This window comes from Erithacus rubecula, assembly GCF_903797595.1.
Source record: "Erithacus rubecula genome assembly, chromosome: 10".
NCBI classification, from domain to species: domain Eukaryota; kingdom Metazoa; phylum Chordata; class Aves; order Passeriformes; family Muscicapidae; genus Erithacus; species Erithacus rubecula.
Window position 1 is genome coordinate 23,258,291 of NC_136662.1, and position 108,483 is coordinate 23,366,773.

Consider the following 108,483-nt stretch of genomic DNA (forward strand, 5'->3'; position numbering starts at 1 on the left):
GCCAGCCAGGCCACAGCACAAGTGCCACAGGCAGCCTTGCCCGAAACACCTCCGGGACGGAGATTCCACCGCCCCGCTTTCCAGTGTCCGCCACCATTGCCGGGAGGGAATTCCTGCCCAAGTGCGAGCTGAGCCGGGAGAGGGGCCGCGGCGCGGAGGGAGCCCCGCATCCCGGGAACGGGAAAAGGGAAAAGGACACGGAGCGGGGGCGGAGGTGTGGGCAGGGCAAGCAGCGAGCGGCCCCGGCCGTGAGGGAGGCGGAGGAGGGCGCGGGCCGGGCCCGTCCGCGCTCCCCCTGCCCAGCCCTGGCCATGAATATGTAACTCCCCTCTATTTCCCGAGCTCCATTGCGGAGCCGCCGCTCGCCATATTGTGCTGCGGGGGCTGCGGCGGCGCCGCCGGCCACGGACGGAGGCGGCTCCGGCGGCGGTGAGCGCGGGGCCGGGGTGGGCCGGGGCTCTCTGTCCCTGTGGGGCCGGGCCGGGTGCGGGCCCGCGGTGACCGTGCGCGGTGTCCGAGCGGGGCTGACCCCGGGCGGGGGTCGGGGGTGCCCGGTTGGAGCCGTGAGCAGCGCCCATGGTAGCTTGGAGCCCCCGTTGCTGCCGGCCGTGCTGCAGGGCCGCGGGGCACCGAGCAGCCCTGGGGCCGGCCTGGGGCTGCCCTGCCCGGAGCAGCCGCGGTGCGCATCTTTGCGCACACAGCTCCAGCCGCGCAGCTGTGTCCTGTATATGCACGTAGGAATGTGTGTGTAGGTGCCTGCAGAGGTGGCAGGCAGGGCTCCATCGCAGCCGCAGTACCGCAGCACCGCCGCTCCATCCCCGGCCGGGGACAGCGCACGGACGCGGCCCCCGCGGCTCCGCCGCTCTGCGGATCGCCGCTCCGCGCACTGCCAGCCTGATTTACAGCTCGGCCTGCCGGTCTTTTGTCTGTCCCGGTGCCCGCGCCGAGCGGTGCCGGCGGGGCGATGCTCGCGGGCCGGGAGCTGCTCCGGGAAATGCTCTTCCCGCGGGCAGCAGGTGCAGAGGACGCTGTGCCGGCACTCGGGATGTGCCTCCTCCCTCCGCATCGCTCCCGCCGCTTCCCATACGAATTTAGCGCTTGTTTCTTGCCAAGTATTCCATTCTGCAGCAGCTCTTCTGGATCACTTGCCTTCCTTGCACCAGCCCTATGGCACCGTGTGTATATGACACAAGCACTGAGCGATATTCTTCTCGGGATTTTTGTAAGCTGTTTGTTTTTCATACCCTCTTCTATGGGAAATGATTGGATTGAGTGCATAATTCCACAGAGATCCAGAGGATAGCTAGTGGAGAAAGATGATTTCCAGTATGATAATTTATAATCCAGCCCTGTTTGGAAGTGGTTGTAGCTCTGTGTGATAACTGTGCACTGTGCATGGGCTTTTAAGGATTAAAGGGAATTGCTTGCATTTGAAAAAATGTGACTGGTGTGCAGGTGAAATTATTATTGCTTGGGGAGGATTCTTTCGTCAAATGTCATTCATTCAGTGACAACGACTCGAGTTGTCATAGGAGTTCCCTGCAGAGGTGCTCTGATTTGTATTCATCTGTGTTTCCATTAAAAACTTGCGTAATGAGATAATTTGACTTTGTATACCTCATGTCAGCTCTGTCAAGCTCAGAGCTGACATTCAGCTGTCAGTGAAGACAGAGGCACTGGCTGTGACAGCAGCAGATATGGATAAGCAGTATATTTTGCATTAAAAATATATTTGTTGGAAGGATTAACTTTATCAGTTGTCTGGAGACGGGAGGAATTTTCACTGGACAGCACGAGCTGCAGTGTAGGTTCAATTTTGTGGCTGGGTGTGACTATTACAGTGCCTTTCAGCAATGACAGATGAATTGAGTGCATCTTTAAACCTCACTGCCCCCATGAATTGTCACTCAGCGTTTAATGTCTGCACACTCAGAGAGTTTAATAATATTGTTGTCTGCATTCAAATTTATGATACTAGAAGGACACAGATTTTTTATTGGAGGTATTTTTTTGCTTCTTCAGTGGCTGAAAAGCTTTGAGGCACCAGTCTTGCTGCAGCTACTGAGAAAAACACTTTCTGTCATGTCTTAGAGGTGAAATAATATGCAAATGCAAGCAAAATAAATTGCATGGGTTTCCCTTGATCAGTGATGTTTTGTGTTTTAGGAGTGATGGGTGGTAATGGTTTGAGTATAAAGACTTGGTTGGGCGACTGGAGCAGAATTCTGGCATTTTCAGTGCTCTGCTGTCATTGAATAAAAATACAGGCTACAGGAGAGCCATCAGTCTTATATGTGAAATAGATATTGGGCTAAGTCAATTTCTTAATCCTTCTTTTAACTCCTTCCCTTGCAAAAAGAATGTAATGGGGGAGGGAAGGAGCTTTAAAAATGACACTTCAGTCTGTGACTGCTCAGTTGTATTTTTCTTAGAAGGAGCACTGGATCTCCTCTTAGTGGAGCACCAGCTCTAGGAACATGAAAGAAGGAATTCCTTCCACTTTTTTTTCCCCCTAAATATCTTTTACCTTTTTTTTTTCTGAATAGGTCAGCAGTTCAATAATGATGCAGACAGAGAGTAAAGAGATTGGTGAAGAGATGCTGTTGAGCCTCAGCTTGCTTCTGCTTGGTTTTTTGTTGATGCAAATAACTGGCTGTCAAAGCTGACCTTAAATTCTTAATTTTAAGAGGAATGACCAGCATTTGATATTGTGGAGCTGTTTAGACTTGCTACAGTGGAGAAATATTTTAGGAATTACCCCTGTCTGCTCTGCCCCCACTTCTGGATGCTGGAGCTCTCTTGCAGACAGCAGGGAGTTAGCAGTAGTGTTCTGCTAACTATTTAAAACCTAATCATTCTTTACTCTTCATCTCTTGGGGATAACGTTGAACTGTTTTGTGTAATTATTGGGTTAAACTGTGTTAAGTGTTGCTCCTGTAGTACTGTTTACAAAATGGACAGTCTTACTTGTGAAGGAGTCCTTGAAACACAAATTGTTCTTTGCTGTTGCCCAGCTTTAGGTGAGAGCTGCCTGCTTGCCAAATTCAGTTTTGCTTTTATATATTTATTGCAGCTATTAAGTCAATCAGACATAAAATGACTTGAGTCTGTTTGTCTCTCAAGTGTTGTGGGGGAGTTTATTTTCTTTTTATTAATAACCAAGCCATCTTTTTGTTCTCATCAAGAAAATTCTATCACTGTTGGTTGTGGCTCTCTAACATAGCTCTGGAAAAGCTGGGCACCCAGGCATATTTGCTGGTCTGACATCTCAGAATTTCTCCTACAATGTCAATGCAATATAATGCTGCTGCTTATTGACATTTCTGTTACTAAATGGGATGGACAGTAGGTGTGCTGTGTGCTGAAGGGCAGGGCAAGTGGCCTGCTTGATGTCATCCTGGGGAGAGCAGTACTCCAGAATTTCAGTGTATTTGGCTTCAACTTTTACAATGTTTCTTAAAATTTGCTTAGAAGCCTCTTGTAGCACTGTACCAAAGCAGCAGTCCAAGAAGGTAATGAGCAGGTTTTCATGTTTCTTTTGCTGGTGATGAAAAATACCAAACCCATGTTGGTTTCCCAAGTTCAGGGTCTGGTGTGGCTATTTCAGCATTGGGTTTAGACTGTGTTGGAAGGAACCTGGAATCCTACAGGTACCTCTGGCAGAACCAGTCACATCATCTGTGAAGATGCAAAAAATTCTGAATTGTAGTGCATGGATGTTCATAGAATTTTTGTTAAAGTGTACAGAGAATTTAAAGGCCACGACAAAGGCAGTGCAATGATTAAACTTCACCTTACTGATTGAAGTGCTCAGGTCTTGCTTTTAACAGCTGTTACTTCAAGGACACAGCAAGAGAGTGGTTAGCCTCAAAAATGTGCCAGCAGAGCAGGGCAAGGGAAAATTAAAAACTAAGTCTCATTAAAAATATCCTAAGGCAGCACTTATCATGAATTGTTTGTACAAGTTAGTTGCTGTGGCAGGTTCAACTCCTCTGGAGTTTGAAGTGTTACTTTTGTTTACTTCCAGAAGTTTGCAGTCCTTTATCCTTCCTTTTCTGATCTGTTTTAGCACTGAAATGAATTTTAGAAAGGAACTTTGGCTTTTCTCCTTCTCAGCTAGTTATTAATTCTAAAGTCCAAGGTTAACTTAAGAGATTAAGAATTTCAGTTTTGAAACTCACCTGGGTAGTCACACACATACTATACAGTAGCAGCTTCATAATATGAGAAATTTGACATAAAATTTAACAAGTGGCAGATAAAATCACAGTTCTACTCAATCCCCCAGAGTTCTGTTTAATAATGTTGCTTCAAGAGTTTTGCTTAATATTGTTGCTTCACAGGGCTAAATTATAGCTTGGTAGTGGCTGTTTTCCTTTTTCTATGAGTTCTTGGCAAAGGTCTTTGGCACATTTGAGGTCAAGTGTTTGCCTGATCTATTGACCCACATCAGCAGTGTAAAGTTGCTGTTCTTGTAACAGTTTTGGGTTTTGTTTCTACTCCTGGCAGAAGGATTTAATGCTGTAACATATTTTAATATTACTTTGGATCAGATATAGGTGGTGTGAAAGGCTAAGTCTTCAAGGATTTGAGCTTTAATGATTAAAATAATCTTATTGCGTGATGCATTAGAACAGTGGACAATGTTTGCTTTTGTGTGTGTACCAAATCCTGAGAGGTTTTCAAATTAATCCTTCAAGATTAAAAAAAAAAAATCTAAGCTTTATAATTTAGGAATAGCCTGGGTTTGATGTGTGATGTTTTTGTGCAGGTGAATTCTGGGCTCCTTAGAGGCAACTGATGATACAGATAGTGCTCTGGAAATGTCATGGTATTTTAATGTATTTTATGTATTTTCTAGCTGAGGAGAGGTCTGGGAGGGTAGGATACAGAATGAGCATGGGAATGAGGAGCTGACTCTGAGGACTGAAGGTTGTTGACAAGAATGGAGTGATCTGGGAGGTGGTGTGAAAAGGCCACTGATGCATACAGAGTAGTGTTGGAATAAACTGAAATTTGAGCCTCAGCTCCACAGAAAGGATGTACCTGGACTCAGAGGTGCTTAAATGCTGCTATACTTTCCTGCTATAAATATACAGAGAAGCACCAGCCTAAAATCACATCTTTGTGTCATGTCCAGAAGTACATGGCTGTTCCCAGCACTGTCATAAAACCTCCTGGAGTTTGATCAACAGTTTAATTTGGTACTTGATTTTCCCCCGTTGCCCTTGACATCTAAAGCAGGAGGATTATTTCCCTTTGGACACTTCTGTCAGTGTTGGATTTGTGGAGCCCTTCCAGAGGTGTCCAGATGCTCAGCAGATGGTTTGTGTGAGGTCACACTCCAGTGTCTCCCTGCCAGGAGGAGCAGCTTGACAGCCAGACTGGAAATGCTGCCCAGCTCCATGGATTGATCCTTCTCAGGCCAGGGAATTGTGAGTGGCTGTTAGCTGCAAGATTCCATATCTCAAAGGTAAAACACTTTCTTAGGAGAATAAATACAGCCAAGAATCTATAAAAGACCGTGTGCTTCCAAGCCCATGGGTTTCAGAAATGCCAGTATTATTTTTTCCCTCAGTCAGATGTCATCTGTCCAGCACCCTTCCAGACATTCCATAAACACAGCATTAGATGTTGTTACTTGCTTTTCAAGGGAGGATTTTTTTAATGTTGAAAAGAAGTGCTGTGAAATTTATGGGAAAATGGGAGTTTGGGACTGGTTATCAGGAAAATGAAAACCTGTGCTGTGGTATGACTGAGAGGGACAGTCATGCTGGGAAAAGGTTTTTAGTGTTACCAACTGTTGGGGCTGTTAAACTGTACCAGTACCTCAGATTTCTCTGCATTCCTGTTTTATTGGCTGCTTTGGGACATTTTTGAGTCTGTGGTCTTGAATGAATGAATCATCTTTTCCTCCTGGCTGGGACTGCTCTAGGGCAACACTGAGGTCGTGTCTCTTTGCTAGCTGCTCTTTATAGAGTGATGAACCTTGGATTTCTCAGAATTTTAAATGTAGAACTTGGCACAGTCTGGAGTGTGGGGAACATTTGTCACTCATGTATCTACAGATAGTTTCTTATTTCATTAGTAACTTCTCCCTTGTGCCAGTCACCCAGTATCTGACATTCAGTGAGAGTTTACCTATCCAAATGTAAAATTTGTGTCTTAATGTTAATTTCCTGATTTTACTGTAGTTAAATTGTTTTCTTGGCCATAGTGGGGCAATATTGATATAATTGATCAAAATATTTGAATGTTAAACTCTTAATTTCCTTCTGTAAATAAAGTAGGAAAGCAGGATGGCAGGGAGCCAGGTGCAAACACTGATAAATTGGGATTGTCAGAGTGGTTGTCATGTGTTTAATTTTCAGTAAGCATCACTTCAGTTGTAACCAGAGTGACACAAAGTCATTGCTGGTGGTCAGGGTTGTAATGTACCAGATGACAACTGGATGTAAAGATATCTGAACTGCCAGGGAACTGCAGGGAAGGTTAATTCCTTCAAAAAGTGTCTTCCAGATTGTGTGGATTTTTTTTTTTTTCAAATCAAGCTCTAAGCTAATAAGTAAAACCAGAAAAACCCCTTAAATTTCAGAATGTTTTAATTGAATAATTTCAAATGAATGATTGAATTGAGTACTCTCTGAAACATGTAATCTGTTCCCAATACTAGTCATAGTGTGAGAGAGAGTAAAACCTAAAGCTCTAAACCTGTTAAACTTCCAAGTAACTGCACTATGAATACCTGTTTTTAAAGGAATTAATCCTTAGGAAGAAAAACCCAAAATGGTTGAAGGTGCTGTTGAATTTGGCACACTGAATAGAGGTCTAACTCTCTTACTGTTTTAAATCTAAATATTTACCTTTTCCAACTTGGAACAGAAATGAGTTATTTCTAAGATTTTAATACTCTCTAAAAATATGTGTCATATTTTTTTTTAAAGAGCCTGATGCAATTTTTTTTCCTCATAAGTGATTTTTTTCCATGAAAGTATCACAGAATATTGAATGGGGGTGGTATGGTTATGGTCACACCTGAGCTGGGTTTGTGGGTTCTCTCTCATATTCAGAACTGACATGTTTTCAGCAATATTATACTTCAGCAGTGTTACTCATTGGTGGATCTGAGGGTGGAAACCTGTGGAAGGTGAGCTGGGGAGGGCAGGACCAGAGAAATGAGCTCCTCCTTTGGCTGCCCACAGATCTGACCGGTCTACTCTGAGTGCTGCCAGCTGGATTTTATTTTTACTGGACACTTTCAGAAGTAGGATATCCAAATGCCCACCTTACTTCAGTCATGACTATGGAGTAAGTAATTAAGTACATTTCAGGGTAAGAGGTTGTAAAGTGGATGTGGTGTTGTGACAGTGTAGATATTAGTCTGGTGGAGTTTTTTGTCCTAGCACATTTGGAAGAAGGACATCCCAGCATAAATTCCCCAGCCAGTGAGCAGGCAGGAGATCCAAGGGCTTTTCAGACAGGGTGTTCCTTACTGCTGTTTTTCCCTGTACCTGCCTGTTTTCCAGCACTTCAGGAACAAGACTTACTTTCTTACATTTTTAAATCCCAACTGGTTTTCTTTAAATTTGTTGAGGTGTGATATGTTGGTTCATCAGTCAGCACTGGCTTTGACAGTGACAGAGGGGTGTGCCCTGTAATGATGGAGTTTGTGCTTAGGGGTTTTGCTGTGCCTCAAGACTGAGTCAGTCTGGAGAGTTGCAGGGGTTCATACAATATTGATTAAGGTGGTTTTCTTAATGATTGACAAGAATGGCCCTCTAGCCCCAGGATTAATCCCAACAGCTACTACTTGTTGGTGCTCTGAGAGAGAGAGGTTTGATCTGCCAGAGGGCAGGGTTAGATGGGTTATTGGGAAGAAATTTCTGCCTGTGAGGGTGGGGCTGCCCTGGCACAGAGTGCCCAGAGAAGCTGTGGCTGCCCCTGAACCCCTGGAAGTGTCCAAGGCCAGGCTGGATGGGGCTTGGAGCAACCTGGGACAGTGGAAAATGTCCCTGCCCATGGCAGAGGATTGAAACTGGATGATCATTAAGATCCTTCCAGTCAACACTGTTTTGTGATTCTGTAAATGTGATTTTGCCCCAATTTAACCATTTGGTGTGTGACTGGTTGCTTTCCTCTTATATTTGGAGGAAACAGATGAGTCATAAAGGTAAAAAGATGATAAAAAGTCTAAGGTTGTGATGTGTTAGAAGTTTTTTCAAGAAAGGCTCATAGGGGTGTCTGGCTTCATGTTCCTGGTGCTCGCATGTGTGACCTGTGAAGAAGAGATCCCACCTTTGTTCTAAAGTAGAAAAGATGTGAAATGTTGAACAGGTGAAAAGTGGATACGTTGAGGTGAAATCTGTCTCACACTGTGAGCTGGGAAAATGGGTATGAGAAATCTGTCGTGCAAGACAGATTTTTTTGAAAAACAATGCCAAAAGAGATGCAGAGGAAGAATGAGCTATGACAGTGATTTTAGGAATGTGAAATTTCACTGCACTAAATTTTCAGATTGTTACAATTGTTTTTTTTTAACATACCACTCTGAGATAAGTTTTCCTGCACAAGGCAGGCATTTTTGAAGTCATGGGACGCAAGGCCTCCTCTCCCCCAGCATAAAAGTATTTTCTGTTCAGAAGCATCATTTTCTTCTGTCCCTTTGACCAGACTTTCTCATATCTGCAGTGACTCTGTGTGGTAATTTTGCCTCATCTCATACAATAATACTAAAATTTTGATGGATCAGCAGTGCAGTTTCTATGGGTTTTTAAAATTATTATTATTATTATTATTATTATTATTATTTAAATTTTGCAGTGACTGGGTTTCTCTTGATCTTTCAGTATTTTTCAGACTTCTGATGGGAAGCCCATGGGATGTGTTTTCAGGAAGGAGGAAAAGCCCTCATGGTGTGCTCCAGTGAGCACATTGACTGGTGTTCTGTGTCCTGTCTCATTTTGCCCTTCCCCTGAATTTAGGAGGCAGACCCTGCCTGACCCATGTGCATGTTTGGAAGTGGATGTTTTAGAAATATTTTCTGCATCAGGTGGCATTTGTGGCCCACATTCTCTGGCCTTCAGTTCTGTGTCACTTTTGTTTAACAACTGAATTGATTTTTGCCAAGTGTTTACGGATGAGCAGCTTCCCCAGTTCTCCTGGAGGGGTACAAGCAGGAGATTATCCATGTGTGACACAGCAGAGGAGACATGGGTGTTCCCTGGAGCCTCTGCTTGCTGTGCCTTGGAAGAGGAGAGGATGCTGAGCCAGACAGGGCTGATGCTCAGCCTGTGTCCCTTCTTTCCCCAGCCATGTCTCAGGCCGTGCAGACCAACGGAACGCAGCCTCTGAGCAAGACCTGGGAGCTCAGTCTGTATGAGCTGCAGAGAACCCCCCAGGTAATCACACAGCCATGGGGCTGCTGGGCTTGGGAGGCACCTCTGGACATCACCCAGTCCAACCCCCTGCCCAGGCAGAGCAGGTGACACAGGGACACATCCAGGGGCTTTGGGAGGTTTCCAGAGAGGGGGACTCCACGCCCTCCCCAGGGCTCTGCACCCTCCAAGCAAAGAATTTCTTCCTCCTGTGGAGTTGGAACTTGTTTTGTATTAGTTTATGGCCATTGCTCCTTGTTCTGTCATTGGCACCACTGAACAGTGTGGCACTGTTCTCTGACATCACTTGGAGATACTTGCATATATTAATGAGATTCCCCTCTCAGTCCTCTTCTCCAAACTGAGCAGGCCCAATTCCCACAGTCTCTCCTCATCAGAGAGATGCTCCAGACCCTTTATCAGCTTCATGGCCCCCCCTGAACCTTCTCCAGCAGCTCCTTGTTCTTACTGTGTGCTGCAGGGCTGGCAGCACTGGGGTTCTGTGTGCTCGATGTGTTTGTGTGGTGTCTCTTTGCTGTGTTCCTTGGGTAAAACTTGCTGTCTCCACGAGGAAGGGACTCAGTCCCAGGAAAGAACCTTTCCCTTCTTTGCTGCCAGGAAGCCATCACAGATGGGCTGGAGATCGTGGTGTCCCCCAGGAGCCTGCACAGTGAGCTGATGTGTCCCATCTGCCTGGACATGCTCAAGAACACCATGACCACCAAGGAGTGTCTGCATCGCTTCTGCGCCGACTGCATCATCACTGCCCTCAGGAGCGGGTGCGTGAGCACTGCTGGGGACACTGCTGGGGACACTGCTGGGGACACTGACAGGGGACACTGCTGGGGACACTGCTGGGGACACTGCTGGGGACACTCACAGGGCATAGGGAGGGGACACTAATGGGGAAGAGGGATGGGATGCTGCCAGAGGACAAGAAGGGGACAGTGCCAGGGGATGGTACTGTGGAGGTAAGAAGGCTTGTACAGCCCGTTGCACTTGAGGTGGAAGTGTCCTTGACAGTGGGTTGATGTGGGACAGTCACAGTGCACTGGGAGTTTCTGAATGTGCAGCACACCTTTCAAATTGTGTTTTTCCATGTTCAGCCATCTCTGGAAGACAGATCATATTGCCTCCTCATGAAAAATAAATCCATAATTCTGTTTCTTGCAAGGAGTTTTTTTTTTGTATTCTTTTCTGCCCTTAGATCCAGTAACAGTAAAACAAAAATACTGGCAAAGTAATTTGACAAAATAAAACAGTAACAGTAAAACAAAATACTGACAAAATAAAGTAATAGACATCACTGACAAAAATGGGTTTAATTTCCCTTATTCTTCCTTTTCCTATTAATGCGTTTCAAACGATGTGGCTTTCAGCCATTTCAAATTGTGTCCTGCAAGTGTTAGAAATCATGGAATTGTGGATCTCAGAATGGTTTTTCTTGGAAGGAACCTTAAAGCCCATCTAGTCCCACCCCTGCAATGGGCAGGGACACTTTCCACTATCTCAGGTTTCTCCAAGCCCCATCCAACCTGACTTTGGTAATTTCCATGGGCTCAGGGTGCCCAGAGCCTCACCATTCTCACAGGGAAGAATTTCCTCCTAAGACTATGCCTCAGTATAATTTCCACTAGACATCCATTTTTTATAGGTAAAAATCCATCCAGAAAATGAAGAGAAGAAGGCAACATGGGACTTTGGATCTCTTCAGCTGCTCAAACATACTTTAAATTAAAAGAGCAGCAAGAAGAGCTATGTTTGGAATCTTTGTTTAAATATCTGCAACTACCTGACCTGTTAAGAGACAGAAGCCCCTTTCCAGATTTACAATAAATACTGAGTTTTAGTGAGCACTTTGACCGAGAATGGAAGCAACAGGGCAGAGTTTTGTTACTGCTGGAGAGTTAAAAGTTGTTTGTTTCCTTCTTGTCCTTGTGCAGCAACAAAGAATGTCCCACATGTCGCAAAAAGCTGGTTTCAAAGAGATCCCTGCGGCCAGACCCCAATTTCGACGCGCTCATCAGTAAGATTTACCCCAGCCGGGATGAGTACGAGGCTCATCAGGAGAGGGTGCTGGCCAGGATCAGCAAGCACAACAACCAGCAAGCCCTGAGTCACAGCATCGAGGAGGGATTAAAGATTCAGGCTATGAACAGGTACATAATCACCTCCTTTGCCTTTAGGCTAAAAATACAGTGCCTGTCCTAATGCCCTGTGGAGCTTGAGAATCTTCTCCTCTCCTCTGATATCTGCCAAAACAATTTTTAACCTTTTGTCTACTGTCAGAAATCTGTATCACCTGCGACTGCTGTGGCAGCCTGATAGCTTTACCAAATTATGGTTTTCATGTCTTTGATAAGAAGCTATAACACCATGAATCCTGTACCAAAGTGCTGCCCTTAGATGCCAATAAATGCACAGAATACCAGGACCTGGGGTTTAGCTGTGACTTAATTCACAGTTGGTGAAATTCCAGATGGGCATTTAAACCTAAGACAGCCAGCTGGGATAGAGGCCCCAAACTTTGTATGATAAAGCATGGTGTGATTTAATAATTCTAATCACATGTGGATCTATCTTGGGATGGAAATAATGGTCTGCAATTGCATGAAAAACAACAGTGTGAAGTTAAAGTAGTCTTTAAATCTCTCTGAAATGTTCAGTGCTTGTGTGTGCACATGGCTCACTTGGGGAGGAGGTGTGTTGTGAGCTGGGTGGATTCAGGATGGGTCAGGGTGTATCTCTGCCTGTTTGTGGCCAGGTTGCAGCGGGGCAAGAAGCAGCAGATTGAGAACGGCAGCGGGGCCGAGGACAATGGGGACAGCTCCCACTGCAGCAATGCCTCCACACACAGCAACCAGGAGGCAGGGCCCAGCAACAAGAGGACCAAAACCTCAGATGACTCTGGGCTGGAGCTGGACAACAACAACACCACAGTGGCCATAGATCCCGTGCTGGACGGGGCCAGTGAGATCGAGCTGGTGTTCAGGCCTCACCCCACCCTCATGGAGAACGATGACAGTGCACAGACAAGGTCAGTGGCCCCTGGCCAGCTCCACGTAGGCTGCTGCTGTTTTCTGGTGCTTTGGATTTCCATCACTTCTTGGGGCTTCTAAACATCTGTTTATTTCAGTCATACTGCATCCTGTTTAACTGTCACGGATGGTTTGAGGTGGGAGGGACCTTAAAGCCCATTCAGTGCCATCTCCTGCTGTGGGCCGGGACACCTTCCACTATCCCAGGTTGCTCCAAGCCCCATCCAACCTGGCCTTGGACACATCAGAGCAGCCACAGCTTCTCTGGGAACCTGTGCCAAGGCCAGGTGCAAATAAGCACTCTTCCCTTCTTTCTGTTCCAAGTCTGGTAGATGGTATTCCTCAACTATTATGAAAAATACAGTCATAAACTGTTTTAAGCCTTTGATCTCAAATAAAGATGTTTTTAAGGTTTTCTAGCATTGCAGTTCACTAGTGGGATGATGGTGTTATATCAGCCCCTTTCTACTTATTCTAAGATTCTTTGGGAATAAACAAACCTTGTGTAAGTGTCAGCAGTTTCCAGAGCAGCTTTGTGTCAGCAGGATTTGCAGGCTGGCAGCTTTTCCTGAAATTTTTGTTGTTTGTAATCCAGTCCAAGCACAGATTGCAAGTTCTGGCTGACAGCAGAGTAGTTTCATGGTGTTTCCTTGGGTCTTTTCTTGGCTTTCTCCGCTGATGAGACATCTCTCTGTGATGTGTGTAAATCTGTGTGAATCTTCAGCTGGGAGCTGTCTCCAAAGGCCTTCTCACAGCTGATGTTTAACATTTGGGGCGTTGCAGACGGCTTTTCCCAGGCTGCTGCTCAGTGATTATTGACGATGTGCGTGGCTGCTGTCTCAGGTACATCAAGACCTCGGGCAATGCCACGGTTGATCACCTGTCCAAGTACCTGGCAGTGAGGCTGGCGCTGGAGGAGCTGCGGAGCAAGGGCGAGTCCAACCAGATGAACCTGGACACGGCCAGCGAGAAGCAGTACACCATCTACATCGCCACCGCCGCCGGCCAGTTCACCGTAAGCACAGCCACAGCCTCAGCCCTGCACCCACACCTGCTCACACCCCACCCAGCTGGCCCTGCCAGGGGAAACTCATGGTACAGCTGACTCAGCAGCACATCTGCTGCTTTTGGGCAAAAGCTTGGTTGGTAGAAAAGGAGGCATAGAAATTACTTGGGGAAAATGCAGTGATGGCACTGACTGTGACCTGGCTTATTGTCCTGGTTTGAAGGACAGGTGTCTGCTAATAAAGGCAGAAGCTTCTCTTTGAAATGGAGAATGTAAACTCCCTCCCTCCAAATTATTATAATTTTGAAATTAAGGGGCTCTCAGATATGAGAATAAGATATGGGAATTAGGAATAACAGTTCTTTACTAGGAAAATTAAAATAGAAATACAGTATTACAAAGAACAATCCCAACCCTGGCAGAGTCAGAATCCAAGCTGACACCCGTCAGTCAGTCAGGGTGGTGGCAGCAGTCCCATTCAATGGTGGCTGCATCCTCCTGCAGGGGCAGATGTGGTTCAGCTGGAGCAGTGCTCCTGGAGAAGGTGCAGTTTCCTCTGAAGGTGCAGGGATGATGTGGAAAGGTCTGGCTTTCCTCTGGAATCCAGTGGAAAGAAGGTCCCTTGGTGTCCAAAATGTCAGTTTTTCTCTGGGTAGGAAAGGCTTGGCTGCTCCCCCTGGCTGGAGCATCTCCCAGTGGGATGATGGAATTTTATCAGCCATGCAGTGGGACTGAATGGGCCAGCAGCAGATGATATCTGCCTGGAGGGAGGATGGGCTGTGGAAAGATAAAGATGATTGCCCCAGCTGGTTTAGAGATGGCCCATTAGCAGATAATGTACCAGGAGATCAGGGTCACTGCCCCACCCAGCTCAACAGATGGTGATAGAATTCACATTTCTGGCTACATTAACCCAACACACTTATGCCATTCTTTTCCAATAAAATTGAAGAGGGAAAAATATTATTTCTCATGAGAATCTTTGTGGTTTTTAGCTTGTGACTTGTGCCCTGTTACTGGTGACTCCTTCAAGTCAACACATTTAAGAAGCCTGTTTTATAGCACAACATCAGATTACCTCATTCATTCCTGTTTTGCTGTTCTCTTCTAGGTGCTAAATGGGTCCTTTTCCCTGGAGCTGGTCAGTGAGAAGTACTGGAAAGTGAACAAACCCATGGAACTGTACTATGCCCCCACCAAGGAGCACAAATAAGGGCTGGGAAACTGGGATGGAACTAACTCTTTTTATAGCTACAACTTCTTTAATATTAAAATAAGGCACCACCGTTATCTTCATGGACACACATGGTGCCTTGAGGCACTCTCAGTAAACTCAGTACTATGACTAGACAGTATTCTGGGCTGTATTTAATTTAGTCTTTGGGTTGGGTTTTTTGGTTTTTCCCTAGGAGACTAAATGACCTTCTCCAGTGCATTCCAGTGTTTGAGATGCTTTTTTGTTCCTAATGCATGATACCTGATCCAGTGTTCCAGTTCGGAATGGCTTCGTTTTGTCCAGGTCAATCTGGATTTCTGCTCCATTGGACACAGTGGCCTCTGTGAAGTGTGGAGTGTTGGGTGGCCAAGGAAGTCTGTTCAATAGCATATGCCAAGGAATGTGTTAAATGTTGGAATTTGGTGACTGTTATCCATCTGAAGAATTGATTGGTAGAGAATGGATTTGGGATAGTCTTGCAGCAGGAGCTAATCTGATTCCCTAGGAAATGTTCATTAAGATATTTTGTTGTGAACGAAGGTGAATTTTGCATCTTGTGAGAGGAATTCCTGCCCATGGCAGAGGCTTGGACTCAGATGGTGTTTAAGCTTCCTTCCAAGTCCAGCCATTCTGGGATTCCAAAGAGCTGCAGTGGGAAAACTGACACTTTAAAACCTTGCTGTTTACTGGTCTTTATTTAATACTTCAGTGCAAGGTGCTTCATCAGACTGGTTTGGTTTTGTTTTTAATGGCTATTTCAGTCAAAAAATACCCAAATATCCCAAACCCATAACTCTTTACCATGCAGGACATGCCAGTCTTGATTCCTGCCTGGCCCTCCTGCAATGTAGCCCTGTCCTCACAGCTGAACTGAAGGAAATCTGGATGTTTCATAGCCCTCCTCTTTTCCCTAGAGCAGGATCTGTTGTGAATGTGCTATAAAGAACTGTCCAGAAAAGTTTTTTTTGTTAAAGCAAATCCCCCAAATTCCAGCACATGGCCATCAAAATGCTTTGCTTTGGGGAATTGTGCCACGTCAGCAGGGACCTTTTCCTAGTGTCAGTGTGAGTAGGGAAGACTGACTGTAAGCTGCTTCAAGATTCTACTTTTGTTCCTTTGCCATAGCTTTAACAAACATGGCTTAGCACTTTGGAAGACAACTTCAGTACTTGACAAAGTTTACCATTTAGTGTCTTACCTTTAGGCCTAAGTTCCCCACCATGGCAGTGGGCTGTGCTGCAAGGCTCAGTAGCTGCTGGTCATTTGCATGTGCAGCCCCTGCACCCTGGCTCTGGACCTTGCCGTGGCTCTGAGGGGGCAGCTTGACCTGCCCCATGTCCTGTCTGAAGGGAGCTGTCACCACGAGGTTCCCTTTGCTCTGAGACTTGCTGATGAACCCTCTCCTGTGGCTTGAAGCAAAAAGAGTTGATGGTAGGTGGGAAGCACCAGGCTTTACTCCACAGGGTGGGTGTGGTTTACACACCTCCTGTGTCCTGTCTGGGCTCCCACTGGCTTTGGCATGTGATATAAAAGTATTCTGCTGCTCGGGGATTCTCCTGGGAAGGGTTTGCCCTTCCCTGGCTCTGGGCTTTCCTAGCACTTATAAATACTGTCCCTTCAGCTTTATCCCACTGTGGAAACTGCACAGGCTTCTTTGAGTAACTTAATTATTTCCTCTGACTGGAAAGCTTTGGGCTTTTGTGACATGAAATGAAGTGTTCAGGCCCCAGAGCACAAAGGGGCAGCTATTAGGGACCTGTTTTTGCTGACTTTGTGAAGCATTGCTGTATAGACTGTAGTGCATGTCCACGGAATATAATGGGGGGTGGGGGAGTGGCTGTGCTAAATGCTTTAAAGTTACTGGGGAAACTTCTAGATTAGTGCCAGCATCCCTCCTGGGGAGAGCTGAGGGGAGGGATAGTCCCTTAAGCAAGAGAGGTGTTGTGAAGCTGAGCAGTCTGTCTAGGAGCTTTCACTTTGTCTCCAGTTCTTTTGAAAAGCGTGGGAGAATGTGAAGCTTTTATTTTCATGTTGTAGTGAATTTCCTGAATATTTATGTTCTTTAAATATTATATATATATAATGTAGCTGTTTGATTAAACCATTGATTGCACTGTGACTCTTTAGTGCTATAAACTATTTTATTTTCAAAATGCCATTACTCTTCCCCTTTTTAAAGCCATGTTCTTTTGTAAGTACATAATGTGTGTTACGTACGGGTAAGCCTAATATCCAACTAAAGTATCTCCTATCCAACTGAAGTCCCACTGAAATGCTCAAATTGACAATAAAAGCAAAAATGTTATCAACAACCTGTTGGGAATTGCAGTGCTGCTTCCTCTTGTGGTTGATAAAGGACCCTCTTTGGGCAGTGTTTGTGTTCGTGATCCAGCTCAACTCTACCCATAGTGGCTCTTAAAAGTCCCCTGAGAGCAGCTCAGCTCCTGAGCCTTGAATGAGAAATAGGGGCTCACAGAAGGTATCAGCTCTTCCACTGACCTGCCACAGGTGCTGCTGTTCCAACCAGATCCTGCAGCTTGAGGAAGGGGATGAAGGATTTTCACAGCTCTCAGGTTAAACCCAGCAACTTTGGGTGCATTTAAATATTAGGCAGCTTCAGTCAATAGCAGCAGAGGGCAACTGTAATGAACCCCTTGAGTTCAGGTGCATTATTTAGAGATCAAATTTTGTTCCTTTCCTCTGAAGAGCTTAAACTCCCAGAAAGCTTCCTTTAATTGCAGCTAAACAGGAAACACCCCATGGGTAGGAGGACGTGTCCCTCAGGAACTGAGCAGCAGAAGTGACACTGTAATCCCCATACTGGTAACTGGATCACACTACACCACATTTTCTTGTCTGTTCTCTGGCATTTATTCTCCAGCCTGCTGTTCAGCTGATGGCCTTGGACTGATTTCCCTCAGGCTTCCAGTAGTTGATCAGTTGTGATTTTCTATTCAGGACAAGCCACTTGTAGAAACACCTTGGTCTAACAAAGATCTGCTGAAGGTCTGATACTGGGTACTGGCTGCTTCAAGAAGTGACAGGGAATGAGCTGTGACCTTGCCACCACCACCTGCATTATCCTCACCTACTTCCCACCATCTCCCACTGCAACAGCCAACCTGGCCATGTGGATGAGTGCAAGGAAGAGCAAGATGTCCCAAGCTCCAGACTGAAACCAACAGTAATGTTCTGTCAGCTGATTATGGCAGGACTGACCCTACCTGGTCAACAGCAGAGACATGGAAGAGAACTCCCCTTCAGCTGGTCCTGGGCAAACCAAGATTGCAACAGCTTCTGTTTATCTGGAAAAGAGCCCAGACTGTACAGTCAAATCTTTTTCTGCCCCTCCAGACAGTTGCCTTGGTTTGGAAAAGGTATTCAATACCTTCAGCTCCTTAAAAGGAGCTGCAAGAGTTAGCAAAAGTATTGCCCACAAGGGGCTTCAGTTAAACTTTCTTTTTAACCCACTTTACTGTAATCAGAACAATCCTTTGCCCCAGGTAACTGATTTTATGACTGCTTTGATCCTACTAACAGTAGGAAGTGTGTTACCTGCAAGCAACATCTGCCAACTCTCTATCCACTTAAAAAACCCCAAAAAATGCCACTAGGGAACATGAAATTCCCTCCTTCCATTTAGCTCTCCAATGTGCTCCCAGGTGACCTTTGGAAAAGAACTGTAAAGCACTACATTTTTGAAATTAAAGAAGAGAATAACTCTCCACCAAAGCAATCTGGAATTGAAAAGAGTGGAAGAGGCAGCAACTTCTGGCCTGACAGGAGCATAGGATGTTTTCCATCACCAGGAGTGTATTAGTCATTCTATTGTAAAGTTTCAGAGATGGGTAAGGATAACAACCCCTCATATTCTGCTCTTAGATAAACCTAAGACTGGGGCTAAGGCTGAACATGAAACTTGTGAGGAGCAGCCACCACTGTGACACCTGTTCAAGTGGAATACACAGAGATACCAGAACCAAGTGTGGAGGAAAGAAAGGACAAAGACAAGCTCGTTTGGCTGGAATGCTGCCATGTATTTAAGGAAACCAGAACTGCCAACACCTGGCAGCTTTGCTCGTTCACAGAAGAGATCTTAGCTCAGAGTTACTATTATTTTGACAAGTCACCACAAAATTTCACCTGAACACCCACTGTAGTCCCTTGTCCCTTTCTGCAGCACACAACCACTGTAAGCTCTGAGCAGAAAACTACCTAGACTGACTACACAATTCACTACGGTTCAGTAACAAATGGAAATTCAGTAGCAGCTGTGTCACCACTCCTTCCGTTCTCCTGGGATCAGCTCCTGCCTGGAGGCAGAACCCTGGAAACACACCTGAATGCAGAGTAACATGCAACCTGGAGCTACAGCTGCACCCAGGCAGGACTGCTTGGCTTTAACTCAGAGGGTATTTTATCCTGTGCTGTTTTCTTATCTTAACATGCCCTCTCTCTGGATCACAGCTGGCCAGGTTTTAGGAATGATGTATTTTAGGAATAGGCCATTGCACAATAATCTCTTATTCCAAAATGCTGAACACTTTTGGCCTAGTTTGCCCTTCCAGGATACTGTGCTGGCAGTAAGGCTTGGACAGACTGGGAAGCAGCTTCCATGCCTCAATGTGAAAAGGAGGTGAACGTAACAGCAGGTAACTCCACAGCCTTCCCACAGTGCTGGTTTTGTGACCACAGCCATGCCAGGATCAGGGCTAAGTTCTATTACCTAAGTCTAAACTGTCCCTTCAAAGTACAACAGGCAGCTCAAAATGGTCAAACTCCAGCTTGGGAGGAAGGAGTGGCTTACTGGAACAGGGTGTGCTAGAAGTCTGTAACATCCTGATGAACAAACCATCTGCATTAATCAGCACAGTGAGTGGGGTAGGGTTGTGTGAACATGGTGGTGGGGACTCCAGACGTATCTTCCACTGACTCAGCCTCCTCTACCTTGATTGCTGCAGCAGCTGGAACCTCTTCTCCCACCTGCATCTCTCCAGGGAGGTGCACAGGACCTTCTGCCTGTGCCCCCACGTAGGTGGGAGTGCTGTACTTCAAGAGAACAGTCTTGAACTGCGCCAGGGGAGCGTTGGTGCGCACGCCCATGGGGTCGAAGTGGGTTCGGCTGACGCGGTATCCAGCCTCTGACAGGTAACTCAGGAACTTGTTCAGCCTGGGGAGAAACGCAGCAAAACCAACCCCCAGCACTCAGAATGGACCTGGTGCTGACAGGGCTGGCTCAGAACAAGCTGTGTGCCAGTGCCAGAGCCCACACTTACTTTGGCATGTTCATGCCCTTGATGCTGTGCCGGTGGATGTTGTAGTAGAACGGGGGGTGCTCGGCGCTGTGCTCGACCCGCTGCCGCTTCGCTGTGCCGCGCGGCGCCTCCTCGCTTTTCCTCTTCCCTGCACCACAACAAAACTCAGCACTCACAGGCACCCAGAACACCAGCAAAGCCTCACACAGGGCACAGGAAACAAAGCCACACAGCAACTTCAGCTGCGTGCCAGCTTTTGGTAAGCCAGTGCTTGCAGAGGTAACATCTGGCCTGAATTTAATCAACAGGCCAGATGTAACAAGGAAATTAAAGTGGCCTTCATAGAGTACCTGGCACTCTGCTTTTTCCAATAAATATGATTCTCAATAAAGATAAAATAAAATCTGTACTAGGTGGGAAAAACTCCAGAGTGCAATACTGTTAAATACAAAAAAAAAAAGCTACGCCAAAATGCTCCACTTACCATGTACCAAGTAGGATTCTGCAGAAGTATTTGCTGTTCTAATATAGACGCCACACTCTTCTAGAATACAATTAGAAAGCAAAATTAATTCTACTGTAAAGTGGCAAAATGCTTTAATTACACAGAAGGAAATAATGCAATCATTCAATAAGGCATTCAACTCTATGGATAAATTACTTAACAGCAGTGTATCACAGATCAGCATCTCCAAACATCATCACAAAGCCAGTCCTCTCTGTAGACAGGCTGCCCCTTTTCTTACCTTGTTTGTACTCATCACCAGGATTGTGGGTAGAAAAATGTTTGAGAGTTGTGCACTCTGATTCACAAACTAATGCCTTCAGAAGTGGCTGAGCTTCATCTAAGCCATACTTCACAGCCTCCAGGAGCATCCTCCTGAGGAATCCAGTGTTAAAGAGAGATCCTGACCTACAAAATGCAAGAGAAGTCAAAAGTTAAGGCTTCTTAATGGAAGCTGCTCCAAAATTCTCTTGCCCAAATTGATTAGCAATTATGTTACACGGAACTGGTTTTTCTGCAATGACAGCAACACTGGTCTTGTTAAAAAAAATCAGGATCTCAAGAACAGTAATTTTATTTCTGCCCTATGATGTTGAGAAAGTCATTCAACCCCCACAAGAACGTACTGTCGATTGCCAACCATTATTAATACTGATTTGAAATGGCTAAAATATTTAAAATATCTATTCTTGTTTCTACAAATATTAATTAGCAAGCAATGTAGTATTTGTTACCATCAGCACATGTAATGATTTATTTAATAAATTCTCCACAAGTATGGAGTAACAAGAGTTACTTAATATTTGGCAATTAGAGGAATACAGAGGCAGATTCTCCTGTGCAGGACACATTCCATAAGTGCACTAAATGTGAAATTTAAAACATGTTATTATTTACTAATTGGTTTGAATGAAAGGAAAACTCAATACCCCACTAAATTCAAATCCACACTCGGTTTCCTGAGCTCCTCCTGATTGCTGTATCTCCTTTTGTAGTGCTAAAATAAAAATTGTTATGGTATAAACAGCTGAGCTTCAGAGCTCCTGGATCCAGTGACTCTCCAAATGTGTCCTGTGATGTGAACTTACCAGAGAGGACCAAGAAGCACTGCTGTCTTCCCAGGCATGCTGCCATGGCAGTCACAGGGCAGCTGCTGGTAAGGGTTTTCTGCAGCAGAAAAACAGCATTTAAATTGCTTGGAAATAGCCAGCTATGCCTCTGTTACTGCACAGACAGAGAGATGCAGTGGGAGCTCACTTCAGTGAGGAATTTGGAAGGGCAACAGCACAAGTGTGACACTATTTTAACTTCTGCCAAGCAGCTCATTTGTTTATAATAATAGTGAGATTTGGATGACTTGATCTGTAAGCAGTGTTAAAACTCTGAAGAGAAAAAAAGCAACATAACTTCTCTATGTTTCTTTCAAGTAACAAGTAAAATATCTGCCTTCCTACCATTACATAAGCAAATGTACAAATTAACAGTAAGTGACATCTAAAACATCATAAACATCAGCCAGTTACATCTGCAAAACACAGTCCACTGGCAAGTCTTGTAAGCCCTGTGCAACTAAGGCATTAAGCAAACAATTAATTTACAAATTAAGATCTCTACCACAACACTGTACTCAACTACCCATCCTCATCCTTAAAACTCTTATCTAATTTTTTAACAACTTCTTAATACCAGGCTCATTGCATGCTCATGCATCTGACTCTGAGCAGGGCAAAGACAGCATGAGTTAACAGTAAGCTATCCAAGAGCCTCTATCTTGGAAACAGTTTTGGGGTTTATATTCATTCAAACCAGCATCTCCAAGAATGCAGTTTTTGTCTCCTGTCTTTGCTAACCTATCTGTGGACAGCTCATTAACAACAGCAGGGGAAAACCAGACTGCTCTGCCCACTGCATTTTAAGGAACTGAAAAGCAATGTGACACCAAAAGCTATCCATATCCAGCTGCTACTGTCTGGAGGAACCCAATAGTATCACAGCTACCCCACACATAGGGCTTTTCCCAAAGTGGCAGATCCATGGACATTATCAGGTATCCTGGCAGCTCCAGCAGGCTGGGAGGATGTCCTGTGTCAAAACAAATCTCAGAATGGCTTGGGCTGGAAGGGACCTTAAAGCCCATTCAGTGCCACCCCCTGCCATGGGCAGGGACACCTTCCACTAGCCCAAGCTGCTCCAAGCCCTGTCCAACCTGGCCTTGGACACCCCCAGGAATGGGGGAGCTACAACCTGAGCTATTTGTGCCACAAATCCAGTCCATTTACAGAAAAATCCACGCAGACAACTGATTCAGCCCAGGGCCATGAAGCACAGTGCCCTCTCTACCTCACACGTGCCACTCACTGTTACATACGAGGGAACTGCTACAATGGGATATAAATATAAACAAGGCACAGAACAGAGAGACAAAGTGCAAAAGAAAAGCCATTTACCTTCCACCATATTGCCCTCTTTCTGAAAAACCCTCTCTTCACACCACTGGCAGTGGATGAGGTACCGGATCTTCCTGGCTGAATCATCGGCAGTGGTTGGGCCCCGCAGAACTCTGACCACCACCAGAACAAAGTGCTCCAGAGCTACTGCCAGCAGCACTTCAATGCCTTTGTTACAGCGAGCTGCAGCTCTGGGGAGAAACACACACACAAACTAATGTACTGAATTCATGGAAAATACTGCCATGGACACCTGAACCTCTGTGGGGCTCTTGAGCTCATCCACTTCTGAGAGAGATACTGAAGATTTGACAGATCAGGAGGAAGGGTGCTTTCTGAAGTGCCTCATCTCATGTCCTTCCTGGCAGGCCAAGCAAATCCAATTTTACTTCTTTTTATCATAGCTAGAAATAGCTGCCACCTGCATCATCACATGTGCAGGGAGAAGAAAGGGAAATCTAAACATGTTCAGGTCAGCATCTGTGCTCTGGCATTCTCAAAACCTCTAGTGATTTCATTTCCTCCTCATTTTTCCCAAGCAGCTGTCCCATCCTCTTGCCTGTACCTTTTTTCTCCAATTAGGTTTTAGGTCTTCATTTATTTAATGGTCTGAGAGTGTCTACATGTACATAACTGATTTGAAAAGTCAGTAATCACATCCATCTTTTGAACCTCAAGTATGAGGATATGCAGTGAACATCAGGTTCTACTGAAGCAAGTGTAACTAGGTGCTTAGCTAGAAGTCATTCATGCAGTTTATTTTGTATTTAGGAAGTCCCAGAGAGCTCTAAAATGGCAAAATTGATAGAGAAATAAAAGAGTTTGCAAGTCTAGGTGCTTTTTTTTTCACATTACTATCCCACCCCCCTACCCTAATGATGCATTTTCACCTTGCCCAGTCTCTAATTATTTCTAATAATTACCTAATAATTTTTTAGCCTAATTGGAAATGTTTCAGCAGTACCTTGTGACAGCAGCAATTACAGTCCTGGCTGCCAGCTCCTTGTAGTACTCAGTTCTGACAATATTGCAGCCATAGTGACGCTGGGTCACGTGCTGAGCCTTGGCATAGAGGGAGCTGATGTCTGTGGATGTCAGTGACACAATCCCAAGGTTTCTCACATTTCTAAAGGCAGAGTCCAGGTAGTTCACAGAAGTTCCAAAGGGGTCCAAATGGCTGAAAAGAAAGGATGTACCAATGTCTATAAATGCTTCAGAGTCTGGCTTTACCCTGAGGAAAACACTGTTTTATAACTTTCACCTAAGATCACATTTAAAACAGAAAGACAGAACAGGACTAAAATTTCCAGCACTGCTTAGATCTGGAAGTTAGTAATTAATAACACAAAAAACCCCATCACTTATTCTGATATCTGTACAGGGTTTCAATGTATGCATCTATATACCCAACCTGAAAGAATCACCCTGCTTTACTCAAAGTTAATATAGTGCAAAATGGATACAAACAAGATATGCAACAAACAGCATTTTAAACTAAAAGGAGTTTAAAAAAAAAAAATCACAAAACATATTTGCTATTTCCCTTCAACAAACAATGAAGTTATAAAAATAACCCAGCCTGGGTTAAAATTTTAATGTATATTTATAATCCATTCTGAATGTCAGAAAGACTAGTATTTTCCAGCACTTTCTAAAACATTTAAGACTAAAGTTCTGTACCCACACCATCTATGTAACAAAATTACATGTAAAAAAAAATTACATTTCAAGTTACTATTGGTTGCTGCTTTTATCATTCCAACTTCTCCAAATAATCATATATTGGGAAGTGGGCTATATCGTGGCCAAACAAAAAAACTGACAGAAAAATTCAACACTTACATAAAATCAAATGATCTCAAATGCATGATAACATTGGCATCCATTTGTGTCACCTCAATGATGTCACTATTTTCTTCTCCATTCCCCACAGTTTCATCATCTTCTTCCTTAATGTTCAGCTTCACCTTCATTTTGTTCAAATGACAATTTTCCTTAATCATTGTCACAGAATTTTCATTACAATCATTAATTGTAACTTTCACAGAACTTCTGAGGTGCTTTGCCCACTGTAATCCCATGATACCTGAGGAAAAACAGAATTCAAGGACATTAAGACAACAGATTTTAAGAAGAGCACTGAACTTTAATATTATTTTCAGCCCTTGGGAACTCATGACTCTCTACCTAAAAAACTTCTTGTGTACCTCACATTATTTTTGAGTATGTGATGTCAGTTATGAATTTCTGCTGCTTCCTCCTATTGAATATTAAGCAAAATATTAAAGAAATGGACTTTACCAGTGGCACCAAAAGCATCCAAACATTCAATGGGTTTGCGCTCCTCAGTAAACACAGCCAGAGCACAGAATATCAACTGCCTGCAAGATAAAAAACAGCCAGTCTGTAAGCTGAGAGAACAGTTTTACTTCCTTTTCCTTATCTATTCCCCTCTAACCTATTACTTAGTGGAAGAGTGGAATGTTTAAGCTAAACTCCACCTTTTACAGGGAAGAACTGTAAATCAAAAACCTCAGCTATGTTGAAAAGTTGAATTCTACAGCTGAGTATTCTTAAGGTAAGATTTACTAATTACAGGATAATACTTAATTACTTCAGAAATGACACTATTTCACATATTGTGTTCTTGGGTGTAAATATTATTTGTCAAGAAGTTTTCTGATGAGAAACCCCTTTCTCCTACGCTCTAAACAGAAGTTTTGCAGGGTTGCTTTTCAAAACACATTTTTTGCTACAAACTCTCCACCCCTCTGCATCCTCCTACTCCCTGCTCTCTCACCTGTTGAGTTTCATTTTAGGATTAAAATAGGAATCTGTTTTCTGGGGCGTGGAGTGGTTGGGAAGAACCTGCACATCTGTGGCTGACTCTTTCACCACTTCATAAGACGACTTGGAAGCACGACCTGAAACAAGTAATGGAGGCAGAAGGACAGAATCAGTGACAACTGCAATTAGTATCAAAACAGTTGGTAAATTACACTGAAAATCTGTTTCCATAAAGTAAGAAGTGTGGGTTATGCTGCAATCCAACCAGCACACAGACCAGTTTACAAGGATGGGGGGGAAGCAGGCAACAATTCAGCTTCTAATCTCAAAAGTGGCAAATAAGGATCATGCTCTACCACAATTTTTTTTCTCATAAAATATCAGATCTATTCCTCAGTTGGGCTCTTATGTATCCACTCTAGTTTAAGAAAGCCAGCCTCTGAGCCTGAGGCTTAGAACATTTGTTTTGCATGTTTAAACATAATATATTGCTAATTATTTAAAAGCCTGTTAACATAGTCCTGAATGTGTCTCAATGAACTGCAAAAATCCCTGAAAATCCTTGATGTGTTTTAAGTTATTGAACAACCCCATGAAATGTGCATAAACAGCACAAGCCCATGGACAATTCCAGCACCAGAGCTCTGTGTAAACAGTCTGTGGCAAAACAAACTTTCAGATCTGACAGCTGTAAACACAGGCTGCCATTCTTCTGAGCAATTCATCCTCAAACTAAAATGTACCTAGGAACAATTAGGAAAAATTTGTATCAACTGGATACCTTCCAGTGCTTACCCTGCCTCTCAGACACACACATGGTGTATCTGCTCCACCTTCAGGGGCACCAAGAGCTGCCAAGTGCCTACATAACATAAAAACTCAGGATTTCTCCTCCCCCTGTGAGGAAAAACCACCTCATGCTTTTTGTAAAAAAATGCTAAATGGGCCATTCTTTACTCACAGCTCTCAAGGGAAGCACACAGTGATCAATGTATTTTACAGCACAAAATCCATAAAGATATGGAATATGGTACTACTATCACTTTTCAGACATGCAAACTGATGCCCAGGCATTAAACTACTTGCATTCCAATTATTTAAAATATTTTTAACCTAGTTTATGCAATGTTTTTAACCTAGTTTATGCAAGTATAGAAACCAAAGTCTCTTTCTGGACAAAGTGAGGTAGGACTGTAATTTACTGAACTACTGCCACCTCTATCATGACTCTCTGGGACTGAAAAAGCATCACCTTGTTTTGGGAATCCAGGCTGTTACAACCTAGATAAAAAGCAAAGGATTTGCAGAAAGATTGACTCCAGACTTTTTTTTTCTGTGGATGCCATATCCCTCACTCTTTTGGAGACACACAACATTAAGGGTGAGGGGAGTACTAGTTATCTCAATAAGAACACAGGAACTGGTCAATGCAAGACTACATCACAACTCTACTACACTTCTGATGAAACAAAATTTCTGAAACATTAAGGGCAGTTTTTTTATTAGAGAAGCTAACTTTATTTCTGTATTTTTCCTGTGTCTGCAACCCTTTATCACAGTTACTGCACATGGTATATGACAGAAAGAAACCAATGTTTCATATCAGTCAGAGCTCACCTGTGATAAACCTTGACTCAGTCTCCCCTTTATTCACATGACGGTTAATGTGACCTATCATGTCAGTTCTTCGTACTATAGTTGCTGAGCAGATGATACAGTGATAATGAGCTCCCATCTTTGACAATGTCTGTAAAATAGAGTCTTTTATGTAGTTTCAGAATGCATAAAACATGGTGAAAGTAGAACTGAACACAGGCACGTGAGAAGTCATCTGTCTATTACCTCTAGACCACTCAAAATATCTAATCTACAGGCAGAGCTGATGTAGCAGCTCCCCCCACAATGAGAGGGGTAAAGCCACATGCAGTTACCCAAGGGCTCTACCACACATCCTGGACCAACAAGCTTTTGGCATCACACACAGAGGAGCAAGATGTGTTTGGCAACTAAACAGATCTCAGAAGTTCCCCTCAGTTACCCACTTCCCCCCCTTTATACAGTAACAAGAATTTCTGTGATTCAGCATTTTTACCTGGTCTCCAACAAGGTTGGGTTTTACTGGCCGACAGGGTAAGTGACAGATGCACATTCTGTACCCTGGAAAACAAAATGCCATCCCAGAACAGTACATGAACAGCATGTCTGTGGCCTGCACCACATGCTCTCACTTCAGATTTCATAAGACAGTAACAAGAGAACATCACCAATTATCTGGTACATTCATTCTCTGCACAGGGAAATTTATTTTTATTTTTCCCACAAACCCACACGTCTACATTTAAAAAAAAATACACTGCCCAGTTTATTTTCTTTCCTAAACTTCATGCAGAGATTTTAATGCATCTTACAAGCAGATCACAGTTTATTAAAAACAGTTAAAGCTACTAAATACTGAAACTACATAAACATTTGAAGTGTTTATCAGAACCCATGGAATCTTTATGATCCACCAAAACCAACCACCCATACATGTCTGATTATTACTAATATGTAACTAAAACTTTCATTGTAGTAGTTTTCATTCCACACATACTTTAAATTTTATGGTAATTTTCAACTGCCAAGCAGTTATTGGTGTTTTTCTAAAGAGAAAAATACACAATTGTAACCATTTTGGCTGGAAAAGAGTTACTTCACATTTACATTTTACATCCCACCTCAAAATTCATTCTGTCAAAATATGGTTCTAATTCAGAGCTGGTAACAAAATGCTTAAGCCAAGAGGAATTTTGAAAGATGAAACACAAAACATACCCACAATTTCTTCAAGTATTTACTACTCAAACCCAACTGCCATTACCTTCAAATTCAACAGAAACCTTCCAGTGCAAATTCTGCAAGTGACGATGGAGTTTGTGGCTATAGCAAGCTTTGAATTTCTCCTCAGGACACAATGGACAAGGCTTCCTTTCACCTGAAAATACAATTAAAAACTATGAGAAACATGAAATGCAGTTACCACTTGTGTTAGCTGAGATGCAGGCCAAGGAAAAAAAGGCTGAAGGCAAAATCAACAAGAGTTAAGAGATTAAATCCTCAGGGAAAATTCTATTTCATGCACAAACTTCACATTTATGGGTTGCCTCTTTCTGCTCCATAAAATATAGACCAAAATCACTGTAACTTTAAAAGTCCTTAACTTCTACAACCTTTGGGTTTTGGTTTCTAGTATTTTTTCATTCCAGCAAGATAAGGCTAATGAAACTTCTGAGAAATACTGAGGAACAACAGAATTTTACAGATGACGTGCAAAGACTTGAAATGTTTAAAACACACCAAAGCAAAAGTCCAAACAAATCAGGAGGTTAGAATAAGACTTTGTTGTTTCAACTCTTGGATCTTTTGGACAAAGAAAGCAGCTGATATCTATTTAAGCTGCAAAAAAAGGCAATGTATCCTATATAAAATAACTTTGAAAAATATAAAACAATTATTGGAAAAATGAAAAGCAAATGCAAGGCTGTGTAACAAAGATATTGAAACCCTAGAAGTACTAACCTAAATAAAAACTAGCTGAATGTCAAACAACCACTCAGGCAGAATTTAGCAGAACAAGAGAATAAATCATAAAGCTCTTCTTCATAAAACTCCTATGTTTTTAAACATAATAAATAGATGTAGTGTATTAAAGGTAAAAACTAAAGGAAATTGTAAATACCTGTAACACAAAGATCTGTGTTCTGGGACACTGTGGTGGAGAACTTACCTTTACTCAAGTCAGCCAGTTTCTCTAGATCAGCAAGGTGTCTCTGAATTGAAATATGTTTGTCTAAAAAAAACCCCAAAAATTTAGAAGTTAAACATGCTTAGTTTAAAAATTGCTTTTAGCTTACTGCTACTTTTCTATGCAGCATTTCAAATCTAGCACTGATTGGAATACTTGTTTTTGTCCTTTTACTTCCATGGCAGCAGGAATGACTGCAAAAATTATCCCCAGAATAAATATTTAATAAGATCCATATATTCTCATATATTCCTACTTCCTTTCAATACTGACACACAAACTTTCTAAGATAGAAAGACCCTCATTAGAAAAGAAACAGCTGAAAAGATCAAGTCACATTCCCTTCACAACTGGTTTTACTGCTCAGCATTGTTGGGGAATGCAAATAATGCATAAAAGCAGTCCAAAAGCATCATATGAACAGACTAGCAAAACAAAGTATCAACTATAGTGGACCAAATTTAAGAACAATTATTCACTGTGGAACCAGGATACATTAAATTCTATAATTTTTTTCTTTCCATTAGTAAACAGCTTAACCTTTAAATCTACCATGTGATTTTTCAACTTATCCATCAGAAAATTAGGTTGAAATCTGCTTTATTTATTCCAGCACACAAAACATCCCAGTCCATTGTAACACAGATGCTGCAACAACTTTAAGCTTTGCAATGTTTTTACAAGGACAAGTCTTCAGGTTTTCTTATGCCAGACAAAGCAACTGATCCACATGGTCAGGATACAGAGGTGAGTTTTAAAATGAGATTTCACACATTCCCTTTACTTTTTCTCCCTACTATTTCTACCTTTCCTCCAGCACATGACACAAATATTAAGAGCTTATTAGCAAACCTCTTGGATAATCAGATGATACATCCAAAATGTTGCTATCAGATTCCCCTGGGCTTTCTTCTTTCACTTTTTTTTCTTCATCTTTCAATTCTGGCTCGGGAATTTTCTCATCAATGTTGTTGCTTTTCACTTTTTCGGAGACCACCAAACCATCTTAAAACCAAACAAAAATACAGTAAGTGTCACTGATGTAACTGAACTATACAAGCATGTTCATTTGTTTCCAATAATCTGGTGCTGACTACAAGCATGAAGGAGGAAAAAAAAATATGTAGGAGAATAGTATGAGAAGAATTTTCACTTCAATTATCCTTGGAAACCACTGTGGAATGATGTCAGCCTGAACAGCTGAAACTATCCATACATTGACATCAGACGTTTAAGGTGAACAGAAGAACATTTACACATTATTTTCTGGCAGGATGCTCTGAAATAAAGCAAAGCAGGCAAGACGAGCTCCAAATTCTCCTGACAATTTACAGTCAGATAAAAAAGTCTGATAACAGTTTAGAACAGTTTAGTACAGGATTCAAACAATACAAAAGGGAGTAAAGCAGGAATTTGCTATCAGCAGAGGAAGTGAAGAGGGTAAGTGCTGGTGCCATCAGCATTTGCAAATGAATTACTCCTGGGCAGTACCTGATGGGCCTGGTGAAATACTTGAAATATTTCAAGCACTTAAAGAGGCTGAGAGATGGGGGAGTAAAATGATGAGAATAGTCAAACCAGGGAAAATAACTGAATGAAGAGATAGAATTCCCCAGAAGATGATGTGATCCTGTGGTCCAACTCCTCTCCAAGGGGCATAAGGAAGCACAAGGAAAAGATTCAGAAAGCCAGGTAAATCTATAAATATTGTCCTCCTTCCAGCAAGATTCCAGAACAAGTGAGACTAGAAGTTTCAACCACGGGTAACAAGAAATAAAACTGGCATCATTTTGCAACTACCAAGAAGCAACAGAGCAGGCCAAGGCTTTTCAGGCTGGATGGGACAGACAGGAGGAGGAGACAGAGCACAAAAGGCAACCACACACTGTCTATCCCAACACAGAAACTGGGATGCACCTCTTGGAGAAAATACAGACCTAAACTGGTTTGTGCTGGAAGTTATTTCCAGAAGTTGCAGGAATGTATGGCTGTTGTCTGGATGCAACAGGGAGCAACCTGGGATAGTGGAAGATGGGCTTTAAGGTTCTTCCAACTCAAACCATTCCATGATTCTCTGACTTCACTGGTCTTCCCTATCCACCCATTCCAGACCACAACTTCAGACAGGCTGGAAGGATCTTACAGTAATTCTTCAGGTTCCCTTAGGCTACTTTTTTTTTTTTTTGTTTTCATTTAAACATTGCTGTTGGGTACAAATATTTCTTATTATGAAACTTAACAGAAAGAGAAAATTGAAGGAATACCTCAAGACAGGGGCTCAAGAAACTTAAAAAAAATGAAAAAGTAAAAGCATATTTGGTAAGAAATCCCTAACAGCTATTGATTAGTTGAGGGGAGAGCGGAAACAATTATAAAAATGCATAGTGAGAGCACAGCAGTGACAAAAACCAGCAGAGTTGGACAGTCTGCATCTTCAGAGCACGTGGAGAGGTTAAAATGGTTGAAAACGATAATGTATGCATATATGTATATATAAATCTAGTTAGTATGTAAATATACAAGGTAAGAGGTAAACTTTCACATTGAACGGTGAAGAAAAGCAAGCTGCTACCGAACAAAGATCTCAGAATTTTTTAAATGCCCACCAGGGATCACTGATTACGCACAAACGGAACAACGCTTTGGAGAGCCTAAAATATCCATACACAAGAAAAAGAATTAATTAGAAAAATCGGTTCACTCGAACCGTAAGGCTGCAGCAGCAATGGGCTGGCAGCAAGGGCTCACTTTGGGGAGCTGGAAGCGCAGCAAAACCAGTTTAGAGAATCCCAGAGCGGGTGAGGGGGGAAGGATCTGGTCCAACCTCCCTGCTCCGGCAGGCTCGGCTCTGAGCACACGCTGCAAGCGCCTTTTGGGTTAAAAACCGCGAGCAAAGATGCGCGGCTGAGCCCCCGCGGCCCACGCAGACCTTCGGGGTCCCCACGGGACCTCGGGGGATAATAAACGATCTCCAAAGGCAAAGCATCGTTAGGTTTGGGGAGGAAAGAAGCGACAGGAGCGCGGTTCGAGCGCAGCGAGGCCGGCGGGCGCACGTGCGGCCCCGCACCGCGCCGGGAGAACCGGCAGCCTGCGCCTCCCACCGATCCCGGCGAGGGCGGACGGAGACGGGAAGCATCCCCAGGGTGCAAATTCAGATTCAGCCGGGGTGCAAATTCAAGCCCGCCCGGGGTGCAAATTCAAGCCCGCCCGGGGTCCGCATGGCGCCCGCCCGTCCTCAGCCGCGGCACGGAGGGCCCGGCTCCCCCGCCCGCCTGCTCCCCGCCCGCTCTCACTGAGCGCCGCCGGCTCGCCGCCGTCTTCATGGTCATGGTCATGGCCATGGTCACGGCCGTGGTTTTCCTCCTCGTTTTCCTGGTCCTGCCGCTGCCCCAGCGCGGCCTCCGCCGCCTCCAGCGCTGCCATGTTCCCGCCGCGCAGCTCGCACGCCGAGAGCGGCAGCCCGACCGGCTCCGCCTACACTTCCCAGCCGCGCCCGGGGCGGCCCGGCGCGCACCGCGGCGGAGGAGGCGGAGCCGCGCCGGGCCCGGGAGCCGCCCGCCCGGCCCAGCAGCCGCCGCGGGGAGCGGCCGAGCGGGTGAGCCGCCGCACGGGGTCCTGTGAGCGGACGGGAGGGGCTGTACGGAAAGGAGAGGAATGGAAGCTGTCGCTCGGGAGAGTGAGGCTGCCGCCCCTCAGCCTCCCGTGGAGGGGCTCCTTCGGAGCTGCCCGCGCCTCAGGGCGGAGCCGGTCCCGGCTCCCCTGCTCGGGTTTGGGGTCTGGCAGTCGGCTCTGGGTGAAGCTCTCCGCCGCTCCCCTGAGCTTCCTCCTGGCGTGCGCTGTTGGTGTGGATGTCACTGTAGTTCCTCCATCCTCGGGAGGGGCCGAAGGCGACAGGCACACAGCCGGGACTGCCTTAGAGACTCACACCTTTAGCTGGCTTGGAAAAGCTCTCCAAGCCCAGCGAGCCCGGGCTGCTCCCGATCCCCACCAGCCTGGAGCTCTGAGTGCTCATCCAGGCCTTCCTTGGGCACCAGCAGGGATGGGGACTCCGAACCTCCCCAATTTCCCATGGTTTTAAAGCTTTATACGCCTCAGAGTTAAGGATGCTTGTTTCTGTTTGTTTGCTGGTACAAAATAGGTGTCTCTGGGGAGGTGTAATCGCTGCCCTTTCTGCTCTAGTGTTCCCTCAGATGTGATTAATTAACTCTGTTAAGATATGCTGTGGCTCTGTAATGAGAAAAGAAAAGAAGACTATTAAAGTATTTTTCTCTATGCAGTTAAAAGTTACTTTTATTTCATCTGGACCTAAAAACTTGACACAAATAATAAAGACAACTTGCTTTTTTCTTGTAGGATTTGAAGATGTCTAAAAAGAAGCTGAAGAAACTAGCTGGAAAAGAAGTCTCCTTGGATAGCCAGGATGACAAAGTAGGAACAGAAATATTACTTTAATTATCTTAATACAAACTCCTGCATTTGAGAGAACATGAATTGTTTAGCAGCCTTGTGGTAGAAAGATGAATCCAATTTAAAGTAATAAAAAACAGCAGGATAGTTGAGTTGGACAGATAAATGGTTTTTCTTCAGAGGCTGTGGGCATCAGAAAATAAGGGACTTTTTTATTTTAGTGTATCTTTCTGTTTGAGGAAAGTTGGGTTTAATACTGGTACTAAAACCAGAGCTGTTTTCTTGGACTGCACCTTGCATCATATATCCTAATTTTCTGATTAATCACAAGTTGTACTTCACAGCATTTTGGTGACTCTTAAATATTTTCTTCTGGCTGCAGAGACATAAATTAATGACCAAAATTCTCAGCATATTGTAGTAAATACTTGTATCTAGTGAGTCAGCTTTCACTGAATCACTTGTAAAATGCAGATGCTACAAGAGTTGTCATCATTCTGTTCATACTTGTGTGTAGCTTCCTATTATTTTTTATTATGTCCCCTTCTGACAAGTTATTTACTCTCAGAAGTTCAATACATAGTTGATGAATCAGTAGTTTAATATATCCACACTTAATTTTTAATTAATCCACTTTTAATTTTTTTACTATATCCTCACTTAGATATTTTTTTCCCATTGGATTTTGCAAGGAATATGTATAAAGCAAGAGAGCTTTTACCTGTCTTCTCAAAAATGTTTTGTGAGTGTTAATAAATGAGCATGATTGTGACCTTATAAACTGAATTATTCATGTTGGAAGCCTTCTGATCATAGAGAAAATGCTGTTCAAAGTCAGATGTTTGTAACTATTGGTTCTTCCCCTGAATTCCTTACTATTGCTCAATTTGTCCTTTAAAATTAACTTATCCTAAGGTGCTTCATAGTTTTAGGGTTTTTTAACTTCTTCAACACAGAGGGTAAACACTTGGCTTAATAGAATACAGATTTAACAGCAAAAAAATCAAGGAAATCTCTAACAGGAGCAAGGGTCCTGCACTATGATCCCAGAATGGATGGGAAGTGTCCTATACCCCAAACTCATAGTGCTGGGAGGAGAGGAACTGTAAGAAAATTTGCTTATGATAATTAAATTAAGTGAAAACTTTTGAGAAAAGGGGGAGGTAGGTTGAAAAGAAATATTAAAAATGTGATGAAAACTCATGGTTGTCAGGGAGTAGGCCTTGAAGAAAGAAATTAGTAATTGTGAGCAGCTGGAAATGGGTTTGTTATCACCAGAAGTTGTCCCAGTAGCATCGTGAGCTCCACCTACCCCTGAAGTGAAGGGAGCTCCTTCACTTCTTTCCAGCATGTGGGGACAGAAGGACTGCAAGTGACCCGAGGGAGAGCTTTGGATTTCTCTGTCATTCTGTTTTTTCTGTTGCTGGTATTAGTCCTGCAGCTCCAGAACCGACCACAGGCAGAAGTTCTCAGAACTGCCTTGATTTTAGGACTCTCCTGGTTTCTGCAAGCCTTTGATTTTGCATTAAGTGCTCTCTAGTGTGGAAGTAAACCAGCTAAGGCCTCCCTAGTAGGAAAAATTGCTGCAGCAGTGCCCTAATGGCCTCACTGAGTCAGCATGCCCCAGTTACTGAAGGAGTGAGTTATTTGTGAAGAGATGAACTGTCTGGAGCTTCCTTATCCAAAATAATCCGTGTGTTACTGTTCTCTGTTGTGACTTCCCATACCTAGCTGGGATTTTGGGAAAACTGAGTTGTATGTCCCAGAGGTGTATAAAAACCACATGTGGGACACATGGTTTTACCTGAGTGCCTGTGCATTGATCATGGTAGGAATGTTGCTCAGATCTGTAGTTGTCACTGTTGTAGTGGACCCTGTTGAGTCACATTGGAAGCATTAAAGTGCTCCATGATTAAATCATTAAGTGCTGCTAAACCATTTGCACCCCTATTTTTGCATGCACATCCTTGGCTCCCTTTGACAATGTTTCTCTAAGCAGCCAAACCACACAGTTTTGATGTTATATTATGAAGGGCTTTTTTTTTAAACTGCAGTTTCCTTTGTAAGCCTCTGAATTTTTTTTTCTTTCAGCACTCTGAAGACACAAGATCTTACAAGCACACTGTGAAAGGAGAAACAGAACTTCAGAGGTAAATTCTCAATTTGTCATTAAGTAGAGCTACTTAAGAATATAACAATTACAGACCACTTAATGCTGAACTGAATATTTTTTTTCAACCTGTCCACCAAATAAATTCTGTTCAACCTGTTCACTGTCACTGTAAGGGTAGGGAGAGGCAAAAAAATACAGCAACACAGGGTTCATTCAGAGAGCAGAAGAAGCCATTTACTGCAGAAGTAGGCACATTTTTAGAGACTGGCTCACAGAACCAAGGATAGAATCAAGCTCATTGTTCCATGGAAGGCAACATCTCTTGTAAACGTGCTTTTACCAAAATACCACGTTCCTCACACACTCCTCCTGTCCACAACACCAGGTGCTAAACTTTGTTATTATTTCTTTCCCTTCTTTTTTTCCTTTGAGTAGCTTGGGAAAACTCCAACTGCTTTTTTCCCTGACTCTCACCAGCATTCACAATTCATCATATATTTCTTTGGATATTTTAAACCTAGTGTACAGTAAATATAATTACTGAATATATTCTCTGCTCTTATAAGAAAGTTTCCTAATAATTTTTCATATAATTCACAGTTTCTGTAGAATGTTACTGTATTCCCCTCCCTTGTTCCTTTTCCAAGTTCCCCAGGATAAACAGTTTGAAAGCTGTGTGTGTTTTGGCACTGTGTGACCAAGCTGACCTCTTAGGTGACACACCTCCTTTATCACTGAACTGCTATTAAAACTTATCTGTGTGATAAGAAGAAGCTCGACTGTGTGAGGGGTCTCTCAAACCAAGTGAATGCAGAAAAAGCTTTTTCTCCATTTTCTTAAAGCTAAAATGGCTGCAAGTGAGGAAAGGTAAATCCAAAAAGTGCCATATCAAACTATTTTGAAGGACAGCTGTTGATTCAAGTTCATATTTAAGAATATGGTGCTCATAAATGCTTAGTTCTATCTCAGTTAAATGCAGGTGCCTTTTTTGCTGCTTTTTTCCATTAACTGAGCTAAATAACATTACTTTCTGCATAATGTTTCTGTAGATCCAAACCAGAGAAAGATAGGCAAGAGAAGAAGCGACACCACAGGTCTCATGATTTCCACAGTGGATATGGAAGGTCCCAGGAAAAATCTCCAAAGAGAAGCAAAACTACAGATGGTTCTTCAATTCACACTGAAAAACAGAAGAAAATAGTGATCCAGTTTAAAGCCAAAGAAATCAAACATGGCAAAACCACCCGCACTCCTGATGTGGTGACTACCAGCAAGGAAAGAAGTCACTTGGAAGGAATAGAAGGAAAAAGGCTCTGGTACAGCTTTGAACTTCAGAGGGACAAGGCACTGAAGAAAAAGAGAGAGAAAGCTGAACTCCATAAACTCAAGCTAAAAGCAGAACAAGCTATGATAGAAAAGTTTAAATCCTCTGTGTACGAGGTACCACGTAAAAAGGCAGAGGGCTCAAAAAAGCGTAGTGAAGATGTCAGAATTCCCAAAAAGCCACTTGAGAGCTCTGCAAGGACTGGGCATGGTGATAGGCCTGCAAATAAGGAGCCAAGTGCATTATCTAGCTTGTGGGAAGAAGAGGAGGAAGAAGAATATGAGGACTTTGCTGTGAAAAAGAGGTACATGAGTAAGCACAGATCATCACGCTCCTCATCTGGAACTTCACCACGATGGGAGTCTCGGAAGCACAGAAAACACCACCCTGATTCTCCTGAAGCCCCTGAGCACTCAGGAGCTAAACAAGGAGACTTGGAAGCCACAGCATTGTGTTTTAAGCAGGTAATGAGAGCCCCATTCTTTGTATTATGTAGATGTTTCAGGCTGGTTTCTTAGTGGCAGACAGATTTATATGAGCAGACTGTCTTCTTAGAGAATCCAGCCAGGTTTCATAGCTAACTAGGTGGATTTTTCTGATCCCAATGTAAACGTTGTTTCCATGTTACTCAGCTAAATGTTAAACAGACCAGAAGAGTAAAGGTCTTGTATGTTGGGACTGTGTCTGCACAGATGCTTCCAGGGCTTAGCTTTGCTGCTGGGGGTGTGGAATACTTCGGTTTAGATATGAATCAGCTGGTTTTTTATTTTGAGCTGATATGGTTATTTCATTTTTTGAATGAATAAACTGAACCAATGAAAACTTGCTGCCAGACAGAGCATTGCTAGTGGAGTGATACCAGGAAAGCTTGGGGTGGATATGGGGCTAAATTGGTATGTGTGTTGCAGAACTTCCCTTTTATCTGTGGCAGGTTTGTTTCTAAGCTCAGCTTGAGGTGCAGATCCAAAGCCAAACACAAGCTGGATCTTGGGCATGGGGTTTTTTTTTTTACTGTTGATCTTGGATAAATGCCCAGCATCCTTGGAGATTCTAGTTTGTGTTACTGTAGTGTGAGCATTTTGTGTGAATGCTGAGTTATTACTTTCAAAGCTGGGGAGTCCTTGGGGTTGGAAGGCACCTCTGGATGTTATCCAGTCCAGACCCCTTGCTTGCCCAGGACAAAGGATAGAGATTCCACAACCTGGTGAAGCACCTTCAATGTAAAACAAAGTGGGGAGGTAAATATTCAGATGGAATTTGCTGTGTCATCCACTGTTACTTATTTAAAAGAAAGCCAGGCATTCAAGCCCTATTAAAATCATAGTATAAGTGCTAATAACTGTAGTTTATGTTCCATATTCATGTGGGAATACTCAGTTTTCTCTAAAAAGCCCTCTAAGACATGTGTTGTTCTTCTGTTTTGCTTGTTTCTAGAATGTTGAGGTCCCATGCACGTCTGACTCCTACCAGGGGGGTGAGGTCAGAAAGCCTCTGCCTGTCCCAAAGGTGAGTGAGGGACTTGTTTAACACTGTAGGCCTGTATTCCAGAACTCCTGGTGTGGGTATTCCTTGATATTTTGTGATATTGGTAGGGTCTGTATTTGTGGTGTTTTTAATTCTCCCTACAGAGTTCTGAAGACTTTGCACCCCTTCAAGACAGTCAGAACACAGAAACAGACCAAGAGGTTGGTAAGACTTTCATTTAACACTTCTGTGTTGTCTTAAAGACCAAGGGCATTGAGGTTGTGTAACAGCAACATGAACTTTCCTAGTATTTGGCATTGTTGACTCATGATCTACACTCAAATGTGGAGCATTTATTTAAAAAACAAAGCAAACTTGCTGCTAATCAGGAACTTTCTGAGATAGTGTGTTTCTGTTACCATGTGCTACAAAAGGGCCTTCATAGTTACTCACATGCTCCAGCTATCTCATTTTTCATCCCCTAACTTTTTAGTTGGAAGAGAGACACATCTTTTAGGAAGTACCTGTCAGGAAGCTTGCAGTTTGTGTAGCAAAAAAATTTAGCAGTTTTGGAATACTATGTAGAAAGGTCACAAATCTTTTAGTGGAGCCTTTGCAGAAGTTCTCATGATTTACATTTCCTGTACTGACTTAAAATTTTTCAGACATAATTTTGAGGCAATTTTAACATCTTTAATGCAAAAGTATGTTTTTGGGGAATCATTAGGAAGTGATTCCTTCCAATGGATTGCACACATGCCCATTTTCTCACTGTAGATGCAGATTGTTGAAGACTTGCACATTGCTCGTGTGGAGAAGAGGATGGCCCTGTCTGTAGTACAGACCTGTGGAGAACTTACAAGCATGGAGATAGATCTTCCAGAACAGGATTTAAATATTTCTGCTGGTATGTCATGATTGAATCTGCTTTGCTTTCTAGTTGCAATGAGTAATTACAGTTATTGGTGGTCTGAGTAGGGAGCATATAGCTGATAATTTCTGCTGTTTTCTCTTTTTTCTCTTCCCCTAGGGGCTTTTAGTTCTGGTCTCAACATCCTAGTGGTGATTGACACAAATATAATGATTAGTCACCTTGAGTTTGTGAGATCCCTGAAATCTGAGGATATACCAGGTATGTAAATATGTTCTGATGAGTAAGACATTGTAAGAAAAACAGATATTCTAAGAGTTTCAGGCTACCTGAAGGAAACCAGCCCTGGGCTCCTTAAAAAGGCAGCAGGTTTCATGTAGAGGCAGAAGGTACACACTTAGAGCCTAGTGCTGTGAACCCAAACAAGCTGAGATTCCTTTTTAGAATACTGCAACTCCCAGTTTCTAGTCCTGCACCAAACTCACTATGTTGAGAAGACTGCTGATTCCTGGCCTATTTATTACAGAGCAGATGGTTATTAATGCATTTTTTTCAAAATTCTGTTCTCATAATGTGAATGAGAAAGAACATGGTTGAAATATTTGTCATGTGGGAACCAACAGAACAGTCATTAAACTTCTGATTTACCCTGTACTTCATATAAAAGCTTTAAAGTTCAGCCCATTCTTACCTAAAAATAAAACCACAGTCCAGTATCCACACTTCCTGTTCCTTGTTTAGGAGTGCTGGTTGACAATGAACACAAGCCCTTGCTGGTTTTTTTTGCTGCTTGTTTTGGCATGGCAACTGCTGTGGTCACTCAGGTGTGTGCAGCCTGCTGTTTCACCTTGCTGCAACATCTTACAGCAGGTGTGTGCCAAGATAATTGCTGCAAATATGTGTTACAATGTTTTCAAAGTATTCTGCTGATTAAAATGTCTCCCTTTTGTTTGCCTAGTATTGTCACTTTTCTGTGTAATCAGTGTAGTTCCAGGTTGAGGTTAGATTAGAAAGAGGAAAGTCAGCCTTTTTCAACTCTTTCTAATGCTAGATTCTCTCAAGCAAGGACTTTGAAAACTATTGGCAAAAAGATGTGAACTTGCATAAATGTGACGCTTGAATTGAAAGTTCTCTGTAGTAGTGTTGTTCCTGCAAAAACCTTTGTTTGTTGGTGGTGTTTTCTTTCCTTCCAGGAGTTGACAGACTTACATTAATAATTCCCTGGGTCGTCCTACAAGAGCTGGACAACTTGAAGAAAGGGAAAATGTTGCAGCATGTTCGGGACAAAGCTATCCCTGCAGTGCAGTTCATCTACACCTGTCTCAAGAACCAGGATTTCAAACTGTGGGGGCAGTCCATGCAGCTGGCTTCTCAAAAAATGTGTAAATACACATGCAATCCATTTGTGCTAGATTCACATTCACATTTCATCCTTGTCACTTGACCTAGTGACAACCTTAGAATTCTGATTTTAATGGAGACTTCTTCACTCTGCTGTTTGATAATTAAAATGAGTTAATTTCTTAGAGCAGCTTTCAGAGTGTATCCAAGCCTGTGGCATGGAAATGTCTTCACTGTCTACTGTTTTCCTGGTTGTTTCTCAGTTTCACCTTCCCTTTGTGTCTTTGTGTGGGGAGTGTTAAGTGTGCAGAGAGCACCATGAGTGCACTGAGGTGTTTGTGAGCTGTGTGCACTGCCTTTGCAGATGGGCTGAGTGATGAGAACAATGATGACCGTGTCCTGCAGTGCTGCCTGCAGTACCAGAAGTTCTTCCCACAAGCTCTTGTCATCCTCTGCACGTGAGTTCCTGGGTGCCTTTAGCTCTCCTGCCACACTGCTTTCAAATCAGGCCTTAAAGAAAGAGCAGTAAGCTCTTGGAAGGGCAATCACTCTCTTAAAAGCTAGAGCAGAAGGATATAATAAACCACTACAGTTGGAGATGGAATCACCTTCATCAGCTTGAAATAGAATGCAGCTTACTCAATATTCAGTTTTAAAACTTGTTAAAGCATAGGTTTCTCAGATTTTATTCTGGTTTCTCATAAAAAATATTACTGAAGTTACAAAATTGAAAAAAATACGTGACTTAAAGATTGAGATCCAATTAGAGACTTTATCCTTGTTCTCAGCCAGGCAAGCAGAAGCAAACAAGGGGTTAATCTTAGAAGCAGGGGATGGATTTGCTGCTGTTCCTGTTTGTGAGGATAGCAGCTGACCTCTGGGCATTGATTCTGAATTTGTTATGAGCAGGTGAAGCCACCTTGAAGGACTAACACTTCCTGGCTCTACTTGCCCTGGTCTTGGCTACAGCCAGTTCCTGCACAGTTCAGTGAGTGGGGTTAAAACTCTGGGCACCATTTGGGTTGTTCAAGTTTACACAGTGGCTGCTGAAAATGCTGTTTCAGTCACAGCATTCATAGGGTAGTGATGGTGATTTCAGGCTTCACTGATCAAAACAAGAGGTGACTTCAGAACTGCTTTTCATCCAAAATTCCCTTTATCCTCTACCAAGATACGTAGTGGGAATTTTTAGAAAGTATTGGGATGCAACTTTGTCTTGGATTTTTGAAGTAGTTCTGTTAGAGCAGAACCTCAGAGTGGGATTTGAGATAATGATTTGGCTAGCAGAATAGTTAAAAAGGATCTCAACAAATAGAATTAACTGTAGTCATCAAATAACGTAGCACTGTCTTAGAATTATTGCCTGGTTTGCTTTCTGAGATCATAGCAAGTAAGCATCACTGCTGTAGTAATTACAGCTATTGTTTTCTTAAACCTAGACCCTGAAAATTTTCAGTATGTTTCTCATTTTTGCTTAATTTTCCAGTTTAATTTTTGAACTGTTTCTAATTGCTTGAGAATGAGAGTTTTTCAGTGTGCTGCTTTTGCTCCTTTTTTGAAAACAAGTAATTCTTTTCTAGGGATGATAAAAATTTGTGTAATAAAGCCATTGTGAGTGAGGTCAAGGCATTCTGCAAAGCTGATCTGATGGCTGCTCTGCAGAATGTGAGTGCAAACAGGCCCCAGAATTCTGAGGAGCTGCAGCAGTCAAAGCAGGGTGAGTCTGTGGAATTTGTGAATGTGTAAAAATGAGTGGGGTAGAGGAAGAACAGTTGCTACTATACCTTCAGTTTTCCTATGTTTTGGATCCTTAGGAATGTTTCTTGTTTGGGGAAGGTTTTTGAAAAGTTCTGAGAGTTCAAGACATTAATTAAGCCATCTGTCTCAGAGTTCTAAGAAATTCAATTATATGTATTTTTATTGTATAGGAAAAAACACTGCATTAATTTCCTGTGTTTAGAGTAATTTAAAAGGTGTCCTGAACTTTTTGGGGCTGAAGGAGGTTTTTTCATTTTTCCAAAGATATAGGTACAGCTCACAGAGCTCAGAAGTGATCCTCTTGTGCTTGCTGATAACCCTGCTGGCTGTATATGATCTAAGTTATTTAAGGAAAAAAGAAATGTGGAGTAAGGTCACTAGTGAGTAATACTCTGGGGAAATTAATCTTCTTGGTTAGTAGCTCTTAATTAAAAATACACACAGTTCAAGTGGGTATAACTAGAAATACTTGAAACTTAATTAGGTGTAGCACACCTCCTTTATAAACTGAAGTGCAGTCTGTCTTTATTTATGGGGACAAGTTCTTCATGTACCATCAACATGAATTAGATATAAACTCAGCTTCAATAAATACCTTTTGTGTCATTGGTTTGATAGATACAGATTTTGGGAAGGCAAGAGGCAATGCTGGTTTTACTGGACAATTCCCAAATGTGCTTCCAGACCTTGAAAGGAACTTAGGAGAAGCTTTGTCTTGTATTTTGGAGACTGAAATGAAACTCGCATTTGGAAACCTGTGGATGGAGGTGGTTTCTTACATCATCTTGCTTGATATTTTGATTATTTAGAGGATTGAATGTTCTTGGTATTTTATTGCTTTTGGTATCTGTGCCTAGCCAAACCCAAGTCATTCAGGTCTCTGATATCACTGACAGGGAACAGCTCAGTGCTCACTTCCAATATTCCATTTTATAGCAAGATTATCCTGTTTGAGCACTAGTGTACAACATGTGCAGTATTTTAATGACACAGTAACGGGGTGCTGGTTTCTCAGTGTGAATTTTCAGAATTCTATTTATTAGTGGCATTAACTTTCTATTTTAGCTTTTCTAGTCTAGTAAATCCCTGCACTGTAAATACATCCTACAAGAAATAATTCCATCATGTTCTGTATAATATCAGGGGATTTGTTGCAGACATTTCTTCCCCCCCCCAGAACAGATGTGGATAAAACTGTTCACAGTTAGATTGATTCCAGAGCAGATACAGAATGACAAGGGTACTTATGAGAACCTCTAAACATGCTTGCAAAAGTACTGTTTGCAGAAGATAAATATCCATGTACAAGGCACTTTCAGATCATCCATGCTTTACTTTAGATTCCATTTTATAGCTGCTGGGGGGTTCTTAGAAGTTTAAATTTAATGCAGCTTTAAAAATCTGTGGCTTTAAAAATCCCCCCAAATCGTGGGATGACTGTTGTTTCCCAAGTTGCTCTGATTAGCTGCTAAGCTGACTTCTCTATTCACTTAATTTCTTTTAACATCTCTTCAAACACTTGGCTTAACTGGATCATAGTGAATTCTAAATTTTTCTTCAATATACGTGTTTTAGTTAATGTGTAAATAGAAACTGTGTTTATTTTTACTTTGTAACAGTACTGGAAAATCAAAGGCATATTTACTGTTGTTCTTTTTGTTCTTGTTACTGTTGGTTTTTGTGCACAAGTAACTCACTAGATCAGTTTTGAGATAAATCAAAAGTATGAAGAGATTTTGAGGAATGGGGAACCACAAATCATGAGACTGTGCATTACTTCTGAATGACCATCACTGTTTAATCCATGGTGCTGCTGAATCAAATCTTTATGAACAGATAAATTTGTTAAAAATTTGGACATGGTCTTATTTCTGAGGAATCAGTGAAATTCTCCTTCAGCAGTCACAAATCATCACATTCTTGAAGAACAGAGCAGTTGTGGAATGTATAGGAATAGGTCTAAATGAAAATCAGCCTTTGAATTTATAACATATTGTCTTCCAGATCTTGTACCTGAAGCCACCATGGACCTTAGCAAACCTGCTGAAATGTTATAAAAAACACTGGATGGCTGTTTTTGGTCATGTGGTGCCAAGGAGTTTACTTTCAACCATTGAATGTCTTTCTAAACACCTTTATGCAGGTAACAGTCCCTGAGAAAGCTAATTGTAAACTAAAAAGCCTCCCTGTTCTGGTTTGAGTTATAGAACTGATTGTGTGTATTAATAGTCATCAAAGTCTCTGAATTATTTTTCAAAATCAAACAAACTTTTTGCCTCCTTTGCCCCCATGTTACATGTGACCAAATGATCTGCATTTGCCAAAAAAATATGGAGGAGCAAAGGATATTTAATTTGGTATTTGAGGGCAGGGAGGTTTGTTTTAAAAAGAAACCAACCAGGAAAAGAAACCCCACACACCTTCCATTTGTTTAAGGATTCTTTGAGTATTTGATTTTGACAGACAGACCTGGTGAGCTTCCCCAGAGGGTGCTGGGCACTGACCAGGCTTCCCTGGGAATGCCAGAGCTCCAGGAGAGTTTGGACAGCACTCCCAGGGATGCACAGGGTGGGATTGTTGGGGTGTCTGTGCAGGGACAGGGGTTGGAGTCCATGATCCCTGTGGGTCCCTTCCCACTCAGGATATTCTGTGATTTCTTAGTTCCACCTCTTTGGGATATTGCTGTTCTGCAGAATTATTTTAGATATGCCAGTTGATCCTTTGCAAGATCCCAGGATAAATTTGGAAGAGTTGGTTAAGGAGTGAGCAATCTCATGCATGTTTCATTGAGATTGTTGTACCTGATGATTCTGAACCATTTTCCTAGGCTTTTCATGGTCTGCTGTTAAACTAGGTATTTGAGTATTAAATTTACCTGCCAACACTGTTAAATCCTAACTTATTTTTTTCTCCCTCTTACATTAATGTCTAAACATCAGATAAACCATTAGACTCCTCAACAGTGCATATCCTGCTCCAGGAATCAAAAAATTTGCTCCATGCTTTCAGCTGCAGGTCAGACTACAATGGTGTCCTGCCCCAGGCTTATGCTGAAGTGACAAAACTGTGTGAGACCTTGGGGGAGGTAAGGGCAGCTTTGGTATTTGTCCTCCTCAGACCATCCTCAAATTGTTCCATGTTCCAAGCCTAGATTTCTTAATTATTCCCATTGTTTCCACTGATTACTCCAGGAAATGTTGCTAGGGTGTTTTCTAAATGAAGAGACCCCAGCTTTTATTTTCATGCAGTGAATATCTGCAGATACTTTTATTCGCTAATATAAATGTGTTAGTATTGGAAGGATGATTGAAAACCATTATTTTGTCTTAGTTTTCTATTGCATTTGTATCTGATGGGCCTTAGAGATTAAACTTGCTGTTTCTCCTTCTGACATTTGTCCCATGCTGCTGTTCTTAAATATGTTATTTCAGCTTTCATTGTCTTGGTAGCTGAGGAAGGGACTCCCTTGTATCACATGGTTTGTGATGGTTACTGGGAGTTGTCCTGACACTTTTTGTATTCCCAGAAGTTGATCTTCGCTCCCAGCTCAACTCTGAGTTGCTGTGGAGGAAATTCCAATTGGTTTGGTTTATGGTTACTGCCAGTTCTGTATGTAAAGGCTTAAAAACTGGAGTCATGAGCATGGGTGAAATATTGGGATTTATGGGAAAGAAGATAGGTCAGAACAGCTGTAAAGAGTTCTTGGTGTCTTTGGAAAAGGCTGAAGGGGAAAGAAAGAAGGACAGGAGTAACCTGTGCTGGGACCTCTGTGTGATGCAGTCAGCAGTGAAACTGCAGCTCTGCTGTCACAAGGATCAGGCTCTGTCTGAAAACTACTCAGGAAAGAAATTCCTCCCTGTCAGGGTGGGGAGGTCCTGGCACAGGGTGCCCAGAGAAGCTGTGGCTGCCCCTGGATCCCTGGCAGTGTCCAAGGCCAGGCTGGACAGTGTTGGGAGCAACCTGGGATAGTGGAAGGTGTCCCTGCCCATGGCAGGGGGTGGCACTGGATGGACTTAAGATTCCTTCCAGCCAAACCATTGAGAGAGGCTGTGGATGCAGAGACTGTAACCAAGGTGACTCAAAGACCTCAGCCTTGATTTCTTGAGCATTGCCTTAAAAAAATCTGTAGAAGTGTATAGATTCTGGTTTTCTATAGTTAGAAACCAAATACATTGATTATTTGTTTGCTGAACTGTTTTATAAGGTGAGGGCAGAGAGTGAGCAGGATTTATCAGAAGACATCATGGTTCTTTCAGAAAATGCTGCATGTGAAAAAATGGAAGCCAATCTGCAAAGCACTGAGGAAAATGAGCTACATCCCAGTTTTCATGTGTCTCAGGAAAGCAGGCACCAGGAAATCTGGTCAGTCTTGGAAGGTGTTTGGAACACCATGAACTTGTACAGGTACAGCTTGCTAAAGGGGCTCAGAGCTAACACATAACCTTAGATAACTTTCAAACAAGCACATTTGAGAAACTGCTTTTTTACTCCATAATTAATCTAAATTGACCCCGTCCCAAAAAAAAAGTCACACAACCTGTCACACCAAAGTTGAGACCATGTGCATTTTTAAGTCGGTCTGCTACTCTTTTTCTGTGCAGCAGCTGAAATGAGTTGCCCTGGAAAATAAAGTTGAAAACTCCACAAGTGTGAGACATCCATGAAAATCCTTTATTTATCCATAAAATTGCATCTAAAATCTTAATTTTCTTGTGGTTATTTTCTTTCCAAACCCAATGCATGTCTACTGGCTTATGCAAAATCCTATATCCTATTTTAAAACTTGAAAATAAATTTAAAATAGAAAACTTCGTTGTTAAGAAAATAAAAAAATTTGTTGTTAAGCAAAATTTTTCACATTTTGAAATGCAGAATTTATTAAATTTATTTTCTCATGTAAATTCAGAATTGCAGGAAATTGCCTCTTCTTCCATCTAGATCTTTTACCATTGCCTTTTATTTTGGTTATTTTTTAAAATCTGATGTAAACTCACTGCAATGCTATATCTTTTGATAAAATCCAAATAGGTAGTGTGTTTTCTTTTGGTTGTCTTAGTCTGGAATCTTTTCCAAGGAGGGGCTCTGAGCCAGCCAAACACAAATGAGCTCAATTTCTGGTGGTCTGTAAGGACTGAGCTAATCAGCAGTGATAACTCCATTTCTGCGTTGCCATTTATCCTGAGACTGTTTAAGATAATATGATTTATATTTGACCTTTCTGTTTTAATAGACAAAATACAAGCACAGAACAGACACTGGGTTTCTCTGAATTCTGAGCTGTTCTACTAACTGCTTTTCTATCTCTTCTTTTGAATTTCAGTATAGAGCTATTCCAGAAGCTGGACCCCAGTGCAGTGACCATGGCTGCCAAGGCCTCATTTGAGGAGGCTTTTTTGGGGCTGCAGAAGCTGTTGGCAGCAGTGAAGGACATCCATGAGGGCATTGGCAGGTGAGCTCTGCAAGATGTGTGACAGGCTCCTGGAGTCACAAAAGTCTGAAATATTTCAGCACCACACCATGCTTTATTCTGTGTGCTTGGTGACATGATTTGCAGTAAAAATCCTGCTGTCAAAGCTGCCTTGAGCCATTGGCAGCAGAAGATCATTAAAGTATTGCAGACATGGAGGTCTCTTGTAGGGAATTGCCTTCTGTGTCTGGATTTGTTTTCCAGTGCTTGACCAGTGTTGCCTCTGCTCAGGTGCAACTTCAACTATTAATGATTAATGATTAATACATCAGTTCTGATGGCAGGAACTGTGAATAATTCAGGGCATTTGTGTTTCAAATGTGAGGCCCACCCAGAGAGGGGCAAAGTTCCAATAGAGTGAAGGATACAAAGTTTTGAGGCTTTGCTGTTCCCAGTTTGAGTGTTCTTCATGGCAGCCATAACAACAATCAGCTGCATTCTCTATTTAGGCAGGATAATATTCCCTCTATTCACAGAATCCCAGAATGGTTTGAGTTGGGGGGAACCTTAAAGCCCATCCAGTGCCACCCTGCCACGGGCAGGGACACCTTCCACTGTCCCAGGTTGTTCCAAGCCCCATCCAGCCTGGCCTTGGACACTTCCAAGGATCCAGGGGCAGCCACAGCTTCTCTGGGCACCCTGTGCCAGGGCCTCAGCACCCTCACAGGGAGAAACTCTTTCCCAGTATTACATCTGACTCTGCCCTCTGGCCTGCCAGGGAGTCCCATCCCTCTGCCCTTTGTTTTACAGCACAAAAGGAAGAATAAGGAATCTCCTGGGTTGTCTTGGCTTAGTCCCTTTTTCATAGCAGTGACATATAAATCCATTCAAAGAATTAGTCTCTCTTTTAAACATAAATAATCAAAATCTTATAAAATTAGAAGCATAAAAAATATGGGTAGAAACGTGAGCTTGAGCAGCTGACTTCTGATGAATTCAGTTTATTGCAGGTGGGTTTTTTCCCTTTAAGGAAATTGTTTCAATAAAGAAGGTTGCTGCTCAACTTTGTTCTCTTCACTGCAATGCTTCAGTTTTTGCAACAGATCCTGGGGTGTCTGTTTATAGATGTGGTGGATGAGATGAAATGGGAATATGGAATATTCAGGATGGTTATTTTTGTGTTGCAGAGGTGTTTCATTGAAAACTGGTTTTTTGTGTGAGAGAGCTTTGTGAGAATCAAAACTCCTCAAATACACAGGCTGATGGTTGGAATGGAGTAGTTTTCCTGGACACTTTGGAAATGACTGCTCTGGTGTGCAGGTTTGCAGTAGGTGGCATCATGGAGCAAGAAATGGGGAGAATTTGCACCAAACATTCACTGCATTGGCCTTGAGTGGAGGCATTTAAGAGAGTTTGAGATTTCTGAGGAGATTTTCCAAAGAGCCAAGAGCCAAGTTAATGTCTCATTGCAGTTTTATGAATATTACAGAATATTAAAGCAAAAATTCAGAAGTTTGCATGTAACAGTTGGGGTTGGAAGGGACCTTAAAGCTCATCTTGTTCCATCCCCTGCCATGGGCAGAAACACTTCACTTACATTTTACTCTAAAACTGACCTGTAGTGTATGTATTTTTCTTGGTTTTTGAAAAAATGCCTCTCAGTGATTTAATCTAATGACATGATTGCAGAAAAGGAGGCACTGGAGAGAAAATAGTGAGAAAGTTCTGTCTTGAATATTTGGAGGTAACACAAGTTTTAGTGATAAAATGCAACTGATTCTGTAGTACCTTTGGTCCCTGCTGTCCAGAACAAAGAAAATACCTTGTGGAAGTTTGGAAGCTTTACCTGTAAATTATATTGAGAGTTCAACTGTGTTAAAAGTTTAGATTTTCAGATTGTTACAAACAATTAGAAAAACATGATGATGCTTTTTGAGATAAATGTAATTATAACCTTAATCATAAAAAATACTACACCAGTGGCACTACCCCAGCTGTTCAGGCTTGATGGCCAGAACATGTTAATGACAAATACAGATATAGAAAAGGGGAAAAAAAATAGCTGTTTCATTGAAGATGTGTCAGTAACAGCTTTTGGCACATTACCCTCTTCTGGTAACTTTTGTTACACTGTTCAAGTTTTTTATTTTATCTTGGCTTATTCCTCTAACAGCATGGGTAGCAGAGTGATGTTTGTATTGCACAATTCTGCATGCCAGCAGTGACAGCCTTCAGCTCTGAAATAAAGAATAATAAGTACAGTTAGCATAATCAAACTATATACCTTTACTCTTGATAATGAGCAAAGGGTATGAGACTTCTGAAATTTAAGCATCCAATAAAATTGTGAGACCATTACATGATTTAAAATAATTTTGGATTGAGGATTTGTGAGTGTTCTCACTGGTGTTTTGTATTAGTATTTGGGTTGAGTATTACTTGGAACCAGTTATTTGGGACATCTTATTTAAGGTCTCTTAACTCTTTAAAATAAAATAGGGGTTTGGATTAGCTGATGTTTGCTCTCAGCTGAATAGAACTTGTGATTCCAAGATTTTATGTGCAGCCTTAGGGAACTGGACCTTGTCATCATGTTTCCTGCCAAGTTTCTTTTAGATAAGAAATCCTTGTTCATAGAAAAGAAAGAAAATCCAGTCTTTGCTGAATTGATACAGTTATTTCAAGTTGGATTTTTTCTTTTCATCTGTTGGCTAAAAAAAGAATTTTTTTTTGTTCATATGCCAGCTTTAAAATCACTCACAGCTTATAGCATATGCACTTAGATACAGGCCTCCTAAATATTTATATTAATGTGCTGTCACCTGTAAAAATATTTGTTACTGACTGTGTAGGGAGCTTGAATTCTGCTTTTCTAGTATTTTATATAAATAGAATTTCACTCACACTCCCAGTAGTTTGGAAAAACGTGGTTTAGTCAAGGGCTGCATAAACATTTGTAAATTAGAAGTGTAATTTCTTATGTTTTCAGTAATGCAGGAGAGTATTACTATATCAGAACTGATTACTGAATTTAAATAAATTAAAACCAATTCTGTAGTTTTACTAGTTTTAGTACAAAATTCCACAGATGTAGAGAAATTGTGACCTTTTTATTTTTTCAGCTGGTCAGTGGAGGAATTGAGGTTTCTTTTCCTTGGTGTCTCATTAGAGAGTTGTCTTCATTCCCTTAGGCTCCTGTGGCAGTTAATAATTTCTGCCATTAAGTCCCAATAAAGTCTCTGGATGAAGAGCTCTGCCTTTAATCTTGCTCTGCACAATCTCTTTCTGGAAGTAAAATGGAGATTAGCTCTCTGTTCAGGAAGTATCAGACATTCCAATCACTATTTGTTTGATCTTTGTGGTTTTGTGCATTTAGGTGAAACCTGAAACTGAGCTTACCTGCAGCCTTCTCTGCTGCCAGGTCCAAATTGAAATGTTCTGTGGTGCCAATTTTAATGGCAGCTGTAAGAAATGAAGCTCAAATAGAGCTGGAAGTGGGCAGTGCTCCCTTGTCCCTGCCCTCATGGGCTCTTGGAGCAGCTGGCCTGCTGTCACTGCCACTTGGCTTGTGGGCTGGGCTTTTTCATTTCTGGTCCTTTGCAAATAGGCTTTGCTTTCTCCCAGGTCTTCTGTGCACAAGTAAGGAACCACCTTTTGAGCTATTTCCTATCCATTTCTATTTCTTATTGTATCCTTCACCTTGTGTTTGGCATCAGATGACAGGACAGGAGATAAAGAAACATTGGGAGTGGTTTGGGAAGCACTTGAATTAAAACCAGCAAGTCTGACAGTCTGTTTTCTCTCTCCTTGCCCCCAAGGCAGCATTTAACCTCCAGCTGGGGGTAGGTTTCCATAGTCATTCCTTGGATCTTTCTATGACATTTCCTTCTTTACTTCACATGCTCAATATTTTCAGAAAACTCTGTAGAATCACACCAAAGTTCTTAGGTTGAAGTACAGAATGGGGGGTGTTGTAGTGTGGTTCTGCAAGGCTATGCTGATGAAAGGCCAAATGATTCCATGGATTTCCACCCTCTGCTTTTGAAGCAGTGTGGAGAGAGGAGCTGCAGCAGTGGTTAGTGCTGTGGTGGTCACAATACTGAGATTCACATGGCTACTTAGAACAGTTTGATGTAAAAGCCCTTTGCTTCATGGATTGCTGATTTAGAGGGAGTTCTCTAGACATAGTCCTGTAGCAGAGGCAGATGTTTTATCACTGAAAAACTTCCATTGAAAGGAAGACAACTTGATTAAATGAAGTAATAGAGGCAGAGTTAATGCTCATACAGACAGATCCAGATTTCCCAGTGTGTCTTCCCTTAAAATGCCAGTTTTTCATAGCACAGGGTGGTGGTTACAGGAATGAAAGAAAGGAGCATGAAGTGATTGAAAGCAGCAGAGAGCAGTGGTGCTGAGAAATCTCTCTGCAGGCAGGAATGTGTCAGTTTTATACAGAAGAATGTATTCCCAGACTGGAGCTGGTATTGCAGCCCCTATTTAACTGCAGACAGCACTGGGCTGTTTCATAAATGCTGACCTGTTGGGAATCTGTGGGGGAAGTTACAGTGCAGGCTCTTCCCTCAGCAGCTTCCCAGAGCTCTGTGTGGAGCTCTCTCCTCAAAACAACAAATCTCTTTTATTTGGAGCTGCCTGTAAAACTTGGAGCCAAATGTCAGACTTCTCATTCCATGGTACAAACCCAGAAACCATTGGCATTGTCCAAGCAAAGGCCATAAAATGAGGTGCAGGATTTAACATGAGTTATTTGGATGATTAATTACACAGTTTGTTTTTCCCCCAAAGGGCTGGAGACATGGTGGGTTTGTCCATGCACCTGAGGTGTTCCAGGGGTACACTTGAGTGTTTCTAGGCAGAACAGCAAGTTGGTTCCCTTGCTGACTCACAGTTGGCAGGTTTAAGGCAAACATTTTGGGTAGTGCTTCTTAGGAGGGGGGGAAGAATGTGTGACTAATTTTTGGTGATAATTTCTATGAAAAATGATGAGAAAGAGCAGCAGATGCTCCAGTTACTATAAATCCTGTGCTGTATCATGGTCTTCCAGCCTGCTTCAAACACAGGGTCCTTTAACTGGGACTTTAAAACTTACTCTGTTACTTTCCTGGTTTTTTTCAATCCCCAATTAATTCATTTATAAATGAAGCTTACAGCTTGCAAGAGGAGGGAGAGGAGAATTTGGGCACTTTCCCATGGGAAAGTAAATAGAACTTTCCCCAAAAGGTTTTTGTCTTTTTCCAAGTCCAGTCATTATCTTAATCATGATTTAACTATGTAGGACCTAAAAATCAGAATTTTATCAGTATTTCTTAGTATATGTAAGGTGCTACTTGTGTTTCAATGTTAATTTTATAGGAATGAGTTAAAGCTGGGCTGGGAATGTTGTGTATCCTGGGAAGCTTTGCTGTGGTTCTGTGTGAGCCCATGGGCCTTGCTGGTGGGCACCAAAGGGCTTTCAATTAGTGCTGGGTTTCCTCCCTCCTCCTGCAGAAATGGCTCACAAAAACATGGAGGGAATTTTTAATTAGAAAAAGCCTCCAGAAAAGTCCTCACAGAAATAATGAGCTCTTTAGTTCTGTTAGAGTAGTGGAAGGGAAAATTCTTCTAAATTCATGAGTTCCTTTTTGTTCAAGTAATTTTTTTCCCTTGAAGATTTCTGACTTATTTTTTTAACTCTTTGATAGACTCCTTTTCTGTTTGCTTGAAAGCCTCCCCAAACTTTTCTTTTTCAGAATTTTGACCCCTACCAGCAGTTTCCAAGATATTTGGACCCTCTATAGCTTTCTCAGAAGACATGAGGTATGACATTTTCTTTGGTGTTTGATCACTTCACTTACAGCTTTTAAGTAGCTCTGAGGTCATGTATCATCATTGCATTTCCATTAAGAATTTTGATTATTTGCTCTTACTTGTTAGTTGTTGAACATAAAGATAGATTTTGGTTGGATTTCAACAGATATTTAAATTGTGTGTTTTGCTGAGCACTCACTTGGTATGAATGACTTGCTGTTAAGAGTAAAAAGCTTTGAAATTAATGTTTTTAGTAGAATATTTCTGTTTAATATGTTGTATATTTCAGTGCTCTGCTATGCAGGGAAATGTATTTGGGGTTTGGGTTCTCACATATATTTTTTGAATTTATTCAAGTCAGAGCTTACTTCTTTTGAGATACACATATATCTATATATATGTATATCTAAATAAAACTTCATGGTAACTTAAGAGGGGAGGAAGAATTATTGAAGGTCTTTTAGATTTGTGGAGAAGTGGTTAGAAAATGGAGCTGGAATTTGTGACATTAGATTTTATTACAAGATACAGGATGATTTTTTTAATGCACTGTCTCAACTTGAGAGCCTGTTAGGGAATACATGAGCTGTATCTGCCATTCCTACTGTATCATTGTAGCAGACATGTGACACTTGATAAATGGCTATATTAATTATTTCTTCTTTGATTTAGATCAATAACAGTCTGAAATTCACTGCTGAGGAGCTCTATCAGTGTGTTTCACAGGAGCTGTACAGGTAAGTTGTTCCTGCCCCCACCAGGGGGTTGAGGCAGCTTTTTCACCTGCATTAACCAAAGTACCACAAGAGGAATCATCAGGGTCAATAAAAATCTCCCTTTGTAGGAACAGTGTAGGGAAAATAAACGGGGAATTTTTAAAATTCCCTTTTTAATTGTAATACCTAATTAACAAAGAGCCAGAGAGGACAGAAGTTAAATTGGAGATAAGGCATCAGTGCCTACATGGTGATTTTCAGCTGTGGGAGGTGAGGCGTTGAGCCCTCTTCCTCTGCCAGTGGTTTCTGGCTCATTTCTTTATGGATTTGTGTCACTGAAGGTTTGTGAATCCAGGCTCTGGAAGGTTTCTAAAAGGCAATCATAGATTTTTAGTAATTCTGAGCTGGCTAATAAAGGACAGGTAACTGGTTTGTGCTATTGTGTGAATATGAATGAGCTGTCAGTAGCCAGGATCAGCTGAGTGAAAAGCTGGAGGGTGAATTACTCTAAAAAGCTTCCCTTTGCCTGGATTGATTCTGCATCCTTGAATCTTCTGTCAAGCTCAATGTGCAGATTGCAAGATCAGGGAGCAGTTACTCAGGGAGGGAGACATTCAATATTTGTATCAGTAATAAAAAGCAGTTTAAAAGCTTCACTCAAGTTGATGGCTCTAGACTGTATTGATATAGGCATAAAGAAAACAGTGTGTGGAAATCTGTGCTCAGCAGAGTAAAACAAGCACTGTAGAGACTGCCCTGGCAGCCCTCAGGCTGTGCTTGGGAAACTCAGTGATTTGTTTTCTTCCTCCTTTTGGAGGAGCAGCTTTTAAACGGTCTTGTGAGAGAGAATCTTTTGGAAACCTAAATTAGGGCATGTTTATATGTGATCAGTTTGAGATTACTCTTTAGAAATGGTCTAAGTCATAAGGGGGTATATCCAGATCCTTATTTCGAGTTGTGAGTATAGGATATGTCAGTGTGTGAAGGATGGTTTGAACTGAATCTTCCAGAATCACAAATCTCTCCAGAAATTGGGTGTCAGTGACCTCTCCTGCCAATTGTTCCTAGAAGGGAACAGGAGCTCTGCCTCTGGGTTGGGGGTTGTAAGGAGCTTGTGAAAGCCTCAGATTCAGCAGCTGTAGTCCCAAAGTCACTGCTTTTGTAGTACCCAACTCACAGTGCTTGAGTCTGATGGAAAGGTCCTTGAAACTGTAAGGAGTATTTGTAAGGATTCCTGTTGTGCTGTCCTGCTAACCTTTGTGTCCTGTCTCCCAGGGAGAGGCTGGAAGTGGGCTGCTGCCAGCTGGCGCAGCTGGAGCAGATGCTGGAGCAGTGCCAGGCGTCCGTGCACAGGGAGGCGGAGAGCCGGGGCTGGCTCTGACCGCGGGGCTCCGCCTCCTCAGCGGGAGCGGAGGGAGCCAAAACCTGCCGGCTCTTCTTCCTCAGAGGTGCTGGCTTGGGCCGGAGTTGAAGGGAAAGCACAGTTCCACGTGGGCATTAAATGTTGGGATTTCTGCGAAGAATTCTGTTCACTACTAGAATGTTGTGTCTCGAGTGAGGGTGGATACTCAGGAGAAGCAGGGCTGGTTTGGGATGCAGCAGCTGTGCTGTGCTGCTGTGAGCATCCAGCATTCCTGTGAGCAGCTGAGTTGTTAACAGTTGTATAGGAAAATCCCTCTGTTTGCTTTACTGGTACTTTGCAAGTCTCAAGTGAGAGAAAGGAATCTGTTGTGGCACCTGGGACTCAGAGGTCAGGCAGTAGCTGAGTGTGAGGCCAGGAATGAAGGACTGACCCACAGACACAATGTGTGTGTCCTGTGCAGTGAAGGCTTGAGAGGATGTAAAAGGGGCAGAGCAGATGCTCGGTTTTCCTTAAAGACAAAACAGATCCCCCCCACCCTCATACAGGTGTTTGTCCTTTATGACTTTTCAGAGGAAAAGGGTGTTCCTCCTTTGTTTAAGCAGGCATTTTATCTTCATACAGTGGAAATCTGCTAGCAGTGTTCTTGGGGAAACTCTCTATCCTGCTCTTGCCACATCCTCCTGGAAGGTGGACATGGTAGTCCCTGCTCTCCAGGTGACATCCCTCTCTGGCTGCACTGCTGGTTGCTTTCCAGAACTGCTTTAAGTCCATGAAACTTTCCAAAAGCCATTTTCTAAGGCCTTTAATGCTACCTCTTCTTGTATGTATTTGTACAGAGATGAGCTGACTGACAAAGTCCTGAAGTGTCTATTTTGATACTAACTTTTGGATGTATTTGTAAATTCTCGATTGTAAAAATGTAATTTATTGTTATATTAAACAGTGGTTAATTCTGAGTGGCTCTCTGCTGGCTCTGCCCAGGCCCCCATGCCAGGGAGGGGTTGGAATTCCTGCTTAATCACAGTGGCTGTGCAGAGCTGTTTCCATGGGGCTTCTCCAGCCCCGGGAGCAGGGTGGGAATGTTGGTTCCAGGGGCTGATGGGGGCACGTTGTGTCCCGACCCTGGCCTGGGAAGGGCTGTGCTGGAGGATGAGTCTTTTGTTCCCCCCCCCTCTTTCTGGCTCTCCCAGGCATGAAGGACATGGGACACTCCACCCCCTGCCCCTCTCCTGTGCCCACATCATCTGAAATGTCACTTTTAGTATTTTTAGACTCCTCTTTGGACACCTCCTTGAAGAAAAGGACACAGAGCCAGGTCAGGGCACACCTCTGGTGCAAAGGTTTCCCAAAAGGTACCTTTAATGTGTTTGCAGCAGCAGCAAGCAGTCAGTGCTAGTTTTGGCACCCAGAGTTAGATGTGCAGCACTACACATTAGACACCAAGTTATCCCACCCCAATGTTTGATCCATAGGAATAGATAAAGTGAACTAAATCAGGACTATGAGCACATACAAAATCAAGTTATTGGTGTTCTATCACACTTCCAGCTGGTAATATTAGAAAAATAAACTTAAGACAGGTACTACAACACATTTTCTTTGCCAGCTGGCAAGAGTTTAAAACCCATGAGAACCCCCCTCCCCAAACTGTTTTACAAAGATCAGCTCGCCCAGAGTAACAAAACTGTTGTACAGAAAGCACAATCTGCATTCTCTTCAAAATACTTGGAGCCAGAATCCTTCTCCCACCCTAGGAAGTCTGGGTGTGCCATATCCAGAAACCCTGTGCAGCTCTAAGGGAAGTGGTGCAGACTAACTCACATTATTGCAGCTCACCTGTGGGGGCAATCCACTGTCCCACTGGGGCTCTAGACAAACTCCAAGGCTGTCTCTGTTTCAATAACCATTTATCTGCCATTTGCATTTCAACAGACAAAACACTCTGCTGAGTATATAAAAATTGTTATAAAAAGGCAATTGTAAAAGATAAGGTATTAGCAGAGGCATGTCAGCTTTTTTAATAAAAAAAATACCCATTATATCTATTTAAATAAGGCTTCTTGTTACAGATTGTTCCAGTTACTGAAGGAAACCAAGGCCTGATGAAAGAAAAAAAACATTATCCCCCACAAACCTTACCCTTCCTGCTCCAAGAACACACCTTCAGGAAGTCATCCAATGTGCAAAGTGACAAACACTGGGGGAAACTCCTGAAATGATATGCCCAGTCTAGTTTCTCTTGCGTTACCATCAAAATCTTAAAACAAAACCAAAACCTTTAAAGTTCTAAAATACACAAAAAAACCCTTCATCTGAATATTTTTTCCAAAACAAATATATACAGCACATTAATATGCAATATGCAAAAGCTCTGTGTTGCTGTTGGCAACATCTATGCCCTCCCCACCCCTATTCACAGGTGTACCTCTACTGAAACACAATTACATCACTAAGCCTGTTAGTTTGAAAAGGGAATTTAATTCACTTAAAACTTGTAAATTTTGGTGTAGGGGCTCCACTCGTTTGACTCTGGATTGTAGACCTCAAGTGTGTTCAAGAACTCGTTGCCATCAAAGCCCCCCACTGCATAAATGGTGTTGGCCACGGTGGTGATGCCAGCGTTGCTCCTGGGTGTGGTCATGCTGCCCATCATCTTCCACTCGTTCCTGGCAGGGTCGTACATCTCCACGCAGTTCACCGCGTGCGTGCCGTCAAACCCTCCAGCCACAAACAGCTTTCCTGGGGGAGCAAACGGAGCCACGCTCACTGCTCTGCAGCAGCTGGCCCTGTGTCCCCACCAGGAGCCTGGACAAAGCCCAAAGGGACCCCAGGTGCTGCCACACACCTTGGCCTGATCAAGGTCTAACTTACAGACCGTGTGCTTTGGGTCTCCTGCCCATGACAGCTGATGGGAATTTGATTCAGAATCCAAAGGCAAAAGTCCAAATTCAAACGGGTGCAGCTCTAGAAGCTGCACCGTGACACTTTCAGAAGAAAGAGGTGGGGTGAATGCCCCACAACCAAGAGCTTTTTGCTGTTTAATTAAAACTGGCCATTTAGCCAGGCTCCTGCCCATGAAGGAGCAGAGCTTTGTACCCTGCTGGCAGCAGAGCACACAGGAGGCCCGAGGCAGCAGCAGCCCCAGCCCTACCGTCACGGACGGCCGCGCCGGCGCCGCGCCGTGCCACATTCATGGGCGCCAGCAGGGTCCACGTGTTGTTCTCGGGGTTGTAGCGCTCCACGCTGTTGAGGCAGTTCCACGACTCGGCCCCGCCGATGATGTACAGGTACCCCCCCAGCTCACACACAGCTGACTGGTGCCTCCCTGCAACAAAGCCAGCACAGTCAGCCACCAGCAACAGCAGTCAAAGGGGCTCTGCTTTGGTGTACTCTGGTTTGGTGCTGTTCTGCAGTCGCCCTTTTCTCCCCATCCCTGCCCAGCTCCTCAACAAACTCACGGATGTTAAGGGGAGCACAGCTCGTCCAAGCCTTTGTCACAGGATCAAACACATCACAGTTCTTCAGTCCTTTCTGGCCATAGGGATCAGAACCACCCACAATGTACAGCTTTCCATTCAGGGCACACACTCCTGTTGGCACAGGAAAGAATGGCCAGTGAGTAGGAACTGGCTGAGTTTCCAGCCCCCAGTCTGGGTGCTGCAGAGGCCTCACCTGCGTTGCAGCGGTTGGTCCTCAGCTCCGGGACGGGGGTCCAGTCATCGATCTCGGGCTCGTACATCTCCCCACAGCTCAAGTCATCCGAGTGGCCGTTTGACCCACCCACGACATACAGCTGCCCCTGAGAGAACAAACCAACACCCGTCACCTCTCAGCACACCAGTCAGCTCGAGAGCACTCAGGTAACCACAGAACTACAGACAAACAACTTCTAGAGCCATCCTGGTCAGTGTGCCCTGTTCAGCCCAGGCAGGGTCCCACAGGCTCGCTGCCCACCCCACACACCATCAGCACTGCCATCTGGAACCGGGCCCTCGGCGTCCTCATGGGTGCGATGAACGTCCAGGTGTCCTTCTCGGGGTCGTAGCACTCCACGGTGCGCAGGCACTCCTCCCTGTTGTAGCCCCCTGCAAGCGAGAGGTTACTGGCCCCGGTTCAGAGGCACCAGCCCGGCCCGGCCCGGCGGCCCCGCCCCGCTCACCCGCGGCGATCAGCTTGCCGTGCAGCTCGGCCGTGCCCAGCCCCGAGCGCGCGTACTGCATGGGGGACATGGGCTTCTCGATGAGGTCGCTGGGCTGCAGCTCGAAGCTCAGGCTCTTGAGCAGCCGCGGGGTGCTCGAGGGGGAGCTCTGCGGGCTGTTGCGGCCGTGCAGGAAGATGACGCACAGCACCCCGTCCAGCACGGCCAGGCACAGGTACGTGTTACCTGCGGGGACAGCACACCGCCACCGTCAATGCACTGTGCCTCCAGGGGACCGAGGTGGACGCCAAATTGGTTGTGCCACTCCCCTTGGTAGCACAGAACTTCATTTTTTAAGGTTACTAAGTGTCAGAAGAAGTGTTAGTTACTGACAACTATGCTTTAGATACTAAAAGACTGCTCAAAGGATACATGACAGTAACTTTAACAAGTGTTGGGAGTCTCCTGCACAGACAGAGCAAACAGCTCTGTTAATTAACAATGGACTGCCTGTCTCCTTTGGATTTTCTGGGAAAATGGTGACACACCATGGATTTATTTGACAAGGAACTGAGATCTATGTGACCTCAGGTTATCAGAAGTATATCAGAAGCACCCTACAAATTACCTGACTTGTATAATAAGAAAAAACACCTCAGATTTCCTCAGAGATGTGAAGGAAATTGGGGTGCAGAAGGTGGTGGGTACCCTAGACCAGACACATCTGTTAGACAACCCCTGCCCCCGTTACTCACTCGAAGTCTTCTCTGAAGCAATGATTTTCCACTCGTGTTTAGGACTCTGAACAGTAGCATTTGGAGAAAGACTTCCAGAGGAGCTGCTACTGATCTGCTTGTGATCATTCTCACGTGGTGGCCTCTTCTGCAAAATCAAAAGGCAGCTACAGAAACCTAGCCAGAGACTACAGCTCCTTCAACCTCTGCTTCTCTGAGACACTGTGTAGCTACTCCAGAGCACACTCCTCTACCGCCTCCGCAGAGCAGCATTTATAGCACACCTATATTTTCAGCAGAACATCTTGCCTGCCCAGCAACAGTGGCCAAAAACCACCCTACACTTTTCTCCTGGAATTCACTTTATCCTGTGACTGCAGCTTCATACTGCTGGAGCTGGACAGCAAACCCCTGAAGTAAGTGTGCATTTCTAGCAGAATTTACAAATCTAAGGCAAGACCTACATGCAGCTGGAGAACTGAGCTACCACATAGGAGTTTCACTCTCAAGCTCTGCTTCTGGAACCTGAGTTAATTATATAATGCTGTTGGCAAGTGAATTAACTATTCATTTCCTGAAGAAAAACTAATTTCACCTCAATTCTTCCCTTTGCTCAGATTAGCTGTTTCTTGGATTTTACTCCCTTGATACTTCCCGCTAACAAAAGACTTCTGCTTTCTTTCCATCTCAAATTAAATTTATACTGTAGCTTACATTATTTTGCTCTATTAAGAAAAAGCTCAAAATTTCCAGTTTCAGCACAGTTGGCTGGGTTGTTGAGGCTCTTCCTGAAGCACAGGAAGTTACCATGCTGTCTATTCTGTTCAGCAGCAGAGTTTATGACCACAGTCCCAAGTCTGTGATGCTTGCACAGTTCCCTGGAGCCTGATCTCCATGGAAACTGTCACAAGACTTCTGAAACACCTCAACTAACTCAGATACCCTCACACAGAGGAGCTGGATTGCTAAGCTCAGCTCACTGAGACAACCAGCACAATTGTAGAGAGCATTTTTGTTATTTCTAAACCTTCATCCAATTAACCACTTATGCTCTTATCTTTAAATTGCCTCAACAGCAACAGAAAATACAAAGTTTTGTAACTTAAAAATGTGAAAGTTGCAATTTTTCCAGGACTGGCATCTAGGGGATTTTTAGTGTTAGTTCTCTCAATTGTTTAGGATATCAGAAAGGATTTGTAGAAAAACATTGAGAAGTTCTGGTCTTATTTCTGAAAATGAACTAAACATTCACCTCTCTGCTTCTAAGATTACAAGTGATATCCAGAGGTGGGAAACCCTGTGAAGGCTTTCTAAAAAAATTAAGAAACTGGAAAATTAGCTGGAAAATTTTCCTCTTCCTCTCATTTTACTTCTAAAAATCTACGTTTTAGGATGGACAGTGTTTTACACAGTAGCTAAAAATTTCATGAAGGAAACTTTTTGTATGAACATATTTCACTGTTATAAAATACTACAATGTATTTGCTTCAAAATCATAAATTTAAACCAAATTCATTTGTATAAAGCAACTGATAATTTACAACTGTTAACTGTTAAGATATATTAAGATATAAGGAATATATCTCAGCCTGTGTTTGTACTAAGCCACATGGTTTTCTGGAGTTCAGAAGGATTATAGCTGGTAAGAAATTAAAAAAATAAAACCATTAAAAAAAAACCCTCTCAAAAAGCACAGGAGTGATTTGCACTCAGTCAAAGCATCAGAGAGATTTGGCAGCTACACCACCAGTGCAGCTGAACAAAAGAAGTGAATGCTGGCAGCTGAAGGATTAGAACTTGGATCTGGAAACCTTTTCTGGGCCCAAATTTACCAGACACATTCCTCACTGCAAGCCAAGCAGTCCATGTTTCTCTACAGTCTCTGGGAACTCTACTAGGTCTCACATGACTTCCTACAGCTGAGTGCTTGTCTGCCTCTTCTTTCTTCTAACAGCCAGGATTGATTTTGAAGTCAGAATTAGAGCACTCTGTTTGCAAAGGCTGATTGTCAGCCCAGCCTGCCAAAGAGGCAGAAGCTGAGAGCACATCATGGCCTGCAGCCGCTCCCAGTCAGACACCTTCTCGTGGTGCATTTCTCCACTACAGCACCTGCTGCCTTCTCTGCCAGCAGAACACAGGACTTCAGGTGTGCTGTAAACTGCTCCAGTCTACCTGAGACTGACTGCAATTTGTACCTGCACAAACTGAATGTGGTCATCATCACTGCCATACACCTCAGCCTGTCCATCTAGCAGATTTCCATCAAGCAGCTTGTGATCAGCTGAGTAGTACAGCGTTTGCACCTGCAAAAACAACAACAGAACACCCATGTGGCTGCTGTCTCTGTGCTCCTCAGCTACAGGCACATTACCCCAGACACCACACTGCTCGTCAGCTCATCTCAAGCTTGCACAGTGGCAAAACTAAAAGGAAGCAGATGTCATGGTGGCAATCTTCAAACAGGGGGTGAAGGTTCCTTACTTTCTCAGCTTGAGAGAAATCTTCATTTTCCATGGGCTTCTGCTGTTTTCCCAGCACAGAAACATTAGACAAGCAAAAGGCACATTAATTTGCAGAGTTACACAAATTCACAATCTCATGCAAGCATTTTCCTTATCCCTGCACACAAGATTTCTGCTATAAAAAATACACATATTTATCTCCATCAAAAAAGGCCAAGAGAAGCCAACAGTGGATTCTAAAAGAAAGGTATGGGGATGAGGGAAGACAACACAAATTTAAGTTCTGGAAGAAACAGTTGTCCACCACTGAAATCAGATGCAGCTGTTTCAATGAAACGCATCTTAATTTCAACATGATCAAAGCTTTTAAATGAGTTTCTCCAAGAGGAAATACACACTTGAGATTATACGACAGCATCAACATGTACTTTTGCCTAGACAAGTGTTTCTGGGGATCTTTCGTGCTTGCAATAGCAGACTTGGAAAATTTTGAAGAATTTCACAAGATTTGGTAAAGCCTGTTTGCTGGAGCCAATTAAAAATTTTGTCTCCCCACTGATTTTGCCATTAAACACTGCCGAGGCTACATCTACCATTAGTATTCATGAGAAAAGCCATTTAACAACACACAAGTTTCAAAATAATGCATCCTGTAAAGGAGTAAGTAAACACCATTAAATCATCATGATCGTTCTCTGCCCACAGCGGATTTTCTTAGGAGCACTGGGGCAGGACTGCTGCTTCTGTACGTGTCAATACACTTGAGGCTCTTCTTGGTTCTTCAGCCTTGGTATCCTAGTTTTGTTAATAAACCTATGGGGAGATAAACCAACGGGGAGGAACAACCATTAGAAGCTTTTACCTACTGTGCATTTACAAGCAAAACCTGCAAAGGAAAACATCACCAATCTACGGCAAGTCTCAGTACCACCTCCCCAAACTAAAGCAGATACAGGCCACTCTGAGGCTACTATACAGCAACAGGGAGCAAAAAGGAAAGTGAAGACCAGACTGAACAGTGCATTCAGCTCACCTGAACACCCCCCCAGTTTCTCAGCTTAGGGGTACCTACAGCAAAATTTAAATTCTTTAGGGTCATAGTTAAAAAAGTGAACAGAAAAAAAAAAAAAAAAAAAAAAGGGATTATCCTTCATATTGGCTTTTTGGGTTTTTAAAATATTTAATTCCAAAATCCCATTTCCTTAAAGACTAACCTCTTCCATTAGATCTTCCAGGCTGCCTCCATTCTCCCAGATGCTGCGCTGTACCCAGTTGATTACCTTTGTGTACAATTTGCCATTGCTGGGTAGGCCAACATTGTCTTCCAGCATTATTTCAAGCTTGAGGGAGAACAGAAAAGATTATTTACTCTCCAGGAATTACCCCACAACATGCTGTACTTTACATAGTAAGCATAACTCCCTCTTTACCACAGAACCAGAAAACACCACAAGGAGCTTTCAAGCCTATGGAACTAGGAAGCACATTTAAATACAATCACTTTTACACCTGGAAAGAGTGACAGCACATGTTCCCTACAGTTAAGGGTCACAGCAGTAAGAATAGGACATAGATCCAGAACTGTTGACAGCAGTCAGTACACCAAGCTTTCCTGCCCCCAAAAGGGAATGAAACCCTAGTTGCTCCTCAGGTTGCTTCTTGGAAATCCTGTACCAGAAGGATACAAACTTAAGCTAACCTTTAACCGTGGGAGCTTGAGAAATTCCTCCTGTTCTGAAATCTCTACAAGGTGTTCCTGAATGTAGCCATCGATCTTGTTCAACAAGCGAGAGTCTCCCATGCTGCTGGCAAAGTTCCGGTACGAGATGCAGCTCTGCACATCCATCTTGGAGAGCAAATAGTCACCACAAACCTGGCAACAAACAGCTGCACCTTAGTGTCCAAGCAGGTAGTTTTCACACATTTCAATTATCTATCCTCACATACAGCAGCAGCTGTTTTCTAACTGCAGAGTACTGACAGGAATGTTGCCTTTCACAGGAATATGCACATCTTAAATTAAAAAGTCAAGACATAAAAAAACCTACTGACATCTACACTGACACCACACATTTCTACTGAACACCTATTCAAAACTACTCAGTCAGGTGAGCTAATAATCCCAATTCCCTTGTAAAGGGTACCCCTATTTGTGGCCAAGGGTATTTTCAAAGCCAAGCACTACCAAATTTCTATTCAGGAGAGTGTGAATTATTCTTTTTCTTGTTCATGCTCCTAACACAACCAAGCACAGCATTGCTGCCACAGATCTGAAGGTAAGGAATCAGCCAAGATTCAAAGCTGGTTTTCTTAGACAGGTGCACAAATACAAAATGTAACTTCAGGGAAAACCCTGGCACCAAGACACCTCAAGTGGAAGCAACATATCCAGCCGGCAGTAAATTAATACAGTGCTAAGGAACATCTACAGCAGCTTTATGCTGAGCACTTCTTCCACAGAAGAATCAGGTTTGGGTTAGCTAACACCAAAAGGTGCAATTCTGTCAGGCTGGGAAGGCAGAATGGGCTTCCAGGAGAGCTGAGAACCATACCTGCTTAACCCTCTCCATCTTCAACTTCTTTGCTGCAGAGTATACATCTTTCACCAGCTCTTTATCAGCTTTTAACCTATTAAAAAGAGAGACATTTACTCTATTATTCTGATTATTCAAATCAAAGTCTATTCTCTAATTACTGTGAGAACTACTTACTGAGCAGTATAGGCATAATTCAGCAGAACTTCAACAGCTTCTGGGTTGAGATCATCAAATTTCACGTGGGAAACCCCATGACAGTCGCTGTCAGTGTTGAAGATTTCAAACAGGTAGGGGCTGCAGCACGCCAGCACAGCTCGGTGTGCCAGCATCTCGTGTCCACATACCTTCACATCAAACACAAACAAGAAGCCCATATGCTGGTGAGGATTTTTTGTAATTATCTTTATTTAGCAATTACCATATTTTCACAATATGATGGCTTACTCAGATAAGTGCCACAGTTCAAATCAATAGTTTCTAGCTGAAAGTTAACATCACTTCCCTCAAAGTGCACCTCATTTGATTTTTCTTTAGTATGCATTTTTCAGAAAAATGGGCTTCTAAAATCCCATCAGTGAGGGAACAGCTCCCCATGGTGTAACCCCCAGATCCCCCCAGGCACAGGTACCTGGAGGCGGACGTCGCAGAACTGGCCGCTCTTTCGTAAGGCATTGAGTTTGGCAACAGACGACTCGATGAAGTTCTCATCCTCAAACATCAAATATCCGTTGGGAATCATTTTGGTGTTGGTCTGGCTGCACGTGCAATGGGCAAAGGTTACACATACAGAATTTTGCTTCAGTACAGCAGTACTAGAAACACACTGTTTGCAAACAAACATGCAGAGGGCATTAATGGATTAATGATTTTCAGGGATTGAGGCTACAACTTTTAATGCATCCTCATCACTTCAACAGGTACTGGGTTCAAAACCATAGGCTGAATCTATGCCAGCTCTGTGGGAGCAAGCTGGGAGCCACTGGATTATATGGATTCCCCTCCCTAAAGATCTCTTTTGGTAGATCCATCCCCAGCTAACATTATTCATCACCACTTTCTGCTCCCTACCATCCTGGTCCAGCTGCATTTTTGCAGACATGAAACCCAGCTACACTGAAAAATAAGAACTGAGAATTTAAAGTAGCTTGGGAAACAGAATAGATAGAGAAACATTTTCTGTTTAATTTTATGAGTAATGACTCAGTATTTTAGAGCAGCTGGAAGTCATGAAAGAAAATTATGACCAACAAAACAGAGAGAATTTAATAAATTCTGAACAACAATCATGTATTTTATGTCATCTCAAAGCTAGAACACCTTCCTCTGAAGACCTCAGCCATATACAAAGATACCACCTCAGGGAGAATCTAAGACTGGAAAAATAACTTGAGGAAACTTTAATTTTTTTATGTGGAAGCTCTTCTGTAACACCTTGAATTGATTCTTTTTTAGTGAACCACTTTCCAAATAAGAAGCTAATTAAGAATACAAAACTATTACACTTAGGTGACCTAATGAATTTGAAATAGTATTAAAAAAAAAATCAGATTTATAAGTTTGAGCTGCAAACATACACAGAAGTACAGTTACTTTAAAAATCTTAGAGTATATATGGGATGCTATTAATGTTACCAGCAACAATGTACATTTCAATCTCAAGTTATAGAAAATTCTGAAAATCAGACTAAACAAGAAAACTCCGAACCAGAAAAAGTGGACTCAAAATCAGTAACAAAAATACCAAGGCTCCTACTAAGTGCTTCCAGTGTTAATTTATCGATTTTAAGTTCACTTACTACTGTTAGTATCCAACCCTAAACTGGCAACAATAAATAATCTTACTCACAAGCATCCATTTGTTGTGTTTTATTAAAAAAAAAGACACCAAGATTTTAGATTTGCATAATTTCAGCAGAAGTATTAACTACTGCATACACAGTTAATGGTACAACTTACCAAGCAAATATATGACTGTAAATTTAAAATAGCCCAATGGTATCACTGTGTTAGAACAGAGCACTTGAGTTTCAGGATCTCCTGACAGGGAAGATGTTTTTGGAAATGCAAAAGCAGACGTGTGTTTGCAGCTGCAATATGGATTCCAAAACTATCAGGCTTGAAGATGATGTAATATAGTCCTCCTGAGCTATAGACATGAATTTCTTCTGTGATAATCATGCATCATAACCTGCAATAAAGGAGAAGGTATCAAGTAAGGACAACAGATAGCGCTGCCACGCATTTCACATAAAACTTGATTCATGGTCCTGACCCAAACAAACAAGTTTTTCTTCACAAATAAGTTTGGGGGTTTTTTCTGTTTTGTTTTTTTTTTGCTTGTTTGTTTTCCACAAAAAGCAAGCAGCCTGAAAAATTCCATATTGACACCAACATGTCTTCATGCCAAACACAAGATCAATCACATCATCATTATACCCCAGGAGACAAGAAAAGGGCTAAATTAGTGCTTAGAGAAAAAGTTAGAGGAGCTGAACCCCATTTTTATCCAATCCCTTACCAACTCTGACCTTCAGCATGTCCTGTTATCATTATTGCTTCCACAAGTAGGTAACTCAAAAATAACACAACAGAAATGATTCCATTTTCTAAAAGCACCCAATCCACAAGCCTCCTACCTTTGGCTCTTCTTGTGCTCATCTACTTATAACCTTCTTCTACCGAATGCCTAAATTTGTCTGAAGATGGATTAAGGACATGTCTGAAATGACTGGGCATGTCTCCAGTCTCTGCTTCTTCCAGAAAGATTTATAAAGTCAGGAATCACTATCTGTACGACAGCTTTCTTTGGTAAAGTCTCTCTGCCAAGCTGGGAACAGACTCTCTTGGGTTCTGGATGAGCTCTGCACTGGCAGTGCAGACTGGGATGGCTTTGCTAGGAATTCACATGCTGGTGGGCTCTTTATGCCAGGATTTTTTGGGGAGGGGAGAAGAGGAGGAGCAGCAGCAGCAGGGAGGGAACAGGCAACAAACACTCACTCTGGAACTTTCCATGACCCTGGTGCCACCTCAGGAAAATATCAATCACTTCAGTTCCAACGCTATATTTTTATCAACAGAATAAATGGCACATTGGGAACTGGGTTTCCTAAAAATAGGTGCAGCTCATTTCTCCTTGTCAAAAACTAGAAGTGGCCCCTCTATTGCAGGGAAGAGAACCTTGTGACCTTGGTGCACGGGCAGCGCTCAGCCTGGGGGGACTTTGGCAGGAGCAGCACCTTCCTGGTGCCCAGGCAACCCAGCAGGGATTCCTGGGAGCAGCAGGGGGCATTATCCCACCAGGGACCAGCTGCACGGGACACAGAATACTCCAGCCAGCAGAGTGAGCTGTGGCTGGGCTGGGCTGCTGGAGCAGGCACAGGCACACAGCCGGGAGAAGGGAACAGCTGCTCCCGGGCACAGCAGTGTGTGCCAGGAACGCAGCACCCTGGAATGGGGGGCTCTGCAGGGCAGCAGCCTGCACACAGCTTCCTTCAACACACTGCAGCGCCAGCCTGCTTTATGGGAGAACAAACCTCACATGCAGGTGACATTAAATAATAATCAATTAAGGTATATTCTTTTTGTAATCCTACAGGCAAGTTAAGAAGCTGACACCGAACTCTGTTTAACACATACCGTTTAATTAGGCATTTGGCAGTTAACGTACAACTGGCATAATCACTGTGATTTTTAAAGCAAGCAAACTTCTCAAAACAGAACCCAACAGCCTGGTGTCCACACGTTCCCTAAAGATTCACCACAACCAAAACACTGCAAGTCACACAACACTAGTCAAACTATTCTAACTAAATCCCACAATCAACCTCGCTCAGTTTACATCCCTGGGTGTGTGTTGTCACATTCTGCTGCAACAGATCAGTTTAATTTCCAGTATTCTAACTCTGCCACACATACTTGCTTGGGACCTTGAAGACCTAAGAAGGTCATCCAAAAAAATTCTAGATTGAAATGGAAGATTTGTCTGTTAAAGTCCTCCTTTGTTTGAGACAAGAATCCCATACAGATTCATTTATGTCCCTAATGGTATTGTCCAAACTGAGTATCTAGGAATTTGAACATCCTAATTACTGCCACAGTGTTTCAACACTGTTATGTGTGTCATGGCTAATATTATTACCCAAAACAGCATTAAACAGAACAAGAAAATTCACAACTTCCTAGATTTTGGTTTAGAGTACTACTGCTAGAATACAATGCAAGCTATCAGCCAAAATTCACTGCAAAGTCAAGACCTATTCTTAAAGGTTATAAATAGGTACTGCAAACAAGCTCTTTCCTTTAAATTAATATTAAAAATCAAAATCAGTACTTTGTCAGTACCTTCCCTTCCTTACTTATATTCCCTTTTAGCTCAGTACATCAAGAACTGACTTTTTAAATAATTATCCAGGATTTTGAATTGTTTATACCAAGTGAGATGGTCCCAGATGTCAGCTAGGTAAAGTCTGGTGCCCCTGACACAAAGACTGTTCAAGCTCCATCCAAATGCACTTCTTTAAACACATTAAAACACAGAATTACCATCCCAGAATGGGAACAACACATTCCACTGGAGAAAACTCCTACTCGAGAGCAGCTATTCCCTGCATTTACTTTGAATATGATGCAAAAAAATAAAGACCAATCTGTTAACTCTGGATTTTTGTTGTAGTTTTACTGGTGTTGGAGCTGGAGACTCCCTTGGATCAAGAGCAGGCCTGAAGCCACAGAACATCCACATGGTGCATTCATGGTGCATTCTGTCCTGGCTGTTCCCAGGCACAGGAATGCCAGGATTCAAATGTCTGCCCAGCTGCTCGATTTTAAACACAACCTTGTTGTAGTAACTGTGTTTCCTGAATACCTCATGTTGTGCACAGACTGACATTTTCCTTTGCCATGTGCATGTACCACTGGACCATGAGCAAATCCCAGCTCATAATACACAGAGATAGACCAGCTGCACATCCTGACTTCCAGAAGGGAGATTCCCTCCTATTAAACTCCTCTATTTCACTGTGTGCCCATTGAAAGGTACATTTAAGAAAACTCACCTAAACAGCAATGATGCTGATACACAGTGATCCTCAGGGCTGCCCTGGGCCTCTCCCCTGCAAAGCCTCTTGCAGGAGCTGTGGTCCAAGGTGACCACCAAGCCCCAGAGGCAGAAGCCACCTTGCCCATGACCTAACAAAGGGACCATCTATTTTACCTCTCATTCTTTAATACAGTCCATCTTCCATGTGCAGTATTTGCTGTGCCAATTCTGCACGAACCTATTACTCCTTCAACTCACAGGTAAAGCACTACTTTGGGGGAGATATTTGATATCTTTGATTTAAAGTCAATGCTGTGATTGACACTTGATTGACACATGTGAAACAAAAATGGAATTTAACACCCAGTCAGAGATTTCTAGCTTGTGACAACCCAGCTCAGAAGAAATGTAGGTCACACCTACGACTGCTCACAGTCCATTATCTGTATCAGAAGATAAAACCAAATGTCCTCAAAACATTTTTTAGACATTAGCATTTATTTATGGTAAGAACACATCATCTTTTTATGTCTGAGTCTGCATTTGGGCAAAACACCAAAGACCAGGACATTTATCTACATACTTTACACCAATGAAGAGGCTCAACCTCTTTATACCAATAATCTAAAGTAAGACTCAGAATCTACAACAATTTTATTTTACTTATTCACTTTTCAGTTGCTTTCCACTAAAGATTTAGTCTCATTGATAACTATGATGATTTCACTGCACATCAACCTCAGCCATGCTAATAGTGAGGAAAGAGAAGAGGGGGAAGACAGAGTATTTGCTATCACTGGTTAGAAACTGAAGAGGAAGAACTGTGGACAGAACACTGTGGACATTTTCCAAAATCTCTTACACATGGCCCCATAAGATGCAATGCTTGGACTGCCCTCTACAGAGAGCCAGCCCAGAGAGCTCTTCCAAACACATTTATGCATGCAGATTTTAAAAATTTATAAGCAGCAGGCTTCATGCTTGAATGTTACTGCTGTTGCAGTGACAACCCTCAGCTGTAACATTATGGCTGCTCATTCAGCACTGGCTTTCAGGACTGGCCTCCCACACTTCTAAGCTCTAGCTCTGGTGATTAGTTCCCTTTTCTCACTGCTTCTGCCTTTCCCACTTTATACTTTTGCTGTTGTAGTCAAAGTCTTTATCTTCATCTCTTTTTCAATATTCTGCCTCACATTCATTCTACTAAAATCTGAGTTTTTTCCTCGTCTTTCCCCACCCCCTGGGTTTATTTTTTTTCTAACACACACCTCCCACAGTTCTCCAAACATCTGTCACACAACAAAATCAGTGATTCTTGTTTGTATGTCCTCCTTGCCTTCCACCCCCATTTTGGGCAGTTTTTGCCTTTTATACCATCTCCTGCTCCTTAGGAACTCAAGCTGATGAGAACAAAATTAGACTTAATTACAGCAGCTAACACACATCTTCCTAAACGGAAAGTATTCCCTGACTGTTGCATCCTGTGCTCCAGGAGTCAGGCTTGTGGCTACAAAATCTTCTTTCTAAAATTAAACCAACCTCACCATCAAAACACCACATCCTGCTTGGTTTCTTATTTTCTAGCTCACTGACAGAAGAGAATAAATGTGATGTCTACACACCCATCACTGCAAAAAACAAAAAAAACGTCCTCCCTTTGCAAACCACACAAACAAGGAGTGACATGAGACTGTATTTCCATTAGTCTATCACCACCCATTTCCTTAAGAAATACCTCGGATGCTTCGCCTCTCACTGTCAATATTTTAATTCCCTGCATGAAATTATACTCAATTCAGGTTTTATTTTCTGTGGGAATGCTGGGTGAAGGAACAGCAAAAGTGCCAATGCAAAGGCATTTTCTACCTTGAAGCGTCTCTGAAAATTCTAAAAAGCACTGGTAATTGGTGCATTCAGGTAGAAAACGCGATACACCTCCCCAGCCACCCTACAAAAAAATATAAAAAACAAAAAACAAACCACTCTGGTCATTCACCCTCATCAGCTTTCCCCAGAAGCACTGATGTGGGCTGGCAGCCACTGTTTTTGCTTTATTATCTCCCACCTCCTAGAACTGGTAGAGATGACAGGGAGGGTCATGACATTGGCAACCAGCTATGAGCACACGTTGCTCATCCCGAGAGGTTATTTCCTTCGAAGTCCGGCATTCCCGACTCTTTTCCCCCTCCCTCTCACGGCAGGGGTTTAGAAGATGCCGCTCCGCGGCTGCAGCGTGGCGCTTGGAGAGGCAGCGGCTGACCTTGGCCCCGCATCCCAACACACGGCAACCCGGGAATTCCCGGCCGGGGGCTACACCGCACCCGCCGGCCGCCGGGGCCCGCCCGTTCCCCCGGCACCGAGGGAGCGGCCTCACGCCCTTCAGCCATGCGGCCCGAGAAAGCGGGCCCCGAACAAGCAACAAAGCGCCTCGGGCCGCAGGAGCGCCGCTTCCCCGAGCGCGGGGCGCCCGCCGCCGCCGCCCGCCCCCCAGCGCCGAACAAAGCGCGGCCGCACGGCCCCTGCCCGGCCCCCCGCCGTACCTGGTGCCTCTGAGCGCGGACGGCGCTGAACATATTGGGAGCCTCCAGAATGCGGGGGAAGAAGACTCGAAGGCGCAGCCCCGGCTGGCTGGGAAGGGGCAGCGGAGGAACAGAGGGAGCGGAGGGCACGGCGCTGCCGAGGGAAGGCGGCGGGAGCGGAGCGCGGAAGCACGGCCACGGGAGCTGCGGGCACACGCACGGCGCTGCACCCCGGACCCTCCGCCTCCTCAAGGCAGGAGGGCAGGAGGCGGCGCTGGGGCGGCCGCGCTCGGCTCCGCTCGGCGGCGAAACGAGTCCGGCCGCCCCGCCCTCCGCGGCCCCTCCGCCTCAGGGCGGCGGGAAGCGGCGCCGTGCCCCGGGGGGCAGAGGCGGCGGTCGGGCCGGCACCGCCGTGCTCGTTGGTGCCGGTACCGGCTGCCGCAGCGAGCGTTGCTGGGAGCCACAGCCACAAGTGCACTGGTTCAGGAGCCTTTGTTTTTCAGAGCTGGCGCTGCGTGTTCTCCTCAGGCACGACACCCCTTCAGCCATGAGAGCCGCCCTGCCCTGACACTCCCTCACCGTGACTCTCCCTTAGCCATGACTCTTCCTTAGCCCTGACTCGCTTAGCCATGACTCTCCCTCAGCCGTGACTCTCCCTTAGCCCCGAGTCCCTTAGCCATGACTCTTCCTTAGCCCTGACTCCCTTAGCCCTGACTCCCTTAGCCATGACTCTCCCTTAGCCCTGAGTCCCTCAGCCATGACTCCCCTAGCCATGACTCTCCCTCAGCCGTGACTCTCAGCTGTGACTCTCCCTCAGCCATGCCAGCACCTCTGCTACAGGTCTCCCTCGGTCATTACTCCTCTTCAGCCATAATACCCCCTCAGCCACCACTCCTCATCAATCTGGAAAGTAGTTCAAGGCATCATATCTGTTTGACAAAAAATACCGTGTTTAATGTTGCAAACTCTCCGTGGCAGCTTGTCCTCGGTGTGAGGCCATGATAACTCCATGCCACCTCACCCCATCATCCTGGAATCCCTCTGGGAATGGCATTTTCCCAACAGGATGAGAAATATACCCAGACAACTCTTCAGGATAAATTGTCTTTCCAGGGAAATTAATTTTGAAATATCCCTGCTGATAAACAAAGAGTATTTGAAGCCCTGTCCGCTGGTTACATGTTTGCATGCAAGCTCCTGATTCATGGCTGGGCCTGAGAGCTGCTGCAAGATCATCATAAATAATCCATGGGCCGGGTGAAGTCTGAAGATCCATGTTTGCTTCCTGATTTAAAGAGCCAAGGTCACCTGGAAGGCAGAGTGCAACTTCCCTGAATGCTTCCTCCGGATTCAGAGGCTGCCTTAGTTAGGAAATAGATCAGGAAATAGGAAATCTGTCAATTACATCAGATGCACCTTCAGTGTCTCAGGTGTGCAATGTAAGTGATAATTTGTAATTTAAAATTTACCCATTTCTCCAACACTCTTAAAGGACCTCAGTGGAGAAGCATGTCTCAAAACACTGTAGTTGGGCCATTCTGAGGTTTCATGCAGAAAGTGCTTTAAAATACTGAAAAGAATTATCAGAAGCAGGCAGAGGCATTAAGCTGTAGGTATATTTCCTACCTGCACATATATCTCAGCTGCAGCTGAGCCCTCTCCAGCTTCTCACCTTGCCTGGATAATCTCAATTTCCCACCTTTCTGAGACATTCTTACTGCCTTTTTTTCAGTTTTTAAATCACCAGCCACACCTCAGGGCTGTCTTCCCACTCTCAGCTTTCTTTTTGAATGAAGTTTCTTATCAGGGTTCTGTTAATCAAAGGCAAAGCTGTGGGAGGGAGAGGAAGGTAAAGGAATGATGATCAAATAGAACCGTGCTGGGAAGTTACTTAATTAAGTAAATCTCAAGATTACGCAAGCTGCTCTTCCAGTTTTCTTAGGGATGGAGATGCCTTTATGAATCACCATGGATTTTCATTGTCAGCCACCACGTGTGACATCAGAGAGCAGGAGCAGCAGCTTCCCTACAGCTCAGTTAGCAGATGAGTGTTCCAGTTCTTTTCCCATGGATCCCTGTGACAGGGGAACACTTTTGGAATTTTGCAGAGCAGGGCTAGACCAGCAGCTCAGCTCTCCTTGGCCCAATTGTGTTCTGATCACACTAACTTACTCCCAGTTAAAAAAAAAAGGGGGGGATTTTTCCTCCAGTCCTTGCTCTGCAATCAACATGAAATTATTTTAAATCATTAAAACACCCTTACTCTGGATGAGATCTCATGATGACAGAAGGTACTTCTGTGACATGCAAAAGCCTTCATTTCAAATGGCTAGAAACTTTGCAACACTTGCCTATGCAACTTGTGCTAAATCTTAATTAATTTGTAAAGAGCAGGTTATGGAAAGGGACTCATGGATTGAGTTGATACCAAGTGATTGAGTTACCATGAGCTGAACCAGAACTAATTGTTATGCTTTTGAAAGCACTGGAAGTTCTGCATCCTGTTGTCTCCTACCATGGAAAATACAGTCTGGAAAAATTCCTGGAAAGCCCTCTTGTCATCCAAATGGTGTGTTCCCCCTAAGTCAGGTGTTTGTAGGTGTCCCTGATGTGGCTCTTGTGCTGGTCTCCACCATGTCCATCTGATCTGATGGCTCTGGGTATATGTTATATATGTATATATATATATATATATATATATATATATATATATATATATATATATATATATATATGGCTTAATGTTATAACATCAAACTCAGCTTCCTATAGAGCTTTGACATTAAAATCACCTGAGAGGGGAAAATACCGTCTTTGGTTAGAGCAGAATATGTGGCTTGGATTGCTGCACTAAAAATGGAGGAAGTACAGAAAAAATATGTCACTCCTAGAAGTGAGAATAAGGCTTTTTTTTTTTTTTTTTTTTAATTTTTTTTTTTCTTGGTAAGCTGCTCTACAAAATGTCTTTAAATTCAGAGTCACATAGTGTTTCTCTGTGGATACAGATTATCACAGCTCAGTGCAGTGCACCATCACCAGGCAGAGAATTCAATCCCTGTTCTTGTTTTAAATAGAAAATTGTTTTTATGAATGAACAGAATGCTTTGTGAAACTGAATACAATTTAATTCAATATCCTTTATCATGTATATATTTAATATATATACAGGGAGAGATATGTATGGCAATTGAAGTTTGTTTGTGTTCTGTGTAATTATTACTTACACCAATCTAGTCATTCCACATCTTTTGCTTCCTGCACTTTGGAAGGGTTATTGATAATTCACTCCAGTTGCAGAGGTACTTGTGTAGAACAGTGTTTTGGCTCTCAGATCCTTAGCAGTGACACTTTAATGGTGTTTGGGCTGGGTTGGGATTAATGGTCCATGCTGGACTCTTCCCTGTACATTCTGGCACATCATTTGCTATCTGGCTGGCTGATAAGAGCTACCCTGAGCAGGGCAGTTCATTGCCTTTCCTTTCTCATGGCAAAGCAGTGAAAGTCTTGGATAAATTCTTTACACAGGAGCAAAGAATGTAGGACATTTATAAACACTGTGAAGGAGTATTAAAAGACACAGGTTTAATACCCGTGATCTGACATTTTAATGATAGGTTCTCTATCAAATCTCTGCTCCTCTTTGTTGAACAATGTAAACAATTTCCCTCCTTCATTTCAGGAGACACCATTCTTCTACCACAGTCACCATCTTTGATTTGTGTTGGACAGAAAGCCAAAGACTGCCACACCAAGGCTATAAATTATGTCTTGTTTCATTCCCATTAAGCAAACAGAAGTCTCCTTAATTAATTCAGTTGGATGAAGTCCATTGGAAATGTTCAGAGGATTCTGATAGAGCCACAGTTAAGGTCATAAAAACCCCTCTTCTTCTGACTACCTGTCCTTGAAGGATCAATCTTTTCATCTCAAAGATACAGCTTTTAGGATGAAGACTCACGTAAACTCCCAGCTGCAGATATATATTGCACAGAGAAAACAGTTAAAATTTCAGCAGAATTACAGCTTTTATAACTCTTTCAAGACAATTCTCCCAAGCAACTGTCAGCAGATGCATTCTGGGCATGGAGATACCCTCTTTATTTATATTACAAGTCATTTTTCCTTGGCCTGGGACAGTATTTAACCCAGATGTAACGTCAGTTCAGAAGTATGGGTGTGTTCACAAAGCAGACCCTGTCCTGTCGTCATTCTTGGAGCAAACTAATCCAAAGCTGATATTCAAATCCGATTCCAAATTTTTGTGGTGGCACGTTTGTGAGTGCCCCATCCTTGGAAGTGTCCAAGGCCAGGTTGGACAGGGTTTGGAGCAACATGGACTAGTGGAAAGTGCCCCTGCCCATGGCAGGGGATGGAACAAGATGAGATTTTAAGGGCTCTTCCAACCCAAACCATTCTGGGATTCTATGATTTTAAGGAGACTGGACTAAAGTCTGATCATTTTGACTTTGCATTTTTGTTCAAGACCTCCTGATCAGGAACAAGTCTTTAAAAAATTCTCTAGTTTGTGGCTTTCCTATAGAACTTGAAATTTTGTTATTGGTTCTTTAGGACTGGAAGCCTAGTTAAAATTAAAAGCTTTTCAGCTATATTAATTTATGGTTGCTGGGCAGTGATATTTGGAAATACATTCTAGCTGTACATTACAAAAACGCTGACTCGTTTCATATACCTGTATGTCTTTCTTGCTTCCACAAGGACAATAGTTTCTTTGGCTGAAACATCCTGTGCAGAGGGTTACAATAAAACACTTTGCACTTGAATTGTTTGCCTTCCTGACCCCTCAGCTCTGTGCCAGCTTCTGACTGTGCACGCAAGTAAGAGCTTTGTACTATTTGTCCTTGGCGCTGCATTCACTAAGAGTTCACTGGCTCTGCTGGAGCCTGGGAGCTCCCAGTTTGCTTTTTCTTCTTTTTAATTTTCTCCCTCTGAACCTGCATCATTGCTTTCACACATGGTCCTAGTGAAAAATCAGAATGTTAACAGTGGGAAATCTCTGGAAGACAAACGAACAGAGACCTGATTGCCTCTATCCCAAAGAAGGGCTGTGCTGGGTCATGTCAGAGAAGGAAAGGGAGTTGTGTAAATCCCAGCCTCTTGTGACAAAGCATCAGGGATTGCTAATAGGCCACTACAGCTGGAAGAGGCTGCTCCTTGCCAACAGTGTGTTCTTCAGCCTCCTCTATCCCTGCTGTGGTCATTAAGGGATGGCTGTGATTAGGAACAGGTGAACACAGAGTAGCAATGGCTGGGGGCACCAACAGGCTGTGGGGCACAGGCTGCTCCCACACATCCCGTGGCTGTGATGGATACACTGCCTGTCCTCCCTCTGCGAGACAGGTGAGCTTCTAAAATAAAATAAAGGGTGACCACGTAGGGATTTAGCTGCTCTGCTGGGAAAGTAAAAGAGAATGAAACAATCTGTTCTGTCATCTGCTCAGAAAGTGTTGCAGAAAATGACTGAAAATTTATACTGAAAGGTACATAGCTCCTATTGTGGGGCTTTTTATTTCAAACAAAACTCTTATTTCTGCTTATATGGAAGAACCTAGCATCCTTCAATTTTGCTTTTTAAATTAATACTAACATCATAAACTATGAGGGCAAAATTATTTAAGGGTTGAACTGTGCATTTGTAATCTCTGCACAAGCAGAATAATAGATTTGATGTCACCTAAACTCTTCTTATAAGTTCTAACCATAGTAACGTTAAGAGTAATTTAATTTTAAAAAGAGAAGAAAAATATAAGAAGAACCTTTATGTCTCATGAAAGGAAAGCTGTTCCTCCTGTATAACCCTGCTAGCATGAAGGCAAGTTAATGAGAACCCCGCCTTGAGGGTTGGTTTTCCAATGAGCACAGGAGAAAGCTAAAGATGAACTGTGCTGTTTCTTGATAAAGAGAAATGAATTAATCTTCAACCTCATAATTTATTCCAAAGAACACAAATTTATTGAAGCTGTGTGCTCACTCTATATTATGCTGTAGCTTGACAGTGTCCGAAAAAATAACTTTATGACACAAGGAGCCTCTGATTTCACCAATGTCAGGAGGACATTCAGCACTGGGGGAGGTTATGTTTAACATTTGGGACAGGTGAATTTTATTGGTCTGATTTGTTTCCAGAGGCATTGGTGAGTGCCACACCCAGCTTGTTGTAGGATGTAGGTTTTGATAGGGCTGAGGAAAGCTTCCATGGAAATGAGATCTTTCAACTGAAGATAGAATTTATGTTGAAATTATTTCTTTCACATAATTCACAATACATTGCATTTCTGTAACACTTTCTGTTCAAAGACCTCAGAGCTATATGTAAATTAATTCTGCAGCATAGAAATGCATAGGAGAAGATAACTATTTCATATTTATTTTTCAGTTTTCAATGGTGTTTGTTTCCATGGCTGAGTGGACTGCATGGAGAGAGCTGTCTGACTTGACGAACACCACCAAAGTTCAAGGACTGGCATTGCTGACAGAAATGAAGTTTTGCAGCTCTTGAATCTAGAGAGAATATGGTGAAAGGAAGATCAGGTCAGTCTGTACTCATCAGAATTTTTGGGGGACTTCTGCAAGTGCAGCATATGGTCTGATACGTGGGTTGATCCACGATACCTGGGAGGGAGTAAAGAGATGGAGCTGCAGCAGAAAGCATGTAATGTGAATGCTATTTAAGGGCAGGTTGCAGAATTACTTGTGATTTTTATCTGAACTGCTTCAACTCAATTGCTCCCTCACAAGATCTGTGTGGGGGCTGGATCTTCAGTGCCTACCTCTCCTCCTCAGTGCAGGGAGGTAACTGCCTGTGCCTGCTCTTCTTGGAGCCTGGAAGAGGCTTGGGCTCAACAGAAGGGAAATGGGGGACAGGGGCTGTGTAAGGAATGCGAGAACAACTTTCTTTTACTCCCTGTTGCAGCAGGATTTGCTTTAACGGTTGGGTAAAAGGAGAGCCAGGGCAGCTGAGGCTACTCTGTGTGCATGCTGGCTTTGAAAACAGAGCACGTCACTGCTTCCAGCTCCTGTTTCATATTCTGTTGGGAGCTTCTGGTTGCAATGCTAATTTGAGCAAAATCTCTGACAATTTAAGTGGGAGAGATTCGTGTATAATATCTGTAGCATGACCTGTTTATACTAAGGATATCGCCATCATTACAGTAAAAGGACAGGAGTAATTGCAAGTTTCTCCTTAACAAGAACATTCAATTTAAATACAAGTAAACAGGAAGAAAGTGGTTTTATTTTAGAGCTAGTCCATGCATATTTTTATATCATTAGGAATCAGTAATTGCACAGAAGCAACCTCAGGTTGCAACACCTTGTAATACAGTCACAGAACATCATAATGAAAATGGAGTGCACTTTGAAGATACACACATGAATGCAAACAGGATGAGGAAGGGTTATGGAAGGTAGAACAGCACAGGGGGAAAAGTGTAAAGGAACACACTTGAAGTGGGAAATACTTTTCCTGCAGCACTAGTGTCCCTTCCAGTATCTGAATTACTGCCCAGCCTTGAGAGGAGAGATTTCAAATTTCAGCATGATGGCTGCCAATGGGGATGTACTAGATACAACAAGAGTATTTGACAAGCATGCAATGTCATCTGCTCTCCTGAGGACTGCAAATTCCACCATAAGGTCATGCATCTCACTTTCTGGCTCCATCCTTTTAGCACAGAGAGGGAGACCACAGCAGGCTGCCTCGTGTTACACTGGAGTATTAATAGTGCTGTTAGCTGTCCAAACACCGTGGGGAAATGCCCAGCTTATTTCTTTAAATATATATATGTCTCTGTGCATTTCATTGTGCCCTTTTAACATGTTGCACATATCAGGATAGTCAGGAAAGGAAGTTATACAATAAACTCATTTTTATTAAGATTAAATACTCTACATTGACCCTCACATGAAGTCTTGGTTATTTTGCTATCACACATAAAATGAAGAGTGTGTAACATGCTGATATGTAAATGTTTGTGGTGCCAAGACAATTACTGGTGTGTGATAGTGTTGTGCTCCAGCTTCAGAGCTCTGCAGCCATCCATCCCTACCAGTCAACAGCAAGTTCCTATGCCTGTCAGAGTTAAAGGCATGTTTACTTTTCAAATTGGCTGGAACAAGAACTGGCCCAGTATGGTGCTGTGGAAAATAATTGAGTGCAGGAGCATTTACTTCATTCATCTCTGAGTTGATTTGAACCAAATTACTCAGGTAATTGCAGCATATTTTACTTACAGTTTTACAATGCAGGTCTCCAGTGTTAGGAATGGTATGTATTTAGGGAAAAGAGAAAAAGGCATTAGTGGTTTTCTACCACCTGTGTTCAGATAATACACACAGACTCACAAAGTCACACAGCCACTCCAAAAGACAGAGTATGTATTCAGCTTTTATCAATTCTGGTGGGCACTAGAGGACACAGAATAGATGTTCATTTTGTATCAGTCTGCTTTGTATTGCTGAGATCTAAAGTTCTAAAAAGAAACCAAGAATGTTGACTTGATTGTCCCCAAGATTGATAATCTCTCTTCCTTTTTTGAAGAGGAAGAGAGAAAATTCAAGGGATGCAGAATTAATCTCTTGAATTTTTGCTTTTGATTTATTTATGGCTTGTCTTCTCAATGTCCTTTCTTCAGTAATTTCCATTGCCTGCTTTTATGCCACTTGGCAAACCCCAAGGTGATAAATTAGCAACTCTTCAGTAGACAGAACAATCTTCAGTGTCTTTGCCTTGTGATGCTTTTTTGGGATGTCTTGTATTTCCTTTTGCATGTATATGAAGGGTATCTGAATGTGTTTGATGGGAAAGGGGAAATGGCAGAACCATTTAGAAACTCCAGTTTGAAATCTGTAAGTGAAACCTGAATCCCTCTTGGATTTGTGGTCACTGTGTTTTTATGAGTGAATCAGGATTGTGCCCTGTTGTTATTTGGAATTCTACTATAGTTACTTTTTTTTAAGTTTTCCCCACTGTAATCTTTGATCCCATCACCAAAATGAATGATTGTAGTCTCACAGCAATTGGAGAGATTTATAAGCCTCATTTTGCAGCTCAAGAAGCTGAGGCTCAAAAAGGCCACATCATTGATTTGAGTTACAAAGGAAGAATGGAGCAATTAAATTATGAATTAAATTGTGATCATCCAAGTCCTGTATTAACACTTTCACCCTAAAGCTGTTTTGTTGTGAAGGAAAGAACAATATGACTCATGCCTGTAACATATCTTTTCTGTATGACCATTTAGAATTGGACCACCTAATGAATATAGTTAACCATACAATCTATTATATGTTCTTAGGGAGGAAATATTCAGAAAGATTATTATCATTTAGGTAAGATTGAAAACTTTAGCTTTTTAAAATCATCAAAAGAGGCTGATGGCCAAAATAACTGTCTGGCTGCAGGTAATGCTGTGCAGGTATTTTCCTGTATTTCCTAGCCACCTCTTTGAAACATTAAGTGTTGAGACTGGGAAACTGAATAATTGGGGAAAGAATGGGTAATGGCACGGTCATAGTGAAAAGTTTGGTGAAGCAAATGGAAGAAGGAAATATTCTCAAGCTTTCCAGGGCTTTGAACTTCAGAATTAAAAAGCCAAGCCAAACCAGAGGAAAAAAAAAATCCAAAACCTGAAGTAACTTGGAAGGTTGATGGAACAAACACTTCAACACACACCTCAGTTATACACAGATTTACAGGGCTGCAAATTAGGGTGAAAAGGGAGCAAAGTGGATGTATTTTACAGTCACCTGTAAGTCTGCTCATAACAAAGAGAGGAGAGTGTTTTCTAGGAGGATCTAAATCTGTTTTTATGAAAACAGAAATATGACAGACATTACATGTTAGCCCTGTTTCTGTAGTTCTGTAAATCCAGCTGAAGAAACAAAGGGTTGGGAAGAGCAACCCCTACAGATCCACCATGCTTTTTATCACCCCTTGCACCACTGCAATTATGTGCTGGGACATACTCTAATGTACAATGAAATCTCCTAACTTAGGAATCAACTTTCTGAGGAGCTTTTCTTGTTTTCAACCTGAATCAGAAGGTTGATTTTATATGGGAATGGTGATGCTTACACCGACTTTTGCTACTACAGCCAACAGACAATGGGCCATGGGATAAGGATCACAGTGCTATGTGCAGTGATACAGAGATGTATCCTCTCACTGGGGGCAATAGGAGAGACCACAGGAAGTGGCTCATGAGCTTGCCTGAGACAGCATTTTCTGTTTTCAGGTGTGTGGGAGATGGACCAGTGCCCTAAGGGCACTATATAAATAGTGGGGTTGCTAAAAATGTATCTCAGATATTTGGATTTACTTTTCTTCTGAGTAGAAAGTAATCAAAAATCTATGAACAAGCTACTGTGAACATAAACAGCAGATAAAACATCAGAAATATTGGGAAACAAACAGCCAGGCACAACAATATCCATTTCAAGCACATGCTGAGGAGGAGTTTACTCTTTCAAGGTCCAGCATTTTTGGTATCAAATAGAATTTGTGACTTAAAGAGACTCTCAGGATTCCTGCTCTGGTTTCCTGGGTATTTTTGAGGTGTGGAAAGGAACAGTTTGTGAGGACTTGCAGAGATCTCTGAAGACTCTGGATCTCTGGAGGGGAATGGTACAGCTGTACTGTGCAGCCCTTTTATCTCTGCCATTAGGCAGAGTTCAGCTTGGATTTTGGCAACTTTTTGTGGATCAACATACTCCTCATTTTGTTAAGCATTCAAGATACAGCAGTGATTAATGCTGAACCTGTCAGCTACAAGTGACCCAATCTACTGCCAACACATCACTTAAACAGCAAATAAGGTATTTGGGGGACAAAGAACCCCCATTTAATGATATGAGAAGAGACAGCCTGGATGATTTTTAAAATTTAGGCTCAGATTCCTTTCTGGCTCAGTATGTTTGCTGCATATTGATTTTCCTGGAGTTATATAAGGCCTAAGCTCAGCCCTTTGTCACCAAAAGCAGCACAGCTGTTTCCAGGACCACGAGTCATTTGTGTGACTTCTCTTTTTAACTTCCCACTGGCTTTTTAAAAATACACTTTCAATCAGTTTTGCTTTTCAACACCAAAGAGAAAAAGCAGCAAGTTTTCCTGAGAACTGGAGATTTGGGCAAAATATTAAGTCTTCATATGCTAAGAGAGTTGTGCTGAGAAATTGAGTTATAGTCTGTATTGATATGATGTTATAGAATATGGGAGATGTATATCTGATTATATACATCTAAAGTTCATGTTGAAGGTACTAGAATTGTCTTATTTAAGCAACAGTGAAACAAATTAATGTTAGCAGCAGTGGGAAAAATTGAGAAATGCAGGCTGCACTCTCACTTTTTGGGAATTGTGTCCATTTGTAGTCAATTAAATATTAAGGCTTATGAAAGCAGGCAAGCCAAAAAAAAAAAAAAAAAATAAACACAGGTAGAGGTGCAACTGAAATTCTCATTGCAGTACCTAGTGTAATTCCAGCTAGAACAGCAAAACAACCACAGCTTTTCCTTGGTCTCTCTGTGGTCTTTCAGAACTGTAACAAACTGGTCTCCATGTACTTGCTTTTGAACCTTGCTCTGACTTCTGTGCAGGGATCTAGCCTGAACTGGCTGTGCCTCCAAAGGGAACTCTGTGCTCTCCTGAAGTAACATCCTCTCATTCCTGTCCTGGGTCTCTGCCACAATGCCAAGGAGGAGCATTTGGGCACATGTGTATTGTCCCATTTGTGATCACAGCATCTTCTAGCACAGCCAGAGCTCTGCCTGACACACAGAGTGTGGAGAATCCCTGCAAATTGCCCCAAGTCACCTGGCAATCCATGCCACACCTGGGGAATTTCAGGAGTTAATTTTCTGGGTTGAAGTCCAGCCTCTTTACTGTCAGGCTTATCAAGTCAGGAATTTATGGCACCTCTCCTCAATCCAACACACTCTTGCTGATTTATAGAAGCCACTGCACTGCTTTGGGTGGCTTCCCACACGTGGTTCCAGCAGCCAGATACTGGACTTGTATCAGGAGCAATACTGGGAATCAGGTAACATGTATAAAGCACTCTGAAGAGTAAGAACATCCCAGTTTAGGAAAATTCCTTCATGGAATGGCTGGTCAAGTGTTGGAACAGGGTGCCCCGGGAAGTTGTGGAGTCACTGGGAGAGTTCAGAATATGTGTGAATGTGGCACATGGGGACACAGGTTAGTGGTGGCCTTGTGCTGGGGGAATGATGGTCTTAAAAGGATTTTACAGCCTGGAGGATTCTGTGAATCTGAGTTCTGGGTCTGTGTGGGATAATGGCTTTACAGCAGTTTAGATTGGATTTGCTGCAGTCACATCACTGATTATATTATATACACATTTCCTATCTTATTACATTTGTATGATAAATTTATAAACTCTGTGTATTTTCACTCATCTCCTCTAAGGCTTTTGACATGTTTTATGAGCTGAAAAACAACAAGCAACCTACTGGCTGCTGTGTCCAAGAGTTAATGAACAAAGCCTCCAAACATTTCCAGAGTTTTATGCACCTCACACACTTGCATAATTTTTAACAGAAGAGTTGTTTTTAGTAAAAATAATGGCAGAGGCATGACAATACAAGAAAAGCTGAGACATGACTTGACAGTTTTTACATATATTACAAACCTCTTTGCTTTGTTTCAAAGCTTTTCACTTTTGTGTTTGAAATCTGGCAAGAAACTCAAAAATCTGATGCAAGGTTTTTAAGATGGATGTTTCCAAGGCAAAAATCAGTGGACCAGGTTTTCATACCACCAGCACAGTTTAGGTAAATTCATGCATTTAAGAAGGCAGACACTAAGTTTTAAGTTGATTTGTACCAGTGCACCCAGAAATACACACAAGAACACAAATATGATTTCTTTTTATCTCTGTATATATATTATGTGTGTTTATATATACACACACACATATATATACAGAGATAAAGCCCAAACCAGGACACTGAGCTGTACAGAGAAATAGATTAATGCATAGGTGGGAGGTAGATCCCACCCTTGGAGAGGGAGTAGTCACAAGCACAAGTCAGGGCAGGATCAAGCCCTGGCTCTGCCTTTTATATAGCAATGCTGCTGCTTAGCAACTATTTTCTGCCTGGATGAAAGCAGGAACCTTGCAAATCATAAACAAATATGTAGGTCCAGGAAGAGGCCAAGTTAAATAAAGTATTCTTTACCCTAACTCTGTCTGCTCCTCTTTTTTCATGGTAAAAACTTCCATGAAAAATAAGAGGGAGTGTAGGACGTAGAGCCCTAAAGGAGGGATTTAAAAATAAATAAATAGGAAATAATATGAAGCACAGGAAGAGCTCAGCCACTATAGGAAAAAGATAAGATCTGCAGAGGATATAAAAATAATTTAATTAAGTCTTTTAGAGCCAAAATTTAAGTTGATTTGAAATTTCCCTTTTTTTCTCCATGGGTGAGATTACAAATATGCATGATTTCTTCCATAAAACTTAATGTGGAATGGAGAGGCCAAGAATATATTTTTCAATATATCTACATCCTATATATACATTTATTTCAAAATATATCTCTATAAGTTTATATTTCAGTATCTTTATTCACAGGACTTTTTAATGTCAGTCAGGTGTTCTCATGTATTGAAATGTCATTAATGGCCAAGGATGAGCTTCAGACAGAGCCACAGATAGCAGCATGGAGAGCTCTTGCACTTGCTCACTGACATACCATATGCTGCCTGGCAAATTGCTTAAAGCCCAATTTCCAGAAATCCTTGTATTCCTAGAAATGCAGTTGGCACTTAGTGATCACATTTTCAAAGGAAAATACAATGGAAAGAAAATGAGATGCCTAAATCTCAGCACAACTGGATGCTGAATAGATGAAGGTAGTTTTGAAAATCCCATTAGGCATCTAACTGACATTCCAATCTGTTTGTAGGGTAAATCCCTAGGGACTGATCTCTAGGCATCTCTCTATTTTTTTTTTTTTTGAGTGCAATATACCTCATCATGGCCCAGTTATCCACATAAATTAGCATAAATTATCCCCAAATGATGAACAAGACAGCCAAGCCCCACTATTTGCATATCTTCATCTGGAAATGTTAGGGCAGAGAGACTGAGCTCTGTGCCTTTTCCAAGGAAAAAGGTTGATAAGATAATTTGTGAGAAATAGAGTCCTTTCATAAGCACCTGAAGCTTTTCCTTTTGTTCAAGGCTTAAGTACTTCCAAACACCTGGTATTAATGATTTAATTGTAAATAAATCAATTGTGAATGCTAAAATTGTGACTCTGCTTTGAAATCCCATCAACAGAACCACAGAATCCCAAACTGGATTGGAAGGGATCTTAAAGATCACCTCACCCAACTCCCCTGCCATGGGCAGGGACACCTTCCACTAGCCCAGGTTGCTCCAAGCCCTGTCCAGCCTGGCCTTGGACACTTCCAGGGATTCAGAAGTAGCCACAGCTTCTCTGGGCACCCTGTGCCAGGGCCTCACCATCCCACAGCTGAGAATAGGGAATGGATTAGTTTGCTGTACAATTACAGTAACAAGAATGAAAAGATAAGTTGTTTTTGTTTTTTTTTATTTCCCTGTATGTGCCTCAGGAATGATTTCCCTTATAGTTTGATCACAGGTAAGCTACACATGATGAGCCCAATGACATGAGGTGCCCAAACATCCTAATTCCCAAAGTAGGAGGAGCTCAGCGTAGCTGGCCTTGCAGCCATCCATGAGCTGGAAGATGAGATCAGGTAACTGAATCCTCAGATCTTCCTGATGCTCTCTGACTCTCCCATTCCCCAGCAGCTCTGTGTGTCTGAGTACCTCTGCACAGTCTTTTTCATGCAAAGTAAACACAACTGAGTTGGCTCCTCCAGCTACAGCCAGAGCAGGAAAAGGGAAACAGCAAAGGTGCCTGGCAAATGGACAAGTACAAAATGGGAAATTTTACAGAGAAGCTTTTGGGAATGACTGAATCTTTAGGAGCTGGTGATGATTCTCCTGTAAAACTGCAGGGAACAGAAAACCTTTGGAATTCTTAATATAATGATGGTACTTGTTAACTTCCACTAAGAACTCAGTGACATGTTCATATGTTTAAGGCATTTTTGCTGTAGCATTTCCAGCTTTACAACTGTCCTGCTCTGTGCCTGAGGGCTGCTCTTGTACAAACACATGTTGACATAGTCACTAATCTTTGGAGGGCTTTGAGCAAGGAAATAATCTGTAAGCTGGAGGCATGACTGTAGAAAGCACTCTGTGGACACAATGCCATCAAAAGCAATAACCAACACAAAAACACATCTATATTTCCCGTTTATCTTCCTGTTTTGAACCAATGATATAAAATGTTGTAAAAACCTTGTGCTGTCATTTTTAAGCAAGTTACGGTGGTTTTGTCACTAAAGATCACGTGGGCTGTGGTTAGAGGCAGTTCAGTGCTGTCAGTTCCCTTTAGGGACATAAAACACAGCCAGAATTCATGATGATGCTCCTGATACCACTGCCCCTAAAAGATAAATTAAACTTCTAAAAACTACCTTTTAAAAATAATTCTGGTTCAAACAGAAACATCTGTTTTCTGGGAAGCATCTCTTCAGGGAGATGTTGTGTGAAAGGGAGGGAGGGTGTCTGGATTGCTGAGGGTGACAGCAGCTTTCAGTTTCATAAGGTTTCCCACCATGAGATTGATGCTGTCCTTGAGCCTGGAAATGGCTGGCAAAAGACTTCTGGCTGACTGGAGGAGACTGTCACACAAATGTCCTGTAGTCACTCAGGCATGGTAAGCCCCTCTCTAAGACAACTTAACCTTGTCATGTGCAAACAGTGCAAACCCGAGAGTAACTGTGCTCAGAGTAAAAATGGAAATTGTATCAATTAACTTTGGCTGCATTTTCAGCAATGTTTATCAAGGGAAATGATTCCCTGATGAAAGACAACATCAAGTACAGAGTGTTCAGGAGATCACCACCAAAGCTGAATATTTATGAAAATTTAATGGGGCTTGTAGATTATAATTAATGTCTTTCAAGGCTGACTACCATGGAATACACAGCAAAGTCATGTGATGGGAAATGAAGTGTACAACCAGTCCATGTGAGCTGATGGAGGCAAGATGGCAAAACTTAATGTCAGCCTTCTTGTGTGTAATACTCTAACTGCAATTAGTACCTCTCTGTACAGCAAGCCCCTTAGCAATTAGCTTGTTCTGCTTGAGCTTGGGATGGGGAATGTAGCTCAGATAAAAGTGGTGAGCAGGAAAAGGTCTCCTAGGTTCAAAACAATGTGAGAGTAAACTCACACACCTCATCTGTGGAAAACAACACAGAATCCTAGAATCATTCAGTTGGAAAAGTCATGGAATCCAATCTGTGACTGATCCCCACCATGGCACCCAGCCAGGAGCACTGAGTGCAACATCCAGACATTGCTTGTACACTTCCATGTTCATAAACTCTTGTGCAAATACTTCTTGAGAACAAATGCAAAAAAATAAAAAAAATGCTCCTAAGCCCTAAAAGCATCAGAGTAGCAGGACCTTGACCTTCAGCATGGTGGCAGATTGAAGGAGCCACCATTGACCGCCAAACTCCCAACTGAGCTGCTCTGCCTCATTTGTAAGGGGCATTGTGCAGCCCAAAAGCTAAACTTCATGGAAGCTGCTTGACCTGGGTCATCTCACCCTTCCCTGGCAGGCTTTGATGTTTAAATGATCACCAACATACTGCTTATCAGTGGGTCAATAGGCCACAGCCCAGCCACCCCAGGCTCAGACTGTGAAACCTAAATTTTATGCTGAGTAGGGATGAAGAGCAAGATCTTCCTCACATCTCAGGATCAATATCCTTGATTTGAACTTTACAAAATGCTAATAAACCTTGCCCCATCTTCCCACAGCTATCAATCTGATCCCTTGAGTGCTGTCATCTCAGAAACGTGAAATAACTTGCCCAGCTGAGCTGAATCTCTGGTTTAATCAGTAGGTAACATCCTCAGCATGAGAAGATGTTAGTTTTAAATATTAACACTTCAGTATATGAAACCTGTCTCCAGCTGAAAAATAGGTTGTTTAATGAGAAAATAAATACAAGGAATCCCTTTGAAATGCAAAACTGCTTTTGGTTGTAGCAGAGTAAATATTAAAAGTGCTTCTGATGAATAAAACTCAGATGTTCCCTGCCCAAAACTGGATGCACAGCAGTTGATAGGCTTGATACAATACAGACAAAATGTAATGTAAAATAATAATCCATCAGATTCCTCCAGAAAGGTACCCTGGCCCCCTACTCCAATTCTGTTTGTTTCTATGTGAATGCCATCTTATTTCTTTGCAGTCCATTCATAGCAGAAGACAAGTTGGTTTATGCTAGTGAATTAGTTTGGTTTGATTTGACAGTGACATCTTACCTCAGGTTAGTGAGGAGTTATTTCTGTAACACTTCAAAGTTGGAATTTATATTTTAATGTGGCAGTAGTATTTGACATACAGTAAGGGGCTAAAATAGAGCCTGGAAAATGTCAGCTATTACTAGCAATGCTTTATGGAAAGGGGTTATTCACTTGCTTGGTTCATTCCAATATTTACAGTTTGAAATATCACCACTGTGAGGCTTAACTACCTATCTCATAATTTAGATAATTTTACTTTTTTCAGAATTTGCTCTTATTTCATAATGATAACAAATAGTGGCACTTCTATAAACAGTCATTATCTCTTTCCCTTCCCAGCTAATTTACACTGAGAAAAATACATGGAGAATTTGAAAATAGGGGAATGTGGTTCCAGTTGTCCCTCTCTATCCTTTCAGAGTTCTTTTGGGGTTTTTGGCCACCTGGCAGAAGGCTGAGTCTAAGGAGGCAGGGCAGAAACTCTGACAGCTGTGCTGGGCTGGCCACCCTTCTCCTGGGAAGGGGGAACAGACACAGCAGAGCTGGGGAGCACCAGTGCAGCCCTTGGCTGCTCTGCACATGACATCCACAGGCACAAAAATCATTGCCAGCCACAGGCAAGGGAGGAATTCAGGACATTTTGCCCTTGCTTCAGGTTTGGCTGAGATTGGACTGATGAGGGTTGGGCAGCAGCAAATCATCCTTCATCACTGCTGCTCTCCACAACCTCCTGGCAATGTCACAGAATCCCAGAATGGTTTGGGTGGGAAGGGATTGTAAAGATCATCCAGTCCCATCCCTGCCATGGGCAGGGACACCTTCTACTAGCCCAGGTTGCTCCAAGTCCCATCCAGCCTGGCCTTGGACACTGCCAGGGATCCAGGGGCAGCCACAGCTTCTCTGGGCACCCTGTGCCAGGACCTCACCAAACTCAGAGGGAAGAATTCCTTCCTAATATTCAATCTAAATGTACCTCATTCAGCCTAAAGTCATTCCCTCATTCTATCACTACCTGCCCTTGGAAAATGCAGGTAAAATTCATATATAAAAACACATACAGCTGTAAAACCTGGTAGAAACCTCGAGTCATGATTTTGGAACTCACTTTCTCACCTAAAACAAGTGGTAAAGGCACTGTTTCAGTGGGAGACAGACCAGACAACAATTTCACTCCCCAGGGTAAAAAATCTCACATTAACCAGTCTCAGGCTGGTGGCTGGGGATTCAGTGGGAGACTGAATCTGGCTCCAGTGGGCTGTAGACTAAATATAGAACATTGCACGACCTAAACTTTGATTTTTAAGAGGCTGAAACTTACATAAAGAAATACATAAATTTAATATTCAACATGGTGGATAGATGCCCTGTGGCAAACACATATTAGAGAAGTAGAAAGTAATTAAGGTTACTTAATGCTGGGAAACTGAACATTGCTTGCGTTATTTTGTTATTCCTAATGTATTAATCAAATCCATCTCAGCTGTTTCCTTACTCACTGTCTTTACTAACAGTGCCTCATTTGCCCTTTCTTCTAAAATTTGTATTTATATTCCATGCTTAATTTGTATTTTTTGTTTTAATGAAGAACCTCAATGTTGAAATGAGCATGAGATTTTTTTTCTTTCTCTTTGTAGTTCTCAGTTGTGGACACTGTCCCACCAAAAAGCAGCTGGGCTTTAACATCCAATTCACATTTCACTTGCAAAACCAGATCAATTAAACAGACAAAGCATTTAACCTGGCTGGAGGCCCAGCAACTTTCTTTTCAGTAGTGGAGGTTACTCATTTTTAAGCACAATTACAGGTTTATCATGGAAGCTGTGGCTGCCCCTGGATCCCTGGCAGTGTCCAAGGCCAGGTTAGACAGGGTTTGGAGCAACCTGGGATAGTGAAAGGTGTCCCTGCCCATGGCAGGGGGTGGAATGACATGACCTTCCTACACAAACCACTCTATGACTATGATTTTCCAAAAATCCAGCACAGAAAGAGTTCTGAATCTTGACTGGGGTGGGCAAGCTTGTTTTTCAGGGAACTCTTTAGCCCTACATGAAGTATGGTTTGCAAAATATGAAAGCTGTAGCATAAGAGTTTAAAAAGTCCAGGTGACAGTGCTGCTGCAGTGCCCCAGAGGTGCTGAAACGTTTTCTCTCCAAGCACATCCAGAGCAGCTCACAGAGTGCCTAAGCTCAGAGTGCTGCAGGTTATGACTGCTGAGAAATCAAGGGCAGGAAACCCAGATGAGATCATAAACACAATTATCAAAGGAAAAAGAAGAAAATGCTGAGCTGGATATATGTCCTTATGTTCATAAACACAGCAGTGTCTCCGTCTTGTGAAACATCTCTATTTTGTGTCTTGGTTTTAACCTGAGGCTGTAACAGCTACTGGTTTTGCATCATTCATCACATTTCATCTGAAAGTGGTTTTATCAGTTTATCTCTGCTGACTTCACTGGAATTATGTCTTTATCTCTCTCCTTCTTTCCAATAAGAGATTCCTGAATTTTCATTCTCTCTTTAAAGAGTGAAAGAAATACTTTATTCATATAAGCAGAGTCTCACTCTTCTAGGGCCAAATTCAGTTTTCAATAAGTCAACACAATGTTTTGAATTTATTTCTGTGGGAACTGATCAGAGTTCCATAGCATGAACTGAGTTGGGTATCACCTCATAGTATATACACTGTAAATTTTTGTGAGGCATCATGCATTTGGGCAGTTTGAAAGCTGAAGCTTAAAACAAACCAGATTTAGTAGATGGAATAAGAGCTTACCAAAATTCAATTTAAATGATTTCACATGAGAACAGCCCAGGTCCAAATGATATCCAGGACATTTCAAAAATTTAATGATACACAGCCAGATCTCATATGACACCATGAGAAAGGAGTGGAAAGGGAAGATAAAAAAGTTGTAAATATTTTCAAGCTGTTGAAGATGTAAGAAACATTAGCTGTTAGCACAGTCAGTTGGGAGCATTCTCTTTAGTGAGCAGAGATATTTTCTGCATGTGCTTCTCTGAAGGAATTCTGCCTCTGTCTCTCTCCAGGAAATATTGGATAGCTTATGAATCTATGAAGCAGCAGTAATTAATTGGAGACACTTAAAACCAAGAAATCCCTGGTGTGAGATAAGGGTTATTCAATTTAAAAAAAAAATCTTGGTAGGCTTTACATCTCTCTTGAGTGATGACAATTATTCATGACACTACATTTATGAAACTGAGAGCTTATATGAATATGTGAAAGTGCCACTAACCTCCTGAGACCAAACTTGTAAGTATAAATTGAAAAATAAACTACTATAGTGTGTAAAGAATGAGTGATGAAACATTACTGAATGTGCAGAAGTATTTTCTGATCACTGACTACCATGAAAAGAATTATTTAAGTCACTATAACTCCACTGAACCCAGTGAAATATAAAGATGTAAGGGTTCTGATTATGTCCTGGGCATAAATTCTGGAATATTTTCTTTTTGTATGACCCATTTTCAAATCCATATCCATTTTTATAAATGACAGTGATGAAAAGATAACTAATACAGATGAAAAGATTTCTGAATCAATAAGGATGTTATGTGGTACTCATAATTTAGTTTCCACAGGCAGAGGAGTGAGGTATCTCATTATTAATGGCATTTTATGTTGATAAAACAGATCTGTGACAGGCTGAAGGGGTCAGATTCCAGGACAAAGAAACTCCATGAAAGTAGATTGGGTTACAAAAGTTTTAGGTGAGTTCAGGGTATCTTATATTGATGAAGCAATTCAAACTTGCTAGATCTTTCTATCAGAGAAAAGGGATTCTGCCCTATTATGGCAAATTTTTTTTTAAATTTTCATTCCTGGAATGCATTGAGGAGGCTACATAACAAGACAGCAAACTCTGGGTAAACCTGAACATATTTTATACACACAGAGTATTAAATGGCCTCTTGAGGAGGTCAAGTGACTTCACTTGAAGATGAAGGAAACTAAAGGTACTTTATGTCTGCTTCTGACATAGGTCTCTGCACTTTCCTAGTACTTTTTTCTAGGCAGGCTGTGTGGGGTAATTGAATTAAGAGAGCCTGTGATCAGCTTTGCTTATGTTTTTTAGCTCCAAAACTTGTAAGTACAATATTTTTCTTGTTGCTCACCACATGCACACTAACAGGGCTGGGAGACCTCGTGACTGTAATGACAGCACAGTTCAAGAGAGGCATTTGTATTTGGAAAGACATGCTAAGTCCTTATCCTGTGAACTTCCTCAAGAGATTGTTTAGGAATAATGAACCAGAGCAAAAGCAATTCAGAAGGATATTTAATAGAAAAACATTGCCCAGTAGGACATAAGTAACTGGACAAAGGAGTTTGAAATTTAACTTGAACATTTAACTTAAAGATATTTACCTAGTGACAATGTTTCATAATGTTTTCACTCCAAAGATAGTTAATCTGTAATGTAAATACCATCCATGTGTTTGGGAAATAACAGACCTGATTGATATATCCAATAGTCAGTACAGTGTACTCAGCCTCCTCTATTTACCCTGCTTTATTCAGCCCTAGTTCTCAAGTAAGTAATTTTTTTTTCCTGAAGCAACATCTTTTCTTCTACAAAGGTCCATGATTTCTAGCTGGTTTGGAAATTCTTTTACTGTATAATGAAGATTTTTTAAATTTTGACTTGTAAAACAGTAGAATCACAGATCAGCATTAGTGCTACAAGCTGAAGTTGCTGTGGGCAGACACGTGCAGAACACAAGGATTTAATTCTATGTAGCATTCAGTGGTAAAAAAGCATTGTTTTGAAGGATGACATTTTATTATTTTCATCTATGAACTTGTCAGTGCACCTCAGGTTTGGAATGGGCTAAAAACTGTGCAGTTTGGGCTGGCAGATAGATGTGATTTCTGTTCTATTCCAGACAGACAAGGATTTCTTCTCCCAAAAGGTTCAGTAAAAAGGACAAGAGTTGAAGAAGTTTGAAGACTGAACTCTTCCTGTCTGCCCACAGCCCCTCAATCTGCTTCTTTCATCAATGTTGTGACTGACAGAAGCTCTCAGTGAGTCCTGCCCAGTTCTAGCAAGGCTGCTTCACTTACAGAGCCAGAGAATCTCAGGGTGGTTTGGGTTGGAAGGGACATTAAAGCTCATCCAGTCCCACCCCTTCCATGGGCAGGGACACCTTCCTCTATCCCAGGTTGCTCCAAGCCTCATCCAGCCTGGTCTGGGACACTTCAGGGATCCAGGGGCAGCCACAGCTTCTCTGGGCACCCTGTGCCAGGGCCCCCCACCCTCATAGGGAACAATTCCTTCCCAGTATCCCATCCATCCCTGCCCTCTGGCAGCAGGAAGTGGAAGGGAAAATCAAGTGGGAAGCCCTGTGTCCTGTCCCTCCATCCCTTGTCCCAAGCCCCTCTCCCACTCTCCTGGAGCCCCTCTGTGCTCTGCAAGGGGCTCTGAGCTTTCCCCAGAGCCTTCTCCTGTGAACTTCCCAGCTCTCCCAGCCTGGCTCCAGCCCTGTGGCCTCCTTTGGGCTCATTCCAATGGGTTCACATCCTTTTTGTGCTGGGATTAGACTTCAGGGGTTACAGCAATGACAAGAGTGGTACCTCAGCTGGTTCCTGTGAAAAAACCAGAAGTGCAGGGAGACTGTATTTTGAAGAGGAAGGAGTCTGTTGTAGGAAGCTATTTAAGAAAACAAAGCATAAATTTTAACACCTACTTGCATGGTAAGGGAGAAATGTATTCAATCATGCTATCATGGGTAAACAAAGCAAGGAGGTGAAAATAGTAGGAGTGTCTGGCTGACTAATGAGACCAACTAGACAGTTCAGGAGCAATGAAGAGAGGTTTCAGAGCTGTTTATTTTCCCTTGCAGTACTCAATATGCAGAGAATGCAAATAATAATAATGATAATAATAATAATGGGAAATATAAACCGTGCTGCAAGATCTGTTCTTCATTTTTGTTCTGTTTTGTGTTTCCTGGGAAGGGAATATTTTGAACTTTCCTGGGTGCCTCAGCTTCAGTTTCTGTGACAGCTTTTTAACTTCCCTTCTTAAAAAAACAGTGATGTCTCAATAAGTGGATGTGAGCAAGACATAGGAGCATTTAAATGAAAACACCAGAGCTGAAGAGCAGTATAATTATCCCATTCACAAAGGATTTCCAGACAGTCAGTGCATGAGTAATAAAGGAGGATGCAAGTGTCACTGTATCAGATCTGACCCTGCCCACCCCACCTCCTCCTGGATGGATTTTCATCTGCTTCAGATGTCTGGCTCACCAGGGCTTTCTGTGCAGGCTTACACCTGCTGAGAGCATGGAGAGCTGAATGGGATATCACTGCATGATCACCTGCATTTAGGGAAAATCAAGTCATTAAAAGAAAAAGAAAAAATAAACAAGCCCTAAATCCCCCTTAGAAACTGCAAAAAAGGGAGCACCATGAACAAGCTGCTGCCTTAGAACACAAGAGCCAGTCCCTGCTCCACTCTGGCTTCATCCAAGGATTCTCTCTCCTTTGTTCCCCTGTAGCTCTGGCATATCTAGGCCAGCACTTGCTAATTACCAGGAGATGGAAACCAGTTGCTGAAAAGTGTTAAAGGAGAATTCTCACATTGAAAGCCCATGTTGATTTAACAGCAGAAAAAAGAGAAACTAGGAAAAAAAAAAAATAGTTGCATTACTGGATAATCTGAGCTCAGGCTGGGTGCATTATATAATGGCACTTCCCAATGCAGCTGCCTTTCACCTCTTTACCCATTCCTCTCAGCACAAGACACATAAATAGTTGCCACAACTTAGAAACTGTCTAGACCACACCTTTGTTAGCAACCTTAAAAAGGTGTGGTCTATTGTCAGAATTACATCAGGTCTTGAACTTGAATCTACAAGTAGTTGGAACTGACAGTAACTACAGCAGAGAGAAAGAAGTTCAGAAGTGTAAGAAAAACTGCTGAATGCTTACCCTAAATAATCAATTTTGTTTTCTTTTTTTCATATACCCATTCCACACTTAAAGGTGGAAAACACCTTTAAGGTAATTTTCAGGCTACTAGGAGAAGATTTGCATAAATGTTTGTTTGGAGAACTTTAATAGATGAGGAGAAAGAGGCTGGCATACCATCAGCTACTAAAGGTACACAGAACATTTGTCTAAAAGGAAGAATTCCTAATGCTTCAGGCAAAGCCATAAAGGACAGGAAGGTGTTTGGGAGCTGGCAGGGTGCATGTGACTGGCACTGGAATGCAGCCTCCCAAAAACTGGCCACCAGGTCAGATCTGAGCAGGTAAGGGCAGACATTACCACTGCCAACAAAGCTGAAATTCATCTGGCCACAATATTTACATGGACATTTGATAAGTTAAGGCATGTATTTAATTTCACCTGCTCTGGTGGAAGGTGTGATAAAGGGGGTGGAATGAGATTACCTGCAAAGTCCCTTTCAAGACAGAGGCAACAGCCCAAAGATATGAGTTGGCATTGCTTGGTTCATGTCTGCTTTCTGAAGTGTTTGTCAGATTAGGAAATGCACTGAAATAAAGTTGTCTTCCTAAAGCAACTTTTAAAAAGCTTTAAAATGCAATGAAAAAACACTAGTATATTCAAATTTTCTAAAGAGGAAAAAATCCCCAAGTAGTCTGCATAAGTTATTGTAGTGCCAGTTTTATCAGTAGATTTGCAATAAATCCATGGGCTTATATATAGAAACAGAACTGTGTTAGCATTCTGTGAGGAAAAGGCTATTTTAGTCTGCTCATCCATTGAGGAGATAAAGCAGACTGTTATGTCAGCCTTGACAGCAACTCAGTTTTCCTGGATATGCTGAAAGAAAGAGTTTTATATCTATTCCCCATATGGGGGTAAAACATGTGATGCAGCCTGAAGCTATTTCCTTTGAAAGCAGAGCTCTGAATTCCTGCAATAAAGCCATGGATGGAAAAGCCTGTTGTTAACTTGACAGAACAAGGAATCTGGCACCATTCCATCTCAACACATTTCATCAGTTCTCCAGCAGTACCTGCAGTGGGCTATAGAATAACCATACATTTTAATTTACCTAGGATTTTTTTTTTTTTTTTCTGGGAAACTCTGAACAGGTCTCTAGGTAGTTGTGGCTGGTTAGTCCAGAGCCAGGTGGGACTTGCCAGCCCAAACAGACCCTGGAGCTGTGAGACTTTGAAACCTTATGAGAAAGGACAGAAGTCAGGGGAAGAGTTTGAATCAAAGAGCATTGGCTGAGTCCACTGGAATTTTTTGTGCAGAGGGGATGGTGTGCTGGAGCACTGCCAGCTACTCAGGCACAGGGATTTTCCAGACAGGGGTGTATGATATCAAGTGCAGAATTCCTGTTTCCTTTCTGCTAGCATCCATTAAATCAATATGTAAAGGGCAGGCTGGTGGGTTTAGGGAGGAGACATCAGCTGTCCCTTATCCTCCCCAGAACTTCCATTTACAAGGCTCCAGCTGAGAGGAGCAGGCTTTAAGTCCCCTCAGTGTGAGCAAGAATAGCTCTGCTGCTGCTTTTGCTTTATCCCTGTTGTCTCTGCAGGGGAGGGAATGCAGCCTTTCCTCCTCCTTTCTGTCAGAGGCTGTTTGATGGGGAGGCTGCAGCCCAGGGAATAGCTTTTCTCTGTGGAACAGCCCTGCTGGGTGCTTCTGTCCCTGCCCTTGCCTCTCCATGGAAGACAGGCAATGCAAGGACCACACGCACCAGCTGGGCCAGGGCAGCTCTCCTGCTGCTCTAACTGGTGAGCAGAGGGGAAGATATTCATCAGAGCAAACATGAAACCACACTGATCATTACAGGTCACAACATGACCAAGAATCTTAGTTGCTGCATGTTCTACTCAGAGCTTCGTGTTTGGTTAGAGTAACAGACATTTATATTTAAATTGATGAAGAGACAATAACCAGAGGTATTTAGCATGAGCAGGTGTACATGTCAGGGCTTAAATTCACTGAAGGATGTGATTAAAACAATTGTTGCCTCCCTTTTTATTTATTTTTTTCCCCTTACTAATTGTGGGGCACAGGTTTGCACAAGAAGTTGTCCTGAGTGAGAGCAGAGGTAATCACTGACATCATGCAAAATAATGCTGCCATGAATGGATTTTTTTAATTAACTGTCTTTAGGGGATAAGAATCATGGCCATAATTTTGAAAGCAAGATATTATACATAATCAAAATAAATCTGCTCAATCTCTGGAGCACAGCAGAGAGGAACAAAGTTCAGGAACTCAGCCTGAGGAGATGGATCATTTTTACAGAAGAATAATCCTCCTAATGGGAAGGTCTTCCCATCACCATTTTGGAGAAATCCTAAATACTAGATCCCCATAAATCAGTCAGTACTTCAACACTTTTATCAGACACAACTATTGCCACCAAGACTTGAGCTGGCTTTCTGCAGTGGCATATAGAATAACCACACATTTAAATTTACCTGTGAGGTTTTTGGCTGGCTGGGGAACTCTAAAAAGAGTTTCATACAGAAATGATAACTTTTGGAGCACCAGTTCTTGTGGTTATTTACAATATGATTATTTGCTACTGTTCAGCTTTTATTTAGAGTCTTACAGTATTTAATGGACTGTGGCAGGAGCTACAGTGAATATCTGTGAAACTCACATTCCCACGTGGCCCTGTGTCTTTGTCCAAGCAAAATGTTAGTGTTTTTAAACAGTTTTTAAACTTTCTATAATTCCACATTTCTATCATTATGTGGAACAGAGAAACAGGAGGAAAAAAAACCAAACCAGTTAATTAAAGGTGCACAACAAGCTTTGGTGTAGTGTGGAAATGGATAATAAAAGCTGTCCCATCACACTAAACCTTCCCCCATTTCTAATTACATTTTACATATAATTTTATCTTCCAGTATCCCTGTTCGAGTTTGCTTAAAATTAACATGTGGTATAAATTTTGGAAGCATAATTAACAGAAGTGGATTGGAAAGTTGTGTTTGTTCATCTTCTTCTCTGTGGAAGGATTGAGAGGCCAAAGCCCAGGTGTGCAGTGGGGAAGAAAAGTGGTCCAGGTAAAGCTGGGCATAGAGAAAAAATGGAATGCACAAAATGTATAAACATGTGGAGGAGTAGGAAAGCATTTTGGAAATTATATTCACAGAGAAATATAAATATAACCCTAACACTGGAGGCTGGTCATGCCAGCTGCAGCCTTGCTAAGGTTTCCATTAGACAAACATGTTTCCACCTGCTTCATTTTTGGGTAGAACTCTTGCACACCATGTTGCTGCTTGAAGAATAAGCTTAGAAAACCGAAGCAAAAATTCCTTTGCTGCTTCTTGAAAGCACTGCAGAAAAATAGAATAAAAGAGAATAAATATACACTTCTATTGTAAAAACACTTTGGTTATGCTCCTCAAAATGCTAATGCAAAAAGTAAAAAACCAGCTGACAGAAAAGATAAAATTAGAACTGTGAATGGCCCCTTTGGGATCCCAGCCACAACCAGGGAAGACTTATATTTTCTGTTGAAATTGGTCATTCACTACCTGGAAATGTTTATTTAAAACCTTTTTCCTGCAAACATCTAAAGGTATTAATTTGATACTTGTGAATGGCTATTAAGCTCAATGGATGTGAGATCATGGTGTAAATTTTGCTGAATTACTTCATATTTAGTTTACTGAAGGTAGCATGTCTAGGGCTGTCTGGTTGCTGCTGAGACAATTTATAAGCCTCTCAATCAAAGCATTTTTCAAAATAATTCAACAGGAGATATAGACTCTGGAAGGAAACCCCTCCTGGATGAAAGCTGCTTTATGTCAGATTCTACTCTTCAGAAAACAGGGAATACATTAAAGCAGAAAATTAAAAATATTTGGCAGTGTGGAAGACACAGAATACCCTGAGTAAGCTAAAAAGTGACAAGCCATATCTCATGTGTACATGTGCTCCTGTTTCTCATACAATCACTGCAATTAGTGAGTTTTCCTGCAGTAATTGGTGGTTGTTTATCCCAGGTGAATATCCTGGGATGGATTATCCAGGTGAGTGCTGTAACCTTGGTGCTCAACTGGAGCAGGGTTGTTCTGGCACCTCAACATCCTCAGTGCCCTTCTCCCTCCTCCTTTTCCAGGGTGGGGGCAGAAGGAAAGAAATCCCTAAGGATTAAGGCAGTGTCAGAGCATTAACACTTAGTCGATGACAACTGTAAGGATTAATTCAAGCTGGTTAAATCCCTCTTAGCTAGAATAGGAACCAGCAAACCATCTGGTGGAATGAGCAGTATGACAGGGCTAAAAGGAAACACTGTCCTAGCAGGCAAAGAAAAAATAAACTTTTCCACAGACTTTTGGGAATTGCTGTGTTTTCTAAGTGTCTGACCACAGCAAGTGACAGTTTTGATTAGAGTGGTTTGAATTAAAGAGAGTGGGGAAGTGTTGTGTTCACAGTTTAGGAAAAAATCAGATTTAAGGTTTTACGTTTCTATAGGAGCACATGACACTTGGGGAAAAAAAAAAAAAAAAAGAAAAGAAAAGCAAAAAAGACTAGTCATGCATTCTGTGAAAAAAATCTCAACCCATCCAATGTATTTTCCTGCTAATGCTTGTTCTGTTGCCAGCCTGTGTTGGTATTAACTTCAATGCTGAGTGCCCTTCATAGAGGCTTTGCAGCTCCTCCCTCCTGTGAGAGCTCCTGTGTGTGGAACCCCCAGGAGTGATCCCAATGGCCAGCTAAGGTCAGTGTCACAGCTCTGGGCTCACAGAACTGGCCTGGCCTACAAAGGCAAGCTGATCAGCCTGGGAACGTGCCCTGAGTTTACCCTGCAGGAATTAGGAGCGTTTGTCTCTGCAGCAGATCAGACAATTGGATTGAGGTGAAGTCTCTTCTCCGTGATGTCACTCGCTGATGTTTATACTGGAAATAAGGTCTTGCTGCTGATGGGTTTAGGGCTGGGTTCAGTTCTTTTAGTCTCCTTATGAATAAACGGATCTGTGAAGCCTTGTGAGATTTTAATTGCTGTGTTTTTTGGGGTGCTGCCTTGTCCATGGTGGCTCCTGTGTGTGATCACTGGTGGCTGTGCCTGCAGGCTCACAGGCAGGAGCTTCCAAAAGGCAGGCAGAAAATGCATTTTTCATTCACTTTGATCTGTTGGTTGTTCCATTTTTAAATCTAGGAATTCTCTTTTGTTTGTCAGTCACAAAATGTATAAGTGTTATGCAGCTTATGCTGCTGTTCCATAACTTCCTGATTACACTCTTGTTTGTCTGCTGAAAGTTTTCTTCCTGCTGCTCCCCGAATATTGCCAGGCAAAGGAATTTATAAATGCAGCATATTGGCCTGTAATTTGATGTAGCAAATGACTTTGCAAATATAAGCACTGATTTCTTTTACTTAGGTTCCTGATAGAGAAACACCAAAGCAGTGGTTCAGTCTCCTCTTTTGAAGGTGGATATTTTTGGTGTGTAAATGGCAGAGTAAATGTGAACAGGGGGGCCCCAAGGCTTGCCTGGTGCTTGTAGTGAACATTCTCTGTACAGGGAAGGAAGTAAAAAAGATCAACAGCTTTGAGCCTGTATTGATGCAATAGAGAACCACCTCTTCTTTAGAAACAGTAGTCCTGTTCTTGAGCCTAGCCTTGCCCTCAGAATGCTGCTGGGATTGAAAAATGTTTTCAAAATACATGGTTTCATCACTACTCAGGAGTTTCATGGGTTTTAAAGGATTGTTTTCTCTTTCAGGAGGCTGAAATAAAGATAAATTGGGAATTTTTGGATCCAGATTTGAAATAAGAGCATCAAAGCACTCAAAATACCAACAGAGATAAAAGAGTTTGTTTGCCAATGTCTGCTGATACTGAGGGCTCTGCTGAACCCTGCAGTATCAAGCAGGAAGCATCTGTGTGTGCTTATCAGCTTCTTACAACAAAAAATCACAGGTTTCTGGCATCTGCCCTATCAAAGATAAGGAGTAAGATGTTTTCACAACATCTGTGTTCAGAATATTGGACATACTCCAAAATATGGAGTGACTTGTTTGTGTCTGTCAGCAGAGTTTATGAGCAGTTTGTGTGATAGCATTAAAGCTGTGAGAGGCTGAAGCCATCCACATCCTCTGGTTTTGGCTGTGATGAGAATCCATCAGTCTGGTCACTTATTCTCACAAACCAGCTGTGCCCTTGGTCTGGAATATAAATAACAGCACAGTCATGGCAGGGAACCTGCAGGAGTCCTGAAGGAAAACATTGTCCTCACATCTGAGTCATGAGAATGCATCTTCACAGAACATCTTGATAAGCCATAAACTGTACAGCAGGATTCACAGTGAAGGTTTACCAATTACTACTGATTAATCCTAGCTATTGGTGCTCCAAAAATAACAGCTCAAGGCAGAACAACAAATACTGCTTAGTTTTTTATTGGATAAAAGACCATTAAATTATTTTTGTTTTTTATTTTCCCTCTCATTTTAGCCAACATAGGAATGCATATGCTGACTGGTACCATGTTGGTCCCTGCTTTGACTCTGACCCAAATGGCCAGAAGGGGATGGATGCCAAGAAAAAAGTAAAAATAGGGTGTGTATACCTTTCCCTCTCTGACTAATCCCATGTAGACTCATTTTTTTAAGGCAGGGCTGATGAGATTTGTCACTTTTATCATTCCATTGCTAAGCGTTTGTCCAGTTGCTTTGGGAAAGGCAGTAAATGGAAAGACAGCAAAGGTGCAGAACAATATCCATGTGAGGTTTGTTTGGCAGAACTCCACAGCCAAAACACAAAGAGAGGTTGTTGTAGCTTGTGGTAGACTTGTACAGCTCTTCACCAAAGAATGTTGTACATGCACAAAATTCAGAGTATTTTGAAAGAGCTGAACAAGAGCTTGGTTTGTTCAGAACCTGACTTCTGCTAACTTCCTTTCCTCTTCCAGCACAAGAACTGGTGCATGAGAGGGACAGTTTATTTTTACTCACCTCCACAATGCTATTCAAGAATACATAACCTTCTAAAATATCCCCTGTAAGTCAAACCTTTCCTGTGCTGCAGGGTTTCCCCTCAGTCAATCCCCATATGGAAGTCAGTCCCTACATTTTATCACTGTCTTTGCTCACTTTTGACTCTTTTCCACTCTGCATGTTTTGTGTTTCACCAAAGCTTCCCAGAGGATTCAGTATGAAAGATCCATGGATGTATGTAATGGTATCATCTTCTTGCCTGTTTCATGCTGTGTTGCTGTTGTGACAACTTCTGAGACTTTACTTTTTGACAGCTGCCAACCACTGAGTTAATGGTTTTCTATAAGTCTTCATCTAAGCCCAGTTCTTGCTGTGCCTGTTTTCCTGAAGCTGTTCAAAATGTTGATTTAATAATTCCCAAACTAATGAACACTGTTTTCATTACAACTATTTAAAGATCATACTTGTATATGCATGCTGAATTTAATTAGTTTTAATCATTTGAGTAATTTCAATCTGCATCTTTAGGCATCTGAATATCTTTTTTGCATTTGGCCTGAAATGAGGGTTAAATGCCTTGTTGTGGCAGTTTGGGGTCACTCCAATCATAGTTGTGTAACACAATATGTGAATCAGCCACACCATCTTCACTTCCATATGCTTTGTAATGGATAATCAAGGAGGTACCTTCAAGTGCTGAAAACATCTTTATACATCATCAAAATCTGCAGCTGAATGCAGTATTAGTGCTTTTTTTGTGTGTGTCATTCTCTCACTATAGAATTGACCATAATACCTTCACTTCAGCCTCACTGACATGCATTTAATGATAAAATGAGTTTGCAGCAGATTTTCTGGGCAACTGCCATATCTCCAGCACTGAGGTGTGCAAATAAAGATCTGCTATTCCTGTTGTGAGGCCAAGCAGCAGCTGGAGAGTCAGAAGAGCAGTAAGAACCTCAGCACACATCTTCCAGAAATGGAACCAACACCCTGTTGGTCCTTGCAGTGGCAATGGTGGCTCCAGGACTGCTGCTGCTGCTCCAGGAGAAGCTCTCACTGTCAGAGTTTTGATATGCTCTTCCTAGTGAAGAAGGGACAAGTTTAAAATGTATTTGATATTGTGGCCCCCTTCTGCAGGCTTTCAATGGCAAATGCTGGGTGAAGCCAATCCAATTTTGAGTATCAGTGCTCTTTTTTATATTCTTTCCCAGCCCTACCTATAGCTAGCAAAAATAGTCAAATAACACAAAAAACCCAATTACATATATGGACTAACTGTGTGGAAAGAACATCACTCTTTTTTCCACTTTATTCTTTGAAATATAATTCCTTTATTTTGAAAAATATCCAATTCCATCAACTTTTATTCTAGATGCGATTTACAGATTATTTTTCAAATCTTGTGGTACTTTGTTATTTACCAGCTTGATATTGTTAAACCCAGAAGCAAAATCTCTTGAGGAGCTGGAAAAGAAATCTAGGGCAAGCCAGCTCGAATTAATTTCACTATCTGGAGCAGTGTGTTCTTAAGGATGTAAATAATCCAATGCTTAGAGTATCTTTGGGATCTTCACAGTTTGTCAGTCTCTGTTTGAATATTCTTACAGACAAGTTTTCAAGAATTTAATAAGGATGAAACAATTGAGCTCATGTGAGACTCAAGGAGTTGAATGGAAAATTAATGGGCCTCTTAATGAACCCCTCTAATGTTATGGCATAGGCACAGCAGAAAATGTGTGGAGCAAGTTTCACTCCCTGTTTGGCTGTAACAATGCCCATGCACAGCTTAATTGGTGCAGTTTTACTGCACTGGATGTAAAAATATAAATCTTACTACAATCTTTTCTGAAATGCGTACTGAAAACTGGAAAGTTCTGTAAGAATCTCTGGAAGTTCCACAGAGTTCTTCCTGGGGTCCTACTGGGGTTTGTGCAACTGGGGTGGCCAGGAAGATATTTCCCAATGTGTAAGTGGGTACATAATGACCACAGTACTTGTGAGGAACCCCCTCTTTTTTTTTTTTAATATTAATTTTGCCTTTTAGTTTCTACAGTTGCTTTTATTTGGGAAAGCTGTGTCTTCCAGAGTTAGATGAGCACAGATATCCAATACTGGATTCCCTTCTCCCACCTCAATTTTGCTTTTTGAGGTTTTACCTTTCTCTCTGTGTAAGAATCAGCACCTGAGGTTCAGTAGCAATATTTATATGGTTTTGTTTCCTGATGATAAGACCTAAAACTAGAAAAATAGAGAGTTTTCCTACCCCTGCTGGCCTAAACTTGTCTGGATTTGTCAGCTGAGAGCACAGTTAAAATGGTTGGTTTGCAGAGAGTGGGACTGAGCTGTGCCTTGTCTGTAGTGCTTCAATTGGGGTAAACTTTGGTTCTACTGCTGCATTTGTTTTCTACACTTGTAATTTATGATGGGCAATGCTCCTACTGCTTACAGGATGATGGTATTTGTTATCTAATGTGAACATCAAGCACTTTGGAGAGACAAAATATCATCTTTCTGCTACATAAATGTGTTATTCTTATAACTGTTCATGAAATTGTTTCAAATTCTGATCTTATTCTTTGTGTGAGTCATTTACAATTTTCCAGCAGTCAATGGCATTAAAGTGCTATTAGCAGAGTAATTTTTATTGGTACAACATCAGAATCAGGCTCTGGAATTGCTTCCTATATAGTGTGAGTCTGTATTTGATTTCCAAATACCCATTACTGTAATTGCCTAGAAATTCTAATATTGCCAAGAAATCAGTGCTTTGGGCTTAAAGTATCTCAGTTAAGATGATTAAGGAATTAGAATTGGCCAGCTTTTGTCTGAGGCAAAATTCTGACAGTGCTGCAGCTCCAATAAAGTCCCACTGGCATGTTTAACTCAGTCAGAACAGTGAGGTGTGTTTACTAAAGATATTTATTTTCCATAGTCATGTGGATAAAATTTATCTTTGTTTGTTTTAAAACTTGGCTTCAAAGAGTATTCCTTGCCAGGCTGGAAAAAGTGGTGTCCTTTAAAATGCACATTAGGGATGGCTGTTTCTTCTTGGGAAAGGCTGCAGCACTCTTGACATGCCTCACCTTAAGCTTTGTGCCTGCCTGAAACGTGGCCAGTGCTGTGACAGTCAGGGGAGGATGAGTCAGAATGGACATCAGCAGAAAGGCACCTCCTACCAGCAGGGTGAAAACACTGAAAGATGGGGGGAAGGTCAGGAAAAGAATGCTTAAAAAAAATAAAAAGCAAAATTCATCTCCTCCAAGAACTTATGGACAAGGTGAAGGGTGCTGCTCTCTCCATGCATGGAACAGAAAGTCTGTAAGGCAGTGGCAGTGGCTCTTCCCTGCTCTGCTTGCTGGCCTCCAGGTTAAGATTTAGTATTTAATATCTGCTACAGACACTATTTAGAACAGTAAATACCATCACCCCTTCTCCTCTTGGCTTTGTCACTAACACCTGGCCAGATGAGGGTCTCGATGACAGTTTGACTAATGAACATTCCCTTGCTAAATAAAATTAATTTATGGGGTCTCTCTGCTGGTCATGAAGTTTTTTCCTCAGATAATGATAAGTTTAGCATCCATCACTGTTTGCCTCTCCTCTTGAGCTATTTTTAATTATGAGTGTTTTAATTAGCAGCCTTCCAGTACCTAGAGAGGCTCCAGGAGAGCTGGAAAGAAACTTGGGAAAAGGGCCTGGAGACCCAGGATAAGGGGAAATAGCTTCCCTCTGCCAGAGGGCAGGGTTAGAC

General features: G+C 42.4%; 4 protein-coding genes across 6 annotated transcripts; 2 read left to right on the top strand and 2 right to left on the bottom strand.

The window, feature by feature from the left end:
* The first annotated feature begins 203 nt into the window (after window positions 1–203).
* On the top strand, window positions 204–16,753 carry RNF2 (ring finger protein 2). Its single transcript, XM_079314618.1, has 7 exons — window positions 204–429; window positions 9,310–9,398; window positions 9,993–10,153; window positions 11,318–11,533; window positions 12,139–12,411; window positions 13,256–13,427; window positions 14,530–16,753. Exons 2-7 carry the CDS (start codon window positions 9,312–9,314, stop codon window positions 14,629–14,631), a joined length of 1,011 nt encoding a protein of 336 aa, XP_079170744.1. The 5' UTR covers window positions 204–429; window positions 9,310–9,311; the 3' UTR covers window positions 14,632–16,753.
* A 1,893-nt stretch (window positions 16,754–18,646) lies between these two features.
* Window positions 18,647–32,899, bottom strand: TRMT1L (tRNA methyltransferase 1L). The gene is made up of 16 exons (XM_079314600.1): window positions 32,706–32,899; window positions 30,265–30,417; window positions 29,395–29,457; window positions 28,489–28,602; window positions 27,721–27,785; window positions 27,246–27,375; window positions 25,642–25,765; window positions 25,143–25,222; window positions 24,684–24,927; window positions 23,806–24,018; window positions 22,842–23,032; window positions 21,483–21,561; window positions 20,636–20,802; window positions 20,374–20,433; window positions 19,911–20,037; window positions 18,647–19,804 (listed from the first exon to the last, which is right to left on the bottom strand). Exons 1-16 carry the CDS (start codon window positions 32,833–32,835, stop codon window positions 19,495–19,497), a joined length of 2,250 nt encoding a protein of 749 aa, XP_079170726.1. The 5' UTR covers window positions 32,836–32,899; the 3' UTR covers window positions 18,647–19,494.
* Window positions 32,900–32,966: 67 nt separating this feature from the next.
* SWT1 (SWT1 RNA endoribonuclease homolog) lies at window positions 32,967–56,937 on the top strand. 2 transcript variants are annotated; one of them, XR_013775411.1, is made up of 19 exons: window positions 32,967–33,007; window positions 33,766–33,840; window positions 35,911–35,969; window positions 36,982–37,720; window positions 38,691–38,762; window positions 38,885–38,941; window positions 39,498–39,627; window positions 39,751–39,852; window positions 40,785–40,973; window positions 41,297–41,390; window positions 42,513–42,649; window positions 43,309–43,457; window positions 44,695–44,833; window positions 45,630–45,775; window positions 46,947–47,094; window positions 48,011–48,139; window positions 53,845–53,911; window positions 54,575–54,639; window positions 55,894–56,937. XR_013775411.1 is itself a non-coding variant. In XM_079314597.1 (19 exons), the coding sequence occupies exons 2-19, from the start codon at window positions 33,775–33,777 to the stop codon at window positions 55,997–55,999; spliced, it is 2,646 nt and encodes an 881-aa protein (XP_079170723.1). In that variant the 5' UTR covers window positions 32,967–33,007; window positions 33,766–33,774; the 3' UTR covers window positions 56,000–56,937. The 2 variants fall into 2 exon arrangements, 1 of the variants encoding a protein (XP_079170723.1); XM_079314597.1 differs by having other exon boundaries at window positions 46,895–47,094.
* A 374-nt stretch (window positions 56,938–57,311) lies between these two features.
* Window positions 57,312–73,981, bottom strand: IVNS1ABP (influenza virus NS1A binding protein). Of its 2 annotated transcripts, none has more exons than XM_079314601.1 (15): window positions 73,431–73,981; window positions 67,809–68,040; window positions 66,481–66,607; window positions 66,027–66,196; window positions 65,868–65,943; window positions 65,015–65,188; window positions 64,530–64,655; window positions 63,049–63,156; window positions 60,875–61,001; window positions 60,141–60,365; window positions 59,945–60,066; window positions 59,654–59,780; window positions 59,440–59,571; window positions 59,133–59,306; window positions 57,312–58,720 (listed from the first exon to the last, which is right to left on the bottom strand). In XM_079314601.1, the coding sequence occupies exons 3-15, from the start codon at window positions 66,589–66,591 to the stop codon at window positions 58,467–58,469; spliced, it is 1,926 nt and encodes a 641-aa protein (XP_079170727.1). In that variant the 5' UTR covers window positions 66,592–66,607; window positions 67,809–68,040; window positions 73,431–73,981; the 3' UTR covers window positions 57,312–58,466. The 2 variants fall into 2 exon arrangements, with proteins under 2 accessions (XP_079170727.1, XP_079170728.1); XM_079314602.1 differs by lacking the exon at window positions 73,431–73,981 and adding an exon at window positions 68,489–68,742.
* Window positions 73,982–108,483: the final 34,502 nt, after the last annotated feature.

Excerpts from the sequence above, each read along its gene's own strand:
- RNF2 (XM_079314618.1), top strand. The coding sequence starts at position 9,312 with ATGTCTCAGGCCGTGCAGACCAACGGAACGCAGCCTCTGAGCAAGACC. Across the intron at positions 12,412-13,255 it reads GATGACAGTGCACAGACAAG|GTACATCAAGACCTCGGGCA; the intron begins GTCAGTGGCCCC and ends CTGCTGTCTCAG. Across the intron at positions 13,428-14,529 it reads CCGCCGCCGGCCAGTTCACC|GTGCTAAATGGGTCCTTTTC; the intron begins GTAAGCACAGCC and ends GTTCTCTTCTAG.
- SWT1 (XM_079314597.1), top strand. The coding sequence starts at position 33,775 with ATGTCTAAAAAGAAGCTGAAGAAACTAGCTGGAAAAGAAGTCTCCTTG. Across the intron at positions 43,458-44,694 it reads TTGGAAACCTGTGGATGGAG|ATCTTGTACCTGAAGCCACC; the intron begins GTGGTTTCTTAC and ends ATTGTCTTCCAG. Across the intron at positions 54,640-55,893 it reads GTTTCACAGGAGCTGTACAG|GGAGAGGCTGGAAGTGGGCT; the intron begins GTAAGTTGTTCC and ends CCTGTCTCCCAG.
- TRMT1L (XM_079314600.1), bottom strand. The coding sequence starts at position 32,835 with ATGGCAGCGCTGGAGGCGGCGGAGGCCGCGCTGGGGCAGCGGCAGGAC. Across the intron at positions 24,019-24,683 it reads TTGAGATCATTTGATTTTAT|CCATTTGGACCCCTTTGGAA; the intron begins GTAAGTGTTGAA and ends CTTTCTTTTCAG. Across the intron at positions 21,562-22,841 it reads AGAGGGCAATATGGTGGAAG|AAAACCCTTACCAGCAGCTG; the intron begins GTAAATGGCTTT and ends TTTCTGCTGCAG.
- IVNS1ABP (XM_079314601.1), bottom strand. The coding sequence starts at position 66,591 with ATGATTCCCAACGGATATTTGATGTTTGAGGATGAGAACTTCATCGAG. Across the intron at positions 64,656-65,014 it reads TCAAGCTCCCACGGTTAAAG|CTTGAAATAATGCTGGAAGA; the intron begins GTTAGCTTAAGT and ends TTCTCCCTCAAG. Across the intron at positions 59,307-59,439 it reads CTGTGCTCCCCTTAACATCC|GGAGGCACCAGTCAGCTGTG; the intron begins GTGAGTTTGTTG and ends GCTTTGTTGCAG.